The sequence below is a fragment of the Phodopus roborovskii genome, unplaced genomic scaffold (genome assembly GCF_943737965.1).
Source record: "Phodopus roborovskii unplaced genomic scaffold, PHOROB, whole genome shotgun sequence".
Taxonomy (NCBI): Eukaryota; Metazoa; Chordata; class Mammalia; order Rodentia; family Cricetidae; genus Phodopus; species Phodopus roborovskii.
This window is the reverse complement of record NW_026126055.1, coordinates 18763-149889: the sequence shown is the minus strand read 5'-3', so window position 1 is coordinate 149889 and position 131127 is coordinate 18763. Positions and strand designations below refer to the sequence as shown.

The window sequence follows — 131127 nt, the reverse complement described above, 5'->3', positions numbered from 1 at the left end:
CAACATTCTAGAAGGAAATGACCAACTTGCACAATGTCCTCTGATCTCCACACTTGTGACATAGTATGTGTATGCTCACTGCCCCCCCCCCAATAAATAAAAAGTAAGACTTTTCTTAGAAGGTATTTTGAAACTATGGTTTCATCAAAAACTTGTGTTTATTTATACTAACTTGTGGTTTATTGTTTTAAATTGTTATAATTGGATTCTATCATTATATATTTTGCTACTTTAATTTTCCAGATCTGGTAAACAAGTTAGCTCCTGTGTTCCTTTGCAATGCTTTCATTAGCCTTTGAGTACTTCCTGCAACTCCCGTTTCTTCTAGCACAAAATAGTATTTGAAAGTACTAGTACTCCAGGTGTGATGGCACATTCTTGTTACCCCAGAACTTAGAAGACAGAGGCATGAGGATCAGGAGTTCAAGGCTAGTCATGACCACATGACAAATTCCAGGCCAGGTTGGACTAAATGAGACCCTACATCAAAAACAAAGTAAAAAAAAAAAATCACAAAAAACATATATATTAGTACCAGCACTTGGTATGTTCTAGGGTGCATTGTTTCAATCTCTCAGTGAATGAAGGGAATCCATGTGCATGTGTCTCTGTCCACTATATCTCTATTTCTGTCTTTTTCTCCATTGGGTTACACCAGTAACTCCAGTTCTCAATCAATACTCTATTGCAATACATACATAGTAAATGCCTCCTTTGGTTATGAGAAACTTGATTCTACTATAACAATTATGCTGCTTATTGAGACATAATTGGCTTATAAATAAGTATATACCTTCAAGTGTACCATTTGCTGTATTTTGTTCTATTGTGGTTATCTTTTTAAAAACTTTTTCTTATTTTACGTATCGATCCCAGTTCCCTCTCCTATTCTCCCATGACCCCAGACCCCCTTCCATCCCATCCCCCCATTTGCTGTTTTAATGTTTGAGTGTATTCATAAAATGCAACATCACAATCAAGATCATGAAACAATTCTTCACTTTTAAAAGCATCTTTCTACAATAAGATCTATCCAGATTTTTGGGCACCCTTTGTTCCAACCAAAGTTTGTATGCAAAGCTGACTGTCAAACCTTATTAGTTATAAAAGTTTTAAACTTATGGTTTAACAATACCAACATCCTTGCCATATCCGAGTCTGTTTCTTAAATTTCCTGTCTCTTCTGTCTGTATTTCTCTTTTTTGTTTCAGTGTACCTTGTAAAACTGGGCATGACTTCTGTAAACAGTCCTTCAGAGTTGTAGTGGTCAAGTGTGGAGGAGGGAAGACACACGTAGTCTAATACTATGATTAGATTTCAGTCTTTTTGTGAGCCTGTCTTTGAACTTTGAAGTTTGATATTTACCTCCTCACAAAGAGAACAGGAGTGGAAAATTTTCCTTCCTTCAGGTTGCTTAGACCCTCATGAAACATCAAAAGCTTAGGCTCTGGTAAAACAGTTTGACTTTCTGGAAATATCAGTTAAGAAGATAATGCTCAGGCACATTCCAAAATATCCTATTCTTCTTGCTAGAAACATGGGACTTTACCCCTGATAATCACTCTGAGAGTTACCCTTTGCTCCTACAGATAAAGCTCACAAGTATGATATGTACTCCTGCTGCAGGATTCGGTTCACCTTGATGGGTTTACTTAAAATTCCTATTGTCCCACCACCAGCAAACCATATTATTTATATTGAAAAATGACACATTGTATGGAAAAGTCATATTTCAAATAACTAACCTAGAAACTAGAGGAAAGTCAAGCTGGTGTACAGGATCAAAACACAATTTTATGCAATGCAATTAGCATACAGAAAAATATGTATCTGTTAGAAAAAAAATCTATGATGAGTGAATAAAATAATATGATGATATGCAGTACCTTCAAGACAACTTAGGAGATTGCAGGAACAGAGAATCCCTGTTGAATAACTAGAAGTTGAATTCATATGTACTTGTATCTTCCTTCTTAAGTTTAGAATATTATTATACAGCAAGCCATCTTTAGTCTAATGTGTAAATGATATAACCACATATAGATATTTCATGCTGTTTGCTATCTCAAGCTAAATGTAATAAGACCTGAGCTAGGCCTAACAAGGCCTGAGCTAGGCAAAACAATAACAAAACCCCCACCCTGAGAAACCACTACTAATAACTTTAGGCATCTTTCTATTTTGTTTCTGGTTTTTTGTTTTTGTTTTGTTTTTCAGAGAGGGTCTCATGTAGTCCAGATTGGCCTCAAACTTCCTATGTAGCTTTTGTTGGCTGCAATTCCTGACTTTGTTACCTTCATCACTCTAGCCACCTTTTGAAAAACGTGACTGAACCTCAGTCTTCTCTTTTCCTTGAGAAACAGCTATGAAAAAATAACAAGGGCAGCTGGTACAATTATTTAACTTAAGGCAAAACAAATTTTATCTAAGTATGCTAAAAAAAGAAACAAACCAACCAGATACTGTTAACAAAATGCTGTCAAATAAATGCAAGTGAAATTAGTTTTCAGAAGTGTTCCCTAAAAAAAAAAAAAAAAAAAAAGATACTGATATTTGCACGACATAGATGATCACGTGAATTCGATCATACATGTTTATTAGAAACTTTTGGGTCAGGTTTGTCTTAAGCTGAATTTTGCTCAAGTAATAGCTTTTTAACAAGGAAGTAGTGGAGCTATCATGACGGAATAAAAACTCAAATAATTGAGGGTTATCCATGAAAGGTCTTAAATATTTAAAAATTATGTATGGTGTAATCTTAGGACAGAAGTTATCACATCCTGGTCCAAATATTGAATTGGTCTTTGTGTTGGTTGTTTTTTTGAGAGAACATGTAGTTGAGGATGACTTTGAAATCCTAATCCTCCTGCCTCTGCCTCCCAAGTGTTGGTATTGTAGCTGTATAGCACCACGCCTGACATCACTGTTTGGGAAGCTCACCAGCCTTCTCATACTGAAGGGACAGAACCATTCATCAAGATGAATGTGCAGGGACATGAAATACCATGATCTGTTAGTACACATTGGCAGTGTCAGTGCTGTTCTGCCAGCTAAGCACAAGGCTCTCAAGAGCAGCAGCTCCCCAAACAGTGTGCATGCCCAGGAGGCCCTGCAGGCGGTGAACCTGGTATATTTTGGAAACTTGGCCTTCATGGCCTCTGCTAGGCCATGGACACTAAGATGGTGATGGCTGACCAGAGGCCAGTACTCAGATTCATCATAGGAAAATCTCTGCTACCCAGTGACTTTAGGTGCTCTGCACCAGATCTTCTTCAAGTTTGCCGCTGTCCTCAAGCTCCCCATCTTCACTAAGAACAAGCAGTTCCAGGCACTGCTTCACTACCCCCTCCACATGGGCATCCAGGATAGTAAGCTACCTCTGGACAGCCAGAGTATCTATGGTGCCTGCTGCACAGCACACACCAACTTTCCCAAGCTCACTGTGCGAATTGGCTTTTGTCAGCTTGACAACAAACAAGACGTATCTGGGAAAAGGGAATCTTAGTTGAGAACTTCTTCCATAAGTCTGACTTATAGGTAAATCTGTGGGGGCTATTGTCTTGATTAATGGTTGTTGTGGAAGGACTGTAGGTGGCTCCACTTATGGGCAGGTGGTCGTGGTTTCTATAGGAAAGCAGGCTGAGAAAGCCATGATAGCAAGCCAGTAAGCAGTGTTTCTCCATAGCCTCTGCTTCAGGTTCTGCCTCCATGCCTTGGGTTCCTGCCCTGAATTCCCTTATAGGTGTAAACTGAAATAAAGCCTTTTATCCTTGCATTGGTTTTGGTCATGGTGTTTTATTACAACACCAGAATAGTAACCAAAGCACCATCTGCAACATTAAGTACAACAGTCATAACTACACCCAGCAAGGCCTGCCTTGGGGGAGACAGATGGCCCTTGTGGACCAGGTCATGGATACAGCATTGTCTTTTAGACCCTAATGTCTACTGACTGCTTCCCATTCAACCTCCATCATGCATACTGTTGGCAATAGTTGTAGCTGCAGCAGGCTGCATTGCTATTCCAAGTCTGATAGGTGCCAGGGATTACATCTTGCTGGTCAACAAATAGAACATTGAAAGTCACACACCCAAACCCCTCTATTCTCTTCACCATCTATGGTTATGTAAATCAGGTGAAGATTTTGTTCAATAAGGAGGAGAATATGCTGGTGCAGAGGGAAGACAGCAGCTAGGCCCAGCTGGCCATGAGCCACCTCGAACAATCACCGGGGGCATGAGAAGCCAGTGCACATTACAACATCAGGGCACCAAAGTACATTTCTGCCTCATGAGGGCCAGGAAGACCAGAGCTTCACCAAGGACTGTGAAGGCTCACCACTGCACCGCTTCAAGAAGCTGGGCTCCAAGTACTTCAAGAACTTCTACCTGCTCTCTCCCATAACTCTCCAAAATCCCTCCCTCAGTGTCAGAAGGAGTTCCCCAAGAATTTTTTCTCAAGCAACAGGGTCATGGCCAAAGGCTTCAAATTGTTCCAGTAATTGCAGCTCTGGATCCCTGCTCTCTTCCTCATCTACTAAACCCTGAACCCTCTGGCCCATCACCTCCAGCAGAAGGACCACAAGATGCTCTGATCCAGATGAGTCTGTTAGAGGAAGCAGTGCAGACAGCAGCCAAGCTGTATATCCACAACCTGGGCAAGCACCACTGCCTGCAAGTATCCTTCAAGTCCACTGTCTGGCTGCTGGACAACAGCTTCTGTAATTCCAAGTCACTTTAAAAAGCATATGAATTTTCAGGTGATGACATTGTATATAAGAGATTCCCCAAATTCCACCAGAAAACTTCTAGAAACCACAATTTCAGCAAAGTGATAGGGTATATCAACTTACAAAAATCAGTAGCCTTTCTATACATCAAATACAAACACACCTAGGACACACTTCCATTTACAACTCCCATTTGCAACAGTGTCAAAGAAATAAAATATCTTGGAACTAGCAAGGACATGAAAGAATTCTACAACAAAAACTTTAAATCTCTGAAGAAAGAGACCGAGAAAGACACTAGAAAATGGAAAGATATCCTTTGTTCATGGATTGGTAGAATAATATTGTAAAAATGACCATCCTACCCAAAATATTTTACATATTCAATGGAATTCCAGTCAGAATCTCCACAACATTCTTCACAAAAATAGAAAAAAAAATTACTAAAATTCATATGGAACCAGGAAAGATCCTGGGTAACCAAAGCAATCCTGAACAAAAAGAACAATGCTGGTAGGTTTGCTCTTCCAGAATTCAAGATACATTATAGAAGTATAGTAACAAAAACAATAAGGTACTGGCATTAAGACACACATGTGTGCCAATAGAACAAAATAGTGAACCCAAACATGAGTACTAATAGCTACAGCCATCTGATATTTGATAAAGAGGTTAAAAGCAAAAACAAAAATAAACAAACAAAAAAACACCACAGAAATGACAGCATCTTCAAGTGGTACTTGAAAAAAACTGGATGACTACATGCAGATGAATGGATTTAGACTCAGATCTATCACCCTTCACAAAAATTAGATCCAAGCACACTAACAACTTCAATCTGAAACCTGAAGTATCAAAATGGTTACAAGCAAACATATGTAGTACTCTACAAAGTAGAGGGGAAAGTTCAGAAAGGACTTTCTGAACATGACTGCGTTTTCTCAAGAATCAAGGTCAATGGTTGACAACAGGGACCTTATAAAACTAATCTTCTGTGCAGCTAAGGAAACAATAAAGTGAAGAGGAAGCCCACAGAATGGGAGAGAATCTCTGCCAGCTACACATCTTACAGAGGATCAATATCTAGAATAGTTGAGGAACTCAAAGAACAAAGAGTCAAGGACACAAACAACCCAATTAAAAAGTGGGCTAGGCTTATAGAAAGAAAGTTTCATCAGAAGAAACAAAACCAGCTAAATACCTCAAAGAGAGTTCATCTTCCTTAGCAATTAGGGAAATGTAAACTAAAACAACTTAGACATGTCATCTCACCCCAGAAAGAATGGTTAAGATTAACAAAACCTTTGACAGCAAATGCTAGTGTGGATATGGAGAAAGAGGAACCTTCATTCACCGTTGATGCGGATACAAACTGGTGTAACCACTCTGGAAGTCAGTATGTAGAATCCGCTATAAGCTAAGTATAAGTCTACCAAATAACCCAGGTATACCATCCTTTAGGCATATGACCAGGGATATCCTACTCCACAGATTCTTGCTCAGACATGCTGCTTTATAGTTAAGAAATGGAAATGAACTAGATGTCTTTTAACTGACAAATTAATAATGAAGATGTGGTCTAAGAGGTCCAAAAATCTGCAAGGTTGAATGTCTCAGCTGGTCTTCAGTATTCACTGGAATCCTGGAGTAGGCTGCAATGCCAGTGAAGGAATGGACTTGCTAGACAGGCAAGAGCTAGCAGGCAGAGAAAGCTTCCTTATTCCATGTCTTTCATACAGGCTGCCAACAGAAGGGGTGGCCCAGAAAAAAAGGTAAATCTTCCCACCTCAAAATATCTGGATTAAAACTAGGCCTTCTTACTTCAAACAATTTAATTAAGAAAACAGTAAATAAATCCTGCCTGGCAGTGGTGATGCAGTCCTTTAATCCCAGCACTTGGGAGACAGGGGCAGGCAGATCTCTGAGTTTGAGGAGAGCCTGTTTTTTAGAGTGAGTTCCAGAACAGCCTTAGCTTCACAGAGAAACCCTGTCTCAAAAAACCAAGACAATCTACTGAACAAAAAGAAAAATATTTCCTCATAGTGTGCCCAGCCTCTTGGGTTTTAGTTAATTCCATATGTAGTCAAATTGACAACCAAGAATAGACATCACAGAAACCATAGTCAGTGGAGTTGGTAGGTGGGTGTTGGGAGTGAAACAAAAGTAGCAAATAATATGAAGAGCTGGGCCTTGGTGGCTCACACCTTTAATCCCAGCACTCGGGAGGCAGAGGCAGGTGGATCTCTGTGAGTTCTAGGCCAGCCTGGTCTACAGAGTGAGTTCCAGGGCAGGCTCAAAGCTAAACAGAGAAATCCTGTCTCGAATCCCCCCTCTCCCCAAAATATGAAGTGAAAAACAAAAACAAAAAAAAATGGGGAAGGAGTCTAACTTGGGAGAAGAGAGGGAGGTCCATACAGACAGAGAAGAGACAGAGAAAGAGGGATGTGGGACAAATAATAACACAATTATTTGGCAAAGCCTCAAGGAATCATGTTAGTTTATATTTACCTAACATTATATGCAATATAAACAAGGGTATGTTTATAACATTGATTAGCATATACCCCAGTACCAAGCATGAGGAACCTCCTTTCACATGGTTGTCCAGGGTTGTCCAAGTGACTCTTAAAACAATATAGATTATAGATGCAGCCCTGAGAGATGCCTCTCAGGGGTTAGAGGATAGGCCCCCATTGCTGAAGACACCACACTTAGGACACTTGACTCAAATGATTTGAGCTGGATGTAATCTGAAAGCTTTTCTGAGGTCTAGCTTCCACTGCTCCAGGAATTACTGTGAAAGTTGCCAAGGGAGGGAAGCAATTAAATAGACCTACCCAGCTGCAGCACCTATGAACCAGGGCAATTACCATCATGGCAAGATATACATGATGGTATAATAAGTGGCACATATCGGTGGCAACCAGCAGCTCTGTCATTGACTCAACAAGAGGAAAATCATGCCTAGTACTGGATACGTAACCAGCTTCCTAGGGCTAGTGAGATCATGGATCTTAGAAAACTACCTACTACTGCCTTTTTGTTAGATCAGCATAATTCCCTACTACATTTAAAATTTTTTTCCTTATACTCATAAGTATGACTACCACCCCTCATCAAAGGAGCCTTTCTCCACAGCAAATGGAGACCATCACAGAAAACTACAACTGGACACAAGGCAGAGATCAACAGATCTTGGAGAGCCCAGTTCTAGTGGATACAGGGCCCAGCTCCTGCCTTTATGGCTCAGGGAACATAATGAGGCATGGGGGGGGGAGAAGACTGGAAAGACTGTAAGAGTGAGAACACCAGAAGTCTGCTGTGAAACATTATCTCCTAGAAATGGCTACATAAACAAGACCAGAACAATGCTACTATCAGTGGAGATTTTAACATGAAAAAGGAAAAAGAAATCACTGAGCCCCACCGCTAGACAAAGAACCATAGGTAACTAATTAATTCCAGAAGAACCAGCCACTATCAAGGACATTGAACGTCTGATGCAGAATGGTCAGACCTGAAACAATATATATACTCAAACAACAAAAATGGACTCAGCAGGTTTACTTATATATTTGTTCATACATACTCATATATACATAGGTATGTGTGTAACAGCAATAACAAAAAAGAGACTCTAAACTTGAGAGTAAGGGGAGGGTGTGGAGAGGTTGGAGAAAGGGTACTTGGGAGGGGCTGGAGGAAGAAAAGGTAGGGAAGGAAGAGATGCGTAATTCTGATTCAGTTAACACACACACACACACACACACACACACACACACACACACACACACACACACTCACACAGGCAGCTGAAGTAATCTTACCAAATTTTTACAAAAAGATATCAGTTTACCTATTCTTTTAAAAATTAAAACTTCAGCCAGGTGGTGGTGGCACACACTTTTAATCCCAGCACTTGGGAGGCAGAGGCAGGTAGATTTCTGAGTACTACATGCATGTGAAATGTAAATATGTATATGCACATGTGTAAATGTATCAATGGGAAAGTGGCTGACTTATGAATGAGGAAGACCTCAATATGTAGTCTCAAATTAGAGATTCAGAGTTAGGCTATGATTGACTTTCACATTGCATTTCTTGCCCAATGTTTATTTTTTATGTGTTTCCGATTGGCGAAACAGCAGCATGATCTCATTATACCTTTCCTCATGACTGCTTATGATGATGCCACTTGTTCAAAAGTATTTAGTAATATCCACGTGGAAGTTTCAACCACTCAAATCGTGAAATCTCCCTTAAAACATAGTCATGTCAAGTGACAAAATACTTATCCACTTCAAGTCACATTTCTTTTTTTCCTGTTTGTAAGATGTTTCTTCCAAGAATAGCTTTGACACATAAATGAATAATTTTTTTTCATTTTTTAAAATGTGATCAAACCCTTCTGGCAAGAATTACTTAAATGACATGTCATCTTCCATTTGCAATTCTATTGTTAAAGAAATATTGACAAGAACATGAAATATGTAGGCTCTGCTTAATGGTTTTTAAAAAATAGTCCAGAATTTTGGAGTCCTCAGTTTCAGAAATGAAGTATTAAGCTGCTTCAGATAAACTAAGGATTTTGTCAGCTCCATTTGTTAAAAAGAGCCACTGGATTTTTGAATGTATGAAAAATGAATAATACCAGATGCCAACAAAAATTTTAAAATCCTTCAATTGCTCAATTTAACTTGTGTAAATGCCAAAGTAAGAGAACAATTGCGTGGCAATTACTTCGACACTAACAGAGAGAACATCAGATGCTATTTGAAGGTTATTATGAAGAATATAGGCAGGACCTCTTCCTGAAAAGTGCTTTGTTCCACCTTTGATTATTGCCATCTCTTCATACAAACATCTACAAAGTTTGTATTTATACGATTTTTGCTAAAAGTAAAACATTTTCCTCTACAACAATTTGTTCTTATTTCTGAAGTCTGAGCTGGAAGAGACTTTCCTTATAGGCTTTATCCCAAGAAAAGTGTGCACAAGTGAAGACAAAGTTTTGTCTACATCATGGGGCTTTGCTGCTAAGGACCCTAGCTAGACATTTAGATGTTTGGTAGTCTTTATAATATCAAATGGAGCTGTTGCATTGTAAACCAGTGGTTCTCAGCTTGTGGGTCATGACCCCTACAGGGATCGTAGATCAGATATCCTGAATATCAGATATTTATGCTATGATTCATAATAGTAGTAAAATTACAGTTATGAAGTAGCAATGAAAATTATTTTATGGTTGGAGGAACTGTATTAAAAGGTCGCAGCATTAGGAAGGTTGAGAACCGCTGTTGTAGATTATTCAGGTAGATATCATCCCGCCACTTGGGAAATTGCTTTCAATTTTGGAATCAGAAAAGAATTCTGGTAGCAATGTTTTCAAACCAACATTTGAAACTGAAGACTGGTGTTGACAAACAGGATCAAAGACCACTGTAATGCCTGCTATGATGAATTATCTTCATTAGAATTTATATTAATCAAATATTTGGTATTTTATTATTTTTGGAAGTTTGGGAAATTTTATCTCCCTCTGAGTTGTTATACATTGGTTTATGTCTATTTCACTATTATTATTATTTATATTAAATGAACAATTGCACAGTGTATTAAGATACTTAAAATAATATTTTCATATGTAAGAAATGTGGGCTGTTGATAGCAGTTATCATGATGTTTAAACTTGTACTTTGACATTTTCAGATTCAAATATATGAAAATAAATACAATAATCATCACATAAAATGAAAAGCAAACTGCTAAGACAGTGAACAATGGAGTGCAAATTATGAGTGTTAGCCTCACTTAACCATTCACAATGTACACGTTTTTCTTTATTAATGTTTTCATTGTGAAATCTATAAAATGATGTCACAGGATACATATACGCAGCAAGAGCCATATGTGAAGTAAATTAGTATCTCTATTACACAATTAAACTCTTTGTGTGTGAGTGTGTGTGTGTGTGTGTGTGTGTGTGTAGCAAGAGACTTCTAATTTATCATGAAATATTCCCAACTATTAACTAACTGTAAACAAAGACTTTCAAAAGGGCTGTGAACTGGTAAATTGATCTTGATACCTGATACAAACAAGTTGAACATGCATAGCCTTCTAGAACAACATGGGAGCTCTAGGAAGATTTGAGAAGGGATTGATGGACATTGATGAGTGAAAGCACTGAGAGACTGACTTTTTGTTGCTATTTGTATTTTTTGAGACAGGGTCTCACTATGTAGCTCTGGTTGTCTTGGAACTCACTTTGTAGACCAGGCTGTTCTTGAACTCAGAGATCAGATTGCCTTTGCCTCATGAGTGCTGGGATTAAAGACGTTTGCCACTACATCTTGGTCTATGGACTGACTATTCTCTCTCTCTCTCTCTCTCTCTCTCTCTCTCTCTCTCTCTCTCTCTCTCTCTCTCTCTCTGGTTTTTCTAGACAGGGTTTCTCTGTATTGCTTTGGAGCCTGTCCTGGAACTCGATCTGTAGTTCAGGCTGGCCTTGATCTCACAGGATCTGCCTGCCTCTGCCTCATAAGTGCTGAGATTAAAGGCATGCGCAACCAATGTCCAGTGAGGGACTGACTGTTGAGATGTTCTGGTGCTCACCAAAAGGCAAATTAGAATGGTCCTATAATCTCTGATCCTGAAGACTGGATTATTGGCTAAAGTGTTTTCAACAAACCACTCTTTTCTGTTTCTTGGATGCAGGTTTTTAGCTACCACTGATGATCAGTCTTGTCACCCAGAAATAGTTTTCTTAATAGTGGCAAGAAGGGCAGGAGAGAACATTCTTGAAGATCAAGTGTATTTTTGATGTCAGTATATTGGTCAGCTGGGAGTTACACTGAGTGTACTAAGGATATGTATGTATGTATGTATGTATGTATATATATATGTATGTATGTATGTATTATAAAATGTCTGATAGTGTTTACAGGATGGGGCAGTTGTTTTGAAATGTTTATATATATGTATATATATATATATATATATATATATATATATATACACACATATCCATATAGTTCATGGGAATATTGGATTAATTTTAAGGAAATTAATTTCTATGTTTTCAAATTTCTGTTTATTCTTTCGTAAACCTGTTCTCCTTCATTACCATAAATTTTACAATGTGTTTTCTTTTCATAAGGGAGAAGCAAACCTTACATCAATTCAAAATTTGGCACGAGTGCACAGTCTCTGATGTGTGAAAGATTTCCAGCCGGACATTCAACAGTGAGGAAATGCCAAAGACTGGGTTCAGTGTTGAGAAAGTGAGTGATCATATTCCTTGGAAAGAAATCCTTTTGTGAGACATATGCTTTCCAAATTTTTGTTTTTAACAAAGTGGAAAAAGGGAGCCAGGGTATTTGGCAGCGGCTATGTTATTATGAAAAGAATCTGATGATGGACAACCACATGTACTGTGGGATGTTTTGAAGGCCTTCATATAACTGAGTGACACTGTAATAAAAAATGCTCTTCACTCTTATGTACTTACTTATTTCCCAGTGCTTAAATCTATATGAATGAAAACAAGAAAATCAGTGATGCCTAATGCTGTCTTGCTATAGCAGAACATCACATTGCTCCATGGATACATAAACTATTCTTTCAAAACAGCTGTTTATTTCACTAAGGGCTACATTTCCAATAACAGTTGTATACTACATTCTGTAAATTATCAATCTTTGTTTTGATCCATTTCATACAATAATTATCATAGTAATTACTTAATCTTGGAAAAAGCTTTGTTACTTGGAGCCTTTCAGTACATATATTTCTGTTGCAGAGACTATGATAGGGAGGCAAGAAATGATACCTCACATAAAGAAATCCACAAAGATAAAATTCTTTGGGGAAAGTGGAATGTAAATCACATTGAAGAAGAAATGGTATAAAATGTCTGATGGTGTTTACAAGATGTGGCAGTTGTTTTGAAATGTTTACCATGGTCTGTAACTAATTAGACATCAAGAAAAATTTGAGATGTCAGTTAAAACACACACAAGATTACACAGTTTTCCAAAATCCTTTTAGATGATATGTAAGTGAAAAGTTCCAGAACATCACGCCTGCTTGGGGCTCATGGGTTTTAAATGTCAGAGGGAGGCTCACAGCAAGCTCTCCTCAGGAGACTGAGTTTCTTAACTCTTGGAGACTGTCCCATACCTCTTCAAACAGAAAAAAATGCCTCCACTCATCCCATTAAACACAAGCTTCCTACAACACATTTTGAAAAGATTGCTGGCTGCACTTTCCTTTCTGAAATAACATGCTTACAGTTCCTTGGCTCTTGGGAGTAAAGCAGCGATGGACATGGCTGAGCAAGTATCTGTACAGTAAGATGTTGAGTCCTTTGGTATCTGTCAAGGAGTGGTATAGCTTGGTCATATTTACTTTTTAGCAGTTTGAGAATTCTCCACGCTGATTTCCATAGTGACTGCACCAATTCATGACCCCAACAGTGAATGAGGGTTCCCTTTTCCAGACATCCACTTCAGCGTTTGTTAGTTGTTTTCTTGACCTTAGCCATTCATTTTGGCAGGGGTAAAAGTAATCTCAGAGTACTTTTAGTTCTAATTGCTAAGGATGTTAACCATTTTTATTTCTTCTTTTGTGAACTCTCTGCTCAGATCTGTAGCCCATTCTTAAAAAAAAAAAACAAAAAAAACACTTTAATTAGGTTGGGTTGACATAGCCATATTTGAGTAAAGCGCTAAACAAAACAAAACAAACAAACAAACAAACAAACAAACAAAAACAAAAAAAAAAAAGGAAAAGTGAGTTGCCTAGTGCTGGGTAAAGGTTTAGCCTCATGAGCAACCATGTTGCACAAAGCAACTACTCTAACTGCAAAATATCTGGTTTGCTGGAGGGCTGTGTCCCACATTTCAATTTCCGGGCCTTCTGCTCAGAGTGTTGGGATTAAAGGGATCCCTGAAGAGAGAGGTCTGGTTTACTTCTTCCCACACCAGCACAGTGCTCATGGGGCACCAAGGTCAGGAGCACTGAGTGTGTAGAGAGGAGCAGGGTCCCGGGGCTGCCCTTTCCCAGCCGTGCCAGCAAAGGCTGGGAAGCCTCAGCCTCATGACTGGTGATGGGGTGATGGGATATGAGGAGCTGACGGTGCAGAAGACCATGCAGTCTTCTTGATGCTGTGCTTAGGTGTGTGGGGAGCCCATGGTGAGGATTCCAGCCATTGCCCATGTTCTGCAGCATCTGGGCATGGCTTCTACAGGTGGCTCCAGCGGGAATTTCCCAAACCAAGGGAAGTCCTTCTGATTCTGTTCAATGCAAGCAACCTCCTTCTACTCTGTGGGTCTTCGTTTGTCCACATGTGATTCATACCAGGACTGAAACAGCCCTAGGTCAGGCACATGCAGGCTCTTTGTCGCTTCAGTCTCCGTGAGCCACTGTGAGCCCTGCTTAGTTGATTCTGTGAGCTGTGCTCTCCCAGTGTCCTTCTGTAGCCCATTTTTAAAAGCTGATCATTTTTTACAATTCTTTGTTGTTTGAGTTCTTTGTATAATCTGGATATTAATCTCCTACCTATCACTGGCAAAGACCATCTCCCATTTGGTGGCTTACTGTTCCCTTTGCTGTCACAAAGCTTTTAGTTTTATGAGTCTGTCTTTGTCGATGGTTGGCTTTAGTTCTCAAGTAAATGATACCCTCTTTGGAAAGTCTGTCCTTGCACCTACATCTTGTAGAGTATTGCCTGTGTTTTCCTTCCACAGCTCCAGCATTTTAGGCTTTAGATTGAGGACCCTGTTCATCTGGACGTGATTTTTGTGCATGGTTACAGAAATCCTTTTACATGTAAACGTTCTTTTCCCCAGCACCACTGGTTGAAGATGCAGTCTTTCCTCCAGCGTACAATTTTGGAATATTTGTCAAATATTAGATGGCTACAATTTTGTTCACTCAGGTATGAGTTGCTTTTTTCCCCTCACTGATCTACATGTGTATTTTTATGTCAATACCACACTGTTTTTAATGTTACAGTTATATAATACAGCTTGAAATTTGGTGTGGTTATCCCTCCAGAAAAGTTTTCTTATTTTCCTTTTTTTTTTTTTTTTTTTGCCCAGGATCACTTTGTCTACCCAGGGTCTTTTGCGCTTCAATTTGAATTTTAGGATTCTTTTATATTTATGCAGAGACTATCATGAGAGTTTTATAGGTATTACATGGAATCTGTAAATTGCTTTTGGTAGGAAAGCTATTTTCACAATATTAATTTTACCAATCCATGAACATGGGATGGTGTTCCATTTTTTTATGTGTCTTTCTCAATGTTTTTCTTCACAGATTTAAAAGTTTCCTTGTAGATGTTTTTGACCTTCCATGTTATATTTATCCCTATGTTTTTTTTTTATGGTAATGTGACTGGGAGTGTTTTCAAGATCTCTTTCTCAGAGCACTTGTTAATGATATTTAAGAAAGAGACTGACTTTTGTAAATTAATTTTTATATCCTTCTGCTTGGCCAAAAGTGTTGGTCATTTCTGAGGTTTTATGATAGAATTTTTGGGCTAGCTTATGCTCATTATCCTAGCATTGGCAAACATGGATAATTTGACTTCTTTTCCTATTAGTATCCTTTTAAAATTTTTCTCTTGTATAATTGTTCTGCTTAGTTCTTCAAACCATATATTGAAAGGGAGTGAAGTCTTTAGGCAACCCTGCCTTGTTCCCATGTTTAATGGGGTTGTTTTTTTTTTCTCCTTTTAAGAGAATGCTAGCGCATATATTGCTTTTATCACGTTGAGGTATGGTTACCTTTATTCTTATCCATTTCTAGGATTTTTATATGATTTATTGGCTTACATAGGTTGAATCATGTTGATATCACTCTGATAAAGCTAATTTCTTGGTGGATGACATTTTTATTATATGCTTGATTTTGAAATAACTTATTGGTACAACTCAAGAATTCAGAAAAACAAGAACAAACCAAATCCAAATCATGTGGACAGGGTTAAATAATAAAAGTTAGATCAGAAATTGTTGAAATACAAACTAAGATCTAACAGCTGGTTCTTTACAAAGATGAACAAGATTGACAGACCTCCTTTAGCACAGTTAACCAAAACGAAAATGGAGGAGAGGAGACCCGAATTAATTAACAGAATCAGAGACCAATAGGGAAACATTACAACAGATGCTAGACATTGAGAATATTATAAGAGAATACTTTAAAAACCTATACTCTATTAAGTTAGAAAATCTTAAATAAATGTATGAATTTCTAGATCCATCTAAACCTCCAAAGTCACAAGAAGAGATCAATAACTTAAATGAACCCATGATATGTAAGAAGAGTGAAATAACAATAACTGCCTTTAGGTTAAAACAAAACTAGGCCTGGATAGATTTACAGAAGAATTGTATCAAGACTTCCTTAACACGAAAGTTTTATTCATTAATTATGTGTATAGTGTTCTGTCTTCATGTATCCCTTGCAAGCCAGAAGAGGGCACCTGATTTCATTAGGGATTGTTGTGAGTCATCATATGGTTGCTGGGAATTGAACTCAGAACCTCTAGAAGATCAGCTAGTGTTCTTAACCACTGAGCCATCTCTCCAGCCCAATTAGACTTTCAAAGAAGAAGTACAACCAGTACTTCTTAAATTATTACAAAAAAAAGAAACAGAAGGAATATTTTCAAACTCCTTCAATAAAGCAAGTATAAATCTAATACCCAAACCAAGTAAATGCACAGCAAGTAGTAAAAATTACTGGCAAGCATCTCTAGTTATGATAGATATAAAAATTCTCAGTATATATAGTTTCTGAAGCTAGCCAATTTAGGCCATTTGTGGCTGTGAGGAAGCCAGGGGCGTCTGAGGGAACTGGGCCAGTACAGTAGGAAGAGGGGCAGGTGTGTGAATCTGAACCCCCATATGTCTAACTCAGGCTCTCTAAATGCTTCCTGTTCATGTAGGTTGTGTAGGTAATTGGGAAACAATAGCAAGAAGACGGAACTGAATGAGCTTTGGGCTGTTTAGATGACTTTGAAATTTGTGAGTTATTAGAAATCCTTCTGGCTTTGCTTTTGTTGAACTTGAGGATATCTCTCCTAGATTCAGCTGATGCTGTCCGAGAGCAAGATGGAAAACCAAAAACCAAAACCAAAATAAAACAAACAAACAAACAAACAAACAAACAAAAAAAACTGTGTCTGAAGCCCAAGAATATAACGTCCAGTGATGAAAAAAAGAAGCTGAAATCATGGTGTACTTCCTTCCATGGATCATTGCTCTAGAGATGATTATAACAGCCACAGTCTTCCAGTTGGTGCAAAACTCCAAGAAGGGGAAACTTCTGCAGCCAGAGATAGAAGAGCATGAACACTGTCCCCACACCCGTCTTTTTCTGGTCACACATCCAAGTCAAATGAAAGGAAATAGGCTAGTTTGCAAGAGAAGTGGTGTACAAGAAGAGAACTTTATTTGACAGGACTATGTACAGAAAATTCAAGGTTTCTTTTTTTCTGAGACTTTATAAGCTTGGTGTACTTTAAGATGTTTTAGCTGGAGATTTAAGGATAAGAATGGGTAATCAAAAACCCCATTGATTTGACTTGGTAAAAGAAAACAAGTTACTTGAATATACACTATTATTTATTCCTGCAAGAGATAATAGGTGCAAATACATTTATTAAGTCAAGTGATGTCTCCATGGAGAAGCACATAGGAGCAGGCATGAAGCAGTGCCAATGTACCAAGCAGTGGGTTTAGCTTAGTGGAAACTACAGGGGAAGCGATGCCCAGCACACATTGGCACTGCAGGAACAAGTTACTGATGATCAAGGACTGAACATATTTTTGATTATTGTCCATCAGAACTGAAAATGCTGAAGCAGCAGCTCAAGCCCAGTATGTAGGGTTGGTTCTCTCTGAAGTCAATGACAACAGCTTGCTTCCCTCCTCTGCTGTCTTAGTTAGGATCTATATTACTGTGCTGCATCACCATGTCCAAAAAGCAAGTTGTGGAGGAAAGGATTTATTCAGTTTACACTTCCACATTGTTGTTCATCACTGAAGGAACACAGGACAGGGACTCAAATAGGGCAGGAACCTGGAGGCAGGAGCGGATACAGAGGCCATGGAGGGACGCTGCATACAGGCTTGCTCCCTGTGGCTTGCTCAACCTTCCTTTCTATGGAACTCACTAGCCCAGGGATGACACCACCCCCATAGGCTGGGCTCTTCCCCATCAATCACTAATCAAGAAAATGCCTTGCAGATGCATCTTTCTTGTTTTTGGCATTATTATTTAGAAACAATCATTTTACATATCAATACCCCGATTCCTTCTCCCTCCCAGCCTCCCATGCCCCCTACCAATCCCCAACCCACCCCCACCCACTCCAAGGACAGTGAGGCCTTCCATGAGTGATCAAAGTCTATCACATCATTTGGGGCTGAAATATTATCCCTCCATAGGAAATGGGCTCCCGAAGTCCATTTGTGCACTAGGGATAAATACTGGTTCCATTGTTAGAAGTCCCATAGATTGCCCAGTCCTCCTAACTGGCACCCACATTTAGAGGGTTTGATTCAGTCCAATGCTGGTTCCCCGGCTTTACAACTGGAGTCCATGTGCTCTCACTAGGTTAGGTCAGCTGTTTCTGTAGGTTTCTCCAGCCTGGTCTTGACTGCCTAGCTCATCACTCCTCCCTTTCTACAACTGGATTCCAAGAGTTTGGCTCAGGGCTTAGCTCTGGGTGTCTGTTTCTGCTTCCATCAGCTACTAGATAAGACTCTAGGATGGCAATTAAGGTAGTCATCAGTCTCATTATAGGGGAAGGGCATTAAAGGCAGCCTCTCCACTATTGCTCACATTGTTAGTTGAGGTCATCCTTGTATGTCCATGAACATTTCCCTAGTGTCAGATTTCTCTTTAAACCTATACTGGCTCCCTCTATTAAGGTATCTCTTTTCTTGCTCTCTTCTATTCCTCCCCTGTCTCAGTCTTCCTGATCCCTCTTGTTATCCTCCCCTCTCCCATTCTCTTTCTCCTACCTCCCCACCCCTGTGCTCCCAATTTGCTCATGAATTTTTGTTTCTTTCCCTTTCTTCTGGGGCCATGTATTTTTCTCGTAGGGTTCTCCTTGTTTCCTAGCTTCCCTGGAGGTATAGATTGTAGGCTGGTAGTCCTTTTCTCTATGTCTAAAATCCATATATGAGTGAGTACATACCATGTTCCTCTTTTTGTGACTGGGTTACCTCATTTAAGATGGTTTCTTCCAGTTCCATCCATTTGCCTGTGAATTTCAAGATTTCATTGCCTCCCTGCTGAGTAATACTCCATTGTGTAACTGTACCACATTTTTTCCCATCCATTCTTCATTTGAGGGACATCTAGATTGCTTCCAGGTTCTGGCTATTACAAACAATGCTGCAATGAACATAGTCTTATAGCTGCATCTTATGAAGGCATTTCCTCAATTGAAGCACCTTTCTCTCTGATGACTCTAGCCTGTGTCAAGTTGACACACAAAACCAGCAAGTACTCCAACACTCCTATGTCAGCCAGAGATGACTGATGTTGCAGAGGCTGGGAGGAATCAACAGTGCAATGCATCTTCATGGTCAGAGAGCCTGGGGTTCAGTGTTGGTGTGCACCTAGAGCAGAAGTGTGATATCCATTCTCCCAGCAACAACTCTTGCTTAGGTCAGTGGGAACCTCACTAAGTTGCTCCTTTCCTTCCTAATACCAGTGCTGCTTCCAACCCATAGAAAGTATCAACATTACTCAACTCAGCACAGTTGTACTAGAAACCAAATCTATAGAGCAACATGTGTATATTTCACTGTGGCAACAAACTCTCCAAAACTAATTTTATAGGTTTGAACTGGGATTGCAAATTTCACCCTCCTCATCTGCCCACTTTGCTTTTTCAAACATCACAGATATAGACTTATGTGATTTTAAAATTTACTGTTCTTTTAGTAAACTTTATATTGTTGAATTTTTTACTTAAAAATTTTAATTTTCACTCTTGTATAAATATCTCACAATAATCTTGTTTTAGTCTTCATATTGTTCAGTGGCTTTGGATTGTTCTGTATGTTCCTGTACCCATTCTGTTGCATACTTACTACTATTATTCCTATATTGAATCCATATACTTACCTTCCCATTTATAGTTCATTACACCTCTCCATCTTCCCTATCTTCTCATTTTACTTCTTAATTATGATAGTCCATAGCTTTAATACCCTTTAAACTTCTCCCCTCCCAGGTATTTCCTTCCTTAATTTTATTGTCAGTTGATTTAATGCTAACCCATACTTTGCTCAGCCTACTTGAAATATGTACTGACAAACTTCTACAACTTAGCTGAAAAAAGGCAGATGGTAAAAAATTTCTAGTCAATGAAATGACTCAAATGCCAAAATATAAGAAACAGGAAAAATGTCAAAGCAATATGACTACCCCTAAAAGTACCAATCTCACAGTAATGAATCCCAATGAGAATGAATTAGACAAAGAATTTAAAAGAATAATTATAAGAATATTTGATAAAGTGAAATAGGATACAATTAAACTCCTAAATGAGTTAAAATAAAATATAAACAATTAGACAAGTAAATAAAGACAGGATATGAAACAAGAATCAACAAAGAGACAAAAATACCAAAATATTAAATTGACATTTTAAAAATGAAAAACTTAGTACTTCATTTAAAAAGCACTCATTACAAAACTTCACTCATGGAATGGATCAAGTGGAAGATCTAACATCATCAAGGTCAGACAAGGTTGAACCTTCAAACATTAACAAAGATAATTGTTACTATAATATGAATACAAAGAGGAGATCTTATGGGGTACCATTAAAAATACAAATATAATAATCATAGGAATAAAAGAAGGTAAAGAATAAAAAGAAGTTGAAGAAGTTTAGGCAAAATACTTAAACAATATATTAAGCAAAATAATAGCTGAACAATTTCTAAATCTAAAGCAAGAGATGACAATCCAGATTGAGGAGGAAGTTGAAACACCAAACGCACAAGACCAGAAAGGAACATCCCCATATCATATCATAACTAAAACACCGAGCATAGAGAACAAAGAAAAACACTGAATGAAAGAAGAAAGAAGCACTAAGTCACATATAAAGAGAAGTCTACTAAAATCATAGTGGATCCCTCAATAGAAACCGCAAAGCCAACAGAACATGGAGTTATGCCTTTCAAGTATTGAAAGAATAATTGCCAACTCAGGTTACTATATTGGGCAAAAGTTTCTATTATAATTGAAGGAGGCTGAGTGATGGTGGCACACGCCTTTAATCCCAGCACTTGGGAGGCAGAGGCAGGTGGATCTCTGTGAGTTTGAAGCCAGCCTGGACTACAAGAGCTAGTTCCAGGACAGGCTCTAAAGCTCCAGAGAGAAACCCTGTCTCAAAAAACAGAAAACAAAATAATTGAAGTATAAAGATTATTTTTCACCAGTAAAATACACTAAGGCAATTCATGATCACAAAACTAGCAGTACAGTAGATACTTAGAGAAATACTTCAAATTGAAGACAAGGATAAACACACCCAGAAGACATCTGGATAGAATAAACCATATTATAAGAACTAATCAATCAAAGAATAGGAATACACCAAACACTACAAAATAAACACAGTGACAGGAATTAATATAAACTTATTAATGATAACTTTGAATATTGATTAACTAATATTCTTCCCAAAAGACACAGACTAGCAGATTGATTAAAAAACAATCTGTTGCTCCAAGAAAAATATTCTATTAACAAAGACAAATGTAACCAAACGGTAAAAAGATGGAAAAAGTCATTCCAAGAAAATGGAAATAGAAAACAGGGACGGGTTCCTGCTCAAATATTTGACAAAATAAACTTAAACCAAAATTACCTGAAAGAAATAATGAAGGTCAGTTCATACTGATTAAAGGAACAACTTATAATTCTAAAAGTATATGTATTGGTGTACTCAATTTCATAATTGTGTGTTTAGTAAAAAAAAATAACCTCAACACAATAATAGCAGGCAACTTGAATACCTTTCTTTCAGCAATAGAATGATCTTCAGGACAAAAAAAAAAAAAAAAAAAAAAAAAAAAAAAGAAAGAAAGAAAGAAAAATACACTTCTACAGAGCATTCTACCTATCTCAGCAGCCATGCAAACTTCTCTAAAATAGATAATATAATAATACACAAAATAAGTCTAAACACATACAGAAAAAGGAAATAATGTACATTATATTAAATAGGGAAGAAGTCAAAACATTTAAAATAAAATCAGAAATAAGACAAGGAGGTATACTTCCTACATACCTTTCTTTCCTGGACAGAGTTTCTCTGTGTAACTCTGGCTGTCCTGAGGCTTGTTCTATAGACCAGGCTGCTCCTGAACTCAGAGAAATCCACCTGCCTCTGCCTCTGTCTCTCAAGATCTGGGATTAAAGGCATACACCACTACTGCCTGGACACTTTCTGTACTCTTAGTCGACAGTGCTTGAAGTCTTAGCTAAAGTAATAAGTTAGAAGGAAGAAATAAAAGGGATACGAATAAGAAAGGAAGTTGCCAAAGTATCCCTATTTGCAGATGAGATGAGTCTATATGTAAGAGAGCTTGAGACTTCACCAGAAACCACTTAGATCTAATGAACACCCTCTGCAAAGTGACAAATACACAATTAACACACAAATGTCATTAGCCTTCTTATTTACTGTGGCGATTTGAATAGGAATGGACCCCATAGGCTCATAGATTTGAATGGTTGGTCATTGGGTAGTAGCATTATTCAGAGGTGTGGCCTTGTTGGAGGAAGTGTATCACTGGGGGAATGCTTTGATATTTCAGAAGCTTAAGTCAGGCCCAAAGGCTCACTCTTTCTACCTGCTGCTTGTGGATCCAGATGTAGAACTCTCAGGTACCTCTCTAGTACCGTGTCTGCCTGTGTGTCTCCATGAGGCCTGACATGATGATAATGGACTAAATATCTGAATTGTAAGCCAGCCCAATTAACTGTTTTCCTTCATAAGAGTTGCCGTGGTCATGGTGTCTCTTCATTGACTAAGACACATACAAGTAAGAAATATACTGAGAAAGAAATCATAAAAAAGAAGACAGTTTCAGAATTGCATCAACAATTACCTTGGGATAAGCCTCCTCATAAAAGTGAAAGGCTTCTACAATGAAAATTTAAACACACTGAACAAATGGAAGAAGACTCTAGAAGATGAAAAGACTTCCTATGCTTATGAATAAATAACATTGTGGAGAAGGATATTTTGCCATAAACATTCTACAGATACAGTGCAATCCCAATAAAATTTCAGCCTCATTCTTCAGAAAAATGGAAGGGGGATATCTTAAAATTCATTTGCAAGTATAAAAGAACCTGGAAAGCCAAAGCAATCCTGAGGAAAAAAAATACAAAGTACAATTTTGTAGTATCACCATAATCAAGTTATACTACAGAGCCATAGTCATGAAAACTCCATGGCACTGACACAAAACCAGCTCAATGTAATAGAAAGAACAGAAGATTCAGATGTAAAACCCATGCAGATACAGTCACCTGCTTTTTATAAAGTGGCACAATATACATAAAAGAAAAGACAGACTTCCACAAATAATTCTGGCAAGGCAGAGTGTCCATAAGTGGAAGCATGGAAGTAGATTCCTTTTTCTTTCCTTATACAAAACTCAGTTCCAAATAGATCAAAGACCTTAGTGAATATCTGAAGCTCTGAAGCTGCTATAGGAAAAAAGCAAGAAATTCAAGATGTAGGAATAGAGGGTTAGAGAGATGATGGCTCAATGAGTGAAAATGCCTGCCATGCAAGCTCCAGTTGAATTCTATCTTTGGAGCCCATAGTGGAAGGAGACTGAACACTGAAGGTTGTTCTCTTATACACCCACACATATACATATACCATAATAATGAATGATTTAAATACATGCAGGCTAGTGAAATGGTCCTCTGGGTAAGGGCACTTGCTGCTAAGCCTGGAAAACCTGAGTTTGAGCCCTAAAACCCATGTAGTGGAAGGAGATAACTGACTCTTGAAAATTGTTCCAATGTTTGCATACATGTTGTAGCACAGTCATATGCATATTCACACAAATAACTAAACAATGTGATTTAATTTTTAAAAAGACACAGGCAGCAGGTGATGGTGGCACATGTCTTTAATGCCAGCATCCAGGTGACAGAGGCAGGTGTATCTCTGTGAGTTTTGAGGCCAGCCTGGTCTACAGGAGTTCCAGGACATGCAAGACTGTTACACAGAGAAATCCTGTCTCAAAAAACAAAAAAAAAAAAAAAAAAAAAAAAAAAACAAAATAAAAGATATAGGCAGTTTTGAGAGATAACTCAGTGGTTAAGAGCACGTGTTGTCCTTTCACAGGACCCAGAATCAATTCCCAGCAAGTACATGGTGGCTCATGATTCTAGTTCCAAAGAATCTGAACCCTCTTCTGACCTTCATGCGCATCAGGCACTCATGTGGTATATATGCATACATGCAAGCAAAACACTCATATAATCAAAATAAAATAAAAAATTTGAAGATATAGGCATAGGCAAGGACTCTCTGAAATAGGACCCCAGTTATTTAAGAAAGCCAGCAAGTCATGAATGAGAGTTCATGAAATTAAAAAAACTTTCACACAGCAGATGAAACAGCTAATCAAATGAAGAGACAGCCGAGAGAACAGGAAAAAAATGTTTGCTAACTATACATCTGAAAGAGGATTAATATCTAGAATATGCATAGAATCCATAAACCATAAAAAAGAAACAAAACAATCCAATCAGTAAATGGGGTAATGGATAGATAGTTTTTAAAAGAAGAACTGCAAATGGATAATAAACATATGAAAACATGCTTGAGGCATTAGAAAAATTAAAACAAAAATTACATTGAGAGCTGGGCATGGTGGCACACAACTTTAATCCCAGAACTTGTAAGGGAGGCAGAGGGGGAGGGGATAGAGGCCAGAGTGGATAGATATAGAGGCAGATTGATCTCTGTGAGTTTGAGGCTAGCCTGGTCATGCAGAGTTCCAGGCCGGCCAGCTGTACACAATAAGACTGTTTCAAATAAAAATAAAACAACAACAAAGTGCATTGAAATTCTCTCACCCTTTGAAAATGGTAGTCATTATGAAAACTACAAATGATGGTGAGGATGCAGCAAAGGGAACCCTTGGGAATGTAAACCAGTACATCCACTACAGAAATCAGTGTGGACTTCCTATATAAAACTAAATATAGAAGCTGAAGAGATGGCTCAGCAGCTATGAGTACTTACTGCTGTTGCAGAAGACGTGGATTTGATTCTCAGCACCTGAATGGCAGATCACAATCATCTGTAGCTCCAGTTCCAAGTGATCTGATGCCCTCTTATGACCTCCAGACACATTCATGTGTGCATGTGTGTCTGAATGCACACACAAAAAATAGTTATTATTATTTTTTATAAAGAAAATGGCCTACAAAAAGTAGACCATTATATGACCCAGGTAGAGCACTCCTAGGTACTTACCTAAAGGATTCCAAGTGAACATATCACAGAAATACTTGAACATCAGTGCCCATCTCAGTGGTACTTACAATAGCTAAATTATGGAACTAACACGAGCATTTGTTAATAGAGAAATGGGTAAAGAAAATGTGAGACTATTTTTTTTAATTTTTCAGTCATGAAGAATATAATTATATTCTTTGCAGGCATATAGGTGCAAGTGGAACCAATCATATTAGGCAAATTGTGTCAGTCTCAGAATGACAAATAATGAATGTCCTCATGTCATTTGTGACTTGGATTTTATATAGATAAACAAAACTTCAAATGTGCATAAAACATAAAACATAAAAGCAGAAGAGAACCCATCTTAGGGAACAAAGGGAACCAACCAGAGTGATGAAAAGTGAGAAAGTTGAGGGTAGTGGAGTAGAAAGGGTGATATGCTCAAAATACATTATGTACTTGTGCAGAAGTGACCTTATTTAACCCAGTACCATTCACAATTAATACTTCATCAGAGCAATAGAAAGAAAAAAGAAACAAAAGATAATGGTAGAAAGAGAGAGAGAGAGAGAGAGAGAGAGAGAGAGAGAGAGAGAGAGAGAGAGGAAGGAAGATGTTTTATTTGCTCAAGTTTGTCTCTTGGGATATACCTCATGATACAATTTTTCTTTATAAAAGTGTATAAATATTTTGTTATAGAAAGAAATTGGCACATGTTTAACTGAGATTTTGTTGGGTTATAGCATGTGACTGTGGAAGAGTAAGCACTCTGTGATAGCTGCTGTGAGCACAAATCAAAAGGTAAAGATAAAAGGACCAACTAGTCTCCCCTAGACAGACAGACGTTGCCTACTTTGTATATAGTCTGACAAATTTCAAGACCTTTTACCTTTGTTTGAGTCCTAAGTTCCTATAACTGTTTTCAATATTATCTGAAAATTTAGAGACTTCAAAAGATCAATGTATTAATTACTTTGCTGTGGTAAAACACAATGACTAAGACAATTTATAGAAGAGAGAATTTATTATGGCTTACAATAGTGGAAGTTTGAAAGAGAATGGCTCCCATAAGGCTTATAGATTTGAATGCTCACCAGGGAGTGGCACTATTTGAAGGACTTATGAGGTGTGGCCTTGTTGGAGAAAGTGTGTCACTGGGGGAATGCTTTGATGTTTCAGAAGCTTAAGCCAGGCCCAGTGGGTCACTCTTTCTACCTGCTGCTTGTGGATCCAGATGTAGAACTCTCAAGTACCTCTCCAGTACCATGTCTGCTACAAATGTGGAACATCAAAGAAGTACATATTCAAGATAGAAATGTATGATTAAAACAATCAAAGGTCTAGAGACAACAATGTTCCAACTTGTCCTTGATATACTGCTCTACCAAGAAAACAATTGTATGATAGCAACTCCCAGCCAGCACCATAGAATTTTGGAGACAATCCAAGGTTTCTAGAATGATGTTGACATGTTCTTTGAGCTATGTGAAAATATATGTTAATATAAAGATATACATATTTATTTTCCATTTTATTATTTGATACATGTTCATTTTACAAATTAATGGCCTCTGCTGTGTAATTTTCATACATGTATGTATTATACATTGAGTGTCCATCCTCCATTCTATGCTAGCCTTGAATTTCTTGCTACCTCTTGAATCCACCCTATCCCTACTAGTCCCTCCTCTTGTTTTAAGTCATTTTTTTCTATTTGTATTTTCCATATATGAAACAAAATATGCATGCATGTCTAACTCTGACTTACTTCACTTTACCTTATGCTCTCTAGCTCTATACATTTGACTACAAATGACAGGATTTTACTCTTTCTAGCTAAGTAATACTCCATTGTGAATACACACACACACACACACACACACACACACACACATATATATATATATATATATATATATTCCATTCACCTGTTGACAGGTGTCAAACTCAATTTAATATCTTGGCCATTGTGTAAAACTGTACAAATTTCTGATATAGAGTTAGCTATATATGAGCCTTTGGGTAAAAATCTAAACCTATCAAATGAAAACAAAGACAATAGGTTAAAAAATAACCTCACTTTTTCTGCTATTCTACAAATGCTAGATACTGTTGACTAACATAGAGAAGTTAAATTCAGGAGGCTGGAAAATAAGATGTATTGGCTTAAAGATATACTAACAACTGTGAGTATGATACAAAGAAATTATTTTTTTCATTTTTATGTAATGCATATGGATGTTTTGCCTGCATGTATGTCTGTGCACCTATGTTTTCAAAGCCTGGAGAGGCCATTCAGATCCCCTGGAACTGGAGTTACAGGTAATTGGGAACTATCATATAGGTTCTGAGAATTGAACATGGGGTCTCTGCATGGGGAGCAGCAAATGCTGTACTAAACCATCTCACCACTCCAAAATTTTATTTTTTATTTATTCTTTGTGTCTTTCATATTATGCATCCTGATTCCACCCATCTCCCTCCCAACCTCAAAATAAAACAAAATAAAATTTAAGAGACAAAGAGTAAAAACAGAAAGAAAAGAAGGAAAAAAATGAAGAAAGGGGACTCTTGCCATGGAAGCTGCAGTGTGACACAGTGAGTCACACAGTAAATGCCTTTATCCATATATTTTGATTGCAGGTGTTTATTGAAAAGAATCATTGGTCTGGTTTGAGGTCCCTCTCTCTGCTGCACCATCAATGCTGGACCCTCACTGGGACACTTCCTGGACATATTGCTGCCCTGTGTCATGGAGCTTTTGCAGCCCTTGGTCTACAGGACTGACCCCTATCCCTGTGCTCCAGCAGGTCATAGATGGGTGGATGCTTCCTACAACAATTTTTAAGGACAAGTGTAAGTTGCTTGTTCGGTGAAAAGCATGTCAACATATGCGGGGTATAAAGATGCTTGACTAGAGGCCTGTGGTATACCACAGTGGAAGAAACACAGAGCCTTGTGACACTGTGTGATAATTACCGGGAGAAAGCAGTGTTGAACAGGCCTGTGACTAGATGAATGTGAGTTAGAGAGGAGTTCAATCAAAACATTTGTGCATTGTCTTCTAAATGAGCATGAAGCCTGAGTGTGAGTATGAATTATTACTGATGTAAGAGTATCTGGGAAGGAGCATCCTCTGGAGTCTCTTTCATGTAGTCATTATTAAGTGTCCTGGTTGATGCTTAGCCCACAAGGGGCCACTAGGAAGCAAAAGGGCTCATTAAGAGCCCCGCCAGGGGTTAAGTTCAAAGCCTCATGAATCGAGGATTTGTGGGAGCAGGTGCCGATCTATGAATGAAGATTGAGCAACCAACTGGCTTGAGAAAATGAAAATTTTTGGGGCAATACAGTGGAGGAAGAAATGCTATATTTTTGAGATGCAACATCAAAGATTAGCAGTCTTCTTTGCTTCTCATTCATGTCTACTTTGTTCAGTTAAATATCCACAAAACAAGGAGTAACACTACATCCACTCCTACCCTCAGATTCACCAACTTTTTCTTTTTTGGTTTTATAAGACAGGATTTCTCTATGTAACAACCCTGGTTGTCCTGGAACTTACTCTGTAGACCAGGCTGTCCTTGAACTCACAGAGATCTAATTGCCCCTATCTCCGGAGGGCCAGGATTAAAAGCATTTACCACCACTACCAGGCTTTTGCTAAATTTTAATAGTGTGTATAACTTGCTTCAGATATTTTCCTTTTTAGGAAATAGCATGTTAAAACACCTGATGCTCCTAATTTTTTTCTTTCACACATGTGAAATTCAGTACCATGAACTTGTTTTTTATTTGCTTATGTGTTTTATATTTTCATTGCATATTAATGTATCCATAGGCAATACTGTGTATTGTTCTCCAAGTACAAATACCATCATGTAAATTTGTCATTCTATAACTTCATTGTTTTTCAATCAAGATTATACTTTCATCTATAATAGTGTCTGTCCTTTCCATTCATTTCTGCCATGGAGCAGATAAGAGTACTTTATTTGTCATTGTTCTGGTTTCTTATTTTTCCAAGTGAACATTCTTTTGCATTTTTCCCTATAGACACATGAGCAGTAATTTCTTTAAGAAATGTATTTCAGAGTATAATTGTAAGAAGGAACATTTTGATGAGCATGGTTGACATAAGAATGTGTCACTAATTTATTTAAAAACCATTTATCGAGCACCCAATAGGCACTTGAAATATGATGGTTAATGAGATTTAGTCCTGTTGTTAGTGCTTTTTACTGTTAATGTGCATATGAATCACCTAGAAGTCATGTTGAAATGTAGATTTTAGTTCATTATAGCTTAGTGGGTTATGAGAATCTGCATTTTTTCAGTCTTCCAAGTAATTTTAATACTGCAGGTTTAGAGACCACATTTAGAATAGCAAGATATCTGAGGATGCCTACCTACATGCATAATGTCCCAAGGAGTATGGGTAGTACATGCAGTATGTGCAATAGCATTGTCTGAGGATCTTGTGACCTCTGAGTAAGTGTGAATGTGTGACATTTAGGTGATCAGAGCTGACAATTGGATAAGGGAGACATGAAACTTGATGACTAAATCTGAATGAATGTGTGTGACATTTCAATAAGTGTGGGTAGCATTTAAGTGTGTGTGTGTGTGTGTGTGTGTGTGTGTGTGCATGAGAAAGAGAGAGAGAGAGAGAGAGAGAGAGAGTTGAAGGAGTATGTATGACACATTGACACATGACACCTTGGATGTGAGACCTGAGGGAATGTATGGCAGTTGATTAACTGCAGATTCTGTGAATATTGTAAGTAGATTATTGTAGTGATAGATAGATCCAGTGAATTATGCATCTCTTATACTGATTCTTGTTTATAGCTGAGAATCACCTCATTTTTAGCCCACAGAGGTGTTATATAACTTTATGTAATCTTTAATTGACCTTTAGATGTAAACAGCCTACCATTTCTCAGGCTCCAGTTGATCCCATGTCTTGACTGGAGAAGATGACAATGTTTAGCTATCTTTGGCAGGTTTTATTCTAGGTCAGGTGGCAGGTAAAACAAGCTCCAAGAAGATTGGTTCCCCATCCCTGGCCCATCCTTCCCAGTTCCAGTGCTCCAGCCTTTCTGGGCATCCAACAACCATATAGTGACATTCTTCACTTTCTCTAGGCTCTGCTTAAGGCAGATGAGCAGTATCAGAAGCGAAAATGGTAGCAGATAGTGTTGTAAGATCATTCAGGGGCCTAGGTATGATATTGCCCAGGGGGAGTAACAAGCTTGAATCAGCTACTGTAGGTTCGTACATGCTATCAAGATAAAGAGTAGAAATTCCAAGGATGTTTGGAGGAAGCCGGGAGGTAGTCATTACTATCATCCTTAACCTAGTACATCAGGACTGGAAAAGACACTGGAATCCATCTGAAATCAAGTGTTTGCTCCATGAAACACCACTTCCCACTCTGTCAAAATGCTTCTCAAGGAAGAGTCCACACTTTGGACAGCACCATGTTTGGAAAGCGCATAGCGCATTCTAATCTAGTGATCTGACAACCAAACCCCCAACCTAAAATAAAACATTCTCTTCTCTTCTTTTTCCTGGTGCTAAAAATCACCATTTGTGAGCAGCATTTCCCTGGTTAGGAGACCAACCTCTCATAAACACAGCACCATCAAGATTTATCAGCCCCCTACTGAGCCAATTTTCTCAAATGATTCTTCTCCAGGAGAAAAGGAGTGAGAGGACATTAGGTCGAGTTATGGGTAGAAGGCAAAGGCACCTATTAAACTTAAGCTTGGTTTCTTCTGCCTGGAGACTATCTTCTCAAGTTCGATCATTCTAGGGCGCAAAGCCCCGAGTTGACAGAGACTTAGTATTTAGAATTCATCCAACCTGTGAACAGAGAATTCTTTCCCATAGATCTTCAAAGTTGATTCATCCTCTACAAGCTTTAACTTCTTCCTTGCTGTCCTTTGCTCAGAACTGTTTAGCAATGACTCAATGCCAACAGTGCAAGCCTGGCATTCATGAATAAGTTTGCAAAGGGAAGATGTAGCTCTATGGACACAATTATGTACTTGATATCCCCAGTGACACTCTATTGGAAAAAAATAGATATTTCCTTTTCTGTCAGGTTTTGATTGCAAATACCATCTTGGTTAGGGGGTGGCATTTCTTTTGAGAGGGTCTTGTTACTGTTATTGCTTCCGATACGCAGAAGCAGGATAATACCTGGCATATGTAAATCAATCAATACTTATTTTGTACTTTTTTTTTTTTTTTTTTTGCTTTTTGTTGTTTTGAGACAAGGTTTCTCTGTGTAGCTTTGGAGCCTATCCTAGAACTCACTCTTAGCCCAGGCTGGCCTTGAACTCACAAAGATCTGCCTGTCTCTGCCTCCCAATGCTGGGATTAAAGGCATGTGTCTCCACCACCCAGCTTTTTACATTTTTTATTATGTTTTACATTCCAATCCCAGTTCTCGTCCCTCCTATGCTCCCACTCCCCTTACCCCCCCCACCTCCCATCTGCTCCTTGGAGAGGGTAAGGCCTCCCATAGGAAGTCTACTAAGTCTGTCCCATCATCTCACTGAGGCAGGACCAAGGCACCTCTCCACCCCCACACCCCTGTGTCTAGGCTGGGTAATGGGCTCCACTAAGTCAGTTTGTGAATTAGAGTTAGATCTTGGACCCTCTGCCAGTGGCCTCATATACTGTCCCAGTCACACCATTGTCACCTATATTAAAGGAATCTAGTTTGGTCTTATGCTTGTTCCCCATTTGTCAGACCTGAGTCAGTGTTCTCACAGTAGTATGGGTCAGGTGATTCTGTTGGTTTCCCCATCATGATCTTCACTCCTTTGTTCATATTATCATTTCTCCATCAGCTCCTCCCTCACTTTGATTGTATCCTAGGAGCTTGGACAATTGGTTCATTGTGGATCCCTGCATTTGCTTCCTTCTGTTTCTGGAAGAGGGTTCTAGCTTCTCTGGACTTGTAGATTGTAGGCTGAGTATCTTTTACTTTATGCCTGGTATATACTTATGAGTGAGTATATACTATATTTGGCTTTCTGGGTCTGGGTTACCTCACTCAGGATGTTCTTTTCCTAGTTCTGTCCATTTGCCTGTGAATTTTAGGATGTCATTGTTTCTTACCACTGAGTTGTACTTCATTGTGTAAATGTACTGCATTTTCTTTATCTATTCTTCAGTTGAGGGGCATCTAGGTTGTTTCCCATATCTGGCTATTACAAATATAGTTGAGCAAATGTCCTTGTGGTGTGAATGTGCCTCCTTTGGGTATTTGCCCAACAGTATTGCAGGGTCTTCAGTTAGGTTGATTCCTAATTTTTTGAGAAATCGTCATACTGATTTTCACAGCGACTGTACAAGTTTGCACTCCCACCAGCACTGGAGGAGTGTTTCCCTTTCTCCACATCCTCTCCAGCATAAACTGTCATTGGTGGTTTTGATCTTAGCTATTCTGATCAGTGTAAGATGGAATCTCAGAGTGGTTTTGATTTGCATTTCCCTGATGACTAAGGCTGTTGAGCATTTCCTTAGCTGTCTCTCCACCAATTGAGATTGTTATGTTGACAATTCTCTGTTTAGATCTGTACCCCATTTTTAAATTGGATTATTTGGTAGTTTGATTCCTATATTCTTGTGCTCTTTGTATATTTTGGAGTCCAGCCCTCTTTCAGATGTGGGCTTGGTGAAGATCTTTTCCTGCTCTGTAGGGAGCCATTTTGTCTTGTTGACCATGTTCTTTCTTTGCCTTACAGAAGCTTCTCAGTTTCAGGAGGTACCATTTATTAATTGTCAATCTCACAGTCTGTTCTAATGGAGTTATGTTCAGGAAGTGATTTCCTGTGACTATGTGTTCAAATGTATTTCCCACTTTCTCTTCTATTAGGTTCAGTGTAGTTGAATTTTTTTTTTTTTGTAAATCATCTTTCTTTAAATTTTTCTTATTTTACATATTGATCCCAGTTCCCTCTCCCTCTCTCTATTTTCCTTCCTTCCTTCCTTCCTCTCTCTCTTTTCTATTGTTTGTTTGGGTTTCTCTGTGTAACAGCCTTGGCTGTCCTGGAATTCACTGTGTAGATCAGTTGGCACTGACTGAATGCTAACTCTGACTCTTACAACACAGCAAACTTGTCACACTTCAATATGTTTCCAGCTTAGAGTTATACTTTAGTCTTTCTCTCTTGCATAGAACATTCTTACTTCAAGTATGCATGTAGTTGAACCCTCAATTACAGACTAATCTCAGCTGAAATGTCACCTTCTCAGGGTGGCTTCCCTGAATCTATCTATCCAAGGAAGCTATACAAGCTACTTCCTTTACCCTATTTTATTTTTTCCACATTTTTGTTGAAAACATTTTTTCCATACAATGTAGTCTTCTGATCATGATTTCCCCTCGCTTATCTCCTCCAAAGCACTCCCCACTTCCCCACCCATCCAACACCATGCCTTCTCTCTCTCTCTCTTTAGAAAATAGACAAATTTAAAAAATTCTAGAATAAAAAAAAAACAAAGAAAAAACAGACACAGACAGATAGGCACACACACACACACACACACACACACACACACACACACACACACACACTCCAAAACTCACAAAGAAACAAAACCAGAAACCATAATATGTAAACAAAAGACCATTAATCTAAAAAAAATCCAACCAAAGCAACATGAGGTTAAAACAAATCTACAAAAATACCATTTCATTTGTTTTGTGTTGGCTATCTACTGCTGAGCATGGGTTATAACCAGTGAGACTCCATTGGAGAAACTTAAGTAATCAGGGACCAATTGGAGGTAGCTTCTTAGGTATCTACCTAAGATGAGAGCCCATGTTCACTTCCCTCCCTCAGTTCTGGAAGTTGTCTGGCTTGAGATTGTACAGGCCCTATGACAGACTCTATGAGTTCATACCTGCGTCAATCCTGTTGCGTCTGGAAGATACTGTTTCCTTAGTGTCATCCATCCCCTCTGGCTTTTACAACCTTTCAACCTCCTCTTCTGCGTAGCTCCCTGAGCCCTGAGGGGAAGAATTTGATGAAGACATCTGATTTAGTCTCTCATTCTCTGCAGATTCTCCAGCTGTGGATCTCTGTATTAATTCCCATCTACTGTAGGAGGAAGCTTCTCCAATGATGTTTGCATGAGACATTGATCTATGGCTATAGAAGAATATTATTTTATTGCTATATTCCTTTAGCACAATTCTCAGCCTTCCTAATGCTGCAACCCTTTAATACAGTTCTTAATACAGTGGTGACTCCCAACCATAAGATTATTTTGTTGCTACTTCATAACTGTAGTTTTGCTACTGTTATGAATTGTAATGTAAACATCTGTGTTTTCTGATGGTCTTAGGTGACCCCTGTGAAAGGGTCATTCAACTCTCAAGGGGACTGTGACCCACAAGTTGAGAACAGTTGCTTTAGCAGTACAAAGTATTTAGTTTTTCTTTAGAGGATCATGAGCTATCTAATCTCAGGTTCATGTCCACTCAAGCACTTGATACTTTCTTAAATTAATTTTATTTTTTGTGTGTGACAAGGTCTCACATATCTAAGCTAGCCTTAAATCCTTATGTAGCTAAGAGATGGCCATGATCATCTTGCCTCAACCCCCCAAGTTCTGTGGTTACTGACATGTGCCACCATATCTGGTTTTGCAGGGGTAATGACTGAGCTCAGGGCTTTATACATGCTAGACAATAACTCCACCCAACTGCCCTACACTTTCAGTCCTTATTTTGCTGTTTTAGAAATTTGTGTCTTTAGGGGCTGAAGAGATGGCTCAGTGGTTAAAGGTACTTACTGCTCTTATAGAGGAAGGAACTGAGTCCAGTTCCAAGTACACAACTGCCTGTAACTCTGGCTCCAGGTGGATCTCTCTATGTAACTGGATTCCAGGAGTTCGGCTCAGTGTTTAGTTGTGGGTGTTTGCTTCTGTTTCCATCAGCTACTAGATGAGGACTCCATGATGGTAGATAAGTTAGTTATCAATCTCATTATCAGGGAAGGGCATTTAAGGTAGCCTTTCCACTGATGCTCAGATTGTTAGTTGGACTCATCCTTGTAGATCTCTAGACATTTCTCTAGTCAGTTTTCTCTTCAAGCCTCTAATGGCTCCCTCTATTATGGTATCTCTCTCTCTCTCTCTCTCTCTCTCTCTCTCTCTCTCTCTCTCTCTCTTGCTCTTGTCTATTCATCCCACGACTCCTCTCTTCCCCTTCTCTTTCTCCTAACTCCCTCTCCACTCATTACCCCCTCCCAATATGCTCAGGAGATCTTGTTGCTTCCCCCTTCTGTGAGGGATCTCTTAGGTTCCTCCTTGCTCCTTGTATTCTTGTTTCTCAGGCGCTGCAAATTATAGGCTTGTGATCCTTTGCTCTACATCTAAAATCCATATACAAGTGAGTACATGCCATGTTCCTCTTTTTGTGACTGGGATACTTCAGTCAGGATGGTTTCCTCAAGTTCCATCCATTTGCCTGAGAATTTCAAGATTCAATTTTCCCCCCACTGAGTAGTGTTCCATTGTGTAAATGTGCCACATCTTCTTTATCCATTCTTCAGTTGAGGGGCATCTAGGTTGCTTTCAGGTTCTTGCTATTACAAACAATGCTGCTATGAACATAGTTGAGCACATGTCTTTGTTGCATGGATGTGGATCATTTGGCTAAGATGGAATTGCCAGGTCCTGTGGTAGACTGATTCCCATTTTCCTGAGAAATCGCCAAACTGATCTCCAAAATGGTTGTATAAGTTTGCACTCCCACCAGCAGTGGAGGAGTGTTCCCCTTTCTCCAAGGGTCTGACCTCTTCAGGCACCTACATTCATGTGCACATACCTGTCCCATAAATATACATAATTAAAAAAATCTATATTTAAAAAATCATGTTTATGTTGTATATTTTCTCTCTTTTGAGACAGGATTTCTCTGTGTGGCCCCAACTTTACTGGAACTCACTTTGTAGACCAGAGTGGTCTCAAACTCACAAAGATCTGCCTGTCTCTGCCTCCCAAATGTTGGGATTAAAGGTATATGCCACCACTGCCTGGCTGAAAAACCTCATTTAAAAAAATAAACAAATAAAAAACAGTTATGTCCAGCTTTAAGGTTACTGTTGGTAGGAAAACTTAGTGATCTCTTTATTCTGTCTGAGTTGGAAATCTCGCGAGAACATTGTCACATTTTGCATAAGATCAAGAATCTAGTTATTTATACAAAAATCAAAAAACAAAAAAAACCACCTTGAGATTTAAACTTAACTCACATGAGGTAGATAGAGAGATTGATGGAGTTTATACTGTGTAGGTTAATACCCTCCTAAAGCTGCCTTAATCACCTTCACTGCTACACACACACACACACACACACACACACACACACACACACACACAGAGTATTTATGCTTTGACTTTTTAAACTTTCTTTTTATTTATTTTTGTGTCTTTCACATCATGTTTCCACATCACACCCATCTTGCCCCCCTAAAATAAGACGAAATAAACTTTAAGAGAAGAAAGTGGGAAAAAAGGAGGAAGGGATAATCTTTTTTAAAAATGTCTTTTATTATTTTTTTCTTATTTTATATATTGATCCCAGTTCCCTCTCCCTTCCTCCCTCCCTTCCTCGCTTCTTCCCTCCCTCCCTTCCTTTCTCCTTCCAATCCCATCCCCCCCCCACTCCACAGGGAGGGTAGTGAGAAGGGAGAATCTTGTTATGGAAGTTGCAATGTGATACAGTGAGTCACAGAGTAAACCCATTTATCCATATACTTTTACATGCAGGCAGCCATCCTAAAGTATCATTGGTCTAGTTTGAGGCCCCTGTTCTCTGCTACACCATTGATGCTAGGTCTTCACTGGGACTTTTCTTGAATATACTGTTGCTGCTTTGTGTCATGGAGATCTTACAGCTCTGTGTCCTCAGGACCATCCCCTCACACTCTCCTGCCCCACCCTGTGTTCTTGGAGACCACAGATGGGATGGATGTTGGGGTGGGCCAACACATAACCCTGGTTCTGGGCCTGGGTGGTTACAGAGTTGGTCATCCCACCACTGCTTTGAAATTTTAGTTGTGTTTATATGGGTCAGATTGTAGTTTTCTCTGGTTTCCAAATTTGTCCAGCAGTAGTGTGTGTGGGGTGTTGATTTGTTTTTGTTTTTGTTGTTGTTATTATTGTTGCTTTGATACAGGGCCTTTCCACAAATCCCTCTTGTCCAGGAACTCACTATGTAGACCTGGCTAGCCTCAAACTCACAGAGATCTGCATGTCTCTGGGATTAAAACTGTGTGTCACTATACCTGGCACAGAGAAGTTTCTACTAAGTGTAATGATTCTAACAACTACAAAAGATTGGTCAACACACAGTGGACCCATTGGCTTTCCTCTCAGTGTGAATTATCCCTGACATGAATATGCAAAATGAAAAGCAGACTGGGAGAAGGACTTACCAATAATAGAATCCAGTTCTTTTTCCTCCATTAACTTTCTATGAGATATCAAGGAAAGAGTTCCGCCTTTCTGGGACTAACAACTGCATCTGGATTGTTAGAGTCAATAGTATAAGGTTTGCCAAGCTCTGATTTTCTGGGAGGAGCAATAATACCAGATATCATGTGTATTCTAAACCTTAAGGTAGGCACCACAATGCATGTATTTCACCATATTATAAATTTGCTAAATAGGATAGATTTTCCACACTTTACAGTGAAGAGAGTAGAACTCAGAGGAAGGAAATGACAGAGAAGAAGAAAATGGGAATATGGAGAGATGGTTCAGTGGTTAAGAGCTCTGGCTGCTATTTCAGAAGACCTAGGTTTGATCCCCAGCACTCACATGGTGCCTCACAACTATAAGTAACCGTAATTCCTGGAAATATGATGCTTTCTTCTGGTCGCTGTGGGCAGCAAGTGAAACAGGTAGTAAATAGACACACATGCAGGCAAACCACATATGCACATAAAATAAGAAATTAAATAAGAATAAAAGGACATGTTGTAAATGTCCACCCACTCAAGTGGTGGTGATAGTGGAAGAGACCATGTCTGTATAATGCTGCTTTGTAGCCCTAGGAAAAAAAACTATGAGTATGCTTGCTGTTGGTTCCAGAGTAGCTTCTGGTGTCTAGTCCTGGAACCCTGATGACAACAGTTTAACCATGCTGTAGGTATCCCAGGAATTTTGTGGCACAAACTAGAATATATTCTTAGAAGCCAGTAACCAGGTATGGGCTATATTAGGAAGAAACACGTTAAGGATAATATTCTACTTTGCTTTGTATTGCTGTGACAAAATACTCTGACTAAAAGCAAGTTAGTGAGGAACAGATCTATTTGGTTTATGTTTCCAGATCACACTCCATCACTGATTAAAGTCAGGACAGGAACTCAAGCAGGACCCTTGATTGGGAGAAACACGGCTTGCCAGTTCACTAACTGACTGGACCACATAGCTATTCTTAAATATCCTAGGACTACCAGTGTGGAGATGGTGCTGACCATAGTGGGAGGGGCCCTTCTGCATCAATCAGTGATCAAGACAGTCACCCCAGACGCACCCACAAGGCAATCTAATGTCGGTAATCCTTCAATTAAGAATATGTCAGGTTGACAATTAGTGCTAACTAGAATGTCAAGCCTGCTTCACAAGAAGAAATACAAGATGGATCCCCTATTGGGGCCAAGAAACTGTGGTTAGACAGGTCATAGACCCTAGGGGGAGAACTATAATTTTTATTATTCTGCTAAATGGACACGGCACTAAAATGACTCCTAATGACTTATGAGAAAATTTTCTTCTTGCAGCAGATAGTGAGGAACACAGAGGCCCACAACTAGTCAAAATGCAGAGAAAAAGAAACTGGAATACTCAGCCCCAGATGGGACATAAATATACCAGCCTCTCCTCCCAAGGCTCAAGGATCATTATGAAAAATGAGGCAGAAAGATCATAAGAGCCAGAGGCACAGCATGACTGCAAGGAAACATCTTTTCCCAACAAAGTATGGAAGAAGCACATAAGAACTCACAGCAGTTGTGACAGCATGACTTGACCTAGCTTAAGCTGGAATCTGAACATGAAGAGAGGGAGTTATTGGCATTTGATAGTTGGTAGGAGAGGGAGAGACAGTTTTCTTTAAGTCAGTAGGTCACCATGCTCCAGTGCTTGGTCACATATCCAAGAATGCACAAATTGGACATGAGATGTTTTGTTTGTTCATTTTAAAATAAGGACACAAAGTTTAGTGGACAGGAAATAGGGATGGAGCTAGGAGACTTCAGGGGAGTGGTGGATGTGTTCAAAATTTATTTTATGGGGTTAGGCTTGGGGAACTTTTCTGACAGGGGGTGGGGAGATTTAAGAACTCAGAGACCAGGACCAGGGCATCTGCAGCAATACAGTATCCTCTAATAGGAACAAAAAAAGAACATAAAGTGGGGGAGAGGTTAGATCTGAGAAGAGGTAGGGAAGGGAGTGGAGGGTGAACACAATCAAGATATGTTGTATGTATGACATTCTCTCTCTCTCTCTCTCTCTCTCTCTCTCTCTCTCTCTCTCTCTCGTTTGCATTGTAGAAGTCCAGAGACGATTGATGATAAACCAGATGTAGTGGATACTCACTCCTATTTCACCTCGGCAACCCCTTTGATATGCTTGATAATCTATAATTTTATGAGGCAGATTCCATTTGCAAACACTAATACTGAAAAGGCTACCCATTTACTCAGTCTCTTTTAAAACTGCAGCATTAGTTGTAAAGGCTATGAACCACAACAATGACCAGCATGACAAGATATTCCAAAAAGTGCAATAGTGGCACTTACGTTCCATGAGTAACCAACAACCATCGAATTTTACCCACTCAGTAGGATAGAATTCATGCCTGGTCTTATCCAATTATTCATAGCTGGTGAGGTCAAGGACCCTAGAAGAGAACCTACTATGGCCCCTTTCCTAGACTGGTATAATTTCGAACTGCATTCTAAATATCCCACAGGTAAGTGTATCTCTCATGCTACACCAAAGAAGCTTCTTTGGCAGCAGATGGACATGGTTACAGAAAGCTATATGTGGTCAAAATACAGAGAAAATCTTCTTATGGTGTGCCTATTCCCAATTAATACATTTACAACATGACCTCTACACCTAAGGATCAGAAAACATCAAGGAAGAGGGAGTGGAAAGAGTGTAAGAGCCAGAGGAGCAGGGAGGTGGGGCAGATCTAGGAGTAGTTGGGGTGAATATCATCAAGGTATGTTGTATAAAATTCTCAAAGAACTAATAGAAATATTATATTACTAAAATGTTAACGAGTTGATGCTTAGGGAAAATGAGTGGCCTGGAATCTTTTTCAGTAATAGACTACAGACTCCACATCTAGTTTACAGAGGTAGCAGAAGTGTCAGGGGTGTGGCAACTAAAAATGGTAGCATCTAGTTTCTAGCAACGCCATGAGCAGTGTTTCTTCTGAGAAAACTCTGAGGTGGGATTTTGGAACATTGTATTTTGGTATATTCCCTTCTCCTTTATTATCTACTGTTTTCAGATTGTGGGAGATTCCTGAGTTAGCAACTACTTAAGCAAGGTTGTTCTAGCTGAAACCAGTTAGAATTTGTTTCAGTTGCTTCAAGAATTGACACACAGAGGAGTCTAGTCCTAGTTCTGCTATAGACTTGCTTTATCCTCCAAAAAAAAGTCATATACACCACCATGTCCCCATTTTTATCATCTGTTAATAGCAAGTGGCTTAATAACAGATTCCACATAAATTATACAAAGGTTAGGGGTTGATTACTTTGACAACTGTCATTGGTTTTCAAAAAGAAACAGCAAGATGAGAATTACCACTGAGTCATTGTGTTGTCATTTTATACCTTACTTCTAGGATCAAGGTTTTATTTTTTATTTATTTTATATAACCAAGTTCATTTAAATGAAAACAAACATTTATAGACAATATTTGGGAATTTGGGTGTCGTTCTTTCCAGACAATTTCCTGCTGGTAAGGGGCGCTGTTATGGGGAATTCTAAGAAGATGCAGAAATCCTGGCTGTAGTCTGTAAGGCTCCTTTGTCCAGCTGTTTTGAATGCAGGATCACCTGGTATTCTGTTTCATGCAGTCTGGCTTGATCAAACCACATTAGTCTGGAAGGAATCCACAGATTTTCATTTTCTGTAGAGACAAAAATAGAAATCCTTTCCCCCCAGGAACTTGTCCTTGAACTTAAATTTTGGAGTCAAAGCATTTATTTTATTTAATTTATTATTTTACATGTCAATCCCAGTTCCCTCTCCCTCTCTCTTTCCCTCCCTCCCTTTTACCCTCTCTGCCATCTCACATGCACCCTACCCACCCTCCCCTCCCATCCCCCCACTCCAATTCCATATGTAGGGGAATGACATCCAGTTGGGGTCATGTAGATTTGACAGGTCATGTGAAGTAGGGACTAGGGCTTCTCTCTTGTCTCTAGATTAAGGCAGTTATCCTTCCATGGGGGATGTGTTTGCAAGGTCCTTTTGTGCACCAGGGATACATCCTGGCTGCACTGTCTGAGGTCCCTTAGAATGCTCAGTCCTTCTGGCTGAGACCCATATTCAGGGGGGCCTGAGTCAGTCCCCTGCTGGCTTCCCAGCTATGAGTCTGGTGGCCCGATAGCTCCTCCTTGTTTAGGTAAGCGTCTCTATGTGTTTCTGCCGCCTGGTCTTGTCCTCTCCATCTGCATCTGGGTTCTATTTCGACTCAGTGTTTATGTATGGGTGTTTGCTCCTGTTTCCAACAGGCATTAGTTGAGGGCTCCTTGGATAAGTTAGTTGTTGATCTCACTCTCCGGGAAGGGCATTTATGGTAGCCTTTCCACGGCAGCTCAAATTGTTAGTTGGAGGCAGTCTTGTAGTTCTCTAGACCTTTCTTTGTGTTCAATTTTATCTTCAAACCATTTGTTAATTGTTGCTCTCAGTGTCTGTGCCTGTTGCTCTCAGTGTCTGTAGGGCTGGATTTGTAGATACGTATTGGGAAAATCTGGTTTTGTCATTAAATATCTTGTTTTCTCCATCTGCAGTGATTGAGAGTTTTCCTGGATATAGTAGCCTAGGCTGGCATCTGTGTTCTCTTAATACTTTTAGAACATCTATCCAGGACCTTCTGGCCTTTAGAATTTCCATGGAGAATTCAGGTGTAATTTTGATAGATCTGCCTTTATATGATACCTGTCCTTTTTCCTTCACTGCTCTTAATATTCTTTCTTTATTCTGCATGCTAGGTGTTTTCATTCTTATATGTCAAGGGGTCTTTTTTCTTTGGTCCAGCCTATTTGGGTTTCGGTATGCTTCTTGTATTTTCATGGGCATGTCCTTCTTCAGATTTGGAAAGTTTTCCTCCATGATTTTGTTGAATGTGTTTTCGGCACCTTTGAGCTGGGCTTCCTCATCTTCCTCTATGCCTATTATTCTTAGGTTTGTACTTTTCACGGTGTCCCACATTTCCTGGATGTTTTGTGTTAAGGATTTGTTGGATTTATGATTTTCTTTGGTCGATTAATCTATTTCTTCTAGTTTATCTTCTGCGTTTGAGATTCTCTCTTCTATCTCTTGAATTCTGTTGGTTATGCTTGTGTCTGTAGTTCCCGATTTTTTGCCCAGTTTTTCTATTTCCAGCATTTCTTCGGTTTGTGTTGCCTTTATTTTCTCTATTTCAGTTTTCAAGTCTTGAACCGTTTACTATACCTGCTTAATTGTTTTTTCTTGGCTTTCTGTACTTTCTTTACTTTCCTTAAGGAATTTGTTCATTTCTTCTATTTTTTTTTTTTTGTTTTTTCCTCCATTTCTTTAAGGGATTTTTCTCACATCTTTGAGGGCCTCTATCATTTTTATGATGGTAATTTTCAAGTGGTTCCCTTCTGCTTCCTCTGCTTTGTCGTTGTGTTCCATTCTATTTGGGGTAGATTCCCTAGATTCTGGTGGTGTCGTGCTTGTCTTTCTGTTGTTAGGTGTTTTCTTGTATTGCCGTCTTCCCATAGCTTCTTCCAGTAGATGTTGGTGGGGTCTCCCCCTCTCTCTACGATACTTCCCCGTTGGGCTTATGTGGGTCAGAGATTCAATATCTGTAGCTCTGGGTGGTCCAAGCTCTATAGGAGGTCTCTCCGTAGACAGGGACCCAGGGATGGGGTCAGGGCTGAGGATCCAGTAGAAGATGCCACTAGCCAATGGCTCTAACCAATGGCTGGCAGAAGAGGACAAAGCCTGAGCTGAAACTTTGGAAGTTTTTGCAGGATAGTTGGATCTCACTGGAAACTGGGACTCTCCAGCTGAGGCCTCTTTCTTTAGCAGAGGCCTTGCTTTGGGGGTCAAGGTTCTTGCAGGAGGGAACTCAGAGTGGACCTGCAGAGATAGGCGAATCTCTGGGAGGGGTCTGGGACTCCAGCAGAGGACTGGAGGTGGGGTCAGAGACCAAGCAGGTGGAAATTACGGGTGGTCCCTCGTGGATAGTCATGTCTCCTTTGTTCAGAGTTGCTCCGAGCAGTCTCCGAAGTAGGGTGCACTGTTGGGTCCACCCTCTGTCCCAGTGCTCAACCAGAGTGGCAGGACAGTGGACATGGTAGGACATAGGAGGGCAGGATCGTGGTGGGGATGGGTGGGGGTGTATCAGAGCTCCAAGGGTGCTCTCGATGGGGACCAGAGACAGGAGCAGCGGGATCAGGGGCCAACCCAGGGAGTTCGGGGGGTGGGGTGGGAGAGGTTGTAGGGGAGAGGCTGCCCCAATTGGGCCCAGACTCACCTCTAGCCAATGGCTGGCAGAAGAGGACAAGGGCTGAGCTGGAACTTGGGAAGTTTTTGCAGGATAGACGGATCTCACTGGAAAGTGGGACTCTCCAGCTGAGGCCTCTTTCTTTAGCAGAGGCCTTGCTTTGGGGGTCCTAGGATCAAGGTTTTGATCTTCATTGTTATAGATGTACTTTGCCTAGATCTTCTGGAGCATCTGCTACTTTGTTCTTGCTATTCCTTTGACTTAGTTTACAGTAGTTTTTATAAGTACACTGTTTCTTCTACTGTAGCTTGATGCTGCTTGATAACCAGTGTCTGATCCTCCCACATCACTCAATAAGCAGCAGCCATATGGTTAGGTGGTGTTGGCACAACCCTTAGATCCATTCAAAAATGGTCCCAGATTTTCTGTACGTTAATCAGTACAATTACCCATATTTTAGGAAACAAGGACTGATTCTATAGTGGGGGTGCTAAAGTTACAGTGCAGCTCAGGACTTTATCAGTAGTTATTTCCAATGACAGTCTTTACTAGACCAGAAGAGCTGGTCATAGGATAGAGCTCTGTGCAAGGCAGAAGAAGAGATAATAGAAAGAAAGATGCTGGTTCCTTGGTGACACTAAGCAGGTATACTGTCTCAGCATTCACTTAGGTCCTATACTTTTGTATTCCTTTCCAGTTATAGGACCAAATAAATTCCCTTTATTAAAACAGTTTGAATAGGATTTTCTGCCATTCACAATAATAATATTTCTATCAAAGGGGGCTATGAAATCTCAGAAGATTAACGGGAAGAGGTGAGAAGCCCCCAGATACTGTAATGTGCTCTCCTCATTAAGGTCTACATCTCTTATGCTCCTGCATCCAAGAAAATGTCTCCAACATGGCCCACTCATCTAAGCTACAAATAACCACAGCAATCACACTGAACTCCTTTCTCTTCCTGACTGCCAATCAAATCCTCCAACATGATAGCTTTATCTTATTATCTCTGCAGTTCTTCCTCGTCTCTCAAACCTATACTCTCTGCCCTACTCCAAATACCATGGGCCACAAGAGCATCCTGACTTGACTCTATCTCCTCTTCCATCTGTTCACCCTCCCCTTCCATCCTTGCTTTCTCTGTTCCTGTCACAATGAACTGTTATCTATACAAAAAGTGGCAGCTTCATCCATTCCCTTGCAGACAATGAGCTCCATAAACACATGGTCATACATAGTGTGCTTCACTTCAAATTCTCAGTATGTAGCACACGCCCACTACTGTTAATAAAATGAATGACTGAATAAAAGAAGGACCCTTTCAGCCCATTCTCTAGACAAGCCCTGCATTAAATGTTCCCGTGTTCCTTGGTGAATCCTTCTTTACTCTTTTAGACTAGACCTTGATCTTGCCTCTTCTGGAAAGGATATGTTATTGGTTATACTGTGTCATCAGTATATGTTATTGGTTATACTGTGTCATTAGTTTCTGTTTCAGTGTCCATATCCTCAAATGTGAATAGCATCACTGGGTTAAGGGGCCCATGTCACATCAATGTCTTATTCCTAAGTTCTAGCACAGAGAAATCCTGTAATGAATAAATGCATACATGCATGAATGAGTGCAAGGTGTATATGTGAGCAAAAGATGGAGTCTTTGAATTGTTTATTGTCACCTTCTGCTAACTCAGAGAGACCCACTCTTTTCAACCCTCCCCACTCCTTTCTGTCATCTTGTTTCAAACACTTCTGTTCCCCATCCCAGGCTACAGTGACTCTACTGGCTTTGAGAGAAAGCTTACAATTCCTAGCTGCATTCTCTTCTTTTCATCACTGTCTGTCCCCTGCTGTGACATTTGTCATATCTTCACACACATAATGCTGGAACAGCCCCTCCTTTTTCTGGAGACATCATGAGGCCTCTTCCTCCCTAAGTCACTCATTTCTTCCTCAGGTTCTTCGGTGTGTAGAATCGGGAACAGCCTGTATTCTTTGTGTTCCATTGTAGTGTGTGTCCACACAGTACTTGTGTGCCCCATTGTTTGTGTCTGTCACAGTGTCTTGAGTGTTACAGTGCTTGTGTATATCTCAGTGACTGCGTATCTAAGAATTACATGTTTCAGCTTCTCAGAGTCTTTACATCCCAGTGGCTTTGTATTTAAGTCAGTGTCTCAGTATTCCAGTCCTGTTGGACTCTATATCCAAGTGTCTGGGAATCTTCTACGCTGTGTTTATACATCCTGACATCTATCATTTCTGGTGCTGGTATTTGCCTTTATGTGTAGGTACTATTCTCTCTCTACCCAAGTGTCTGTACCTGCCTTAGTAATATGTTGGGCAGTAGCTCAATAGTACAGATCATGGTATTTTTGATTTTCCAGTTTTAAATAGTGGCTATGCACACAATGTCTGTTTTCTATAGTCTGTATGTCACATGGTCTGCATACAAGCCAATGTTTACTTGCTTCAGTCTGTGTGCCCCAGTGTTTGTGTGTTGCAGGAGACTATGTGTCTGTTGACTACAAATGCTTGAGGTTTTGTCTGAGTCAATGTCTTTCATTGTCTAAATAGCCCAAGCAAGGCTGTTTCCCAGTGTCTTTATGTTATTGTATGGTCTATCTGTCCCAGAGCTATGTATTTCCCAGTGTTTCTGTGTTTTGACATCATTATGGATGCAAGTGAGTGTCTACGTGTGTGTGTGTTTCAGTTTTAGTGCTCAGCGACAGTATAACCCATTGCCTATTTACCCTAGTGTCTGTGTGTCTGGCATATCTATGTTCAATAGTCTCTTAATGCATATGTGAATATGAAAGTATTATTTATGACCCATGGTGTGTGTGTGTGTGTGTGTGTGTGTGTGTGTGTGTGTTAATGAATTTATATCCCTATAGAGCAGTAGGCTTCGTACTCGGAGATGCACCTGCCTCTGTCTCCCAGATGCGGGATTAGACTTAGTGTCTTTGTGTAACAGTGTCTCTACATATCAGTGTCTATTTACCCCAGTGGCCATGTTTAAAATTGTCTTTTTTATGTCTCAGAGTCTGTGTATCTTTGAATTTGTGTATGTTTCCATGGTTTTCAGCATCAGTGTGTTCTACTGTCTGTTTTGGCAGAATGTTGCACTGTGTCTCTAGTGTTAGTAGCTTTCTGTCCCTTTGCTTACATTTCTGTGTCTCTTGTATCTGTGTCATATGGATATGTGAATCAGTGTCCAAATGCCTGTAGGCCCTGGTATCTACTTAAACAATTTTGAAGCCAGTATGTCTGCACGTCTCAGTGTATGGAGAACCAGATTTGTTTATCATGATATTTCTGTGTCTAAGTGTCTGTTTCTCAGATTCTGCACATCCCTTTCGTATTGCCTTTAGTGTCTATATGCCCAGTGTTCATGTGTTCCAGAAACAGCTTTTGGTATTTTGGTGTTTCTGCATGTTCTAATTTCTTTATGTTGCCATGTTTGTGTGTTTCAATGACTATATATCCCAGTGTCTGTATGTTTCAGATTCTGAGAACTCAGTTTGTGTGTTCCTATATCTGAGGGCCACAATGTCTGTATTTCAGCATTTATATCTTCGTACCTGTGTGCCCCAGCATTTGTTGGTCTTGGTTTCTGTCTGCTAATATCTGTTTCCTACTGTCTGAGTATTCGATTGACTACATTCCCTAGAATGTCTGCACATTCAAGTATCTATGTAAGGGCTATATCTCTGTATTTATGATCTACAACCTTTCTGTATCCAAGTGTCTGTGTACTCTAATGTACCTAACTTCAAATTTCTGACTTTGTCTATGTGTCCCAGTGTCTCTGGTTTGCAGAATCTCTTCTCAATGTCTATTTATCCCAAAGATTGTGTGGCACAGTATCTGTGTCCCACCACCTATAGATTAGAGTCTCTCTTTATTACAATGTCTACATGACTCTGCAATTATTTTTGTTCTAATGACAATATGTTCCAGAGTCTGTGTAGACGAATGTCTGTACACTCTGGTGGCTACTTGCAAGTTACATTGTGGCATCTCCCATTTGCTTTTTTTTTTCTTTTTTTTTACATAAAAGAAAAAGTTTATTTGGGTCTTACAATTTCATAGGATTAGAGCCATGGTGGTGGCGAAGCAGGTTGCTGAAGCAACAGCTGAGAACTTGCATGTTTATCTACAAGCAGGATGCAGAGAGAGGGCATACTGGAAATGGTACCAGTTTTTTGAAACCTCCATGCCTGCCTCTAGTAAGGCACCTCCTTCCCCTAGTCCTATCCAAACAGTTCCACCAACTGGGTACTTAGTATTTACACATCTAAGCCTAAGTGGGTCATTCTCATTCAAACCACCATTTTGCTTGTGAGGAACCTGAATTCTATTCCTAGCACTTTTGTCAAATGTCTTATAACCATCTGTAACTCTAATTCTAGGGGACCTGACGTCTTCTGCCCTATAAGGGCACCTTCACTCACACTTATTGACATACACAGAGACACATAATTAAAAATAAAGTAAATATTTTAAATAGAGGCCGGGAGGGTTGGAAAGCTGTGTTGTATGAATTTTATTTAATATTAAACAAAAATTCATGAAATACCCTTCATAGGTTACCTAATTAATATAGAAAATAGCTCTGTATTTATACCTCATACAGGTGGCATATATTTTTCTTTTTATTGTATTTTTATTATTTAAAACACTTTTAAAATTTAAATATATTTTGATCATGCTATTCTCCTCCCCCAAGTCCTTCCAGATCATTTCCCCTCTCTATCCACCCAACTTTTTCTTTCTCAAAAACAAAACAAAAACCCAACTAACAACAAAAATCTCCTTAAACCAACAAAACAAAATGAAAACACACCACCTCAAAACAAAACACCAAACGGTAACCAAATAAACACACACACACACACACACACACACACACACACACACACACACACACACACACCCCTATGTAGTCTATTATATGTTGGTCAGCTACTCCTGAACATGAGGCCTGTCCTGGAGTGGTTGACATACCAATGTCACTGTATTGGAGAAAACTGATGTATACCTCCCAGCAGGTATACATGAGAGTTCAACTACTGATCTGTACCCCAGTAAGTTAAGCATTCATTCATTCATTTGTTCACTGATTCATTGGTTCGTTGATTTATTCACTTTTAAAAAATGTAGCAAAATAAAATAAGATAAAATAAAAATCATCACATCAAAGTTTGACAAAGCAAACACATAGAAGGAAAAAAAAGCACAAAAGAAGGCAAAAGAATCAGCTATTCATGTGTTTACACACCTAGGAGTTCCACAAAAACTCTAAAGTGGGTACCATAATATATACACAGAGCACCTGGTACAGACCTTTTCAGGCCCTGTGCTTGCTGCTTCAGTCTTTGAGTTCATTCAGAGGGCCTTGTTCTCCTGGTGTCCTCCATCCTCCACCCCCCACTTTTACACTCTTTCTGCCTCCTCTACTACAGTGTTCCCTGATCCCAGGAGGGGAGGAATTGATGGAGACATCCCATTTAGGTCTGAGTGTTCCAAGGTCTCTCATTCTCTGCATACGGTCTCTGCATTTGTTCCCATCTACTGCAGGAGGAGGCTTCTCTGATGATAGTTGAACAAGGCACTGAAATATGAGTATAACAGAATATCATTAAAGTCATTTTATCACTGTAGCTTTTTCCTTCTTTTAGATACTGGATTGGTTGACATTTATTTGGTTTTACCTAGGTTCCTGGGCTATCCTCTACTTCTTGATCACCTAAGCAGTGTGGGGTATAGGTTCCATCTCATGGAGTTGGCCCTTGAGTCCAATAGCCCTTTATTGGATGTGAGGTTGGTAAACATCTTTTCTCATGCAAAATTTCATGAAGTCTCATTTATTGTTAATTTTAGTTCCAGTGCCAATGGTGTTCTTTCAGAAGCTTTTCCCAGTGCTAATGAGTTCAAGGCTATTCCCTACTTTCTTTCCTATCATGTTCAGTGTATATTGCTTAATATTGTGGTCTTTGTTCCATTTGAACTTGAGTTTTATGCAGGACAATACATATAGATCTATCTGGATTCTTCTACATACAGCCATCTAGTTTGACCAGCATTATTTTTTAAAGATATTGTCTTTTATCCAGTGTGCATTTCTGGCCTATTTTTCAAAAATAAGGTGTCTGGATCTTCAGTTTGATTCCATTTATTAACACATCTGTTTTTGTGCCAATATCATGCTGTTTTTTATTATTAGTATAGCTTTGAAGTACAACTTAAAATCTTGAAATCAAGGATGGTGACACCTCCAGCAGTTCTTTTATTATTCAGGATTGTTTTGGTCTCTCTCTCTCTCTCTCTCTCTCTCTCTCTCTCTCTCTCTCTCTCTCTCTCTCTGTGTGTATGTGTGTGTGTGTGTGTGTGTGTGTGTGTGTGTGTTTACATGTGAAGTTAAAAATTGTCCTTTCAAGATCTGTGAAGAATTTTGTTGAAATTTTGATGGGGATTTCATTGAGTCTGTAGATTTTTGGGTAAGATCTTTACAAATTAATCCTACCTCAAGATAGTTTATATTGTTCAAGGTTGTTGTGAAAGGTCTTGTTTTCCTGATCCCTTCTCGGTCCCTTTGTCATTTTTGTGACTTTTTGTGAGTTAATTTTGTATCCAGCTACTTTGCTGAAAGTGTTTAAGAGCTGTAGGAGTTGCTGACAGGGTTTTCAGGGTCACTTACATATAATATAATATCATCTGCAAATAAAGATACTTTGACTTCTTCCTTTCCAGACTGTATCCCCTTGATTGCCTTCAGTAGCCTTATTTTTCTAGCTAAGGCTTCAAGTAATATATTGACTAGGTATGGAGAGACTGGACAACCTTGTTTTGCTCCTGATTTTAGTGGAATTGCTTTGAGTGTCTCTCCACTTAAGTTGATGTTGGCTATGGGCTTGCTGTAAAATACCTTTATTATGTTTAGGTATGTTCTTTGTATCCCTAATCTATCCAGGGGTGTTGGATTTTGTTAATGGACCTTTCTGCATCTAATGAGATGATCATGTGGATCTTATCTTTTAGTATGTTTATATGGTGGATTACACTTATCAGTGAACATATTTCAATCATACTGAATCTCTGGAATGAAGCCTATTTGATCATCGTGGATAATCTTTTTATGTGTTCTTGGATTCAGTTTGCAAGTATTTTATTGAATATTTTGGCATCCATATTCATGAGGGAAATTGTTCTGTAATTTCCTTTCTTCGTAGGGGCTTTATGTGGTTTAGGTATCAGGGTAATTGTGGCCTTATAAAATGAATTGGGCAATGTCCCTTCTGTTTTTATTTTGTAGAATAATTTGAGGAGTATTGACACTAACTCTTCTTTGAAATTACAATAGAATTTTGCTGTGAAACTATCTAGCCTTGTGCTTTTCTGGATTGAGAAAATTTTATTGATGGCTTCTATTTCACTAGTCTGTTTAAGTTGCTTATCTGACCTTCATTTAATTTGGTAAGTGGTATCTATCAAGAAAAGTATACAATTATTTTCTATTTTCCCATTTTGTGCAGTACAAGTTTTTAAAGTATATCCTTATAATTCTCTTGATTCCCTCAGTGTCTGTTTTTCTATCCCCCTTTTCATTTCTGTTTATGTAGATTTGGATATTCTCTCTCTGCCTTTCAGTTAATTTGGATAATTTGGATAATTTGTCTGCCTTGCTGATTTTCTCAAAGAACGAACTCTTTGTTTCATTGATCCTATTGTATTCTCTGTTTCTATTTTATTGGTTTCATCCCTCAGTTTGACTATTTCTTGCCATCTATTAATCTTGGGCGTGCTTACTTTTTTCATTCTAGAGCTTTCAGGCATTGCTAGTATGAGATCTCTGCATTTGTTTTAGTGTAAGCACATATTGCTATGAACTTCATCTTAGCACTGATTTCATTGTGTCCCATAAGTTTGGGTATGCTGTGTATTCATTTTCATACATTTTTGGAAAGTTTTTAATTCTTTCTTTATGTTTTATGTCTTAACCCATTTTTCATTCAGTAGTGAGTTGTTCAGTTTCTATGAGTTAATAATGTTTCTGTTGTTGTTGCTTTAATCATTGGTGATCAGATACGATGCAGGGTGTTTTTCTTAGGTAGGGTTTCTGTTGCTGTGAAGAGATGCCATGATCATAGCAACAACTCTTATAAAGGAAAACATTCACTTCATTATCATCAGGTTGGAACATGAAGGTGTGCAGAGAGACATGGTGCTGGAGCTGAGAGTCCTACATCTTGCTGGAAACAGGAAATGGTCTGTGACACTGGGAAGTCTGAGTGTATATGAGACCTCAAAACCTGCCTCCACAGTGGCACACTTCCTCCAACATCTATTCCACAAGGCCACACTTCCTAATAGTGCCCCCTCCTTTGAGGGACATTTTCTTTCAAACCACCACAATGTTATTTCAATTTTCTTGTATCTATTGAGACTTGCTTTGCATCCATATATGTGCTCAACTTTGGAGAAAGTTCTATGAGGTACTGAGAAAAATGTATATTCTCTTGTGTTTTGATGAAATGTTCTGTAAATATCTGTTAGGCCCATTTGGTTTATAACATCAGTCATCTCTAGAATTTCTGTTTAGTTTTTGTCTGGATGACCTGTTTTGGTGAGAGTAGGATACTGAAGCTTCCCACTATCAATGTGTGAAGGTAAAAATGTTATCTAACTTGTAGTAGTGTTCCTTTTACAAGCTTAGGGGCACTTGTTTTGGGGGCATAGATGTTAAAAATTGCAATGTCTTCTGACTTAAGTCCCACTCCATGAGATGGAATCCATACTTCACACTGCTTGTGTCACCAAGAACTAGACAGACTAGATAGCCCAGAGACCTATGGTACAACTCAATACTACAAGACTTTAAAAAAGTAGTGATAAAATGACTCCTAATGATATTCTGCTATACTCACAGATCAGTGTCTTATTCATCCATCATCAGAGAAGCTTCCTCCTGCAGCAGATGGGAACAGATACAGAGACCCACAGCTAGATATTATGCACACACACACACACACACACACACACACACACACACACACACACACACACACGAGAGAGAGAGAGAGATAGGAGAGGGGAAGAGGGAGGGAGGAAGACAGAGGGAGAGGGAGAGAGACACTTTGAATCTTGGAATACACAGCTCTAAATGGGATGTCTCCATCAGAACCCTCCCCTCAGAGCTCAGGGATCCTCAGGGAAGAGGAGGCAGAAAGACAGTGAGAGCCAATGGAGTTGGAGGGCACTAGGAGAATAAGGCCCAATAATCAACATGATCAACGTTCATATGAACTCACAGAGACTGAAGCAGCATGCACAGGGCCTGCACCAGTTTGTGCCAGGTCCTCTGTGCATATATTATAGCTTTCAGTTCAGTGTTTTTAATGAGACTCCTAAGTGTGTGAACTTGTGGGTCTCTGATGCTTTTGCCTCCTCTTGGGCCTTTTTCCCCTTCTGTTTGTTTGCCTTGTCCCGTTTTGATGTGATAGTTTTTGTTTTTATCTTATTACAATTTGTTTTACTATGTTTTGCTGTTATCTCTTAGAATCCTGTTCTTTTCCAATGAGAGACAGAAAGGGAGTGAATCTGGATGGGAGAGGAAGTAGGGAGGAACTGGGAGGATTAGAGGGAGGAGAAATTGCAATCAGGATATATTGTTTGAGAAAATAATTCACTTTTAATAGAGGTGAAAAACAAAAAAAGAATTGTAATGCCCTCTTGGTGGATTTTTCCTTTGATGAGTATGCAATGTTCTTCCCTATCTCTTCTGATTAGTTTTGGTTTGAAGTCTATTTTGTCAGATAGTAAAATGGCTACAGCAGCTTGCTTCTTAGGTCCATTCTCTTGGAATATTTTTTTCCATCCTTACACCCTGAGATGATGTCTATACTTGATGTTAAAATGTGTTTCTTGGCTGCAGCAGCAGGATGGATCCTGTTCTCGAATCCGTAATGGCAGTCTGTCTTTTTGTTGGAGAATTGTGCTACTGATTTGAGCGATATCAATGACCAACGATTGTTGATTTCTATTATTTTGCTGGCCATTGTCTTTGTTGGTGGTGGTGGTGTATGTGTGCTCCTCTTCTTTGACTTTGCTGATCTGGGATTATATATTTTCTGTGTTTTCTTAGGTTGAAGTTTTCCTTATAGCACCTTCTGTAGGGTTGGATTTGTTGACAGATATTGTTTAAGTTTAGTGTTATAATGGAATGTCATATTTTCTCTATCTATGGTATTCAAAGGTTTTTCTGGGTACTTTTGTTTGGGCTGGCATCTGTGGTCTGTTATTTCCAGGCCCTGGGTGTTTTGTGCTAGAAATTTTGTAGATTTAACATTTTCTTTACAGACATACCCATTTCTTATATTGTTTCTACTGTTGTATAATGTTGGTGAAGCTTGACTCTACGGTTCCTGTTTGAGTGCCTAAAATGTTCATTTCCAGATTTCCCCCAGTTTGGGTTTCCAGTACTGATTCTACTTTCGTTAATTTCCTGACCCTGTTTTTATGTTTTCATAGATTTCTTTAAGGGAGTTATTCATGTCCTCTATAAGGACCTTTATCATATGCATGAAGGCTAATTTAAGGTTTTTTTTTGTGCTTCAGCTATGTTGGAACACTCAGGGACTGCTATGTTAGGTTGCTGATCTCTAGTGGAGATCTAAGCTGTTATTGATTGTATTTTTTTATGTTGATTGTATTTTTATTTTATTTATCTGCATCTGGGATTAGGAAGATTATAATTTTAAGTGCTGATATTTGGTCTTGTCCTTGTTGGTGAGTGTTTTGTTCCTTAGTTTCTGTTTCCTCTCTAGTTCTTAGGAGAGTGTGTGGCTGTGTGTTGCCTGTAAGAAAATCTTCCTGGGTCCTGATAGTTGCTGGCACTGAGAATTCCAATTAAAATTTGTTTCTGAGTATTGGTACCTAGGACTTAGGAATGACCATGGGCTGAGGTGGTGAAGGGTCTTCTTAAGAAAGAGGAAAGTAGGGAGTTTCATCAGGATCTATTTAGTTAGTCCCCTGGGAGTGAGGACTGTGCATGTGGAGAGGTCACAGCAGAAGGTCTGCTACAGAGCTGGGGATGAGACACTGGGGGGAATGTAGGGAAAGGTAAAGATATGCAATTAGCCTACTTGCCCCCCCCCCATTTGGAGTAGCCTCTGATTTCCAAGGGAGTTCCTGCTGACACTGGAGCCAGGGACAAAGCAATGAGTGGACATATGGAAGTTTGGAGGGGGAAGATAAGCATGATCCCCTGGATATGTGTACAGCAGGAGAAGGGAGGCTGCCACGGGTGTTCTTCTACAAATCTGGGGATAAGACTGAAGGATGGACTTGGAGGAGCAGAGGGAGAGGTAAAGAGCTATAGTTAGCTTACATGTTTCCTGACCAGAGTGTGCCTCTTAGTTTTTAACGTTTCTATATCTGTGTATCTGTAAAGACCAGTTCTATATAATTCTATGTCTGCATGTGCATGCCTTGTCATTGACTCTATTCCCCCAGAGTGTTTGTGCCAGTTTTCTTGTGTCTCATCTCCAGCTCACCTTGGCATGTTTTCCAATGTTTGTCATTCTCCGCATTCTTGTGTGTCAGTGGTATCTTGTAGACTCCTATCTATATACCTCAGTGTTTATGTGTTAGTGTTAGGACTTTGTTTTGTCTCTGAGATTCATTTTCCATGTGCTTCATTTCCTGTGCCAGTTCTTTGTGTTCTAGTATCTCAGGTTCTGTGTGTTCCTTTGTGTGTGTATACCAGTGTCTCTGTGTACCAGTATTTGATACTATTGCCTGTGTATTATCTGACACCTGTCATAGAGCTTATGTGTGTGTTAAATATTTATTCATGCCAGTGTGTCTGTGTGTTTTAGTGGCTATGCATGTTTTCCTTTGTCTGTATGAATCATAATATCTGTATGACAAGCACTTGGATTGTGTCTACATAATTCAGTTTCCCAAGATTTATGTAGACCAATGTTTCTGTGTCCTGATGTCTGTGGTTTCTATGGTATGCTGTGATCTAGTATCTGTATGTCCTTGGTTGTCGGTTGTCACTAAATCTGTATCTTTTTCCAACTCTTAGTACTTCTCTATGCTACAAATTATATCAGTCTCTATGTTTCAGTACCAGCATAGCCCTATCTCTGGGTATCCCTATGACACTGTATTCTTTACTTCTGACCTCTTCTCCATGTGCTTTGGCTATATGTTTAAATGCTTATGTATACTTAAGCTTGAATGTACCTGAGATTTATCATGCCTCAAGCCTCTTTTCTAGCATATGTATCATCCTGTCTCTGTGTGCCCATGAAGCTGTGTCTCATTACTTGTTTATCTAGTGAGTTGGTACTGTTTGAGTGTGTGTGTGTGTGTGTCCCCTTTTCTGTGTGGCACTTAGTTTTGTTTGTTTGTTTTTTTGAGACAGAGTTTCTCTGTATTGTTTTGGAGCCTGTCCGGGAACTATCTCTGTAGACCAGGCTGTCCTTGGACTCATAGAGATCTGCCTGCCTCTGCCTCTTGAGTGCTGGGATTAAAGGCATGCACCACCAATGCCCAGCTAGCACTTAGTTTTTATGTACTCATGATTATCTACAGTTTTTTTTACATGTTTCTCAAATTTTGTATATTCAGAATTCTTCACATGTCTTTGAATCTTTGTGCATCCCTATGTCTGTATATGCAGAAACTTTACATGGTTTTGAGGGTATTTGCATGCTGACTACTGGCTATACAAGGTGACTGGGTACCCTCCGACCTCTGTATCCCACTCTCAATTTGTTCTTATTTCTGTGACCCTAACTCTTTGCATATACTCTGTGATCCAGCACATGTGGTCCTGTATTCTGTGACTGTGTGTCCCTAAGTTCCTTTGTTACAGTGTCACATGCTCATGGTCTGCGTATGCTGCCTTCCATGTGCCTGATACAGAGGAATCTCCTGGTCTGTGCATATCCAGAACTTCTTTTCTCATGTCTAAATCTCTGGGTTTTGCTATAGTTTTCTTCTGTCTGTCTATCTCTTCCACATTTTGTCAGTGTCTCTGTGTGACAACTTCTAGTGCTGAACCTGTACTCTCCTAGTCCCCGAGTCTTTGTCTTGGGCTGCACAGGATGGAGTCCTATTTCTGTGAATTTATTTATCTGAGTATTTCTCAGCATCTGTTTCTTTCTGACTCACTCTCCTCCCTATTTTGTCTAGGGACTACCTTTATTCCTTAGGTTTAAATCACTCTTCTTATCCCTTCATTTGTTGCATGATATGTATCACTGCTACAGCTGTCCTTAGGTATATCAAGATTCATTGTCAGCTGGGCATTGGTGGCACACGCATTCAGGAGGCAGAAGCAGGCAGATCTATGTGAGTTTGAGGACAGGCTGATCTACAAAGCTAGTTCCAGGACAGGCTCTAAAGCTACACAGAGAAACCCTGTCCCATTAAAAACAAAACAAACAAATATAAAAAGATTCAATGTCTTTGCATTTCTACCTTTCTCATCATCTTCTTTCTTCTGATCTGTATTCTGTGTCTAGTTTTCTTTTTCTTCCTATCCCTATTAATTCGAGGCATATCTATCTATTTCTGTTTCCAGATTGACCCTATGATCATGTGACTAGATTTGTGGGTTCATATTCCTATGTCTACTACTTCTACTGAGTTTGTATTCTTCTCTATTGCTGTTACTACATCACAGTTCTCCCTTGTACCTGTGTTTTCTTGTGCCTGTGTTGTCTGCCTGATTTCTATCTCTTTTGGTAGTTTTCATTGTTCAGGGTTCTCCTTCTTTGTTTATAGATCTTGGAGTATGTGGATCTCTGATGTTGACTTGTTCTTTCTTTGCATGTACGGATATCACTGAATCTTTGCCATTGGATCTGTGACTACACGATTTCTGTTTGCACACCTTGTGTGTCTCTTATCATTTCATCTCCACTTATGCCTACAAATCAGAGTGTCAGTATATTTCTATGTTTCTACTTTTTCATCAGTGGTTGGGTTTTGGACTGTGACCCTGACTAATGTCTCCCTGGTTATCTTTGTATCTTTATGTCTCTGGGATCTCAATATCTCTGCTCCACTCTGAATCCCTGTGTCTATTAGTTTGTATGTTGTTATGTCTCGATCTTCACATTTGTCGTTGTGTGTTTGGCCCAAAATCATCTTATTTTTGTTTCTTTGCCTTTCTGTGAAGGGACAGTAACTCAAAGTCATGGAACCACTGAACCCCAGCAAGAAAACATATGTTTCAATCTCTGATATAGTCACTTTGGCACTCCGTTCTCTTTAAGTCTTTGTGTCCATGTGTTCATGGTTTTTCTTTTTATTAAGCTGCTGTTTTTGAGTTAGGTCCTTGTCTTATAGCTCAGGTTGGCCTCAAACTCACTATGTAGCTCAGGCTGGCCTTGAAATTGTAATCATCTTCTTGCCTCAGCCTTCCAAATGTTGAGATCACAGGCATATGGCCCCACATCCATGTTTCATTATTCTGAGTTCCCTGTACTTTGTGCTGCTATGTCTCCTCTGTCACTGTATTTCCACATTTGTGCTTTGTGGCTGTTTTTCTGCATATGATCTATGTCTTTTGTTGCATGCCTACTGCTACTTAAAGGTTATTCTTGTTCATCCATTTATTTCACAAGTATTTATTAAGCACTTACCACTTGTTCATCCATTTATTTCACAAGTATTTATTAAGCACTTACCACATGCCATGAACTGTGGCTACATAGAGGATCCAGGATAGATTCTTACTCTCAGAGAGCCTACAAGTTAAGCCAGGATCCAGATGAGTAAATACATGATTATTATACAATATGAAAAGTGCTATGAGATTGGATGGGACATACAATAAGTCCCATCTTAACCTCATGGAAGGCCCAGGAAATGCCTTCTAGGAGAGGGTACAATAAACTAAGACTTGGAAGATGAGCCAAGTTTACCTAGATAAAGGAAGAGTGTCCCATACAGAAGGGTGAATACATATAGAAGTCCAATGATGGGGACCATCATAGCTTATTAGGGGAATTCCAAGAGCTAAGGGTACACTGTAGGAATAAGAGAATGCTATGCCCAGGACTGTCTCACGACTCAATGAAGTTTTGGTTTTAAGAAATACAGTCTGTGGGTCATGAAAAGAGAAAATGAAGTTGGAGAGGCAAGGTGGAGGTGGGGTAGGGGTTTCTGCAGGGGCATAGGGGGTGTTGAGGAGATCAGAGTATACAAGTGTGAAATTACCAAAAAATGAATAATGAAGAAAGTCACTTTCAGGGCTAATGTGCATTTGGAGGGAGCAGAGAATCACGACGTGAGAGTACTGAAGGTTTTGGGCCTAAAGTTCTGCTTAGCTCTATCTTTGTGTTTCCTGGTATATTTGTCCTTTATCACATGTACATGAGACCTTTATGTGCACCTCCATGGACCCAGGCCTGTGTCCTGGTTGACTCCATGCCCTGGCCTCTGGATCTCCCAATTTTATACCTCCTGGCTCTAGGTCCAGGAGCCATCACAGAACATAGGCAAGGTAGGGCTGACCCAGCAGCTGTTCCACATGAGAGCGTTTCACCAGCCAGCATGAAGTCCAGCGGGGATGAAGCCTTGGTGACTCTTTCAGCAGCTTCTTGCCTAGTACCACGGGCACACCTGGCCCATGGTGCTTCTGTAAATAAGATCCAGTAGGTCCTGTAACCAGCTGGATGTCAGTATGCTGAAACTGTCCTGTGGGAGAGAATATGTAGCACCAATAAGAACACTGGGGAGGCCCGAAAGCAGGGAATGAAGGCTATAGGAAAGGAGAGGCTAGACACTGTGGAAAGCATGAAAGAGCCAGATGGGACAGGCCTGTGGCGTGGAAGTGGAGAGGCAAGATAGCAGAGATAAAGAGAGCAGCTGGGCTTGGGGAAGACAGGAAGATACAGAGGCTTAAGGAGTCCCAGCAAGGTGAAGACACCTGTTTGACCTGCCACCTGTCTGACCCTCAGGTGCTGCCAGGGTCTTCTAACTTCTTACAGTCTGGCTACCTACAACCCACCTTCACAGAAGGATAAGCATGCAGATGATGCTCTAGAATGCTAAGACCTTGCTGTGTCGTCATTCTCTGTTTAGAACTTTTCATGGCTTCTCCCTGCCCCTTGCTTTTGAGATAAAGTCAAATTCCTCATGTTGACATTCAGATTGATTATGCCAGCACTAGCTCCTCCAGTCTCCATTCCTTCCTGCCACACTACTGCGTAGCCTTCCAGATACAAGGCCCACCCTCTTTGGAGAGGTCTTTCTTGAGCTCTGAGGCTGGGGGACTTTTCCTGCTATCAGTTACTGTAGCTTCCTGTGCAACTCACTCCATACTCATCCCTCCTTGTGATCACTAGTCTATGGCTCACTCCTTTTCCCATATCAGGAACTTCCTAAAGCAGAGTTTGGCTTCCATTTCTCCTTACAGTTGAGAGCACGGAATGTGAGGGGTGCACTAGACCTTCATCCAAAAGAAGGTTTCTGGGCTGGAGAGGAGGCTCCGAGGTTAAGAGCACTTGCTGTCCTTGTGGAAGTCCTGAGTTTGGTTGCCAGTACACATATGGGCTCACAAACTTCTTTAACTCTAGTTCCAGGGAATTTGAGGCCCTGTTTTTGCCTCTGGGGCTATCCAGGATACACATGGTGCACACACATAAGTGCAAGCAAAACATTTGTACACACAAAAATGAAAAGAAAGAAAAAGAAAGAGGTTTCTGTTAGAACTGATACACTGTGGTCCCTTTCAACGTCAGTGGTACTTACCCATTAGGCCACGGGCTGAGGGGCTGAGGCCTGAGTCATTGGCCACATAGAAGCCCAAATGGGATAGCTGTAGTGTGCTGGGGTGTCTGTAGTGGTGACGAAGGATGAGGAAGTTGAGGTCGGGCCCAAGTTGGAGGGTGAGATGGGCTGCAGAAGCTACATGGAGCTCCAGATGGGGCTTCTTCACCAGGGCAGACTGGTCCCAGGGTAAGTTCATGATGCCCTCACCTTGCACGGATATGGAACTGAGGCCTATAGTGATAGTGTAGGCCAGGGGTTTTTCTGAAGTGATTGTGATGATCTGGAAGTATGTACGGGTCTGGTCCTCATGGCCTGGTCTTGGTGGTGCTCCAAGCAACTTCCCACTCACATGCAACCCTGTAAGGGGGAAATGCAGGCATAGAGCACAGGATTTCACCCTGGCATTCACATATTACACATTGCACATGCAGGTGTGAAGTTTCAGATGACAGAATTCCCATTTGTGGCTAGGATGCTGTCTCTCAAGTGGAAATATTTCCACCATGGTCCACCCTGAGCTGTGGTTGTTTGCTTGTATATGTGAATGTTTGCACATAGCTGTGTGTCTGGTTATATTCTGATGAGTATCTCTTGAAATATCAGTGTGTGTACATGTTAGAAGAAGATGGCATGTTACAATGTGAAGTTTTGGTTGTATGATTATATGTGCCTCTGGATATGTTGGTGTTCTAGGTCTTGGTTGTTTGTAAGACATTCCGGTGTGTATAGTGTCAGTATGTATGCATCCAGATGCACATCAGTGTGTACCAGGTGACTGTTTCTGTGTACTAGTCTACTTCATGTGTCTGATGTGGCAGAGTATATGTATTACTTCAGTGTGATTGATTCCTAGGCATTGAGATGAATCTTGAAGCATCTGGGCTTCTATGTCTGAATGTGCAGATGTATATGGGTTACTGTATGGTCCATATTTGCATATTTATAGGTAAACGAATGTCAAAATAATTTATCATATGCCCTGGTGTGTGTGTGTGTGTGTATGTGTATATATATGTATATACATATATATGTATATATATCACTATCTTAGCAGTTTTACAAATGTGCTTGTTTTCCATTTTTTGTACTTTTAAATTTTATGTATTTATTCATTTATTTAAATGTTGAGTTATTGATTTTTGAGACAGCATCTTACTATGTAGCTCTGGCTATCCTGGTATTCACTATGCAGACCAGGTTGGCCTTGAACTCATAGCTATCCTTCTGCTTTTGCCTCCTGAGAATTGGGATGAAAGACAGGCACCACTATATCTAGCTTTAGATTTATTTGTGTATTATCTATATGTGAATGTTTTACCAGCATGTATGTATCCATACCATGTGCATGCCTGGTGCCTATGGGGTCATAAGAAGGTGTTAGATCCCCTGGAACTGTAGTCAGACGTTTGTGAGTCATATGTTTGCCTTTATATGTATTCTGGTATATTACAAGGTACTATATATGTAATTATTATTCAAGGTACTATATATGTAATTATTATTTTATGTTATAAAGTATAAAGTATATAAATATAGAGAGCATATATTATATTTGTACACATATGCATTACACAGATATTATATCATACATATCATGTGTATATATTATAGGCCCATAAGTATCCAGAACTGTAAGCCAACAGTATATAAAATATATCTTTATTTTATATACTCTAATATAAGGTATATATAATAAAGTGCTAAATATGTAGGGCTGTTAACATGAGAACACTCAACTGTGGTCTTGTGTGGGAATGGAGCGCTTGGGGTTCTCACCTGTCTTAGGGTCCTCTATGAGCTGCAGTAGGTCCCCTGGGCGCCCATCCAGTGTGAAGCAGATCTTTTCTCCTGAGTGAGGAATGTGGACCAGAAAGTGGGGGTCCCCATCCACTGTAAGGCAGGAGTTGAAACTCTAAAGTTATGAGTCTTAAAGGAATGGGAAAAAAAGGGGGCAAAGAGGAGAATGGAAGACCATCTATTTTCTAAGAGAGAGGGAGAAGAAGGGGGAGAAGGAAAAGAAGAAAGAGTGGGAAAGAGAGGAGGAGAAGGAGGGAGAGAGAGAACCCAGTGTTGGTAGGTTGCAGTATACAAAGTGGTAGGGGTGTGAGTGATTTACCAGATGACGAGAAGGTGAAGATGCCTGGCAGTGTGCCTGCAAAGGATACATTGATAAGAAACTGACCTAACACATTCTGAACAAGTCTAGAACCCGCCAGCTTCTGAATACTAGGTAAGGGTCAAATTTCTGAACTCAGTATTACATTTTCTGGAATTTATATCTCTTGTCTTTTCTTTATACTTTATCCTATACTAGTCAAATTGACTTGTTTGTTATTGCTTTTTTTTTTTTTGAGTCAGGGTCTCACTGTATAGCCCAGATTGGACTTGAACTCTTGATCCTCCTTTCCTTAGCCTCCAGAGTGCTGTAATCACACATAACCATCACACTTGACCCTGAACTGGCTGTTATGATTGCCTTGACTTTTTTTTTCTGCTTCCTGTTTTTCTTGCCATTTGGAATGTTTTCCTTTTCTTTTCTTACTTAAAGTCAAGTTCTACTTATCCTTCAAGGCCAGACCAATTGATGGATTAATGGATTATTAGAAAGTGATTGCTCTAAAAGCTGGCTTGTTCTGTCTTGCTGAGTGATGACTTGCACTCCTCTGAGATTGTATAGAATTCCCACCATCAAGTAGATTCTCAGGAGATGAAGCCACTCATCTGGACCTCCCAGAATCCAGAATCGTGAGCTGAACAATTGTCTCCTCTTACAAATTACCCATGCTGTAGAATTCTGTTACAGCAGGAGAACATGGATGAAGGGAATGGGAGCTGTCTTGCTTTTTTATTGGAAAAATTTTCATACAATACACTTTGATCATGTTTCCCTCTCCCCAATTCCTCCCAGATCCTTCGCACCTCCCTACATATCCAACTTTGTGTTTTCTCTTTCAAAACAAACAAGAAATAAAACAAAAATGAAACAGAAAACACAAAAATTAAAAAAGCTAAAGACCAGTAAGATAAGGAAACTGTTCAAATGAAGCACTATGAGACAAAAAAAAAATCTACAAAAACACCATTGAATTCATTCCGTGTTGGCTAAAATGGACATAGGACCTGCGCTGATGTGTGGTTGATACACTCAGTGAGACTTCATTGGAGAAAACTAATTCTCCAATAACTGTTCAATTTATGGTAATTTGTTACACAGTGATAGAAAATGAATACATTGCCCCTGTTCTGGGCTCCCACACTGTCAATGAAAATTCCAAATGACATTGAATATAAACAAGGGTTAGAGGAGTCTTTGCCAGAGGGCCCCTTGTTTACCTTTTACTAGCTCCACGGAACTTTCCTTAGCGTCCATATCACGTCCAGCTTCTCCCAGGATCCTCTCAGAATTGCCATCCCAGTGTGGACTTCCTGCCAAACACAAAGAAATAAAAGGAATCTTTCCCATGGCTGGGTCAAAGAGAAGACAGGGTCTCACTGTGCAGTCCAGGCTCGCCTCCAACTACTAATCCTAATGTTGCAGTCTCCCAAGTGCCAGAATTCTATGTGACCTCCATGTCTGGTCCTTTCTTCCTTCTTACTAGGAGAGGCCTTACTGGCTACCCAAACTAACCTGCGTATGTCTATACCCGTCACAAGCCCTTTCAAGCTCTAATACACTCTGATTTCTTTCCCATAGCACTTATACATTCATCTGTTCATTCATTCACTTATTCTTCCAGCCACTATTTAGGCATCAAGGTATGATGGTGAGAAAGACATTTCTCACCTGGCGAAATATATCATAGTCAAGATTATCAATGGTGGTGGATGCAAACACACACACACACACACACACACACTGCTTTACTTCCTTGGGCTGATCAAGGAAGTAAAGGCCTAAAGCGGCCTGTGGAGGAAGGTGTGTAAGAAAGCACCAATTGAAGTTTTAGGAGCATGGGAAGGATGAAGACTATAAGAAAGGCAGACACATTGAATCAAGGAGAAGCAGTCAATAGACAGAAAGAAGTACCTGAGTGATGACCCAATGTAAGGAGCATGGAAGAAAGCAGGGGTCTAGAGTTCAGAGGCTAAATGGAAGAGTGGTAGAAGGTGAATTCAGTGTGGCGTGGGCATGCAGAGCACACCATGCAGGCCATAAAGAAGACTTTGAACTTTATTCCAGATGTGATGGAAATCCTTGAGGAGCATTATGTAGGAAAGGGACATGAATTGATTTGTTTCTTTGAAAAATTTCTTGGCCTGCAGGAGACTGGTAAGGAGGCCAGACAAGCTATTTTAGATGAGAGAGTAGAGTTTGTCCAATTTGTGATAGTGGCAGTTGGGTTCATGGGAAGTCAGTGGATTTGGAAAATAGATTAGAAGTGACATCACAGGATGTAGAAGTAGGTGGGATATTGGGGGACTTGAGAGACATGGTATATCAAAGATGTTGCTCAAATTTGTGTTCCTGTGAATTATTGTTACCCCCTAACCCTTTCTAACCCTCTGCTATAATGTAACTCAAGAAATTCTTCTTTTAAAAAAACTCGAATAATGAAGTGGTGAAACACATTTCTTTCTTTTTTTTAATTTAAATTTGAAACAAGCTTGCATGTCAATCCCAGTTTCCTTTCCCTCCCCTCCTTTCCTGCTCCCCTCAAACCCCCATCCCATCCCCTTTCTGCTCCCCAGGGAGGGTGAGACCTTCTATGGGGGAATCTTCAAAGTCTGCCATATCATTTGGAACAGGGCCTAGGCCTTCCCCCATGTGTCTAGGTTGAGAAAGTATCCCTCTTTGGAAACAAATTTCTTTGGGGACCAGAATGTATGGGTTCTAGTCTCGAACTAGCTGTGTGACATTAAACTAGTTGTTTAACTTCTCTGTGCTTCACTTTTCCTGGGTATAAAATGCAGATATCAATAATTTTACATGGGGAATTAAATGCTAGATTATAAACATGATATGAACGGAAATACCTGTACATAGGGAGAGCTGGAAATTATTATTTTATAGTCTTTTGGAAATGTCATGGCAATTGCCATTATTTTCTATGAAATTTACATCCCTTTTATTAAGTGTGACTGTTCACAGAGCACACAATAACCAAGCAGACCTGCCCTACTTAGTGATGTTCCAATTTATACTACCACATTCCTGTTCTGCTTGGGAGTCAGCAACCATTCTCTTTTTCAACAAGACAAATGTCAACACCAGTTTAGCCTGTTTGCTTCTGTTTAGCCTTTCCAGTCTTATCTGCCAAGCCCGCTGATTCAGTGCATGTATTGAGGTATTGAGGTCTAGAAATGTTAACTAGTCCAAAGTCCCAAAGCAACCATGGAAGCTTTTGGAGCATTACATACCTCCTCCACTCTCAGCTCTTTGTGCTCACACCTCCCCCGCTCTGCCTTGGCCTTTTGCCACCAGCACTCACCATCTTTGTCAGGAGTAAGGAAGGTATAGAAGACTGGTGGGTTCAAGGACTCCACGAACTTGGTCTCTACCATAGACTCTGGCAGCAGTTGGAGCTTCTCTGGGAGAAGAGGAAGACTGCCAGTCTCAGGGAGAGTGCTGGAAGGCAGCAAGATTGGGAGATTTTGGGGAGATGCCTCCTGGTATAGGATCAGAGCCATCGGTTAGGGCCATTATTAGAATCCCTGGCAGGGATGATCCCAGAACTTGAACTTGCCTGGTGCTCTTGGGTCCTAGCAGCCACTCTTGCTGATGCCAGAGTCTTTCAGTGGGCAGCAGAGAGATCAAAGTAGGGGTAAAGGAAGAAGGGAGAGGTTCTCCAGGAATAGACGTAGGCACAGCACTGCTGGAACTTGTGGAACTTGAGAGTGTGATTGAGAATGTGCTAAGGCTTTCAGGAACTAGTGGCCTGGGCCTGCCAGGTAATGGGATTTGGGCATGATAGGTAGCTGGGGTTCTGGATTTGGAAACTAGTAAGCTAGTAGAAGTTTGGTGAGATGAGACACTAGGTTTAAGAGATGAAGGCATTTTAGGAGACTTGGGCAAGTCAATCCCTGATCTAAGGTGTGGTAAATCTGGGGAAGTCTTGGGAGCAAGAGCCTTGGAGCTAAAGTGTAATGGGTGTTTGGGTGTCTGAAATGTGGACACAGATTTGGGCTGTGGCAAGCTTTGGAGTAGCTGTGATATGGGTTCCCCAGGTTGAGAGTATGATGGGGCATCTGGTAGAGGTTGGGCATCCGATGAAGAAGGAACTTTGGAAGGAGTAAATGGATTAAAATGTTTCATAGTGCCACCTTTGGGCTGGTCAGGGCTGACAGGGTTTGGAAGTAGGACCTGTGTCCTCGAAGTAACAAGAGATATAACACCAGGATTCTGGTGTGATGAAGTGGTGGGCTTCAGAGGCAATGGGACATTAGAACCTGAAGGCACAGGGGCAAGAGGTTTCATCTTCAGAGTTGTCAATGGCAAGGTACTGGAGTCTTGTGTTGGAATTTGGGACTTAGGTTGTACTGAAGTTCGTAGGCTATTGGAACTCTGACTCAGTGTCCCCAGTTCCTTGGAGCTGGGCACCTTCTTTTTAGGGGCAGAAATAGTTGAGGTTGGTTTTATGGGCCTTGATTTGGAAGAGACCCTGAGAACCAAGGCTTTGCCTGTTCCTAGGCCTGGGCTTTTGCTGGGTGAGGGTGTGACTGTGCTTGATTTAGTTGTGGATGGCTGGCTCATGGATTCCTCATTGGTCTTCTCAAGGTGCACAACAACCAGTGAAGTCAGAGGTGTGACAAAGTTGTATTCAAGGGATAGGTTGAGGGCTTTGGCAGTCAGCAGATGGCGAGTGGTAGTGTCCCGGGCTTGGAAGCGTGACTCCAGCAGCTCCCCAATAGTGACATAAGCCCACAGGCGGCGGATAAAGTGGGCTACATTGAGGGTAGGTTTCCCTGGGCAACCAAAGGCTTTCTGACTGCTGTTTGTAGCTTCTTCACTATGGTGGGCCACGAGAAGCTGACCATTGTGGCCACGGGCTGCTAGGTGGATGCCCAGTTCCTGTTCACCTGGTTGCACTTTGCCAGCCACCACCAGCTCAGAGCCACAAAAATAGTTAGGGAAATAGGCCTCAGGGGAGGCCCCAACCAAGCCTCCCAGATAGTCTAGGTGCACATCTGCAAGCAGAGGCTTGGAAATCTCCTCATAGAGACCCTCTAGCTGCAGAGCTGCATCAGTGTCCTCATAGATGCGTTTTGCTTCGCCCCTGTTTTCCAGGGATAAACGGCGCAGTAGCGAGAAGTCAGCATCATCCCCAAAGGCCAAGCTGAAAAGAGATACCCTGTGTCCCAACGCCTGACGGATGTTGGAAAGGATCGCACTGGGAGTTGTCACACCGGCTGTGGGCTCCCCATCTGTCAGGAACATGATAAGAGCAATCTGCCCCACACCACGGCCCTTTCCAGGCTCCTGGTTGCTATGGTTCAGCACTGAAGCAGCTGTCAGTAGAGCTGCGTTGATGTCGGTCCCTAATTGGGGAGCAGACTGTGAGATCACTTTCTCAGGCCATTTCTTACCCCCACTGCAGACACACTCCTACTGCATCACGCTCCCAGGCTCATCCTCCCCACTTTATCTTTTCTCATGCTGTTCCCACTGACTATCCCTCCTAACTCCTTCACTCTCGCCCTGGTTCACATGACCTGATAGTGGAGCCCATATGTCCTTGTCTTTTATCACTCCCTGTCCCAGACCATTCTTTGATTATTTCCCAGAGAGCATGTGTATGTGTGTGTGTGTGGGGGGGGGGTTGTTTCATTCTCTAGTCAGATGACAGCCGCCCAAAGAGCACCACCACCTTCTTCCCACAGGGGAAAGATTGTTTAGATGACAAAGAGTAGATCTGGGAGAATGAATTATCTGAGACAGGATTTAACAAAAGTCAGAACCAGGAAAAATGCTTGGAAATCAAATGTATAATACTGCTCTTAAAGCCTTATCAATTTTTCTGCTTTAAGGAAGAGGAAACAGAGATCTGAAAAGAAATATGCTAAGATACAGGGGAAGCCAACCATGTTCTTTCTATCAGAAGGGGGAGACAGGAGAGGAACCAGAGGGTGAAAAGGTATGGTTATTTATGCCAAATGTGAAAGTGACGTTTCTGACACTGTGACAAATGAGAGGCATGGGAGAATGAAAAGAGGGGCTCAGAAATGTCCTATGTCACCACAGCCTATGCATTTGGGTAGGTAGGTATAACACTTACAGCCACCGGCTTCCATTTGACTCAGGTAGTTTTTGGCACTATGGATATTCTGGACAGTGGCCTGGATTGAGCCTTCGGCTTTCCAAATGTTAACTTTGTCAGAAAAGGAAATGATGTTGAAGTAGTCGCTGTCTTGCATGTCACTGAGGATGGTGTTCATGGCCTTTTTAGTCTGTGGGAAAAGGGTGAAGGAGATGAGAAAATTGGAGCTCCATGAACTTGAAAAGTTCTCCTCACGAGACACTTTGCTCTGACTGCTTTATGGTTTTAACTCCATTTGACCTTTCCTTGCTGTGAGTTGAGGATATCAAGTCAAAATGCCTGTCAAGATTTATTGTAGGCTTAGAGGTTCACTGTCCAATAGTGGAAAAGAAGTTCAGTTCAGAACTTGAAAGAGTCACATCTCAAGTGTATGTGGCCAGTGGCTATTGCATTATAATATAGAATTTGAGATCATCACCAAGGAAGTTCCAATAGAGCCACATATGGTGGTGCATGGCTGTAAAGAGCACTCAGGATACTGGAGCTGAAGGATTGTAAGCTCTAAGAGCCTGTGAGACATAGACTGTATCAAAAACAAAATAATATGAGTAATCATAAGAAAGGTCTAGTGGGCAGTGTCACTCTCTAGGTTCCCAGTTCTGGTCTTAAGAGATCTCCAGTCTGTGCCGTCAATGATTTCTGAGCGTGTGACCCTGGGATGAATATCACCCCTTTCAGGTTGGAGGACCATATGATTACAGAGCTGTATGGCTGGCTGCTGGGTTTGGCATGCTTTACTTCCACTCAGATCTGCTTCTGATCCTCAACCCCATCTGTTTCCTTCACATTTACTTTCTCATCAGATCCAGGATAACCCAGAATCCATTTCAACTGCATAACTATGGCCTTGTGCCCCTTAGATAGCACACCATTTAACTGTTATTGATTAACATTGTCAGTGATCTTTCACTTGGGCCCTTCTCTGGAAAGAACTGTCTTGAGGGATCTGCCTCTCTCCTTCTCACCCACATAGTCTCTACCGAGACTGTGCACGAACACTCTAACATGGACCATTTTCATTCTCTAGTCACATATTCAATACTCTGACAACAAGTCACAGAATATCCCTCTTCCTCACTCTTTTCCCCACAACAATACTTCACACAGAGTAGGCATACAAGAGGCTCCATAGAATCGAGAATTTGGCACCATTTATAGGACATTGGCAATGTTCTAGACATTGGTTAATACTTTAGCTAAATAAGTTGATCCAAGCTTTACAGAACCATAGTGGAGAAGGCACTGACATTATCCCATTGTCAGATAATGGCAATGGGGATCACAGAGATAGAAAAAGACACTGGTTAAGGGTCACACAATTAAAAGCACATGGAACATGGACATACATCAGACGCTGAGAGGTGTTAAGGGTTGATAATACAGCTCAGCATGCATAAAGCCCTACATTTCATCGCAGCACCAAGTAAACTGGGCATGGATGTGCACATATACAATTCCAGCACTTAGATGTGGAGGCAAGAGGGTCAAATGTCAGGGTCATCCTCAGCTATACACTGACATTGAGGCCAGCCTGGGCTATGGCATGAAACCTTGATTCAGAAAAGGAGCAGCAGGTGTTTACAAGAGGAACCGTTTGACACTATCAGAAGGGGGGACAGTCACAGATTTCAGAGGCCACAGGAAAAGTCCTTGTTACCTGCTGCAGCTTAGTTCCAAACATGGAGCCGCTCACATCTATTACAAATACCACGTTCTTCTCCACTGGCGGGAGGCCTCTGGGGGCAAAGTAGTGAATAAAATAGCCACCATAGATCTGGACAAAGAGAAGGGAGCCAAGAAGAAGGTTGAGAGCCAGTGCGAATCAGGCCCCTCTCAGTCTCCTGCATAACAGCCTGCTCTCTCCCTCCCAGGCCAGCTCACTCTGCCTAGCTGTGTCAGCTGGCTCAGCCTTTGTCTGCACTGCAGCAGTGAACCTCTGCTCTTGAGACCTTCATCCCAGGCCTGGCCCAGAGCAGCAGAGGGGAGAAGACAAGCATGGGGCCCAGGCCTACAAGGGTCAGCATCTCTGTACTGTGTGAGTTCCTGTCCGTGAGACAGCCGGACTTGCACAGGCTTGAGGGTCCCCGGGGACGTTTGTCTGGGCTCCAGGAACGGAAAGTATTGTTTTAACCTCCCTCAACAGAGGGAGCAGGGGGGCCCAGCTCCTTGCTGCCAAGGGCTGGGAGCTTGCAGGGCCTCCTTCTCCTCCTAAACACTCCTTTCTGCTGTTGCTGGGCAGAGCAGGGAGGGGAGGAGGAAGCAGAGGCCAGCAGAGCTGTCTGTGCAGAGGGGATTGGTTAGCACCAGGTACAGATGCCTTGGGCTGTCCTGATGTGATTGGCTGCCGGCCCCCTGCCCCCACACTCCATCTTTCCCTCTGCAGAGCCTGAGGGCTGGGTCAGTGGTGGGAAGGGAAGGAGATGGGCCTGGAGGCCCCTCAGGACCAGTGTCTTCTCCAGCCAGGGAGGCCTAGACTGCCTAGGGGGCTAGGCTGTCCTGGAGCCTACAGCTCCAGGCCTAAGGCCTAAGGACCAGGGCTGCCCAAGGAGAGCGGTATTTGCTCCTGTCTGCCCTCAGTCACCCTGTGAGCTCTCTTCTTTCCAGAGGAGAGGGGAATGGGAAGAGGAAGGGCTTCGCCCCTCCATCCCTGCCTCTGATTTCATTCACATGGAATGGGAGGCCTGGCCCAGACAATCCTGGCTCTCTGTCCCATTCTATCACTCACCCATCCTGTCACTGTCAAGCCATGGGCAGAATCCTTGGGGCTCCCTACCTGGCATACACTGGGGAGGAAAGTGTGCCCACCAACCCTGGGCTGCATTCCAACCAGATCTCCTGTGGCTAGCTTACAGCCTGGGTGCAAGAGACTGCCCAGCAACCTCCCATGGCCCCTTTAGTCAATCATGCCATGCTCTCAGCCCCTGAGCACCTGAAGGGCACCAAGTCACATGCACTTGTATGACCCACCTTGATTTGGGGAGGGGTCACATGCCTCCTGCTGAGGGCCATTCCTTCTTGCTGTGGACCCTGTATGAGGCCCACCATCTTATTTCCATGTCAACTGCATGTCAACTGCTCTCCCAGCATGCACCATACTAGGTCTTCCTTAGAGTGTGGGCAAGTATGGGCTTTCCACCCACTGGCACAACCCCTTGCTCCCAGTTGCCCTCGGACTCCCAAGCAGTTTCTATACCACTGGGAGCATCCCAAGCTAAAGACATGAGCAGTGGTGAGAGACCCTTCAAATAGTTCATTCCTGCTGAATCCACAGCACACGACGCTACTCCCACCCCAGACTCATGCTTATAACACCAAAGGCACTTAGGACAAGCATGTTTCCAAAGCCAGCAGAGAGATGCCTTTGGACTCTGAGCAGACCCCACCTCACTGGCACGTTTCCCATTTGTGACCTGGAGGATTCTGAGACCCTGAGCTTCCCTGCTGCCACCACAGGCCAGCTCTTGAGAGTTCTTTCTTACGGTCCCTTTGTCCCCTATCCCAAGCCAGACAGCATGTCCAACGTTGTTCAGGTCATGGTCTGCACAGGAAAAGCTTAAGAGAATGTCAGTCAGTGAAGGAAGCTTCATAGTGAAGGAAGGACATATGGCTCTGAGCAGGCCCTTCGAATTTGGGCCCTGCAACCCCGGGCTATATTTACAGTGCGATTCCCTATCTTGCCTCAGTCCTTCCATCCCAGCCTCTTTACAACAGCCATAACTGCCATTAGTATGGATATGTGTCCCAGCCATAAGTCTGCTATGCTATCATGACCCTTACCTCGCCAACTGTGCCTTTTCCTTCATTCCAGGCAAGATGTACTCACTTTTGCCATAATTGTTAGATCTTTCAGGCACACTGTCCTGACCCCTCCTTTCCTAGTAACACACACACACACACACACACACACACACACACACACACACACACCACCACCACCACCACCACCACCACCACCACCACCCACTGCTTAGCAGAGTATCTGTGGTATATTTGCTATCTGGTGCCAACATAGATTTGTCTCCATCACAACCAGGAGTTAGTTACCCGAGGGACAGATGGGGAGTTCAGTGCAATCCCTTCTAAGATTCCAGCACCAATGAGTTGGGCCCTAGGCTACAGTAGATCTGCTGGGAGGTGTGTTGAGATAGGGATAAAGGATCTGGCTGTGCCCAGCACTGTATGGGGTGGAGTAGAGAGAGCAACTGAGGGTGAACTGTGTATGGCATACAAATAGAAAGGAGTTTAGCAGGGATTCGTGGTGGAGAGGCAGATGCTGAGCAATGCAGGAAGTGGAGGAAGACAAATCCACAGCAACAGTGAGCCTGAGAAGATCAATGCTCCTGTGCTTTGTGGCACTAGTCCACTTAGTGATGGAGAAAGGTGCTTAGTGGCCTGGGGCCTTTCAGCAGGATGGCTTATGTCCTAGGCGGGAGGGGGCAGTGGGGAAAGCATTCTGGGAAGTGCCTTCCCAGTGTTTGGCCAACCTTACTAGCAAGCCCGGGGTGGGGGTGCAGGGTCAGGTCTCCCTGCTCAGCTGGGGCACAGGAGCTCCCTTCTCTCTCCAGGGGTGTTCAGGATCATAGTGGACACACTTCCTGTGCAAGAAAGTGCCTCATGATGGGGAACAAGTGTTCAGAAGCCAACCACAGCAAGAAAGCCAAGGTCAACACAGGACAGTCTGAGAGCTGCAGAAAGCATGTAAGGCCAAACACTCAGCAATGCCTTGCCTTGCAAAAGGGCTGCTCAGAGCTGGCTATGGGCTGACACAACTGGGTGGGTCCATCCAGGCCCTGTTTCAAGTCGTCCAGTGTCTCTGAGAGGTGCCTACATGACTCCCAAGGAGAAAAGCCACTTCTCCCAAGGAGAAAAGCCACTTACCTTGTCCCTGATGGCTAGCTCTCACACTTCCCCGGAACACTCAGAGGGATAGCTCCTATAGCCTGGAGCATGGCCTTGGTCAGAGTGACCCTTTACCAAGAACTCTGCATTTTAGGGTCCAGGTACCTGAACGTCTCCAATGATGTCCTCCATGAGCACATCATAGTGGACCGTGAAGTCGGCCATGATGCCCGAGGTGGAGAAGGCAGACTGGTCTTGCAGTGTTGGGGAGAAGGTGATGTGGACACAGGTCTCTCCCCTCTGTATCCTGGTGGATGGGGGCAAGTCCCCCTCACCTGTATGGGTATTGAGGTGGCATCAGGGCTCAGCAGAGAGAAAAGCCATGGTTGGGGACAGTGAGAGGGACGATGTGTGGGGAGGGTGAGAAGTACAATCCCTCATCTCCCAGTTGCTCAGCTCGCCTAGCATGTCTTTCCAGCTGCCCCACTGACACTCTGTCACAAGGGCTGTGGCCATCTCCTGCCCTGCCCCACCCATCACACTCTGCTTGCCAGACCCAGCCCTTTCTCAACTCCCAGCCCTGGTGGTGCAGGGTCTGTCCTTCATCACAGCCTCCCCCTGCCTCAGTTCCCACCCAACCCAGGGCCGTCTCTGGATGATTCTCATGTCCCCAGCTCCACCGGGAGACTCAGTGTCCCCAAGAGGGACAATGTAGTGGCTGATGGGGACGCAGACAGACACAGTGGCAGGTCTGGGTCAGTCTCCTGTCCTTCCTGCTGTGAGACAGGGAAGGCTAGCAGTGCTCCCCTCTGGGACACAACTGTGTGGATCCTCCTCTCCCTCTTCCCCCTGTCACTCAGAGTCATGCCAGTGAAGGTGCCTTTTAGGTTCTCACGAAGTCCCTCATGACTTTTGCTCCTGGACATTTGCAAGATCAATTCCTCTGGAATTGCAGTTCAAGACCAGTGTCCATTGAGAAATGTCTCGTGCCTCCTTTTTTCCAGAAAATGGAGACTTGGGAATTCTGCTCCCCCCTCCTTCCTGCTACAGCTGTCAGGAAGCTTAGGGGCAAACCGAGCCCCCATGCTCTGAGGAGCCTGTTCACATACATTCCCTGGGCTTCCTTCCTTCCAGGGCTCTTTGTTTTGTTTTATCCCCACAGGACTACTTCTATCCTCTGTTTTAACCTTTAAGGAGAAGGGGGAGGGAGCTGCCATTTATAGCTTGGGGCTTAAGAGTGCAGGCTGCTAGATTCAGCTGGCCTGTGGGCCCAGGTCCCTGATGGTGCCCTGTGTGCCTGGGACTCTTGTCCATTTTTGTGACTTCCTGTCTCCATAGGAACACCACAGGGCTTACAGTAGCTCCTACATCATGGGAGATTGTTGTAGGGGCCAAATGTAAGCTTATGTGAAAATGCATTTGGAAATACACCTGGACCTTCTGTGAGTGTCAGATGAAGGGAACTGATACCATCACCATTTGTACTCATTATGATGTCTTATGTGTCATGGAAGGAGGAATTGTCTCCTTTCCTACAGTGGGTGTAAGTCTGTCATGAATGCTCATCTGGCATGGACAAGGACCCAGGACCCTTTCTCAGCTGTGCCGCGGAAAAAACCCTCTCCTTGTGGTCTTTGGTCATAGTTGTTCTTTTATTTGACAGATCAGCAAAGGGATGCCTAGCCCTCATCAGTTCTTTTCATTGGTCCCATCTTATGGCAAAGTCAATTTTACTTTAGAACCCTGCTTGTACCACATACATCATTCTGTCTTTCTGTCTGGGCAGGGTCCCATCAGCCAGACCCTCTACTGCTGTAATCCTCTATAAATGTAGCCACTTGTGCTATATAATTTCCCTGCTTCTGTCTATTCAACTCTCATGGAAATGTTTAAAATTGGTTTAGTTGTCCCCAAGCTTGGCTGAATATCAAGTTCACTTGAGACTGGTTAAACATGGAGATCTGTGGTCCTAACTCAAGCCTACTGTACCAGGCTGTAGTAGGGTGAGTTCCTGGATTCTGTGTGTCCTTAAGATTATATCCTAATTGCACTGTAGCCAAGTTTCCTATCATAATCCTACACATGGACTTGGTTGTAAGCTTATTAGTCAGGATCCTTCTTTGCTGTGGGTGGCATCCTAGAATCATGTGTCCTGCCTTTCTGCTTTCCTCTCTTTGAGGTCGTTTAGGGAAAAGTAGGACTCATTCCCCCATGATTTGTACAGCATCACCATTGTGAATACAGTACTTCATGATCCACTATACATCTACATATCAAATATTAGTTCTTCTCTTTTTTAAGATACGGTCTCACTGTTTAGACCTGTATGTAAGTCACTATGTAGACTAAGCTGGTCTTGAACTCCCAGTGGTACCTACTTCTGCCTTCTGATGGCTAGCATTAATGGTATGTGGCACCAAGCCTGGTCCATTGATTATTTTTAATAATTGAGTCTATACTTCCAGAAGCTTCTCTTCTATTTCATCCCAAGTTCATACTGCAAAAACTGGGCAATATTGGACTCCAAATATCTTGAACTCTAAGCAAGTCCCCTTCTCTCTGATTTGGGAAGGAAATTTGTATAGTGACATTACTGGAAGATTGTCACATGGAACTTCCAAGGTTTCCATTCAAAGAATGGCAATATATTTAGTATCTCATAGTACTGCCCACATACTTGTTTGGTTGTTGGTGCACACTCGGCTGGTCCTCAGTGGAGGTATGTTCACATAGGCAATGCCCGTCCTTTCAGATACAGTGATTTCTACATTCAGCTTCCTCACCAACTGTCCAGGCTGCAGGCTTACCACCAACTGGTATCGGCCCTGATGACGTTGTAGAAGTTCCTCATAGGCCAGGGCAAATGTTACCTCTGTGCCTGCTGCCAGCCTAGTGGAGATTCGAAATTTTTCTGATTCTCGGTCCCTGGGCAAGAGGTAGAAATGGATGGGAAGGGTGTTGAATTTCCTGTAGCATAGGGGAATCATCAGATGGCATACTTCTGCTAAGCCTCATCCTTAGCCAACTGGACCTGATCAGGCTTCTGTCTTAATTAAGTCCCAGGGTCACTACTTGCCATCTACTCACCAAGCCCCCTTTCCTCCCTCATTCCCCTCCTGAACCATTCTACCTTGAAGATGATCTCAAAGGTGGCTCTCTCCCCTAAAGGGCTATGGTTGATAAAAATCTGAATTGAAACAGAAAAATTAGGGGCTAATGCTTCATTTAGCAAAAAAGAAATTTCAATTTACACAAACAATGCCTCCCTCTAAATAGTCTGTCAAACCTACCTTGATTCTTGTGTTCAACAGAGCTTGTTTATATGGCAAAACTCAGTTTTTAGTAGCAAAATCTAAAGCATTCCTGTAAGATGAAACTCTCCTAGAGACTGAGAGGAATCCGTTAAAAAAATATAATATTATACCAGAGGAATGGGACTCATTTAAGAAATAAGAGCCAGTCTAGGCAAGCCTTAACTTGTTAACCCAGACCAGAAAGAAAAAATACTGCAATTTATCTTTCACATGTAGATCCTAACTTCAAACTTTTAGATATATGTTTAACTTGGAGTGTCTGTATAAGCCAGAAAGCCAAAAAGGTCCCATGAATGTGGGAGAAGGGTCAGAGGCCTTAACAGGATGACCAGGACATATGTAGTGTAAAGGAGTGGGGAGTATATCCGTCTAAACTTTTTTTTTTTTTTTTTGTAGATGGGATAGAAGAATTTTCCACAGGAGGGATGTTTGTTGGTCTTGTTTTTGAAGAAAGGACATCATTTGAATATAGGAAGGTGCTAAGGTGACCCTCAGAACAGGGGTTTGTGGTGGGAAAGTCCCAGGGAGAGCTAAGGAACTCCCCCTGTGACTGCATTTAGCCACATTGAATAGGATGATGTGGGAAGGAAGCAAAGCTAATGGGAAATGGAACCTAGAGAGCATGGGGCCCAACTAAGAGAACAACTGAAGTAAGATTTGCTCATGGCCAGGATCCATAAGAGAAAGGAGAGATGGACAGGGATCATAGTATATGTGCTGGGAATCTAAAGTTTTAAACATTGATGAGAGTTGAGGTATGGGGGAGATGAGGATATGGGATATGTGTTAACAAACAATTAGAAATATATGAAAAAAGATGATGGAAACCTACTGCTCTGTCAGCTAATTTAGAATAACATTTTAAAATGTAGTTTTAATAGAGGTACATAGGAGCATATGTACCTCCATAAGAGCATAGGTGGAAATGCTTCTCCTAATGTGAGGTGTGGGTTACTTCCTTATGAGTTATTGTTCAAAGAGGCCCCCAGAGCCTTTTCTGAGTTTCTCACTATAGAAAGATAGTAAAACCTTATTGCTGAAGACACCACAAACTTTGGTTACAGGGAATAGATAAATCAATCTTGATCTGACCAGGAAACTTCCTGCTAGCTAGATTCCCTAGTTGCTGGAAGGGTTTATGTTGACTGCTTGAGGAGAAGATATATTAGTGTTCTTTCCCAGTGCTGTATCTAGCATAATACAGTATCAGATTACCAGGCAAGATATGTAATAGTAGTATGACTGTTACTGGGGTAACCACTTATTCTCTGATTGGATTTGAGGCATGCTTCACAAGAAGAATTTCATGCCTGGTACTGAAAGCCTAGTCAAAAGTCTATGGTTGAAGAGGTCACAGGCCCAAAGAAAGAAATCACTATTACCTTTTTACTAAATGGTCATATAAAATGCTCTCCACCTTGATCAGGAAAACTTTTTGCACTAAACAGTGATTAGTTAAGAGACTCATAACTGGCCCAAATGCTATATCATCTCCTCTGATGTCCAGGTAACATCACTGAATAGGGGGCAGAAAGAATTCAAAAGCTGAGGAATTTGAAGAAATACTATGAAACAATGTCTTCTGTATATGATATAGCTTTTGTGTTCACAAACTCACAGCATCTGCAATTACCTGCACAAGACCCACACTAGATCAAGCCAATGAAATCCCAGCATAAATGGGGAAAGAGCCCATAAGATCCCACTCTTTACTAAAGAGTTAATTGGTGGCTTCTGTGGGGAAGTAAAGTCATCTTTATTTGGAAGATGTAGTTGCCCATGCTCCAGTGGATGGCCTACACCTGTTTCCATATGGGCAGCACTAATTGGACTCAGAGCATTATAAAGAACAAAAGAATAGGACATGAAGTTGGGAGAGGGGGTACATGAGGACTTGGATAGAGGATGAGGATATGATCAAAAAATTGTCTACATGTATAAGACCTTCAAAGAACAATAGGTAAAATATCACATTAAAAATAAAAATAATAAAAGAAGAGAAAACCTCACTTGCACACAATCTTCCCCCAGAGTATCAATTATTAAATAAGCTACATCTTGCTAGGAGAAGAAAACTGGAATTAGGGAAGTAAACTCTCACTTATTAAACATCTACTGTTACAGGTATTGATATTTACTGACTAACACAATCTTAATGCAATCCTATGAAGCAGAAATCATTGCCTTCATTTTACAGAAATAGAGAACGGGGTCCAGATAGAAAGAATATCTTTCTTGGTCCCACAGTTAAGATGGCTTAATCATATTTCAGACCAGATGGAGACTTACCTGATACCTACATGAGCAGCTGTCTTTCCTTGCTGATAGGCTTTCTCATAGATTTTCCTTGCCTGGTGTTTTTCCATGATTTCTGCAACATAGACTTTATTGTTGATGGTCCTGATGGGGCATAAAAATAGAAGGGATAGCAGAGACAAAGAAACAGAAAAGATGGTCAAAGCATAGGTATAAATAAAAGGAAGAAGGGATGGGAAAAAGAAAGAACAAAACTGCCCTTAAGCTCAAGATTGAGTGGGAAGAACTGATGAGAGCAAGAGAGGGAGAGGAAAATATTCTCTTGAAATCTATTTGTCAAATGGGAAAAGAGAGACCACACACATATGGTAGACTTGTTGGAGTTTTGTGTTACTCAAAGTGTTGAATAATGGTTGCCTTTTAACATACAATAATATTTTTAAGTGAAACAGATGAAAAATTTCATTATAATTACAGTATATTTGCTAAAACATGTATTTTAAAATAAACACATCAAGGTAAACATGATGGTGCAGACCTACAATCCTAGTGTTCAGGAATCTGAGGCAGGAGAGAATCACTAATTTAAGGTCTCTCTGGGCTGTATAGTGAGTTCCAGGATGAGCTAGGCAATTTAGTGAGATTCCATCTCAAGTTTCACACACACACACACACACACACACACACACACACACACACACACACACACACACACACACGTTAATTCAGCAACTCACAGGCACTGATGCTTGGGATAGGAATAGCAACTTTAAAAAGTGTGTCTTAAAAAAAAACATTAGGTAAATAATATTGTGAATGGTGTAAGTGGTAAAAATTGTCAGTTACACAGGCCCTAAAGGACCTGGGTTGGATCTGACCTGGATGGCCCCTCCCTGAGGACTAGTATGGTTCATAATACTGTAATGTACCTTATAAACTTCCAAAGTATGGAAGCATCCAACAGTCCTATCCACCTATGACTCCTATGAACCACAACAATGAGCAGCATGAAACAATAACCCTAATGGTGCAATAGTTCCATAAATACCTTGATGTTAACCAACAGCTCTCTAATTGGCCTTATGATCCTCTCAATCAGAGAGAAATCATACCTGGTACTTGAAGCCTAGCGAACTACCAAGGCTAATGAAGTCATGGATCTTGGAGGAGAACCTTCAACTATCACTTTATTAAACCAGCATAATCCTTAGCTATATTCTAAATATTTATTCTTATACTCACATGTAAGTGTAGTTTTAACTCCTAATCAAGGAAACTTCTCTATTTAACAGACATCAAGAAAAGTACAACCAATCAAAATGCAAAGTTGTGCAGCCTATTCCCAGCTGGTACATCTACATTACAGCTCCTGTACCTCAAGGTCAGGGATCATTACAGAAAAGGAGATGGAAAGATTGAATGAGCCAGAGAAACATAAAGTTGCTTTAAGACAGTGTCTTCTATAATGTCAGAGAAGGTACATCCATGAAGTCTCAACAATATGGCTGCCTAAACATGACCTGAACAATGAAGACACCAGTAGATATTTTAATATGGGAGGAAAGGTCATGAAGCCTCAACACTATACAAAGAAGTACATGCAACTAAGGAATGCTGAAAGTGGAGGAAATATAAAGGGTTTATTTCAGCTTACAACTCCCAGGATATACTCCATCAATGAGTGAACTCATGGAGGCAATAACTGATGCAGAAGCTATAGAGGGGTGCTGCTTACTGGTTTGGCCCTCCTGGCTTGCTCAGCCTGCTTTCTTATAGCACCCAGGACCACCAGCCCAGGAACAACACCACCCACAATGGGCTGAGCCCTCCCTTGTCAATCACTAATTAGGAAAATGCCCTTACAAGCTTGCTTACAGGCCAGTCTGATGGGGGCGTTTCCCTCTTCCCAGATGACTGTAGCGTGTATTAAGTTGACAAAAAACTAACCAGCACAAATGACTCCTTTTCAAATGATGCACAAATACATCACTATTAAACTGTAACATTTCTTTCTCGTTATTTCCAAGATCTCATGTTAATATCACATTATAAAACAGAACAACTTTAAAAGTCTCAGTCTCTTAAAAAGCTCAGATTCAGCCAGGCATTGGTGGTGCATGCCTTTAGTCCCAGCACTTTGAAGGCAGAGACAGGTGGATCTCTATGACTTTGAGGCCAGCCTGGTCTACAGAGTGAGTTCCAGAACAGGCTCCAAAGCAATACAGAGAAACCCTGTCTCTAAAAAACAAAAACAAAACAAAACAAAAAACAAACAAACAAACAAAAACTCAGCTTCTTTAAGATATCCAAAATCTCTCTGAAAATCCAAAGTCCCTAACTATGAGATCTTGTAAAATTAAAAAAAAAAAAAAAAGTACATACTTCTTATCCGAAGAGGGAAGAAGCAGGGCACAGCTACAATCAAAGCAAAACCAATCTCCAAAAGTGTAAAAAGTCCAATGTCAGGGATTTACTCACAATCTCCTGGGCTTCAACGCACGTGGGCAGCTCTACTTCTCCAGATCCACCATCTGCAGTACACACAACTGGTCTCTGAGGCGCAGGCCATCTCCACACCACCCTCGCCACTGTCTTTGTTTGTCATCATTTATTCCTGCCACCTGAATGCTGGGTGTGCAATGCAAGTGAAGCTGCATTTTCACCAAAAGCCCCTCCTGGCTTCTCACAGTGACAAACCTTAGCTCTTCTCCATGACCCTTTCACAGTTTCAAAAACAGCACTACATAGGGGACTTTTACCCATTACCAAGTTCAGCTACCGGCTTGAGATGAAGTCTTGGCATTCCCGGACCACAGCTTCTGAGCTAACCCCAAGGGAATACTTCCCACAAGATTTCACCTTAATGATGCTGGTCTCCTATTAATCACAGCTTATTCCTTAGCCCCAGGAAAGTAAAGTTTTCATTTTAGTGATACTGGCATCTTGTTAATCACAACTGATTTTTCAGCCCTAACTGAACAGAAACCAAAGATTTCCAATTCAAAATATTGTAAAAACAGACTGATAAAGTCGCTGCTTCCCTAGGAAACTTGACAGTCCAGGTCTCTATCATCTACAGTACTCTCAGCATTCATGTCTTTCATGCTTGCACAGAACAGCCCATATAATCACTCAACAGGTTTTCCAGCCCAAAGTTTCAAAATCTTAAACAGTCTTCCCCAAAAAAGCATGGCCAGGTCTATCACAGCAATACTCCATGAACCTAGTACCAATTTCTGTTCTAGTTCGCATTCTGATTTTGTGATTAAACACCATTACCAAAACAACTTGGGGACAATGAAGGTTTATTTCAGCTTAAAGCTTACAATTGACTATGAAGAGAAGTTATGACAAGAACTCAAGGTAGAAACCCAAAGGCAGGAACTGATGCCAACAAAATGAAGGAGTGATACTTGTCTTGCTCCTCATGGCTTGCTCAGCCTGCTTCCTTAATACAATCCAGGGCCACCAGAACAGGGGAGGGACTGTCCACAGAGGACTAGGTCCTTCCATATCCTTCATGAATCAAGAAAATGACTCACATACTTTCTTATAGGCCAATATGATGGAGGCATTTTCTTAGCTGAGGTTCCCTCTTCCCACACGAGTCTAGCTTGTGTCAAGTTGACAAAAAAAAAAAAAAAAAAAAAAAAAAAAAAAAAAAAAAAACAGCAACAACAACAAAACTATTCATCACACTTACTAACTGGTTTCCCTTTTAAACCCTTGCTCTTTATAGATTGATATCATGGCAGTAGAAACATCTATTAATCCTTTGTGTATTTGACACAGGGTCTTACTACATACTACTGGCTGACCTGAACTAGAGCATTAGAAATCCACCTGTATCTGCATCCAGAGTGCTGAGATTTAAAGACATTTGCCATAATGCCTGGCATATTATGTTAATCTTAAATCAAGTCACTTCATTTCTACTGTTCAAATTCTCTGTAGCTTCCATCTCAACTGAAAATAAAAGCAAAACTCTTTGCTAGGCCCTTTGTAGTCTACACATTATGGCTGAATATTACCTCTTCAACCCCATGACTTCCCATTCTTTCTGCCATTCATCCTGCTATAGTCATGTTGTTTCTTTTCCTTCCTTCCTTCCTTCTTCCCTCCCTCCCTTTCTTCCTTCCTTTCTTCCCATTCCTTTTCTCTTCCTCTTCTCTCCCCCTCTTTTGGCAAAGCTGTGGAACTTAGGGCCTTGCACATGCTAGGTAAGCTCTATGAGACTAAACTGTATCATCAGCTTTTTGAGACAGTGCTTCACCATGTTGCTTAAACTAGCCTTAAATTCACTATGCAGCATGATTCTCCTCCCTTTTTCTCCTTCACTTTCTTTGCTTTTTGTTTTGTTTGAACAGGGCTTAGTCTGCAGCTCAAAGGGCCTTGAACTTAATATTCTTACCTTGCCTCTCAATTTTAAAAAAATAAAGTTAAAATTATTTTTAACTTATATTATAAAGGAATATAAAGTGGTGGCCAGGAGATAGCTTAGCCAATAAAATACTTACCTTGTAAGTACAAAGACCCAAGTTTAATTCCCAAAACCCATGCAAGAAACACAGGGCATGTATAGTGGGGCATTCTTGGATTACCAGCATTGGGGAGATAAAGAGAAGTGGCTTCTTGGGGCTCACTTGCTAGCCAGCCTAGCCAGGCCAGTAAGAGAGCTTGTCTTACGAAAATGGGAGATGGTGCCTGAGAGACACCTGAAGCTAATCTCTGGACTCCATAACATATGCAAATACACACACACACACACACACACACACAAACACACGCACACACACACAAAACCCCCACAAAAGTTGCATGTACTAATGAGTATTTATGTTTGATAACCATATGATATATATATATATATATATATATATATGCCTTGTTTAATGTTTAAATCTGTATAACCATGTATATCCTCAAATATTTATCACTTGTGGTGAAACTTTTAAAATCGTACTTTCAATCTTTGAAGTACAGCGCACAATTGTTACCTACACTCTACAACAGTGCCTTAGGCATTTGGCTTTCCATGCCTGACATAATTCACTTAGTATAATGACTTCCCCTTGTATTCAATTGGCAGGGTTTGAGAGTTTGAAACAATAAATTTATTATTTTCTTTTATGTGCATGGATGTTTTGCCTGCATATATGAATGACTATACACTATGTACATGTTTGCTACCTGCAGAAGCCAGTGTGGATGTTGAATCCCCTGGAACTAGAGTTACAGATTCTTGTGATTTGTCATGTGGGTGCTGGCAATGGGACCCAGAATGTCTGAAAGAGTAGACAGTGCTCTTAGCTGCCAAGTCATCTCTCTAATCAAAATTTGAGGAGGTCATTTTGTTGTTGTTTTTGTTCCACCTTAGGCTGGCCTTGAACTCCCAATCTCTCTGCCTCAGTTTTTTTAAATGTTGGTATTACAGGCATGGACTACTACACCCAGATTAAAATGAGATTAAAAACAAACAAATGAACCAAAACAAAAACCAGACAACTGTTTTGAAACAGGGTTTTGGTATGTGGTCTAAGCTGGTTTGAACACCCAATATTCTAGCCACAGCCTTTTCTATGCTTCGATTAGAGACACAGACTACCATGCTTAGCCTATTCATGTTGTGACAAGTAACAAGATGTCATGTCTTTTTATGGTGCATTCAGGTATCCACTCATCAATTAGACCCTTAGGTTGTCCGTAGTTTTAGCTGTTATGTATAGTGTTCCTTGCCCCCTTTTTGAACTTATTCAACACACTCTTGCTTACAATTTTTGCAATTATTCTTCCTTTTGCCTAGAATGTTCCTTTACCAGATTCTTGTAAGTCTTCACACTACTCTCTTCAGGTCTCTGTTTAATGTCATTTGGTCTTTGATCACTCTAGACTGGTACCTCTATTCAGTCTCTGTCTCTTGCTCTATTCACTACTCTTCTTTGGTAGCCCTTCTCATAGACAAACTGATGCATATTCGTTTATGTTTTCCATGTCTTACATTTAGGAGACTATGAGCTCCTTGAGGGCAAAGAAATGTCTGCCTGCTTTGCTGCTAATACCTGACCTGTGATAATCATGCCACCATTTCATAACAAGTATCCCAGGACGACAGGAAGAAAAGTCAGGTTGTGTTTCATGGAATAGAGGATCAAAGAGAAGGGAGCTGTAGAAAGGAGGCTAGAGAATCCAGGGCTTTGAACTCAAGACTCAATGAGCTCATGTTGCAGCAAGGAATGTGAAGTGTTGGATAAGTCTCAAAGTGGGAATAAATGGATGGGGTCAGAGCTACCTTTGAGCTGTGAGAATATGGTGTCCTGGAGAACATTAATATACCTCTGCGGGAGGCAAGAGCAGCTGTCTCCAATTCACAAATGGAGCAACTAGGGCACAGATAGTAGCAGCTTCCAGGAATGCTGAGGGAAGATATGCAGCTGGCAGAAGAGACTACTTAGGCAAGGAGTGCTTCAAGGCAGCTGAAACAGTATTGCTGAGGCTGGGCTAGTGTGGGGGTGGACAGAGCTGGCTGGGCCTCAAGGTCTCCTGGGGGCTGGGGTGGTAGGGTGGAGCGACTCTGGCAGTAGCACACTGGGGCCTCTGTGTGTGTGTGCTGCCTCCAGCCAGCATACTTTCCACTGAGTCTGCCCAGGAACATTTCTCCAGCCTGCTTTGCTAAATTTTTAAAAACTCCTTTCGGTGTGTATTTTTTTTTCCTAGTGAAATGAACCCCCTTTCTGCCTATTGTTCGGTCTTTACATCAACTGACTGCCAAACTCTCAGGTTGGCCCCCGTACAGTTCATAACATGCCTGGGGTTTGTTTGTTTGTTTGTTTGTGGGACTGCTTTTATTTTTGTATTTGGTTCATTTGGTCCTCTACTTGTATGATCTTGGTTGCTTCGAGTCTTACCCACTTGAGAATCCTGCTGTAGGGAAGTCTTCTCTCATTATATCAGTTCTTCTCCCCTATACTGACTTCACACCAATCACCTCTCCCCACCTAGCCACCCTCCAATGTGCAGCCTGGAGGTTCTTGATGGCACAACATGGGCTTAGGGTCCTAAAGATTGTTTATAGCACAAGAGCCTTCTCCCCACTCGTGGGGAGAGAGTGACAAAGCAAGGGCAGAAATTCTGTTTGACTTGAACTCCCTAATCTATTAGCTCAGAGTGCCTCCATGCTAAGACAGAAATCCCCTTTTCTTTTGTCCTTTTGAAGCAGGATCTCAGGCTGGCACTGAACCTGAACACACTGTACACAGCTGAGGATGATAACCTTGAACTTCAGATCTTCCTGATTCATTCTCCCAAGTGCTTACGTGACTGTGTGTGCCACAATGGCAGTTTTATCTGGTGATGGGAACTGGATCCAAGGTTTTGGGTATACTAGGAAAACATCTGACCTACTAGATCCCCAACTCCAGAAGCCTTTGCAAAACTCACGGTATGGTATCTATGGACTGATGCAACCCCACTAAGCTTTCCTTTCATCTACTCCTCTTCCCTCGGTCATCATCTTATCCATTGCCTGCCATCTAACAAAATGAAACAAAGGGGGGGGGGAGGTAATCACCATTCATACTCCCATCATAAACAGGTTGTTTCTCCCTCCAATGGTCTCTCACATTCCCCATCATGTTCTCCTTCTCTGTTCTGCTACAGGGCTCTTCTCAGCTTCCACGTTTCTTGGCTGGCTCTTACAGCTTAGCCTTGCTTCATCATTGCCCCTCCTTGCTGACCACTTTACCATATCTCTTCTTTAAGGGGCCCAGATATCTCTAAAATGGGGAGTACAGGTCCCTGGGTATGCTGGGAACAAATTAAAGGGAATGGAAGTATATTAGTACTCTACTTATAGAGCTTTCTATTACTCTTTAATGACTCGTAGGCATAACCCTTGTTATATTTGTTCTGTGGTGTAATATGTGTGGGCTCCATGCTCTTGCTTTCACATTGGAAGCCCCTAAGCTTCTATTCTCTCAATTCTCATCTCTGACCACTTTTCTACACCCTGCCTGTTGTCTACAATTCAGTGACATAGAAGTACATGCACTTTCTCTTCACAAGGGAACATTTGGGTCTTCATTCTTTTGCCTTAATGTTCTAGGCTTGCTTTCATTGTTCTGGGCTAGTGAACATCTCATACTTTAAGCATCATTTTTTCAAGACTCCAAGGCTTTCTTCCACTGATGGGAGTTCAAAATTAATCACAAGTTTGTGCTGGGCCTTGGGGTTCCCACCATTTTGCATTAAGATTTCTCCTAGAGTATCATTTTTTAAGTCCCAGTTATTCCTTTTTTGTGTTCTCCATTAGACAGTAGACTGAGAGTAGAGACTGTGTAAAGTTCATCTTTCCATCATATCTAGCCAGTTTTTTCCAAAAAAGTAATTTTAGCAAGTATTTATCATCCAGGAAGGCACTAATGTTAGCCTAGATTTCCACATGTTTTAATTCATTTAATCCTTGCAAGTAGTTTCTAATTTTAGCTGTATTTTACAGATGCATAAAATAAGATTCAAAAGTTAAGTAGCTTGTTCTGTTTCCCACAGCTGCCAAAGGCAGGATTTAAAACTCAAGGAATCTGATTTTTAAGTTCACTCTCTTCACTGCCCTGCACTAGTGAAGGAGCAAACAGACTGAATGAATATATGCACAAATGAATGGAACAGTGAGTTTGGAAGCAGACTTACATTGTGAAATTGGAGATAAAGGCGATGCGAGGTAGATCCACATCAAAGATGGCTTCATGGGCTTCATCATGTGGATTGAAAAGGACAGAAGTGACCACAGTGTGTGCATAACGAGACACCACGGTGGAGCGTATGGAATAGCTCGTCATCAATAACTGAGAATACAAGAGAGGTGGGTTAGAGAGAGTCCTTTATTGGCCAAGATGGATAGGTACTTGTCAAGGTTCCTGAACTGGTGTCAGGATAGAGGAAGAGAAACTGAGGCACCTGGAGGGAAAATTACCTCTGTCGTACATGGACTTCCTGAGAGTGCAGTAAGCAAATCACAGAACTAAAGGTTCCCAGACAATCCTAAATCAAAGTACCTCTGGACAAGCACTTTTCTGGTTTTAATGAACTCGGATCTTACTAAACATGGGTTCTAATTTAGCAACCCTGAGGAAGGAACAGGCTGATGTCCTTCTTGCTTCCAAATCCCCTGAAGCTGCTGCTGTTGCTGCTGGTGGTCTACAGATTTCACTTTAGAATGAATGCAACATTTTAGCAAAGCTTTAGAATGTAGCAGAATAGATTTATTCATCGGTCCTACACAAGGCAATGTGATAATATTTATTTTTTTTAATGATTTCAGCTATAAAGATTGAGTCTGTTGAGTACAGTAATATACTTCAGTCATGGTAAGTGTTCAGCACTCATGAGCCTATTTAATCCTCACAGTTTGAGGAGTTAAGTTCTAGTATCTCCCAGGTCTTAAAGATATGTTAGCTGAGGCTCAGACACTGAGGTCACCCAGCAGGAGATAGCTATCTTCTTCCATACCTTCCCTGAAGTTATAACCCCTCCATCTACCCACACATCATGTATATCGCATCTGTTCTTAGTGTGGGGAAGTGGGTCATAGAGGTAACCTGGAATCAGTTGGGTGTAGGTTCAAGTTCTGGCTCTGCTGCTTCCTGTGTCATAACCTGTGAGCCTGTGTTTACTCCTCTCTCTAATGGGAATAAGAAGAATGTGTGGTTTACAGGGATGCTGTGAGGAGTAACTGAAACAATAACCAAGAGTACTGACACATCACCTGACTTGCACTTAGCAATCAGTAACTCCTTTCTCTGACCCTAGCTTCTCAGGCCAGCAGAAACAGACTGAGAAACTTCTACTCCTCCCACCCCAAGGAGCTACTTTTCTCACCAACTTCAGAACGTTGTCTTCTTCAGCTAGAACTGACCTTGCTGTTTGATGAGGCAGAGCCATGGGGTCCCTGGTGTGTTAGGTCAAGGAGAATGGTCAGCAAAACACTGACACAGCTGAGGCACTTCCATTCAGACATGGTGTCACTTCTGGCCTGGGCCTGCTGTTCTCATCCAGAATGTCTGGCCCTGATCTCCAAGGCCTTCCTCTTTTAAACTTCCAGGTATCCCTTCTCTTGAGAGGGAGGGACTATGCTGAAGGGTGGGGAAGTCTCTGAATGTGGCATTGAGGCCTACACAAACCAGGATTGTCCAAGAGCTGAGGTTGGCATCTTGCCTGGAGAAGGGCCAGTTCTGTGCCTCCTTTTTCCCCTTCATCCAGCTGTAAGATGAATGGAAACCAAACATACCAGAGTGCTGGGTCTGTCTGTTTGCTATGTTGGCTCAGGGTGGGGTTTTTCTTTCCTATAAACATCCACTGGAGCTCAATAACTGGAGCCAGAGAAAGGTCACTTAGCACTGATCATCTTAAAAAGGTAGCAGCCTTTAAGAGAGTTGGAGAGGCAAGTACCCAGCATCGGTCTTTCCTGTTGCTCTCTTTAGTCTTGATACAAGAGGGACCATAACAGTGTAGAGGTTCCACAGACACAAGGTTTTCAATCTCAAGAATAGTCAGAGGTTAAGATGAGCTGCAATAGAGATGACAAAGGACTGACAACATCTGGGTTGGAATTGTAGTTCGGCTGCTTACTGGCTACATGATATTCAGCGAGGAAACTTACCACTCTGCAGACACAATTCCCTCATCTGTAAAATGGGGATAGCAGTAATATTTGTTAAAAGTATCAACATTGAGCCTTTACTTTGGAAATGCTTGATATCTGGTAGATATTCAGGAAATGCATGCTGAGATGAGGGATGGCAAACATCAAAGTATGGTGGCCTGGCACAGTGCTACACATTTATAATCCCAGCATTTGGGAGACTGGTAGAGAACTATGAATTTGATGCTAGCCTATGCTACATGGTGAGTTCTATGCCAACTTGGCCTATGCAGTGAGATTCTGCCTCCAAATGTCAACAAAAGAGCATGGGGAGCCCCTTGTCTTACTGGAGACATGAAAGGAGAAGAAAGATGCAGAGTTGAGATGCTCTGAGCTCAATATCTGAAGGTCCTGTGGAGGATGGGTTGAGGAATGTGCCTGCACAGGGGCCATTACCATGTATCAGAAACTTTATCGTACTTATATGAACATAGATTACATTCACAAGACTTCCAGCATCTATTAACAAGGGCAAAACTCTCTGAAGACTTTTTATAAATTGGCATGAAGATCACAAAGACACCTAGATTTGCCTTATGGCATTCAGCACTGCACAGCAAAGTCTCATTTTGGCCTTTGTGGGTCCCAAATCTTATTAGTTGCTACCTACCCCAAGTCCATTCAGTTTCCTATTGCAAGTTCCTCAGTGGAGGTGCAGGCGTTAGGGATATTAATTCAGTAGGTAGAATGCCTTCCTAACATTCATGAAGTGCTGGGTTGGGTCTTCAGCACTGTGTAAATGGGATGTGGTATAGCTTGTGTGTAATCTCAGCACTTGGGAGGTAGAGGTTGGAGAATCAGACGTTCAAGGTCATCCTCAGTCACATAGGGAGTATAAGGACAGTCTAGAATATGTGAGACCATGTTTTTAACAAAGAAGAGGAAGAAATTTCCTCATAGGGGACAGTCCTAGCTGCAGAGAAGCTTTGTTTATATAGCAACAGAGAAAACTCCAGGAGGTGCTCATTCTCTCTTAAAGACAAACAGATAACCAGGGTTCCCAGGCAAATTAAGAAAGCCTATACTATGAAATCAAGAGGCCAAAACAAGCAAATAAAACAAATGAACCCAGAGCAAGTTGGGAATTTGAGTAACTAACAAAAGAGAACTTCAGGAGAAAAATTATACTTGTCAATCAGTCAATCAGTCAAGAAAGTATGACATGCATGAAGCAAGAATTAGATGCTACAAAACAAGAACAATCAGAAAAGAAATACACCCCAGAAATGGAAAAAAATGTTGCTGGAAATAAAAATGTCAACAAAAGATTGGAAAATAACATAGAGGAAATCTCTTGGAATGTAAGGTGAAACACAAAACAAACAGGAAATATGAAAGAAAAATGCCAAAGATACAGATCAACATAGCAGACACAACATTTTGAGAAATGAGTTACAGACTAAAAGAAAAATAATGAAACTCTCTCTCTCTCTCTCTCTCTCTCTCTCTCTCTCTGTGTGTGTGTGTGTGTTTGTGTGTGTGTGTGTTTTGAGTTTGTTTTGGTAATTTGTCATATTGATATTTTCCTTTTTAAGATTAGATTTTTTTTTTAAAAAATTGTTTTTTTCTGGATTTTGTGAGGGAGGGAGAGAGAGAATGAGAGAGAGAGAGAGCAGGAAATTGGGTGTGTAGCAGAGTGGGGATAATCTGGGAGGAGTTTGGGGAAGGAAAAGGATATGATCAAAATATATTGTATGGAAAATGTTTTTTAATTATTATTTGTATATTCCGACCACTGTTTCCCCTCCCTTCTCTCCTCCCAGTCTCCCCTCTTCCTCTCTTCCCCCACAGGGCAGGCCTCCCATGGACATCAACCAAACATGGCATATCAATTTGCAGTGAGATAAGGCACCTCCCTCATATTAAGGCTGGATGAGGCAACGCAGTAGTTGAAATAGGGATTGGAAAAGATTTTAAAGAAAAGTTTTTGGATGTCTCTGTAGCTGGGCATGATGGTGCATACCTGTCATCCCAGCACTGGCAAGGCTGGGGGAAGAAGATTGCTGCAACCCAGAGACCAGCCTGATCTACATAGTGAGTGTCAAGCTAGCCAGAGCTACATAGTAAGACACATATCCAAAAAACAAAACTAAAATGTAGTAGAAGTTAATTTCCTACAGCTAAAGAAAGATCTCTAGAGAAAGCGCCAGGACAGTGAATCCAGAAGCCTGGAACAGCAGATCCCACACTAGTTCTCTTGCACATCACCATCCATTCTTCTGTCCTCCATCAGTGTATTTCCAGGTCCCTTTAAAACCCAATCCACATTCTTTCGTCTCTATGATAAAATGGTGGAATCCACCAATATTCACTTACTGAGCCTTATGTGAGAGGAGCTAGTGAGGCAAGCCTTCATTACCATTCTCATCACACAGCCATTCGTCCTCTCCCTTCTCCTACTACACTAGCAACTCTGGACTTCCATGTTCTTCCAGAATGCCAGAGATGGGAAAAGATGCCATGGATAGGTTCTTACACTGTTTTTTCCATTTGGAAACTTTCCCCAGCTATCCACCTAGCTTTCTCACCTTATGTATTTGTTCATATTTTGCCATTTCAGTGAGTTCCTTCTTAACCACCCTATTTAAAACTGAAATAACCTGCTTTCTTTACTCCTACCCCCCCTCTCTTTCCCTCTCTCTCCTCTCCCCTGTTTTTATTTTAGCTCCTCCCTGTCCCCCTGCCCCTTGCTTCCATGAGACAGAGCTTTACTATGTAACCCCGACTGGTCTCATACTCCAGAGCCTCCTTGCCTAGGCTTCTGAGTGCTGGAATTAAGGAGTGCACCATCACACCTGGATTTTGTTGTCTCCATAGCACTTAATTTAAGTTGTTACAGATCTTATTTCTTGATCCAAATGTTTCCTCTCTTCCCTTTACTAAAATCAGCTCCATGAGAAACAGGTATTACTTTGTGCCTTCTCCACATTATGCCTTCATCTCCCAGAACAGCATCTAGTACCTAGCAGAAAATAGATATTTGTTTAATGGGTTGACATAATAAAAGCATATAATTTATGAAAGAATAAAACCTATTACAATACACACACACACATGGAATTAGTGGTTCAAATATAAAACAAAATAAAATATGGTTATAAGCAACTAATGGAGTATGAGACAGAACTTGTTGCAAGAAAAAAGTCTCCTTTAAGAGTTCCAAGGTTAATGACATTAGACTTGTAAAGAAGGAAGTGTATTCTTGGCTCACTACTTAGCTGGATTTTGGAAAAAATATTTACATAGTCAAGACAATGTAAATACTGTTTATTGGTTTTTAGATTTAAGAGCTACCCTGGAAAGACAAAGAGAGGAAGATCTCGTTAATACTGCAGAACAGAACATAAATGTCAATAATATGTATAACGTAAAAGGAAAGATCAAAGAGATAATGTAGGGCAGTGATAGGCACTGTGCAGCTAATATCTTTGTTTTTAAAAGAAGGCAGTTAGGAATAATGCTGGCTTTGTAAAATGGCGGTTGTAGGTTCTCCTCCAAGATCCACGACTTCACTAGACCCTGGTAGTTGGCTGGGTTTCCAGTATCGGGCATAATTTTCCCAGAGAGATGTTGGTTTCTTCCAATATATTCATTCTAGTATTTCATCCTCAGGGTTATAGTGCTATGCTGGTGGTTGTTGTGTTCATAGACATCATGGCTGTGCAGTACTGTTAGTTGTTTCCCTCCCTTTGAAGCTGGCAATGTGCCTTCTGGTACTTACACTTACAGATAAGCATAGTTCTCACCCCTCCTCAAGGAAACTTCTCCTTGCAACAAAAAGACCATTACAGAAAATCACAACCAATCAAACTGTGGAGATGTGGAGCCTAAGCCCAACTGGCATACCTACAACACAACTCCTCCAGCTAAGGCTCATTCCCGAAGACGTTGCAGAAAGAGTGTAAGAACTAGAGAAACAGGAAGTTTTCTGTGAGATTTTGTCTCCTTGAAATTTCATAATGTCTCTCAACAACATGGCTTACTAAACATGATCTGAACAAGGAAGATCCCAATACAAATGCTAACATAGAAGGTGGAACGATTATGAGACCTCAACCCTAGTCAAAGAACTACAGTTAAGGAATGCTGAGAGTGGGAGAAATAGTCTTGACCAAGGAAGAACACACTGATTGATAATTCCACACCAATGGTCATCCCCGAAAACATATAAATATGACTAAGCAAGTTGTATTTATATATTTGGGGATATACATGTACACACACATATAAATTCATAGAAAAACTGTAGCCACAATGAAAAAAAAAAGTTAATGCATTTGACAGAGAAGTGAGCAGGGGTACATAGAAGGGATTGGAAGAAGGAAAGGGAAGGGGAGAGGGATGTAATTACAATCTCAAAAAATAAAAAATACTTTAAAAATGAAATAAAAAGCAGGCAATTGAAATCATTGTAAAAATAGACAAAACAGGAAATAGAGGTCTCTATTTTTTTTAAACTACAAATTAAGAAATAACAAAAAAGTATTGATGCTAGCCCTTGCAGGGAAGTGGAGAGAAAAGCACAGAAGCTCTGGGCGTGAAGAGCATCTCTGTTTGTTATCTTGGGGAGTTAATGGAACATTGTGTCAATTTTTATAAGCTAAGAAGTAGCATTATCGATAGTTGTAGAGAGACCCAATGGTGGATGTAAAACCAAAAAAGTGGCTTTGAGAACAAAGTTACATTGTTTCTTGAAAAACATATCCAACTGGAAATGATAATTTTATTACGCAAATTAAGCTCCTCTCAGAAAGACATGTTTTCTCGTATTTGTGGTTCTTAGACCATTTATAGATACATAAAATCATGTATATGAAAGCAGAAGTGAAAGTACCTAGGAGAACAAAGAGGGCTAAGGGGAAGAAGGATAAGAAAAAGGGAGGGAGAAATGTGGCCAATAATACAATATATACTTGCATGCCAATTTAAAAAAAAACATTTCAAAAGCTGGCTTCAGGAATGTAGGATGGAGATGTGGAGAGCTGAGGCATGGGATCATTTTTTATTGAGTATTTTTATTAAGGAAGAGAAGATCATTTCAATAAATATTTAATGTAAACTAGCATATACTTAATTTCTTTTTTCTATTTTAATTAATTTTTATTTAAATTAAAAACAATCTTATTTCATATATCAATACCAGTCCCTTCTCCCTTCATCTTCCCATATTCCCCACCCCCATCCCACTCCTCATCCACTCCTCAGAGAGGGTGAGGTCACCCATGGGGGATCATCAAAGTCTGTCACATCATTTGGGGCAGGGCCTATGCCCTCCCCTGTATCTAGGCTGAGAGAGTATCCCTCCATAGGGAATGGGATCCCAAAGCACTAGGGATAAATACTGGTTGCATGGGATCATTTTTATAATATTTTTTGTTTGAGTTGTTACTATGTACACTTCAGAATTTAATAAAAAATATTTAAAACATTGTGTTGACCTCACAAATGTAATAAAATGTTTTTCCCCATGAATCTGGGTCTCACACTGTAGCCCTTAGCTGGCCTGGAAGTCACTATGTAAAACAGTCTGGCCTGGAATGTGGGAGAATCCTCTGCCTCCCAGGCATGGTGATTGCAGGTTTACATCACCAAATGTGGCTCAAAATGTATATGTCTTATGACACGTTCTAAATGGGAACATCCAGTTAGACTTGCCTCCACAGATGAAAATTGTACTGTAATGTCCTTAACATATTTAGGAAGGGTGTGGTGTTTCATTTTTTATTTTGTTTTCTATTGCTATAGCAAAGTGCCTGGGGCTGCATGTTCAAAGTCCAAGATTACTTGGTCCCATCTCCTGCATCCCTGCCTAATTTCAACAAGACTAACAGCCTCATGGTGGAAGCACATACAAGGAGAGATCAAATGGTGAGGTGTGTATCTTTTAATAACAACTCACAACAATAGAAACTCACCTGAGTCCCACGTGAATGGCATCAATGTCTCCCAATAGTGATTAGCCCAGTGACCTAGTCTCTTTTCACTAGGCCTCATCTCTGAAAGATTCCACTAATTCAAATCAGTCCACAGAGTCTCAAGCTTTCAGCACATGAACCCATGGGAGAGAAAAACATCCAAACCAAACCACAGCACTTGGAAAGCGCATGGGACTTAAAACCACTGGCAATGTAGTATCATGGTTAAAACACTGGTATTTGATATCCATTGAACTGGGCTCAAAACCCCTCTATGCTGCATACCCATTTAGATGAAAGCTTGCCTCTCCTAAGCTATTGTTCTTTTCCCCCAATATTGTCCTCTTTCCAATGAGGCTGGTGCTCACACTTTATGCTTTTGCAAAGTTTACTGGAGTATAGGAACGGGTAGCCAGAAGAGGACTTGAAAATGACTTGCTCAAATCTAAGCCTTTTATGAGCAATGGCCACCTTTGCGATGGTGCCTAGTAGATAGTTGGTCCCTAGCTTCCTTTCGATGGCCAATTCCTTTCTCATGGGTTTGTTTTTAGAAGGCTTGTTTGTAAAAAGAACAAAAAAAAAAAAAAAAAAAAAAAAAAAAAAAAAAAAGACAGCACACCTAGAGCCTGATGGTGTGTGTGTGTGGTAAGTGCGTGATTATATGAATATGTGTGTGATCATGCATGTGTGTGAGTGTATTGTGTGTGTGCCTGTGTGTACCATGGCGTTCATGTGGAAGTCAAAGGACAACTTGCTGCAGTAAATTCTCTCTTTCCACCATAGGGGACCCTGGGATCAAACTCAGACCATCAGGTTCTAGGTTGGCATGTGCCTGCCGACCATAATCTTAGGTATTTTCTGATGGCCTATGGTTATTGGAAACAGGCCTTGAGCATAACGACTTAGGCTCTTCAGATTTTGTAGATTAATGCTGATGATCAAAAGATTCTACAGAACATAAGAAGAAAATGGAAGGAAATTTCTCTAGTCAAAAAGTAAAGACTTTGGGCTAATTGGGTTTTTCCACTTCAGATAAGGTCACAGTCCCCCCCCCCATCTCCACGTCCTAAGATAAGAATATTTATGGCATTGTGTTAGGAAGGCAGTAAAATTGAGGAAGGGCATTAACACTGATGAACTTGGACTGAGATTTAGTTTACTTCACTGAATTCGATAATATTCAAGGTTCTAATTCTGTTCCTCCTGAGGCCATGAACCAGACAATGTGGAACTCTAAATGTTGGAAATGGTACAAGAAAGCACTGGGGAAGCGTTTGCAGGAAAAGTTCCTAGGCTAGAGAAAGTGTCATCTGATAGTGAAGTGTTTGGCTTAACTGGAATATACTTTTCAGAAGGAAAAAAGAGTAGGAAAAAAAAAAAAAGGCTGGCAAATAGGGATAGATGGCAAACTCAGATTTCTTGAAAATCTACTCACTGTCACGAATATCACATAAGACATTCAGAACCACCAGGAAAGTGTTGCACAGGATAGAAATAACAATGGCTAAATGAGACATATGAAATAATGGTAAATGAGACATACACTTATTTAGCTCACTAAAAGAAAGCCAGGTGTAGGCAGTCCATCTCATAGAGTTGTTAGGAATCAGGTTCTTTGCACTTACTGCAATGCTGTCCTTAAGTGTAACTGTAGTCTTCTCTGTCTTTATCCAAGGCAGAGCTTCTGTATCCAAAAATGAGATGTTCCATGACTAGAGAAAATGAAGAGAGTGGATGTCAGGTTAAGTAATTAGCAATTGATTCTGCAAAGGTCTGCACTGAAAATATTCCTTCCAAGCTCACCAGAGATCTACCTGTAAACACACCTGGACTTTTTCTTATGTTACTTTTCTAGACTTCAGCAATATTTAATATCTCAAACACATTTATTCCTCCCCTTCCCTCTTCCTCCTTCTCCCCTTCTGCTCCTCTCCCCATATGTATCCCAGGTTAGTTAATCCAGATGTCTTTGGTTCCTAAATGCTGGAATCACCATTGTATGCTACCATGCCCAGCTGGTAAAAAAAAAAAAAATCAGCAATGTGTGTATTTTTAAACCAATGACAGAGATCAAACCCAGGTCCTCATGCATGCTAGTCAAGTGCTCTAACACTCCAACTGTATCCCCAGCCCAACTTATCCTGCAAAGTAGCAGTTCTCAGTCTTCCTAATTTTGTGACTCTTTAATACAGTTTCTTATGTTGTGTTGTGTGGACCCCAAACCATAAAATTATTTGTATTGCTATTGCATAACTGTAATTTTGCTACTGTTATGAATCATATGTAAATATGAGCCCTGTGAAATGGTCATTTGACCCTCTCGACCCAAGGTTGAGAACCACTTCTTAAAAATTCTTTTCAAAATCCTGTCTTTTCTTTGGTCATGCCTTACAATTTCTTTTCATTTATTTCATCCATACATGTTTCTGACCTCTAGGGCTCATTTCTTGGTTCAGTATCTTCCAATTTGATGCATTCCTTCTTCCCAGGTGCACTTTCCTGTGAATTAAAGACCCATTTATATAATGACAGTTTCTAGATGGACAGTCTCTATTCAGGCCTTTTTTTGAGTTTCAGATGTGCTTATTCACCTGCCAATATAGTATTTTCACCTGGGTGAACCATTGGTGCCTCAAAATCAGCATTAATTTCCTTTTAAATCCATTCCTCCATGTCTCAGTGAAAGGGTCACCATCTATCTACACTATCTGTTAAATATAGATCACAAGATTTCAATATGTTCCTCCTTCCAATCCATCCCCACACAATCCAATCATTCATCAAGCCCTAATGCACACCCCACCCCGCCCATCTCCTTGCTCTCTCCTGCTAACACTCTAGGACAAACCACAAGCACTGCTTGCTTAGATGGGTACCAAGGTCATAACTATGCTCTCTATTTCCAAGAAGACACTTAATCCCCACACAACACCTAAGACCTTCTTTGATAAAACACACACCTACAACATCCATGCTGTCTCCAACTGTAGGGCTCTTTAATAGATAGATTTTAGTACACTCAGGTTTGGGAACTTCATTATCTTGCTATCAAAGGAAGGGAGAGGAATTTGGGGCACCAGAATTGGAAGAAAATGAGAGGTTGGTGTAATGTGATCGGCAGAGAAAGCCTAGGAGGTAAGAAAGTGGTAGTGTGACGTTACAAACTTTGGGAAAGTAACAGTTCACAGAAGATGAAATGGGAGTATATAAACCCGCCTTGATGATGTGCAAAATGTATGTGAATCAGATGTCTGCAGAGCACAGGGATTAGGCATATTTCATTTGTTTAATAAAGGGAAAGGTGACCTCATGAAGCAGACTAGTGACCATTTGTGTATAAGAAAGATTTTGAATTTTATTTCTATAACTGTCATGTAGTACATTATAGCTTCTAATAAACTTTGCTGGGTCTGCATTCATGTGCTCTATTGCTAATAATGGTTTTGTCTACTTCTCTTTGTTTCTATATTTTATCTTGTTCTCTTGAGGAGACTCAATTCATTATGTGAATTTATTAGATAACAGAAGTGCCATCTCAAAATAGCGAGATTCGTTAAAGAGGGTGAGTATGTAATTGCCATAATAAAACTCATTACTTTGTACAATTAACATACACTGAAAATGGAAGTCTTTTTCAAAATATTTGAATCAGCAAAACACCATAAAACTACAAGAGTCCACTATACACACCAGGATGTTCCTTGTAGCATTGTTTGTAATAGCGTGAAAAGGGGGAGACAATCCAAAATTACATGCAAGCTGAAACCAATCAAATAAATTAAAGGACACCTATACAAGAAAACATTATGAGGTACTAAGAAAAATATGCACTGAGGAAACGAGGTTTGAATATATAACTGAAAAAGGCAGTTACGGAACAGTACGTATAGTATGTAGCCTGTGTGGAGAGAAAGCACAAATAATCAGACCATGAATAGAAAAAAATATGGAGGAATGTCTATCAAACTGTTAATGACTATTTTGGGGGAATGAGATTAAAGATAGCCTTTCATTGTCCGTTACATATTTTTACATTTCAGATTTTCATACGAAAACACAATAACTTTGTAGTAAGAAAAAACTAATGATATAAAATAAATAAATTAAATGAATGAACCGTTTTCGTGGGGCAGTTTGGGTTGGAAGGGCTTCAGACCGAGCCTGGTACAGTGGCATAAACATGGGCTTTGGCGTCAGACAGCATTGAGCAGGGCCCCATTGCCCCACCCCCGAAGAGGGGGCGGAGGGCAGGGGGCTGCGGAAAGGGGCTGGGCTGGGCTGGGCTGTCTGCAGCTCTAGTCCAGGAGGCTGAGACTTCGAGAGGGACTGAGAGCAGGCACACGCATCCCAGACTCGCTAGAGGACAAGGTGAGAGGACAAGACTGGGCTTTCCTGGCGACCAGACAGTGGTTCTAACACCCTGAAACCTACAACTGGGCTGGTGGACAATTTGTATTTCACTACTGTAGCGAGAGCAGAGGTGCTGCACTTAATGCGGTGTGGGAATGAGAACGACAGAAAAGTAGTAGGCTGTCTATGGACTGGACAGCTGAGACTGTCGGAGGTGGAAGAGAGAAAAGGGGGAACTGTGCATGTTGGGAGGGGAATGAGGAATACAGGAGAATGTGAAGGGGGAAGACAAGATCCAGAAAGGAGAATAGGGGTATGCAAAGAAGGGTTAAGGAACATTGGGGGTGTGTATGCATAGGTAATACAGCGGGGGATGTAAGGAATGAGAAGAGATTTTGTAGAGTAAATAGGACATGCGATGGGAAATAGGGAGTCCGGAGTCAGGCAGAGGGAATAAGGAGGGGTGGTGGTGGATAAGGAGTGATGAGGGGGGAAGGGCAGACGGGCTGGGACGGAGGCCCCCTAGGGAGGCGGAAAGGGGCGGGACCACTTCCGGCCTTTAGTGGGGAGGGCAGTATCTGAGTTTCGGAGGGGCTTGGAGAGAGTGGACGCATTCGGGAATTGTAGGAGGACGAGGTGAGCCACGGGCCCCAGCTTTGGATGAGAGCCTGCTAGGGGTCGGCCCCACCCTCTGGGATCTGGAGAAAACCTGCCTCAAGAGCCAAATCTTACCGAATCCATCCAACTAGGAAGGGAGGGGACAAGACCCCGTTTGGCTGGGCCCAAGATGGAATCATTAGTTCAGTTCTGAGTTGAGGAGGGGGTGTTACAAGGAGGGAGCCAAACCAATTTGGGTTTTGCTATTTGGAGGGGGGCGTGTTAGGATAAAGGGCGGGACTTGGAGGCTCTGTGAAATTGATAGGGTGGATGTGAGTAGGGGAGGAGCTGAGACCACCAGACACTGCGACAATTTGGAAGGAAGGCTTGTTGGGGAGGGGGCGGGGCCGAACAGCATTGCGGACCTAGAAAGGGGCGTGTGAAGGGGCTGGGTGCTGGACTGAGACCGTGGCCACTGCGCATGCGCTTCATGTATAGCTAGAAAGGGGCGTGTAGAGAAGGGCTCACACAGAGACAGGGCCAGCTGCTGAATGCGCATGTGCACGGTGGACTTCAAAGAACGGGTTTGTACTGGGAAAGCAGGCGGGGTTGAAAGGGCGCTGCAGCAGACGCGCATGCGCATTCCAGGCCTGCGGCTGGGGGGGGGTGCGCTGGGAAAAGGGGGCGGGGTCCTCAGAGCTGCCGCGCTGGCACATCTTCCTGGAGGAGGGGAGGGTGCGGCTGCAGAGAACTGAGACCTAAGGACTGAATTTCTGTATCTGAGAACCTACTGGTTGGGGCTCGGGGAGGGGCTGGGCTGTGGGGCCCTAGAAAAGGTGAGGATCAGCTTCTAGGCAGAAGAAGGGATAGGACGTTCAGCGGGCTCTCCACTTGACCCAGGCCTTCTCTTCAGACTCAGCTTTGTCGGGTGAACTTGAGACATGTCTGAAACAAGTGAGAGTGGTGCAGGTCCAACTCGCTTTCAGGTAAGACCAATTTTTGCCCTCTCTTTCTTTCTGCTTTGCCTTTCCAGCCCCCTTTGCTGCTCCAAATCCTTGGAGCTTTTCCTCCCATCCTTGTCATTCCCCACCCACTTCTTTGCCGGGGTGCATCCCCTCTCCCCAGTCTAGGGGAGGCCAGGAGGCCAGAAAGAAGGGAGAGAGGGTGGGCGGGCCCTTGTTCTGTCATTACTTTTTACTAAGGGGAATGGGAGGCCTTTTTTTTTTTTTTTTTTTTTTTGAGGAGGTGATCGGAGCACACTGCAGGTAGGAGTCTTTACAGGTCCGAGAAATGTTGCCTCGGAATTTGGGGACCATTTCTATAGTTCTGGGTGGAGAGGAGGTCCGTGAACTTCCCTGCTTCTCCTTGCAGGGCAAAGCTTCAGAAAAGGACAGCGGCTCCGTGATGCAGGACCTGTTGCCCGTGACCCAGAACAAGGAGGTCTCAGAGACACCGAAGGCTGAAAAGGCACCAGAGGTGTCAGAGGCTGCAAAAGTCCCCAAAGCCTCTGGGAACCCAAAAGCCACAGAGGTCTCGAAGGCCCCAGAGGCTCCTGAGGCAGCTGCCACCCAGCCCTCAACTACCACACAGCTGACTGATAGCCAGGTTCTGCCAGCTGAAAACAAGAGCCCAGCAGCTGACACCAAGACACAGAAGGCTGACCTGCAGGCTATGACAATGCCTGCAACCCAGACCAAAAAGGTCAGCTGTGTTACTGATCCGAAGGTCAGTACAAAGGCCCCTGAGACGGAGGCTGCTGACTCTCAGGCTGGAGCAGATGAACCAGAGCCTGAGGGTGCAGCTGTCCAGGTTCAGGAGAATCAGGATACTCGGCCCAAGGTCAAAGACAAGAATACCCAAAAGGTAAGACCTCTGCTACAGCTGCCCTTGCTTCTTCTCAACATTCATCATGTCATTTGGTTCATTTGTTCTGCAAACATTTAAAGAAAATCCCGGACCTCTTGAAAGACACAGGGAACACTAAACGGAATGTATTATAGTTCTTGTATCCACAGAGCTCACAGGCTGGTGGGGATATGTGACAGGAATATCCATAGCTGCAATCTGTGATGCAGTTTATATGTATGCAGTAGTTGTACACTTTAGGCCTTGAGTTGGGCATATGCACGTGTGTAGTCTTTTATCTGAAATAACTCCTACGGTTTTGTACTATAGAGAAGGAAAATGATGTCCAGAGAGAGAACTAGTCCAGGTTGGTATAAACAGAGACAATGGTGGGCATAGGAAGAAGACTCATGCCTTATTTCTGAGTTGTTCCTGATCCACTTAGGGAGGACATTCCCAACTGGTACTCAGTGACAAGCCCATGACTCAGGATGGCTAGTGTGCAGTGAGGCAGACTATACAACAAGGATAGGGCACATCCCAAAAGAGACAGGGTCAAGTGATGCTTTCCAGAGGAGACTGAGTTAAGAGAAAGAACCACCTGTTTCACTTGCTGATGCTGGTCCTCCTCTCTGTTGATGCAGGAGAAACACCTGGATGGGGAAGAAGATGGCAACAGTGACCAGAGTCAGGCTTCGGAAACCACAGGTGGTCGGAGGGTCTCAAAGGCCCTAATGGCCTCCATGGCCCGCAGAGCTTCAAGGGGACCCATAGCCTTTTGGGCTCGCAGGGCATCAAGGACTCGGTTGGCTGCTTGGGCTCGCAGAGCTTTGCTTTCTCTAAGATCACCTAGAGCTCGGAGAGGCAAGGCCCGAAGAAGAGCTGCCAAGCTGCAGTCATCCCAAGAACCTGAAGCAACCCCACCTAGAGATGTGGCCCTTTTACAAGGAAGGGTATGAACTCCATCCCCTACATCCCACCTTCTCTACTGCCTTGCCCAACTTCTCTGTTATATTTTGGAGTTTTCTGCAGATTTTCTAGGTTTTTTTTCACCATTTCCTTCTCTCCTAGGCAAATGATTTGGTGAAGTACCTGTTGGCTAAAGATCAGACAAAGATTCCCATCAGGCGCTCAGGTAGAGTCCTACAACACATTACCTCTCCTGAGCTCTGCCTTCTCTCCAATGTGCCAGGGACATCCTTCCCTCTCCTGTTCCTGTCTCTTCTCCCAAAGGTCTCTGAGTAGTGGCATCTTTATCCATAAGCCTAAAACCAGATTATACCACCCATGGCATGGACAACAAAGGGTCTATAAGTTGGGCATGAGGGTCACCTGGCATCTCTATAGCACTGATGCTTACAACACTCTCCTTTTGCAGATATGCTGAAAGACATCATAAAAGAATATACTGATGTATACCCTGAAATCATAGAACGAGCAGGCTATTCCTTGGAGAAGGTGAAGGGGCAGCCCTGGGGGATGGGTGCACTGGGGAAACCTTAAAAAGAAGAAAGTTATACGATCACCCTCCTGGTGGGAAGCACAGAGACCTAATATTCCCATTACTGTGTAGATGAGCGCACCGTGGTGTAGGGAGGGGCAGCTCACACAGCAAGCCACTGGAGGAAACACAGCTAGTACTAAAGCTACACAGCTTACTCCTAGCTTCTGTCTGCTGCCGGATACACTGTCTCGTGGATTGCAGATGCTTACCTCTCTGTCTCCCCAAATTTCCACTGATCACAAAGATGCTATGGATGACCACCCTATGTTTGTTATATGTATAATATACACTTAACTATATACTTTATATACAATATTCCATTCATTTCTCTTTCACATACACAGAAAAACCTTTGGCTGTTATTAGGAGCCACAGGATGCCTGGGAAGGTAGATTTTATGAATTTATAAGCTATTCTCATCCACAGGTATTTGGAATTCAGTTGAAAGAAATCGACAAGAGTGACCACTTATATATTCTTCTCAGTACCTTAGAGCCCACTGATGCAGGCATTCTGGGAACGTAAGCTGGGGAAGTACTAGGGTGGGAAGGGGCTTCTTGCTTCCTCTTAGAAGCTCAAGAAAGAGGGTCTAAATGCCTCGCCTATGTCCCAGCTCTCACACATGGCTGGATCCCCGAGAGCAGTAGTGGTGCCAGATTACGGCTGACAGAAGGGTTTGAGAGCCTGGAGTGGGGCATTCCTGCTGTCAGGTTTGCTTTCTCTAACAAGTTCTCAGGAAATTGGACTGTCGTCACTTGACTCTTCTACTGAGTGCCTGGCCTGGCTGTGGAAGGGTGGCTTTTAAAGGAGGGAGGGATTTCTGGTGTGGACCATGATGCTTGAGAGCAGGAGTGTCACTAGGGTTCCATCTACAACTTCTTGGGGCCAGGGTCTTTGGGAGAGAAAGAATCTAGGAGAGGCTGGTCTATTGAGCTGTGTTGTATAGATGATGGCTCCTGAACATAAACTTTCTCTCTGTCCTGTTATTCTCTTAGGACCAAGGACTCACCTAAGCTGGGTCTCCTCATGGTGCTTCTTAGCATCATCTTCATGAATGGAAATCGGTCCAGTGAGGGTGAGTGGCTGGGCATGCAGTTGAATAGGTAGCTGTTGTCTGAATTCCAGGTACTCATTTTCTGTCCTTGTCTCCTCTTGCAGCGGTCATCTGGGAGGTGCTGCGCAAGTTGGGACTGCGCCCTGGGTATGATTGGGCTCTCTCAGCACTTGCTGTCTTTTGGCAAGAGAGGACAGTCCCTGGATTGCATCAGCCTGGTGGTCTGATGGAGCGTGGGGTGGGGGTGGGGAAAACTGGGCTGGGTAGTGGGCCCAGGGTTCTGACCTATATGGATGGGGAAATGCCTCCCATCTCTGCTCACTTTTTCACCATCTCTTGAACTCCCATGGAGCTTTCTCTGTACTGTAAATCTATATTCTATTATGGAAATGTCTCTGCCAGCACTTGCAAAGTGTGTAAGAGATCTGATTAGTTTTATTTGCTTATTCATCTTTCTGTGTTCTCAGGATACATCACTCACTCTTTGGGGATGTGAAGAAGCTCATTACTGATGAGTTTGTGAAGCAGAAGTAAGTGCCTATGTCTCGTGTGTATGTGTTTGTGGTCTGAAGGTGTGCATGTGTGTATGCTATTGGCAGAATGTTTCTGGGAGCAGTCCCTGATTTCTGTTTCAAATATGGCTTCAGAACAACTCTATGAGGGAGATGCAAACAGTCTTAAGGAATTAAAGTCATTTGCTCAGAATTACACAGGTAGCAAATACAAATTGTGTTTAGAACATGGCTCTTTTTACTCGGCTAAGTAGCACTTCATAAAAATTCATTTCCATTAAATGGCCACAAGTGGTACCTGTAGGCAACCCAGGACAGTGCTGCTGGATACTGACTCGTGTATTTAGTTTCATTTACATAATTGTGTACCATTTACAGATGAGGGATATGATCCCTAAGAGGGGATATTTGAGCATGGCTCACAGGTGATTTTTTTCAAAAGGCTCATTTAGGTTGACTTTGTAACTAGGAGTCTACCTTGTATGGATGGGAGTCAGAGGAGAGTATGCATGCACTCACATAGAGAAACAGGTGTGTTTAGGAACATGAGTGCACACACAAACACGGTGGGGGGGCTGAGAAAGGAATTGCCAATCAGGCTTTATCTAGTCAGTCAAGAATACCCCCCATTTTCCTCTCTCTCCCTCTCCCCCCCTCTCCCCTCCCCCTCCTCTCTCTCTCCCCCTCCTCTCCCCTCTCCCCTCTTCCACTCTCTCTCCCTCTCCACTGCCCCACATATATTCCATACTGGCTTGAAGCTTATCTAGCCAAGGATGAAGGTTAACTCCTGATCATTCTGCTTCAGCCTCCTGAGAGCTGGAATGTAAGGCATGTGCCACCATGCCTACCCAGTCTTTTTTTTTTTTTTAATAGTGTATCTTTCCAGGGCTTGGCAAATTCTCCTTCCAAATCCTTGCAGTGTGGTGTGCTCAGAGCAGGGATCCTGAAGAATGGACTCTCTGTTTACAACACACCCAACAGGAATTTGGGGCCAATGTAACAAGGAGCACAACACTTGTGTCCTCCTGTGAGCAAGTGCCCTACATGTTTCTCCCCAGTTCTCCCACATGGTTTCTAGGCATTGCCAATAGGATAAGGCTCAATATTAGGGGAAGGGCTGAAGTATCTAGTTAGGAACATGTACATCTATGACCTATCCAGTCCATTCATAAGTGGTCCACATTTGACCCTAGAAATAGACTTTGAATCTCTCTTTCATAGGTACCTGGACTACGCCAGAGTACCCAATAGCAATCCTCCTGAATATGAGTTCTTCTGGGGCCTGCGCTCTTACTATGAAACGAGCAAGATGAAAGTTCTCAAGTTTGCTTGTAAGGTAATTGGATAGCCATTTGTACTCAGCATATGAAGGTAATGGGGTGCCCTGGGATGGGGTGTTCTATATTGAGAGTGTCCTGATGTTGATATCTGGCATTTTAAAACTTCTATGTTATCAAACATGGTGATAAGCACTGTATTTAGATCATTTAACCCTTACAACTGGTACAGATTTGTTGTTGTTACCCATGTGAAAACACCCTCAGAAAAGTTGGTGGGTGGTGTATCCACATCATAGAATCAGTTAAGTGTCAATGAAGGGATGGAATGGTTGATGCAGGATTACTTGTAGCAGTGACTGTATTGTTACAGGACATACAGTGTATAAAGTATGGTGCCTTGCAAACAGTAGATGTTCAATTCTGATTGTGAACTTCCTAAGGGCTATTATTTCCATTTCAGGTGCAAAAGAAGGATCCCAAGGAATGGGCAGCTCAGTACCGAGAGGCGATGGAAGCGGATCTGAAGGCTGCGGCTGAGGCTGCTGCTGAAGCCAAGGCCAGGGCTGAGATTAGAGCTCAGATGGGCATTGGGCTCGGCTCTGAGAATGCTGCTGGGCCCTGCAACTGGGACGAAGCTGATATTGGACCCTGGGCAAAGGCCCGGATCCAGGCAGGAGCTGAAACTAAAGCCAAAGCCCAAGAAAGTGGTGGTGCCAGTGCCGGTGCCAGTACCGGTACCAGTGTTGGTACTGGTGCCAGTGCCAGTGCCAGTGCCAGTGCTGGTGCCAGTGGTGGCTTCAGTACCAGCTCCAACCTGACAGCCACTCTCACATTTGGGCTCTTCGCTGGCCTTAGTGGAGCTGGGGCCAGTACCAGCAGCAGCTCTGGTGCCTGTGGTTTCTCCTACAAGTGAGATGCAGGTATCTGTCATGGGAGCAGTGAGGTAGCTGGGACTCATGGGGGTGGGATAGGGGAGCTGAGTCCTGGGCGGGAGATCAGCATGAAGCATGTGCAAAGATTCTGCTGTGATTTTCCAGTGTCCTGTTTGCTAGATACTGACTGATTTCCCCTTACTTGTGTTTGCAGATATTGCTAGTAATCACAGCATCTTCTTCTCAAGCCAGGGTGCGCTCTCAGAAACCTACTCAACACAGCACTCTAGGCAGCCACTATCAATCAATTGAAGTTGACACTATATATTAAATCTATTTGACATTTCTGAGTTTATTGCCTTTTTTGGTAGACTGCCACATTCTAAAAACAATTGATGAAGTTACCATCACACTGGTTGGATTCCTGAGAATGACAATTAGTACACCTCTCTGGAGTAGGTCAGGAATTTCTTTCCTCTAGAGTAGATAGGCTTTCTGTGGGGCAGAGTCATGGGGGTTGTAGCTTCAGAAGGCATTGTTTCAAAAAGAGGCTTGACTCTCCTTTTTAGAAATGTGAGTGAAAAGTGTAGAGAAAGGTGATTAGGGAGACCCAAACAAAAGAACATTTTCTTGGGGAAGAAGAGTATAATATAGTCGGCTAGAAGCCAGTGGAAAGGGAGAAGTTGAATACTGATCCATGCATCACAGTCTCTGAGGAGATGAAAGGCATGGATTGCTCTAAAGCCTGGGAGAATACACTGTCCAGACAGGACCATGAGAAGAGATGTCAACTAATAGAAAGAACTTAACAGTGCATAGAGCTCATGGTTAGGGCAGAGGTGGAGACATAATAGTGTGACTGGCATTTCAGGTATAACAACCAAAAAACAAGTATTGGTTTACTCCAAGGATTGGGTTTTGCCTTTTGAGTTTAGAGTAAGAACACAGTTGAGTGTGAATCTAGATCTCAGCTACAGTGTTCTGGTGCCTGACTTAAAACAGTACTTACAAAGACTGACAGAAGAGACTGGGCAATGGAACCTAGACGGATGTGGAGAAAGATGAAGTATATGAGGTAGATTAAGGACCAGTGTGGGAGAATCTGAATAGGAGTCTTAAGTTCAAGAATGGGGCACCAAGCTAAATATCATTGGTGACTGCTCTCTGATGGTGTTTTAGGTGTCTAGGGGAAGGGTATGGAGAGAACTTAAGTTTTAGTCACACAGTAGGGTAGTTGTATATAAGAAGATGATGGCTTGAAGGCCAGGGTATTAGTTGAGCTATACATATGAGCATCAAATCACCTGTACAGAAACAAGAATTGGGATGGAGTTAACCACTATAAGCCAGAAAACTCAAAGGCCTCCCCTGTGGTTAAAGGCGGTTTCTGCCATTGCTCACTAAGGGACATGGCAGATTGGACTAAAGGCTACTGGAGAATGACTTGAGTGTATGTGGGAAGAGTCTTGCCCTTTCCTTTGTGGGAAGACTTATACCATCTCTAATTCCTATGATAATAGATCCCCAGTCACTGAGAAAATCTTGTGGGTAATGAGGCCCTTGTAATGGCCACCTCTTCCACTCTGTATTCAATTAAAACAACATTTATTGCTTAGGAAAAAATAATTGGGGAAAAAAACAACCACAAAATACCAACCAGAGAGGAACTGCTCTTACCTATGGCCATCAATTCAGACCTAATTTCACTCCCGGGGAGTTTTTCACTAGAAACAGGCCCTTCTATTAGTATGCAAGCCATGGTCTCAGAAGGCTGGATGGTACCTGTGATATGCACTCAAGGTTCAGCTTTGGCATCCTAGAAAGTATTCAGTGGATACTGTGTCAAAGATTACCTCATTGCTAGGTAATGCCTATGTAAAAATGGGGACTAGGAGATAATGGAGGATACTGAAGAACTCGAGGACTGTAGGCCTAATAAAACTGGAGTTTAAAGTGCTTGATAGAGTTAAGATAAGAACTCTGCCCTTGCTGTGTGCCCTCACTTCTCAGGAAACTTAGGGGTTGGCTATTTTTCATGTGTCAGGCCTTAAAGGGGATGGGGAGAAAAAAAAAGTCATCTCTGGCAAGTGAGGTTACAGCATGGAAAGGGGTGTGGCAGAGAACATGATGGAAGACCTTGTTTCTGCCACCTTTTCAGCCTGGATGTCATTATTGTAACAAAATGGACACTGCAGTTTCTAGCCCCTCCTTACATTTTACATTATATCATACGTCGTCTCCTTGACTAGGCATAGGAAGAGCCCTGTGAAAAATTTCACCTTCTAAAAAGCCTTTAGATATGTTTTTGTCCAAATTGTTCTCTTCCCTTGAAATTTGTTTTCCATAAATGGGCTGTAATAGTGTGACATAGTTATGACTCATGCATAAAGAAAAAATAAACATGGCCTTCAGTCCCAGCTACTTAGGAGGCTGAGGTAGGAGGATTGTAAGTTCAAGGACTGCCTGGTTTACAGAGGGAATTCATGGTCAGCCTGGCAAATTACTGAGAACCTGTCATAAATGAGGAATAAAGAGAGAATAGAGAATGTAGCTCAATGGTAGAGTGCCTGCCTACCATGCACAAGGTCCTTGCTTCAATCCCCAGCATCACTTTTTTTTTTTTAAAAAAAATCCAACACAAGGTTAATAATGACTAGATAAAATGTTTTAAGCTAAAAGTTAAATGAGAAAGACAAGCTTTATAGAAATTATACATACTAACTATTGTTGCACTGGAGCAATTTGTACACGAGTTCATTCAACAAGCACTGAGTTGTCTGAAGAAAGCTGTTGGTAAATTAATAGGACATAAATATTCCCACAAGCCTGCTCTGAGAGAGCTGTTTGCTTACTATTCAAAATAGGTACAGGCAAAGCAATTAGAACTGAGCCTGGTACATAATGTCTGCCTTTGAGGTATTTTATTCCAATATCTGTATCACAATCAGTTCTTTCAGTTTCCTCCCTATTTCTGGCCCTCTAGCCTGACTCAATTAACATTGACTAGGGCTTCTGACCAGGTTGCTTTGTTTGTTTTGTGTTAGTTTTTTAAGGCAGTATCAAGTAGCCCAGGCTGGTCTCAAACACCCCTATGTAGTTTAGACTGGCCTCAAATTCTGATGCTTTTGCCTCTGATGCTCTCCAAAGGGCTGGGATGAGAGGGTGCTTTCCAGATAAAGAGATCAAGCAGATGCATGACCCCCCAATGGGATTGCTCCTCCGTGCTTCCTACCAGGGTCCTATCTGAGCAGGGCTTTAACAGCTCAACCCCCAGCTAATTCCTCCATATCACATTTCATCTACAAACCATGTTCACAGCTTCTTTTCTCCTAGAAGCTGGTTATCAGGAGTTCTGAACTAGGCCCTAGGGATGAGCTACGCAATGCAATACACAAGTAGATGTTACAGGGAGCATGAGTCCAGTGTGATGCGCAAGCACATTTGGGGCCTACTGCAGTCCAATCCCATATGCACCACTACTCTTTGCTAATGGTCACTGCCTGCCAAATTTATATTTGATGCATTAGAGAACAAAATGAATATGTGCTGCTTATAGTGCATGGTCAATTGAGGGCTCTCTCACTAGGCATTTTAAATACACTAGGATTCAGTACTTTAAATTAGTTAGGTAAATTTCAAGTTAAATTCAAACAGAAGAACACTTATATGATGAAGACATTATGAACTGTGGGAGCCCAGAAGAAGAGAGGGATCTGTTCTCCTGTGTACAGGGTATTATTAAGCAAAGGTGGCATGTGCTAGGTACATCTACATAAATTCCCACAGGCACAGGTTTGTGTAATAGATACACAGTCAACGCTGCTTAACTGAGAACTATACAGATGAAGATGATAGGCCTTTGCAACTGGGGCAGTGGAGATGGCTCAGTGGATAAAATGCTTTCTGTGTTAGTGTGAGATTTGCAGTTAGGATCCTTAAAACCCACATAAAAAGCCTAATGGATATGATAATCAATCTGTAATCCTGATGCTTCAAGAGGTAGACATAGAAGATCCTCTGGACAAGCTGGCTATCTAGCTGAATCAATAAACATTGGGTTCAGCAAGTTACCCTGGATCAGTAAACAAAGTGGAGAACAATTGAAGAATACACCTGACATCAATCTCTGGCTCCTACACATGCACCCCCCACACATATATTAATAGACATGTATACACACTACACACACACACACACACACACACACACACACACACACGAAAGAAACCAGGCCTGGTATTCTGTGTTGAGGAGTGTGAAGGTTTAGGGGTTTAGGTCTAGTGTATACATACATACACACATTTGTACGTACAGGAGACACTCAGATTGGCATGGCCAGCTATCAAATGGAGCTCTAGCTGCTTGGATAGGCAGGGCAGGGTCAGCTCCAGTATAGGGACCCAGGAGAGGAAGGTAGTGCCATGGTATAGACTGATACATAAGTGGTTTCTTTCTCTGATTTGGAGGGTGGGAGAGCTAAGAGTCATGTCAGAGGATACCTCCAGGGAAGACTTCCAGTGTGGAAGATACAGAAGACTAGCATGGACAGGACTTCAGAGGGCAGTCCAAGTCTGAGACATCTCCCATATATCAAGCAGAAGCGGTCAAGCAAGGTTAGTTTTCAGTCCTGAATCTGTTGCCATGGTAATGAGACCTGAGGCTGTTCTCTGCTCTTCTGTGGCTCAGCTTGTTCATCCATAAGCATTGTCAATTAAGCGGGATCTCACATGTGGAAGCCGATGGTACTGTGACTATGCATGGGTGTCTGATAAAAGACAATAAATAAGGACAATGAATGCCTTTCCTGAAAGTCATTTCCAAATTGTGCCACAGAGTTTTTTCAAGTACTATGTATGCTAATAAGCCCAGGATAAGGATCGGATGCTGAGAAATGAAAACAGTATCCAAAATTTATAAGTTACTAACTAGGCTGAGGGATAGGAAGACTCATAACATAAGAGAATCAGAAACAGACCAGAAAAGGAAGAGATGCCCCTCCCTAAGGGCAGCGACCACTGAGATAAGGAACGAATAGGGAGGACTTCCTGAAGGACTAAATCTTGGAGGAGGAGCTAGGTCGTAGAAGGAAATTGAGCAAACAAGAGGCAATGGGATGGGGACAGTGTGATTTCTCAAATGGTGTAAGGGACAACATCAAGAGAGTCATGAAGAAGAGGGATTCAGGCTGACACCCTCGGGTCACCGATCTATGTACCTGACAGTTACCAGCTGACAGAGGGACCAAAGAAGACAGCAAAGGGCCCAGTGGTGAAGATGTGGGGAGTCATCAGGTAGTGGGAAGACGGTAGATGTGACAAAACTTGAGAAATAGTCAGATACAGGCAGTCCTGGAGCAGCATGCAACCAGTCTTGCAGAAAAAGTAGGCATATGGGAGACAGCAATGACAATCCCAACACTGTAGCTGGCATTGGAAAGACCAATGATCATGAACTGCTTTTACCACATATGGGGGCACCTCTCTTAGGAATTTCCATGTTTAATCAGTTACAAGTAACTTGATTTCCAGCCACGGAGGGGGACCAATAAACCAACTGAAACACTTCCATGAGAGTAAAATAGACAGAAACAGGAAACTACATAGGTCAAGTAGCTACAGAGGATTTTAGCATGAGAGAGTATGGTTGTTGACAGGAACCTGCCATCAAGAAAGACAGCATGGTGCAGGGGATAGATAGACACCAACAAGCTGGGTTCCAAAGGCAGAAGGACGTTGCCATATGGTGGGATGATAATGAGCAAGTCAACCTAGGGCTACGATTCCCTTTTCTAATTGCTCAAATTGGAGAGAAAACAGCTATGGTATTAGTTACAGAGGTGAGGAGGGATCATAGGGCCTTGTTGATGCCAGATGAGCATTCATGGACAGACCTACACCCTAAAACCCACTATAGGAAAGGAGACAATTCCTCCTTCCATGACACATAAGACATCATAATGAGTACAAATGGTGATGGTATCAGTTCCCTTCATCTGACACTCACAGAAGGTCCAGGTGTATTTCCAAATGCATTTTCACATAAGCTTACATTTGGCCCCTACAACAATCTCCCATGATGTAGGAGCTACTGTAAGCCCTGTGGTGTTCCTATGGAGACAGGAAGTCACAAAAATGGACAAGAGTCCCAGGCACACAGGGCACCATCAGGGACCTGGGCCCACAGGCCAGCTGAATCTAGCAGCCTGCACTCTTAAGCCCCAAGCTATAAATGGCAGCTCCCTCCCCTTCTCCTTAAAGGTTAAAACAGAGGATAGAAGTAGTCCTGTGGGGATAAAACAAAACAAAGAGCCCTGGAAGGAAGGAAGCCCAGGGAATGTATGTGAACAGGCTCCTCAGAGCATGGGGGCTCGGTTTGCCCCTAAGCTTCCTGACAGCTGTAGCAGGAAGGAGGGGGGAGCAGAATTCCCAAGTCTCCATTTTCTGGAAAAGAGGAGGCACTGAGACATTTCTCAATGGACACTGGTCTTGAACTGCAATTCCAGAGGAATTGATCTTGCAAATGTCCAGGAGCAAAAGTCATGAGGGACTTCGTGAGAACCTAAAAGGCACCTTCACTGGCATGACTCTGAGTGACAGGGGGAAGAGGGAGAGGAGGATCCACACAGTTGTGTCCCAGAGGGGAGCACTGCTAGCCTTCCCTGTCTCACAGCAGGAAGGACAGGAGACTGACCCAGACCTGCCACTGTGTCTGTCTGCCTCAGCCACTACATTGTCCCTCTTGGGGACACTGAGTCTCCCGGTGGAGCTGGGGACATGAGAATCATCCAGAGACAGCCCTGGGTTGGGTGGGAACTGAGGCAGGGGGAGGCTGTGATGAAGGACAGACCCTGTACCACCAGGGCTGGGAGTTGAGAAAGGGCTGGGTCTGGCAAGCAGAGTGTGATGGGTGGGGCAGGGCAGGAGATGGCCACAGCCCTTGTGACAGAGTGTCAGTGGGGCAGCTGGAAAGACATGCTAGGCGAGCTGAGCAACTGGGAGATGAGGGATTGTACTTCTCACCCTCCCCACACATCGTCCCTCTCACTGTCCCCCCATCCATGGCTTTTCTCTCTGCTGAGCCCTGATGCCACCTCAATACCCATACAGGTGAGGGGGACTTGCCCCCATCCACCAGGATACAGCGGGGAGAGACCTGTGTCCACATCACCTTCTCCCCAACACTGCAAGACCAGTCTGCCTTCTCCACCTCGGGCATCATGGCCGACTTCACGGTCCACTATGATGTGCTCATGGAGGACATCATTGGAGACGTTCAGGTACCTGGACCCTAAAATGCAGAGTTCTTGGTAAAGGGTCACTCTGACCAAGGCCATGCTCCAGGCTATAGGAGCTATCCCTCTGAGTGTTCCGGGAAGTGTGAGAGCTAGCCATCAGGGACAAGGTAAGTGGCTTTTCTCCTTGGGAGAAGTGGCTTTTCTCCTTGGGAGTCATGTAGGCACCTCTCAGAGACACTGGACGACTTGAAACAGGGCCTGGATGGACCCACCCAGTTGTGTCAGCCCATAGCCAGCTCTGAGCAGCCCTTTTGCAAGGCAAGGCATTGCTGAGTGTTTGGCCTTACATGCTTTCTGCAGCTCTCAGACTGTCCTGTGTTGACCTTGGCTTTCTTGCTGTGGTTGGCTTCTGAACACTTGTTCCCCATCATGAGGCACTTTCTTGCACAGGAAGTGTGTCCACTATGATCCTGAACACCTCTGGAGAGAGAAGGGAGCTCCTGTGCCCCAGCTGAGCAGGGAGACCTGACCCTGCACCCCCACCCCGGGCTTGCTAGTAAGGTTGGCCAAAGACTGGGAAGGCACTTCCCAGAATGCTTTCCCCACTGCCCCCCTCCCGCCTAGGACATAAGCCATCCTGCTGAAAGGCCCCAGGCCACCAAGCACCTTTCTCCATCACTAAGTGGACTAGTGCCACAAAGCACAGGAGCATTGGTCTTCTCAGGCTCACTGTTGCTGTGGATTTGTCTTCCTCCACTTCCTGCATTGCTCAGCATCTGCCTCTCCACCACGAATCCCTGCTAAACTCCTTTCTATTTGTATGCCATACACAGTTCACCCTCAGTTGCTCTCTCTACTCCACCCCATACAGTGCTGGGCACAGCCAGATCCTTTATCCCTATCTCAACACACCTCCCAGCAGATCTACTGTAGCCTAGGGCCCAACTCATTGGTGCTGGAATCTTAGAAGGGATTGCACTGAACTCCCCATCTGTCCCTCGGGTAACTAACTCCTGGTTGTGATGGAGACAAATCTATGTTGGCACCAGATAGCAAATATACCACAGATACTCTGCTAAGCAGTGGGTGGTGGTGGTGGTGGTGGTGGTGGTGGTGGTGGTGTGTGTGTGTGTGTGTGTGTGTGTGTGTGTGTGTGTGTGTTACTAGGAAAGGAGGGGTCAGGACAGTGTGCCTGAAAGATCTAACAATTATGGCAAAAGTGAGTACATCTTGCCTGGAATGAAGGAAAAGGCACAGTTGGCGAGGTAAGGGTCATGACAGCATAGCAGACTTATGGCTGGGACACATATCCATACTAATGGCAGTTATGGCCATTGTTGTAAAGAGGCTGGGATGGAAGGACTGAGGCAAGATAGGGAATCGCACTGTAAATATAGCCCGGGGTTGCAGGGCCCAAATTCGAAGGGCCTGCTCAGAGCCATATGTCCTTCCTTCACTATGAAGCTTCCTTCACTGACTGACATTCTCTTAAGCTTTTCCTGTGCAGACCATGACCTGAACAACGTTGGACATGCTGTCTGGCTTGGGATAGGGGACAAAGGGACCGTAAGAAAGAACTCTCAAGAGCTGGCCTGTGGTGGCAGCAGGGAAGCTCAGGGTCTCAGAATCCTCCAGGTCACAAATGGGAAACGTGCCAGTGAGGTGGGGTCTGCTCAGAGTCCAAAGGCATCTCTCTGCTGGCTTTGGAAACAAGCTTGTCCTAGGTGCCTTTGGTGTTATAAGCATGAGTCTGGGGTGGGAGTAGCGTCGTGTGCTGTGGATTCAGCAGGAATGAACTATTTGAAGGGTCTCTCACCACTGCTCATGTCTTTAGCTTGGGATGCTCCCAGTGGTATAGAAACTGCTTGGGAGTCCGAGGGCAACTGGGAGCAAGGGGTTGTGCCAGTGGGTGGAAAGCCCATACTTGCCCACACTCTAAGGAAGACCTAGTATGGTGCATGCTGGGAGAGCAGTTGACATGCAGTTGACATGGAAATAAGATGGTGGGCCTCATACAGGGTCCACAGCAAGAAGGAATGGCCCTCAGCAGGAGGCATGTGACCCCTCCCCAAATCAAGGTGGGTCATACAAGTGCATGTGACTTGGTGCCCTTCAGGTGCTCAGGGGCTGAGAGCATGGCATGATTGACTAAAGGGGCCATGGGAGGTTGCTGGGCAGTCTCCTGCACCCAGGCTGTAAGCTAGCCACAGGAGATCTGGTTGGAATGCAGCCCAGGGTTGGTGGGCACACTTTCCTCCCCAGTGTATGCCAGGTACGGGAGCCCCAAGGATTCTGCCCATGGCTTGACAGTGACAGGATGGGTGAGTGATAGAATGGGACAGAGAGCCAGGATTGTCTGGGCCAGGCCTCCCATTCCATGTGAATGAAATCAGAGGCAGGGATGGAGGGGCGAAGCCCTTTCTCTTCCCATTCCCCTCTCCTCTGGAAAGAAGGGAGCTCACAGGGTGACTGAGGGCAGACAGGAGCAAATACCGCTCTCCTTGGGCAGCCCTGAGCCTTAGGCCTTAGGCCTGGAGCTGTAGGCTCCAGGACAGCCTAGCCCCCTAGGCAGCCTAGGCCTCCCTGGCTGGAGAAGACACTGGTCCTGAGGGGCCTCCAGGCCCATCTCCTTCCCTTCCCACCACTGACCCAGCCCTCAGGCTCTGCAGAGGGAAAGATGGAGTGTGGGGGCAGGGGGCCGGCAGCCAATCACATCAGGACAGCCCAAGGCATCTGTACCTGGTGCTAACCAATCCCCTCTGCACAGACAGCTCTGCTGGCCTCTGCTTCCTCCTCCCCTCCCTGCTCTGCCCAGCAACAGCAGAAAGGAGTGTTTAGGAGGAGAAGGAGGCCCTGCAAGCTCCCAGCCCTTGGCAGCAAGGAGCTGGGCCCCCTGCTCCCTCTGTTGAGGGAGGTTAAAACAATACTTTCCGTTCCTGGAGCCCAGACAAACGTCCCCGGGGACCCTCAAGCCTGTGCAAGTCCGGCTGTCTCACGGACAGGAACTCACACAGTACAGAGATGCTGACCCTTGTAGGCCTGGGCCCCATGCTTGTCTTCTCCCCTCTGCTGCTCTGGGCCAGGCCTGGGATGAAGGTCTCAAGAGCAGAGGTTCACTGCTGCAGTGCAGACAAAGGCTGAGCCAGCTGACACAGCTAGGCAGAGTGAGCTGGCCTGGGAGGGAGAGAGCAGGCTGTTATGCAGGAGACTGAGAGGGGCCTGATTCGCACTGGCTCTCAACCTTCTTCTTGGCTCCCTTCTCTTTGTCCAGATCTATGGTGGCTATTTTATTCACTACTTTGCCCCCAGAGGCCTCCCGCCAGTGGAGAAGAACGTGGTATTTGTAATAGATGTGAGCGGCTCCATGTTTGGAACTAAGCTGCAGCAGGTAACAAGGACTTTTCCTGTGGCCTCTGAAATCTGTGACTGTCCCCCCTTCTGATAGTGTCAAACGGTTCCTCTTGTAAACACCTGCTGCTCTTTTTCTGAATCAAGGTTTCATGCCATAGCCCAGGCTGGCCTCAATGTCAGTGTATAGCTGAGGATGACCCTGACATTTGACCCTCTTGCCTCCACATCTAAGTGCTGGAATTGTATATGTGCACATCCATGCCCAGTTTACTTGGTGCTGCGATTGAATATAGGGCTATATTGTTCACTCCCTTGCTCTTAGTTAGTTGTGCCTCCAGTTAGTTGTGCAGAATGTGGTGCTTGTCATAGATGTGAGCGACTCCAAATTCTGAACTCTGCTAATTCAGGTGATGAAGGTCCTGTTCTTGTTTCTTAGGTCATACATTAGAGAGTCCTGAAATAGACCTGGTTAGGACAATGGCACCCTGATCCAGACTTCCTCCTTTCCCCTCATTCTGGGATTTATGTGTCCTCTCTTAGGCCCTGATACTTTTCATGATAGGAAGCCTATAGTTCTTTAGCAACAGAATCCTAGAGCCCTGGAACAGTGATGTCTAGGCGTAATGCTATGCAGAGCCTCATCCATCTTGGTCCAGTGTCAGTATGGCCTCAATTCACAGACCACCCAAGCTTGAGTGTCCTGCCATCATAGGTTTCTCCCCCAGTGCAACCTTAGCTGTGCTGACTATGATTCTTCCTCCGGACAGGGGTTTTGGTGTCTTTAATTTTTTCTAATCTCCAGATCTAATTGTGTGCTATGCTACCATTATTGTGCTAAAAGTTGTAAGTTTTAATATATTTACTATTGTATCTGCTACCCTTGAATTAGTATAGTTAGAAAACTATACTCCAATGATTCCTTTTTGTAGTGTTTCTCAAGTGGCATTTCAAACCATGCTTGTATCCCTAGATAGAAATTTCATATTTCACGTGTCCTGAGATATAGATCCTTTGGTACCTTACAACGTTTGGGTCCAGAGTCCTTGAGATACACACACACACACACACACACACACACACACACACACACACAGAGAGAGAGAGAGAGAGAGAGAGAGAGAGAGAGAGAGAGAGAGAGAGTACTCAACCAAACCTCGGGAAGGAAGGATTAGAGTTCAGGAAGACACATGCCCAAGCCACACCCTTTCCAGACTCCTTATCTCAGAGTCACTAGGTCCCTGAAAGTTTGAGCCCTAACGAAGGAATTACTTCCTGTCATGTCACCACAAGCTGGTACAGCACACCAGTGGGGCTCCTGTGAGTAGCTAAAGGAGCTCTAATCCTTGGGCTGTAAACAATCCTGGGGCTGAAAAACTGGAATAATTTATAGTGCTTGCTGGCCTTCCAGAGGGTAGGCATTCTGTTCCCAGCATCCATGTAGTGCAGCTCATAACTGTCCATTGCTCCAGCTCCAGGAGATCTAGCACTCTCTTCTGGTGTTGCACCCACATAACATGCCCATACACAAGTACATATAAATTACATAAAAAGTGTTCTAAAGGCATCAGTCATTAGCAAAGGGCAAAATCAAAGGTAGATACAAACCAACAGACCCTGAAATAAGTTTTAGCTTCTGACCTCTACAACTCCTAGCCAAAGATAGACATAGCCTCACATTAAAGAGTGTGCTTTCTCCACTTCCTTTGACAGGATACATTAAGTTTGTTTTCAATTTAAATCATGAAGGCATGCTGAAAGGAATAAGAAAAGCCTTGCAATATATGAAGAGATAAATGTAGCAATATCAGCAGTCTCCAAAAAAGTGAAAGATCTTGGGATTTTCAGAGCAATAACTTGTTTTGATCTCATATAGTCTTATGAAAGGAACCAAAACACTTCTGATAGATAATCTTCCACATGAAAGTATTATTATCAGTTTGTAACATTTGCCTACTCTTTCATAGCTGGTATTTTATTATATTTGTGGTGTTATTCCATTTACTGTTTGTAAGTCAATTACTCAATATATTCAGACATAAATTCTACCATCTCATTTAAATATTACTAGCATTCATAGCTATCTTATAAATATAATTGTAGCTAACTTAAAAATATAATTCCATCACTTCCCTCCTTTCCTTTCCTCCCTGCAGCTCCTCCCAAATCCCTCCTTCCAAATACTTCCATGTCCCCTGCCTCACTCTTAGATTCATAGCCTCTTTTTAAAATTATCATTACATGTAGGTTTGTAACAATTCATACAAACATATATGTATCAGTATTGACAATTATGTAAATACAACCTACTGAGTTTGATCTTTTTGTTTTTGTTGTATGTATATGTTTCAGGCTGACCACTTTGTATCGGATAACCAAGTAGGAGGCCCATCCCTAGGAGAGGCTAATTGTCCCTCTCTCAATAGTCATTAGTTGCCTCTTTGTCTAGGATGGAACTCAGTAAGATTTTCCCCTTCAGGGTTACCATGTCTATTGATATGGCTATTGTTTCAGTTTTCTTTGTGCAGTCATTTCTAGGAGAGGCTGTTTCACAGCAGACTTCCTGGTATACTACCTCTTTTAAACTTTTTACTCCTTCTTCCACAATATTCTGAGTCATATATGCAGGAGCTAGAGGTCAGATATATCTACTGGGATTGGGGTTTCCACATTTCATTGATCTTTGCCTTGTGTCCAGTTACGATTTTCTATGATGGTCTCTATTATCTCTAAAGAAAGGCTTCTTTGAAGAGGGGTGGTAGCTACACTTATCAGTGGGTATAGGATAAGATAATACACTGGTCTAGAAAGGTGGCAGTAGTAGATTCTCTTCTAAGACCCATGAACTCACTAGCCCCGGGAAGTTTGTTATCTTCTAGTACACCGAGCATGGTTTCCCTCCGTTGAATAGGCCCTAAGTCCAATTACACAGCTGTTGGTTATCACCAACATATGAGTACCACTGTTGCACATTTATAGATAGATATCTTCTATGCTGGTCATTGGTGTAGTTCATAGGTGTCACAGCTGGGTAGGACTATTAATCAACTCCCTCCCTTGGCAGCTTGCATAGTACTTTCTGGTACAATGGAAGCCAGACCTCAGGAAGAGGCTTTAGCATTCGAAGCAGGGAGGAGGCTTTCACGTTAGATCCAGCTCAAATCTGAGTCCAGTATCCTAAGTGTGCAGCTTTTCAGCAATAGGAACTTAGAGTCTACTTCTGAGATACAACCAAAAGCAATAGCTATAGTCTATATTGTTTTAGAGTCATGTCTCCTTCTGTGGCACTGACCATGCCCATTGGGGGGGTGGAGCCATGGAAGGAGACAAAGTAAATATCTCACTACATATCACGACAAACAATTCTGAAGGAGGATTCTCATGCAAGGTAGGGTGTTTTAGTTACAGTATGTTCCTTGTGGGGTGCACTGTCAGGTAACCATAAAATAATAAGATTCCTTGAGGCCCTATCAATCAACTTTAGTGATATTTGGCCCTCTTTCCTTCCCAGTTGGAGTCTTCTGCCCCATTTTTTCCCATTTCCCCTTTCATATTACCTCTCAACACTCACCAACAGTCTCTATAATTTTCTGGTTTCTGTGTTTACTCTATGTTGTATACTCACATCTGAGGAATTGAAGCTAGGAACTTCAGATGGGGGAAACCATGTCATGCTTATCTTTCTGGGTCTGGATTACCTCACCAGTTCCATGGAACTAGTTTCTAGTTCCATCCATTTACCTGAAAATGTCATGATTTAATATTTCTTTACAGCTGAATAGTATTCCATAATGTATACACACCACTGTAGGAGAAGTTTTTCTGGCAGCCTGGAGCCACCGCCGCGCCAGCCCCCAAATAACACATAGACACGCTGTATTTGATATAATGCTGTTGGCCAGGTACTAGTTTCTTATCGGCTAGCTCTGTCTTAATTATTTACCCATTTCTATTAATCTAAGTATTTCCACACGGTCTCATCTTACCAGAGAGTGGACCTGGACCTCTGTTCTCTCCAGTCTCTACATGCTAATTCCTCCCTACTACTTCCTTGTCTTCTAGTCCCACCTATCTTGCTTTCCTATTGGCCAACAGTGCTTTATTCATTAACCAGTATGAGAAACATATTTACAGAATGACATCTCCCATCATCTCCTCTTTTCTGTCTAAATAAAAAGAAGGGTTTTAACCTTAACATAGCAAAATATATCACACAACAGTTATCAAGTAAGAATCACAGTTAACAATATTTAGTTCATTGACATTTAGTAAGATTTAAGAAAATATTCCATCATCTATCCTATCTTTGTGTGTCTAAAGACTATGTAACTTATCTTTAACCCTAACTAAGGAAAACTATAACCATAACTATTTGTCTTCAACTCCCTCAAAGACCACAGAAGGATAATATATAAACTTTAGAAATGACTGAGACAACTCACTGCCTGGTCAGTCACCTGAAGTTCTTCTGTAATCTTCCATCTTTAGCCCATAGGCCATAGTGTGTCTGGCAGACTCTTCAGCAAAGTATGAAAAAAAAATTTAAACTTTCCATCTGTATTGGCAGATTGTCAGTCACTTTTCTCTGTATCCTGCAGACTGTCTGGCAGACTATTCTATGATACAGGAACCCTGTAGCAATGTCCATCTTGTATCAGCACTCACTTTCCTGTGGATCCTTCATGTACAGTTTATACAGCATAAAGTCAAACAGTCCAGACAAGAGCAGTATCTTGTCCACTGGCTTGCCTTTCCATATTAGAAGTAAACTTCATGACACATTTCTTCAATGTCCATCTCCCTTTCTCCTTTCTGGTGCAGGTGGTGTTGCCAGGAGCAGTTATGTCTCATTGTCAATAAAAACCCTAAACCAAATGTTCAGTCTTGCCATATTGGAAATAAACTTCATAATGCGTTTCTTTGATGTCCATCTTCCTTTTTGGTGTAGGTGGTATTACCAGGAGGATTTATGTTTCACTGTCAAGAAAAACCCTAAACCATTTTAAATGCCATATTCTTCAGGTCTTTGATAGGTTTGAAGAATGCCTATCTATCTCAAATAGATCTCTCTGTATCTTGAAAAACCTAACTAACTTAACTTTAAGCTTTGACTAACATAGGTAATTATTTATAATCTTTACTACATTATACGTTACATTTATAAATGAGCTATATAAACACAATACCTAAACAAAAGGTGAAATATACATATCACAAAATTGACCTTAAATTGTATCAATAAATTAAAATCCATTCCAAAGCAAAGTATTCATATCTATACCATAATTCCCTTTTTACCTTTAAAAAGAGATTGTTTTTGTCATTAACCATTTATAACCAACCCCATTTAAATGAAAACAAACATTTATAAGCAATATTTGGGAATTTGGGTGTTGTTCTTTCCAAACTGCTTCCTGTTGATAGGGGGCACTGCCATGGGGATCCTAAGAAGATGCAGAAATGCTGGCTGTAGTCTGTAAGGCTGCCTTGTTTAAGCTGTTTTGAATGTTGGATTACCAGGAACTCTGTTTTAGGGGGGTCTGGCTTGATCAAAACACATTAGTCTAGAAGGAATCCACAGCTTTTCATTTTCTGTGGAAACAAAAATAGAAATCCTTTCCCCCAGTAACTTGTCCTAAGACTTAAATTTTGAAGTGAAAGAATTTTTAAAATATATAAATTAAATTGATCCAGTAGCAGTTGTTTTAAGAGTTGTTATTTCCTCAGCAGTCAAAGGATATAAAGACAATATAATACCATATAGTATCCAGATTCTTTCCATCTTTATGTGGCTTTTTTATTTTTTTATTTTTTTTATTTTTTGAGATAGGGTTTCTCTGTGTAACTTTTATCTGTCCTAGAATTCACTCTGCATGCCAGGTTTACTTTGCAATCACAGAGATCTGCTTGCCTCTGTCTCCTGAGTGCTAGGATTAAAGGTGTATGCCACCACACCCAGCTCCAGAATGACATCTCCCATCACACCACATTTTCATTATCCACTTATCTGTTGAAGGACATTTAGGTTGCTTCCATTTCTTGGCTATTGCAAATAGGGTGGGAATGAAGAAGCCTGAGCAAACATCTGAGGAGGAGGATGGAGAGTCCTTTAAGGACAGATACAGCTGGGTCAAATGGATGTTTTTGTTTTGTTTTGTTTTTATTATTTTTAGACAGGGTTTCTCTGTAACAGCCCAGGCTGTCCTGGAACTCACTCTGTAGACCATGCTGGTCTCAAATTTAGAGATCCACCTGCCCCTGCCTCCTGAGTGCTGTGAATAAAGGCATGTGCCACCACTGCCCAGCTTGGTTTGTTTGTTTGTTTGTTTGAGGATTCTATATACTGATTTCTGGAGTGGCTGCATCAAGTTTGATTCTCACCAACTGTGAATGATGGTTTTTTTTGTACCACAAACCAGGTTTTGTTGATCTTAGCCATTCTGACTGGGGTAAGACGAAATCTCAAAGTTTTAGTTTGCATTTCACTAATTTCTAAGGATGGTGAACACTTCTGAAAGTCTTTCTTTCTTTCCCCCCTTTCTTTCTTTTTCTGACACAGGGTTTTTCTGTGACTTTGGAAGCTGTCCTGAAACTAGCTCTTGTAAACCATGCTGGTCTCAAACTCACAGAGATCCACCTGCTTCTGCCTCCTGAGTGCTTTGATCAAAGGCATGCACAACCAAACCATGGCTGTACGTATTTCTTATTTTTATGCTTTTAAATTATCCTTTTAATTCATGTGTTGATTTCTTTCAGTTTTTAAAGTATCTATTCATATATATGCACTGTGAGTATGTGTGTGTGTGATTCGCATACATACAATGTTGCGGCATACATACTATAGTGAAGGTCAGAGGAGAACTTTATGAAGTTGGTTCACTCTTTACACCTTTACATATATTCTGAGGAAGGATCTCTGGTCATTAGGTTTGGGTGTCAAGAACCCATCCTTGCTGGGTCATCTTGACAGCCCCTTTGTCAAATTTCTGAAACTCTTCCTTTGCCTATTTTTCTAATTCTGTCTGTCCTTCATCAACTCATTCACAGGCAGGCATTAGTCTGCCATCTTACTAGGAAGTCAACAGTTATTTTTAAAATAGTTTTGTATTATTTATAGCCAAGTATATGAGCTATATCACTTTCCTTCTTTCTGATGAACACTTACTATTTCTTAGATAATAATGCATTTCTTAATGATTTTTATTATTTTATTCATATAATAAGGCCATTATTCATTCTTTGTATTGTAAGATAATTTTGGAATATAAAGAATTTTAATTTGGTGTTATTTTTCCTTCAATTCTTGAAATATCTAACTCCAATGCCCTCTTTCTTTGATAGATTCTCTAAATTTCTTTAGAAGTTATATTTCTTGTTGCTATGATAAAATACCTGACAACTAACTAAGCATTATTACCTCTCAGTCTCATAGAACTAGTGAACACAAAATCTTAGATTGCCTCTAACCCGATGATAATATTGGGTGATTTCAATAGGTGACTTTCATCTCTAAATAGGCCATTCAAACTAAAAGTCAGTAAAGAAACCTATAACTTAAACCACTTCGCAGACCAAACGGACTTACACACACACACACACACACACACACACACACACACATATATATATAATTGTGTCTAACAGATTCAGAACATATATTCTCAGAAGACCATGAAATATCTCTAAAAATAAACTATTTTATAGTTCACAATCAAGTCCTACCAAATACAAATGTATTGAACGAATCTTTTGTACCATATGAAATGATATGTGATATAATTCCAACAAAACTATAAAAAAAAAAAACCCACAACCACATGGAGATTGAACAAGAAACCATGTAGGAAATTTAAAAATTCCTAGAAGTTAATAAAAATGAAAGCACGACTTACAAGAACCTAAAGGAGAACTTTTTTTTTTAAATAGCACGAGTCTTTACATTAAGAAATGAGATGCTACACAGGTGGTGCTGGCACATGCTTTTAATCCCAGCACTTGGGAGGCAGAGGCAGGCAGATCTCTGAGCTTAAGTCTGGTGTATAGAGCAAGTTCATGGAAAGCCAAGCTTAGGCAGTGAAGGAAGCTATGGAAAACAGAAAGCTGGTGAAAATGTATGTGAATGAGGGGGTCATGTCCAGCCCCAGAAAACAACATAACTTGGCTGCTTCATCCATGTGGTTCAGGCTTTAGGATACAAAAAGGGGGGTTATGGATTATCTCTCTGTGCTTAAGGAAAGCCTATGAGGCTAGGTATGTACCAGGCATATCCCGGTATGGAGGGCCAGAGGGACCATTTCATGTATTTGTGATTGCTTAGAAACCCTAAAATGTTGAAGATTCCAGAACCATGGGATGGCTGCTGAGGAAAGTTGCTATCAGGGAATGGAATCAGACCAAAGAGAGAGAAGTATGTTGCAGTCAACAAAGCTGAAAGGAGTTGGAAATGTGAAGAATGCTTTGATATCAGACATGGAGATGCAGAGTATGGAGTTTGCCCAGCTGGTATTCAGTCTTACTTTGGTCCAGTATTTCCTCACTATATTCACTTCCCTATGTTTTGGAAATTGTAATGTATATTCTGTGCTATTGTATGTTAGAAGTACGTGATCTGCTTTTTAATTTTGATTTTACAAGGGGTTACAGTTAAGAGACTGTCATAGTCTATGAAGAGACTTTTAACTTTGGACTTTTAAAGACTTTTAGAGATTTTGGAGACTTTTGAAGTTGGAATGAATGCAGTTTTCATTATGAGATGTCTATAAGCCTATGGGGACCAGGGAGTGGAATGTGGTACTTTGAATAGAAATGGTTCTCATAGGCTCATAGATTTGAATGTTTGGTCATTAGGGAGTAGCATTATTAGGAAATACGCCCTTGTTGGGTTAGATGTGGCCTTGTTGGAGGAAGTGTGTCACTGCTGGGGTGGGATTTGAGGTTTCAGAAGCTCAAGCCAGGCCCACTGTCTCATTCTCTTCTTTTTGTCAGTCAATCTGGATATAAAACTCACAGCCTCATCTCCAGAACCTTGTTTACCCACATGCTTCCTGTTATGATAATAATGAACTAAACCTTGGAACAGTAAGCCAGTTCCAAGTAAATGTTTTCCCTTGGGTCATGGTATCTCTTCACAGTGATAGAAACCCTAGCTAAGACAAGAATCTACACCAAATAATCAAAGAATGTGAAAAAATAAAAGCATAGGAAAGGAACATGCAGAAAATGTAGTACACCATCAAAAGACTAACTCTTTAAATTATAGGCATAGATGAAGAAGAATCCCAGGTCAATGGCATAAACCATATTTTTAACAATATTATTGAAGAAAACTTCCTCAAACTATGGAAAGACACAGCCATTGGATACAAGAAACACACAGAACCCCGACTAGACAACATCAAAAAGAAACTCCCAATGGCATTGTTAAAACACTAAGTATAAAAAGAAAAACAAATAGCAAAACCTGCAAGAGAAAAACCACGAATTAAATATAAAGGAAAATATGTGATGGTAACAGCTATTCTCTCAATAGAATCTCTTCTGAAAGCCAGAAGAGCCTGGAGGAATTGCATTTTAAGACCTGGAAGACCATGATTGCCATCCTAGAATACATAGCAAAACTATCTATTGCAGTTGAAGGAGAAATAAAAACTTTGCATGATTCAAACAGCTTACATATATACAATAGAAAAATGCTTGGTAGCATATTAGAAACAATCATTTGAAATGAAGAGAGGAATAAGCACAGCCAAGGGAATCTGCAAAGAAAACAAATGAAACTATACTTAATGAAATTTAAAGAATGACTAAGAACACAGACCAGTTGTCTTAGCTAAGTTTCTAATGCTGTGATGAAACACCATGGCCAAAAGCAACTTGGGAGAGGAAAGGGTTTATTTGGCTTATGTATCCTGAATCACAGTCCGCTGAGGGAGGACAAGACAGGAAGTTAAACAGGGGAGGAACCTAGAGGCAGAATCTGATGCAGAAGCCATGGAGAGGTGCTGCTTATTGGCTTGTTCCTCCTGGCTTGTTCACCTTGCTTTGTTATACAACCCAGGCCCACCAGGTGGTATTGTATGGTACCACCTACAATAGGCTGGGCCCTCCCCCATCAATCACTAATTAAGAATATTCACAACAAGATTGTCTGCCTAGAGCCAGATCTTTTTAAAAATTAATTTTATTTAAATTAAAACAATCTTATTTTACATACCAATCCCAGTTCCCTCTCCCTCCTGTCCTCCCATTACCCATAACAACTCCCCATCCCACCATCCTCATCCACTCTTCAGGGAGAGTGAGACCTCCCATGGGGGATCATCAAAATCTATCACATTTTGGTTAGGACCTAGGCCCTTTCCCCTGTATCTAGGTTGAGAGAGTATTTCTCCATAGGGAATGGGCTCCCAAAGTCCATTAATATACTATGGATAAATACTGGTTCCACTGCCAGAGGCCTCATGGACTGCCCAAGCCCCCCAACTGACACCCATGTTCAGGGAGTCTGGGTCAGTTATATGCTGATTTCCCAGCTGTCAGACTGGGGTCCACGAGCTCCTACTTGCTCGGGTCAGCTGTTTCTGTGGGTTTCTCCATCCTGGTCTTGACCAATTTGCTCATCACTTCTCCATCTCCACAACTAGATTCCAGTTCAGCTCAGTGCTTAGCTGTGAATTTCTGCCCCAGATCTTATGGGGGCATTTTTTCAATTGAGGGTCCCTCCTTTCAGATGACTGTAGCTTGTGTCAAGTTGACATAAAACTAGCCAGGACACCAACCTCAAAAAGAAAAAAAATGCACCAAATGCCCCACAAAAATAAATAACAACATGATGATTGAAATCACAAAGTTAGGTAAATGAAGCTTTGACACCTGGACTGACAGTGCTCCCCACATGAACCATATATTAACAAAATCCTCAATACTTAGTACAGGAAAGCTCCTTTCATGTCAGGGTATTCCAACTGAGTCCCCAAACACTACAGGTCAATATTCTCAAACTGTGGGTGGCAACCACCAGGGGATCACGTATCAGATATCCTACATATTAACTATTACATTATGACTCATTACAGTAGCAAAATTACAGTTACAATGTAGCAATGAAATTATTTTATGATTGGGGTCACCACACCATGAAGAACTGTATGAAAGTGTGGCAGCATAAATGAGGTTGAGAACCACTGGTATAGGCCATTTCTGTTGCCCTTGGTTGTCTCTAAGTGGTTGAAAGTAAGTCCTATTTCTTAAGATACTGTACATGTAGGGCAGGAATTGGGTCTAATCTGAAAGCCCTCTTCTTGCCATCTGGCTTCCATGGTACCAGAAAGTACTATGCAAGCTGCCAAGGGAGGGAATCAATTAATAGTCCTACACAGCTGTGACACCTATGAACCACAACACTGACCACATAGAAGATATCAAAAACGGTACAAATATTGGTATTCACTATGGTAACAAAAGCTGTCAATTTGGATTTAAGGCCCACTCAATAGGAGGTAAACCATGCCCAGTACCAGAACTTAGCCAACTTTCCAGGGCTAATGAGGTCATGGATCTTAGATGAGAATCTACTACTATCACTTTTCAAGACCAGCATATTTACTTACTATATTCTAATTATTATCCTTATGCCCACAGGTAAGTTTACCAGTCACCCTCTTCAAAAAAGCTTTTCTTTACAGCAAATGAAGACCATTACAGGAAATCACAGCTGAACACAAGGCAGACTGCAATCTACATATACCTATACATACAAATACCAAAACGGGGATCAACTAATCATGGGGAAACCAACCCCAGTGGATACACCTGAAGATCAACCCCTGTATCTTTTGTTCGGGGAACATCCATGGAAGAAGGGATTAAAAAAACTGAAAGAGCCAGGACACCAGGATATATGCTGTGCATCAGTCTTTACTAGAGATGGTTGTATAAACAAGACCTGAACAATGATGATATCAATAGTCATGCTAATGAAAAAAAAGGGGGTGGGGATCTCACTGGGTTCTATGCCTGTTAGACAAAGAACTACAGGTGACTACTGACTGTTGAGAGAGGAAGAATTAACTTCTCTGGGATGATCCCCTTAATTAGTTATGCTATAAAAATGGTTAACCCTAAAACCATATGCTTACAAACAACAAAAGCAGATTTAGCAGGTTGTATTTATTTATTTGTGCATATATAAAGTGACAATAATTATCAAAGGAAAAGTGACAATCAATTTGAGGAGGAGGATGGGATGGCTTAAAGGGAGAGGATATGGGAGAGGCTGGGGGGAGGAAAATGAAAGGTCAAAGTGATGCTGTAATATTTTAATTTAAGATGTACATAAAACATTAATAAATAATATACCTAGGAAGGCCATAATTTCAAAATAAAGATCTTGGCTTTCAAGAAGATTAAAAAAGAAAAAGAAATAAATGGG

General features: G+C 41.8%; 2 protein-coding genes, 1 non-coding gene and 1 pseudogene across 6 annotated transcripts; 3 read left to right on the top strand and 1 right to left on the bottom strand.

Moving 5' to 3' along the window:
- The first annotated feature begins 2995 nt into the window (after window positions 1–2995).
- LOC127218336 (polypyrimidine tract-binding protein 1-like) lies at window positions 2996–4741 on the top strand (annotated as a pseudogene).
- Window positions 4742–59486: 54745 nt separating this feature from the next.
- Window positions 59487–89890, bottom strand: Itih6 (inter-alpha-trypsin inhibitor heavy chain family member 6). Its single transcript, XM_051179362.1, is given in 14 exon segments — window positions 59487–59749; window positions 60806–61183; window positions 62603–62716; window positions 62943–62978; window positions 64160–64252; window positions 66256–66433; window positions 66435–68302; window positions 69040–69211; window positions 70739–70855; window positions 74086–74255; window positions 76598–76845; window positions 79524–79634; window positions 88176–88330; window positions 89401–89890. Coding segments are annotated over 14 exon segments (3954 nt in total). The 5' UTR covers window positions 89503–89890; the 3' UTR covers window positions 59487–59537.
- Window positions 89891–100322: 10432 nt separating this feature from the next.
- Maged2 (MAGE family member D2) lies at window positions 100323–108465 on the top strand. Of its 4 annotated transcripts, none has more exons than XM_051179358.1 (13): window positions 100323–100469; window positions 101949–102034; window positions 102420–102911; window positions 103538–103846; window positions 103965–104028; window positions 104272–104351; window positions 104824–104918; window positions 105393–105472; window positions 105556–105598; window positions 105919–105981; window positions 107185–107299; window positions 107704–108163; window positions 108330–108465. In XM_051179358.1, exons 2-12 carry the CDS (start codon window positions 101990–101992, stop codon window positions 108154–108156), a joined length of 1839 nt encoding a protein of 612 aa, XP_051035315.1. In that variant the 5' UTR covers window positions 100323–100469; window positions 101949–101989; the 3' UTR covers window positions 108157–108163; window positions 108330–108465. The 4 variants fall into 4 exon arrangements, with proteins under 4 accessions (XP_051035315.1, XP_051035317.1, XP_051035316.1 ...); XM_051179360.1 differs by having other exon boundaries at window positions 100364–100469; window positions 101962–102034; XM_051179359.1 differs by lacking the exon at window positions 100323–100469 and adding an exon at window positions 100959–101087.
- On the top strand, window positions 106884–107011 carry LOC127218338 (small nucleolar RNA SNORA11). The gene has a single exon (XR_007834186.1). It is a non-coding gene; the product is annotated as a small nucleolar RNA SNORA11 (small nucleolar RNA).
- Window positions 108466–131127: the final 22662 nt, after the last annotated feature.

Bases quoted from the DNA above. Each gene is read 5' to 3' on its own strand.
- Maged2 (XM_051179358.1), top strand. From the start codon at position 101,990: ATGTCTGAAACAAGTGAGAGTGGTGCAGGTCCAACTCGCTTTCAG. The intron at 103,847-103,964 runs GTATGAACTCCA...CTTCTCTCCTAG, and splicing joins TGGCCCTTTTACAAGGAAGG to GCAAATGATTTGGTGAAGTA. The intron at 104,352-104,823 runs GTGAAGGGGCAG...TCTCATCCACAG, and splicing joins CAGGCTATTCCTTGGAGAAG to GTATTTGGAATTCAGTTGAA.